Source organism: Oncorhynchus mykiss, chromosome 2 (assembly GCF_057628025.1).
Source record: "Oncorhynchus mykiss isolate SJ-2025 chromosome 2, ASM5762802v1, whole genome shotgun sequence".
Lineage (NCBI taxonomy): Eukaryota > Metazoa > Chordata > Actinopteri > Salmoniformes > Salmonidae > Oncorhynchus > Oncorhynchus mykiss.
Window position 1 is genome coordinate 21,938,484 of NC_143023.1, and position 141,933 is coordinate 22,080,416.

At 43.4% G+C, this 141,933-nt stretch overlaps 12 protein-coding genes and 2 long non-coding RNA genes across 22 annotated transcripts in view; 3 read left to right on the forward strand and 11 right to left on the reverse strand.

Annotated features, from left to right (window-relative positions):
- Positions 1–6,914: 6,914 nt before the first annotated feature.
- On the reverse strand, positions 6,915–24,893 carry LOC110538050 (uncharacterized). Of its 4 annotated transcripts, XM_021624630.3 has the most exons (3): positions 24,315–24,849; positions 9,889–11,350; positions 6,915–9,519 (listed from the first exon to the last, which is right to left on the reverse strand). In XM_021624630.3, the coding sequence occupies exons 1-2, from the start codon at positions 24,442–24,444 to the stop codon at positions 9,927–9,929; spliced, it is 1,554 nt and encodes a 517-aa protein (XP_021480305.3). In that variant the 5' UTR covers positions 24,445–24,849; the 3' UTR covers positions 6,915–9,519; positions 9,889–9,926. The 4 variants fall into 4 exon arrangements, with proteins under 4 accessions (XP_021480305.3, XP_021480295.3, XP_021480289.3 ...); XM_021624620.3 differs by having other exon boundaries at positions 6,915–11,350; positions 24,315–24,851; XM_021624614.3 differs by lacking the exons at positions 6,915–9,519; positions 9,889–11,350 and adding an exon at positions 16,144–21,875 and having other exon boundaries at positions 24,315–24,893.
- A 135-nt stretch (positions 24,894–25,028) lies between these two features.
- On the reverse strand, positions 25,029–32,078 carry LOC118938551 (uncharacterized). The gene is made up of 2 exons (XM_036942621.2): positions 31,371–32,078; positions 25,029–30,904 (listed from the first exon to the last, which is right to left on the reverse strand). Exons 1-2 carry the CDS (start codon positions 31,762–31,764, stop codon positions 27,024–27,026), a joined length of 4,275 nt encoding a protein of 1,424 aa, XP_036798516.2. The 5' UTR covers positions 31,765–32,078; the 3' UTR covers positions 25,029–27,023.
- Positions 32,073–37,208, reverse strand: LOC118936533 (uncharacterized). 2 transcript variants are annotated; one of them, XM_090193006.1, is made up of 4 exons: positions 37,069–37,208; positions 36,056–36,784; positions 35,462–35,860; positions 32,073–35,335 (listed from the first exon to the last, which is right to left on the reverse strand). In XM_090193006.1, exons 2-4 carry the CDS (start codon positions 36,309–36,311, stop codon positions 34,395–34,397), a joined length of 1,596 nt encoding a protein of 531 aa, XP_090049132.1. In that variant the 5' UTR covers positions 36,312–36,784; positions 37,069–37,208; the 3' UTR covers positions 32,073–34,394. The 2 variants fall into 2 exon arrangements, with proteins under 2 accessions (XP_090049132.1, XP_036798642.2); XM_036942747.2 differs by having other exon boundaries at positions 35,462–35,887.
- Positions 37,209–38,719: 1,511 nt separating this feature from the next.
- Positions 38,720–40,459, reverse strand: LOC110534486 (trypsin-3-like). The gene is made up of 2 exons (XM_090193135.1): positions 39,733–40,459; positions 38,720–39,578 (listed from the first exon to the last, which is right to left on the reverse strand). The coding sequence occupies exons 1-2, from the start codon at positions 39,883–39,885 to the stop codon at positions 39,462–39,464; spliced, it is 270 nt and encodes an 89-aa protein (XP_090049261.1). The 5' UTR covers positions 39,886–40,459; the 3' UTR covers positions 38,720–39,461.
- Positions 39,982–40,742, reverse strand: LOC149984904 (trypsin-3-like). Its single transcript, XM_090193720.1, has 3 exons — positions 40,662–40,742; positions 40,296–40,459; positions 39,982–40,126 (listed from the first exon to the last, which is right to left on the reverse strand). The coding sequence occupies exons 1-3, from the start codon at positions 40,740–40,742 to the stop codon at positions 39,982–39,984; spliced, it is 390 nt and encodes a 129-aa protein (XP_090049846.1).
- A 1,829-nt stretch (positions 40,743–42,571) lies between these two features.
- LOC110538298 (uncharacterized) lies at positions 42,572–43,680 on the forward strand. Its single transcript, XM_021625029.3, has one exon. The coding sequence runs from the start codon at positions 42,696–42,698 to the stop codon at positions 43,545–43,547; it is 852 nt and encodes a 283-aa protein (XP_021480704.3). The 5' UTR covers positions 42,572–42,695; the 3' UTR covers positions 43,548–43,680.
- A 565-nt stretch (positions 43,681–44,245) lies between these two features.
- LOC110538314 (trypsin-3) lies at positions 44,246–45,676 on the forward strand. Its single transcript, XM_021625050.3, has 5 exons — positions 44,246–44,309; positions 44,482–44,644; positions 44,762–45,015; positions 45,144–45,280; positions 45,435–45,676. The coding sequence occupies exons 1-5, from the start codon at positions 44,270–44,272 to the stop codon at positions 45,582–45,584; spliced, it is 744 nt and encodes a 247-aa protein (XP_021480725.1). The 5' UTR covers positions 44,246–44,269; the 3' UTR covers positions 45,585–45,676.
- A 5,355-nt stretch (positions 45,677–51,031) lies between these two features.
- On the reverse strand, positions 51,032–52,280 carry LOC149984905 (uncharacterized). Its single transcript, XR_016485222.1, has 3 exons — positions 52,165–52,280; positions 51,633–51,904; positions 51,032–51,367 (listed from the first exon to the last, which is right to left on the reverse strand). It is a non-coding gene; the product is annotated as an uncharacterized LOC149984905 (long non-coding RNA).
- Positions 51,755–53,161, forward strand: LOC149984906 (uncharacterized). The gene is made up of 2 exons (XR_016485219.1): positions 51,755–51,999; positions 52,251–53,161. It is a non-coding gene; the product is annotated as an uncharacterized LOC149984906 (long non-coding RNA).
- Positions 53,162–54,110: 949 nt separating this feature from the next.
- LOC149984907 (uncharacterized) lies at positions 54,111–62,496 on the reverse strand. The gene is given in 3 exon segments (XM_090192906.1): positions 54,111–58,896; positions 62,382–62,448; positions 62,450–62,496. Coding segments are annotated over 3 exon segments (4,065 nt in total). The 3' UTR covers positions 54,111–54,945.
- A 6,847-nt stretch (positions 62,497–69,343) lies between these two features.
- LOC110538076 (uncharacterized) lies at positions 69,344–73,154 on the reverse strand. Of its 2 annotated transcripts, none has more exons than XM_036942630.2 (2): positions 71,789–73,154; positions 69,344–71,164 (listed from the first exon to the last, which is right to left on the reverse strand). In XM_036942630.2, exons 1-2 carry the CDS (start codon positions 71,927–71,929, stop codon positions 69,956–69,958), a joined length of 1,350 nt encoding a protein of 449 aa, XP_036798525.2. In that variant the 5' UTR covers positions 71,930–73,154; the 3' UTR covers positions 69,344–69,955. The 2 variants fall into 2 exon arrangements, with proteins under 2 accessions (XP_036798525.2, XP_036798529.2); XM_036942634.2 differs by lacking the exon at positions 71,789–73,154 and adding an exon at positions 71,644–71,784.
- im:7147486 (uncharacterized) lies at positions 73,148–88,424 on the reverse strand. Of its 2 annotated transcripts, XM_021624747.3 has the most exons (3): positions 88,244–88,396; positions 83,505–83,678; positions 73,148–78,199 (listed from the first exon to the last, which is right to left on the reverse strand). In XM_021624747.3, the coding sequence occupies exon 3, from the start codon at positions 78,123–78,125 to the stop codon at positions 75,045–75,047; it is 3,081 nt and encodes a 1,026-aa protein (XP_021480422.2). In that variant the 5' UTR covers positions 78,126–78,199; positions 83,505–83,678; positions 88,244–88,396; the 3' UTR covers positions 73,148–75,044. The 2 variants fall into 2 exon arrangements, with proteins under 2 accessions (XP_021480422.2, XP_021480413.2); XM_021624738.3 differs by lacking the exon at positions 83,505–83,678 and having other exon boundaries at positions 88,244–88,424.
- Positions 88,425–96,000: 7,576 nt separating this feature from the next.
- LOC110538037 (uncharacterized) lies at positions 96,001–136,808 on the reverse strand. 3 transcript variants are annotated; one of them, XM_021624604.3, is made up of 4 exons: positions 136,202–136,808; positions 105,471–105,536; positions 104,911–105,248; positions 96,001–104,664 (listed from the first exon to the last, which is right to left on the reverse strand). In XM_021624604.3, the coding sequence occupies exons 3-4, from the start codon at positions 105,197–105,199 to the stop codon at positions 96,983–96,985; spliced, it is 7,971 nt and encodes a 2,656-aa protein (XP_021480279.3). In that variant the 5' UTR covers positions 105,200–105,248; positions 105,471–105,536; positions 136,202–136,808; the 3' UTR covers positions 96,001–96,982. The 3 variants fall into 3 exon arrangements, with proteins under 3 accessions (XP_021480279.3, XP_021480270.3, XP_090048989.1); XM_021624595.3 differs by having other exon boundaries at positions 96,001–105,248; positions 136,202–136,785; XM_090192863.1 differs by lacking the exon at positions 136,202–136,808 and adding an exon at positions 114,412–114,536 and having other exon boundaries at positions 96,001–105,248.
- A 3,490-nt stretch (positions 136,809–140,298) lies between these two features.
- si:dkeyp-84f3.5 (C2H2-type zinc finger protein) overlaps positions 140,299–141,933 on the reverse strand; it is an 11,354-nt gene continuing 9,719 nt past the window's right edge. Inside the window, exon 2 of the mRNA XM_021624811.3 lies at positions 140,299–141,933. This exon is cut by the window's right edge and continues 1,728 nt beyond it. Within this exon, the coding sequence (XP_021480486.2) occupies positions 141,548–141,933 (386 nt within the window). The 3' untranslated portion in view covers positions 140,299–141,547.

Below are 141,933 nucleotides of genomic sequence, written 5' to 3' on the forward strand. Positions count from 1 at the left end.
ATAGTTCAATGTATTTTTGTATGGTAAGAAAATGTGGTGTTGTTTGTAAATTTACATTTGTGAATGTGAAATTTGGCCAAAAGAAGAATGAAATTAATTACTTAAAATTGTTTCAACAAAAATCCCCAACTTTCATAGGTAAAGAATCCAAGCAGTACATCTCTCCGCAATAGTGTAGAATCTTCGTAAATGTGTTCAATTATAAATCTACTGATGTCGTGCCACAGTTTTCTTACATGAATACAATACCAAAAAAGATGTAACACCGTTTCCGAGTGGTCATTACAAAAGGTACAATTTGAGTTTATGTTTTTCTTAAGCTTCTTCTTACGGTGGTTGGCAGGATAATATTTATGAATAATTTTAAAGGAAACTTCCTTAATTTTGTTAACAAGTAGGTATGTGTGTGGCAACATCCAAACTTTTCCCCAACAGATATTAACATTAGAACCGTTCCAATAAGGCATGACATAAGGTATAGATAGATACAACATCCTGCTGAAACAAGGTTCGTATCGCTCTATTGTTGAATGGACCAAAGATAAACTAATCTTTCCTACTGATGAGTCAACAGGGTTAATAGAAGGAAGGTTCTGAGGGTCAGGTCTTGACATGTTCCTGAATAATAAAGCAACACCTGAGGGAATGGCATCTAAAATAATTGCAAAATCTTTAGGTGTTACAGGGACCTTGTAAAGTGATAAGAATTCTTTATAACTGAGTAAAAGACCCTCTGCATTTACCAGTTGGCTCACCAATAGGATATTATTTCGGAACCAATATTCTAAAAACAAAGAAGTATTTTTATACAATATATCCCGATTATTCCATATATAATATCTGTGTGGAGAAAAATTATGCTTAAATTAAGGACCATGACAAGAAAACCTGCTGATGAAAAGCAGAGAGTTTCACTGGAACTTTGTCAATATTATAATTGCAAACCAACGTGAAGTTGAGGCCACCAAAAGTAGAGAAGACATGATGAGGAATAAAATTCCACATAGAAGTGGGTCTTCTTAGGAATTGTTTTATCCAATTGATCTTAAAAGTATTATTTAAGGTAGTAAAGTCCAGAACATTCAGCCCACCATACTCATAAGTGTTCCTTACAACAGTTTTCCTAATGTAATGGGTACGGTTTCTCCACAGAAAGTTGAAAAGCATCTGGTCTATCTCCTTGCTTATTTTACCATCAAGATATAAAGATAGAATGCCATATGTTAGTCTACAGATACCTTCAGCCTTGGTTATTAGGACTCTACCTTTTAAAGATAGGTCCCTCTGTAGCCATTGATTTAGTTTCTTCTGGGTTTTTTTAATAAGAGGGTTAAAATTTAGTAAGCCTCTAGACTTCTGATCCTTTGTAATGGTTATGCCTAAATATGTAAGTTCTTCTTCCACTGGAATACCATAATATGAAGGTGTCACACAATCTGCCATGATAATAAATATTAGCCATGAGTTAATAATTATTAATGTTAAGATATATACCAGATGCTTTGGAAAAGGATTGTATCACATTGATCAATATGGGGATTTGGTTAGCGTCCAGAAAAAGTGTGGTATGGTCAGCCAGCTGGCTCATAATTTTTTTTTTTTTTTACCAGCTATGGAAATACCTTATACAGGACAATTATTGAAAGAATTTGTAAGAAGTTGGGTGATTAATAAAAACAGATATGGAGAGATGGGACAACCTTGCCTAATTCCCCTCTTTAACTCAAATCTAGGTGTGGTACCATGTTTCAGTTTGAAAGAGCTGTTACCATTTATATAGAGTCTTAATAGCCTTACAGAAAAAATCCCCAATGCCAAATTTCTCAAGGGAGTGGAAGGGGAATGTCACGCCCTGACCCTAGAGATCCATTTCATTCTCTATTTGGTTAGGTCAGGGTGTGACTAGGGTGGGCAATCTATGTTTTCTATTTCTTTGTTGGCCTGGTATGGTTCCCAATCAGAGGCAGCTGTCTATCGTTGTCTCTGATTGAGGATCATATTTAGGCAGCCTTTCCCACTTGTTGTTTGTGGGGTCTTGTTTTTGTGTAGCTGCTTGTGAGCAGCCCAGAACGGCATGTTTCTGTCAGTATTAGTTTTGGTGAGTTGCACATTTATTAAACATGTGGAACTGTAAGTACGCTGCGCCTTGGTCCGATCCTTCCATCAACGAGCATGACAGGGAACTGATGCTTTGCTGTGTCAAATCCTTTATAAAAATCAAAAAATAATATGAAGCTATCCTCAGCTATTAGGTCTGAGTAGTCAAGTATGTCTAGTACTATTCTGATATTGTTAGAAATATGTATGTTCCTCATATAGCCAGACTGTGTTTCATCAATGATTGCATCCAGGACTTCTGTCATTATTTTTGCAAGTAGTAAGGCAAGTAATATCTTATAGTCATTATTAAGAAAAATTGGATGCCCGTTATTGATGAGCAGCACTTATTTTGTTAGGCTTAGGTATCAGTGTTATTTACCCCTGAGTCATTGAAGGAGGGAGAACATTGTTTTTAATACTCTCTAAAAAAAAGACCTCAAGTAGAAAGGGAGCTACTTGGTCTGAAAATAATTTGTTAAATTCTGATGTAATTCCATCAACATCTGGGGAATTATTGCTTTTTAGATGTTTGATAGACTCTATAATCTCTTCAACTTAGGTGGGTTCATCACACTGTTTATATTCTGTACCACTGATAGCGTGAACATTATTCAGTGAGTCAAAAACATATGTGGATTCCTGAGAGTAAAAAATTGCTACAGTATTTAGCGATTCATTTTGGGTTCATCTGTAATAACACCATCAATGTTTAACTTATGGATAGTGTTATTTGTAGAGTGAAATTTCTCAAGTCTAAAGAAATAGGATGAATTCTGTACTCCCTCAAGCTATTTATTTCTAGATCTAATAAAGGCTCCTTCTGCTTTTAATCTATAAATATTATCCAGTTTATTTAATCTATATATTATCCAGTTTATTTAATCTATATATTATCCAGTTTATTTAATCTATATATTATCCAGTTTTGTAACTCAATCAGTTCCATCTTCTCCTCCCTCAAGAGGCCGGCTGTGGACCTCTGAGAAAGGGAAGTTAACTTAATGATCACCTTTTCCTCCTCAGCTCTTCTGGTCTTAGCAAGATTACTACCATATTTTCTAAGGTATTCGAACACTTCAAGTTTAAAGAGCTCCCAGTTCTTGCAATAATATCTTTCTTCACAAGCCCTTTCCCAAAAGTGTAAGAGCAGATCTTTAACCTCAAACTTAACTATTTCATTATTTAATAACAAGCTATTTAGCTTCCAGTAGGATGCTCTACCAAGGTTAGTATCAGGGATAAATATTTTGATATCAATGTAAATGGCCCTATGGTATGTGAGGGGAGTAGTACAAATATTTGTAGCTTCACACTCACTATCAATACATTTGGATATGTCAAGGCTGTGGGTAACTGGTGAAAGGAGTCAGGCGCAGGAGAGCTGAGATGCGTGGACAAGGTATTTAATTAAAGAAAAAAACAGTACAAACACAAATACTAAGGTGCTGGAAAAATACTGGTACCACGAAATACACGGGGTAACAACAAAACCAGGCAACAATAATACCAGCCGTCAGATACAGCCTTACAATAAAACAAACACGCACACAAACATGGGGGAAACCAGATGGTTAAATAATGAACATGTAATGGGGGGAATTGAAACCAGGTGTGTAGAAAACAAATGGAAAATGAAAAGTGGATCGGTGATCGCTAGAATGCCGGTGACCTTGACCGCTGAATGTCGCCAGAACAAGGAGAGGCGGAAGTCGTGACAGGATATGAGCCAAAAATCTATTCTGGACTGTCTGGAACCTGTTTTGTTACTCCTAGTAAATGATCAATCGACCAGAAACCTCTCTCTATATATCAGTAAGATCAAACTTTTCCATAAAAAGTATTACATTCAAATTCTGACTGGTTTGCCTACATGGGGGCCATCTATCAGATTAATTATTTATAGTAATGTTAAAGTCTCCTATCAAATAAATAATAACGAATTTGGGAAATTTAGATAACCAATGAAGTATATGTTTCTCCATAGATTCAAGCAACTCATCATTCTCATGTTTGGTGTTGTACCCGTAGAAGTTTACAGTAATGAGCGTAATGTCATTGTAACTTATCATTCTCATGTTTGGTGTTGTACCCGTAGAAGTTTACAGTAATGAGTGTAATGTCATTGTAACTGATCACAAGACAAATAAAGTGACCAAAGGGGTCACATTCCGAGTGTAGAATATTACCACCAAAGGTATTTTTCATTGTAGTGACCCCAGCGGGGCTTTCAGATCCATGGGAAAGCCAAACCTCGTTGCCCCACTGGGACTTCTGCAGAGGCCATGTCACCGTAAATGCTGCACGGCTCCAAACAGCAGATTTACTATCCCTCGCTCTCATAATTTTGTTGTCTGAAGTCCTCTCTCCTGCGGTCTGAGTGTATGTAACTTAATTTAGAAAAGGTATATCCATCTGTGTCTGACCCGGAAAAGAACAGGCGTAATGGATATGGTCATTGTAGTTAATTACCACATTTCTGCTCTGAAACAGGTTGAATATTTGCTTAATGAAAACTATAATTCCCTTAAGCCCAGCAACTCATATAGTGCTTGACTTAATTTCTCTTTGAATGATTTTATTTCTCGAGAGCAGGTATTCCCAAACTGGGGGGTACGCGTAATGCCGTCGGGGGTACTCAAAATAAAAATGTGATTCCCATTTTCAAACAGTCCATTTATATTTTCCATCGGGGCTATACATTTGGGTGTTTTGTTTCTCTCGCCTGAGCAGCCTCGTTTCACTGCCAAAAATAAAATTAAACCATCTAGTGTTGAGCGAAATAACAACACAATATCAAATACAGTTTTGGACACTACAGTGAAAATGGTTAACTTTGTTAAAGCAAGGCCCCTGAACTCTCATGTCTTTTCTGCACTATGCAATAAGGGCAGCAAGCATGTAAAGCTTTTGCTCTGGTTATCATGGGGCAAAGTATTGACACGTTTTTTTTGCATTGAGAGAGGAGTTTAAAGTTTTCTTTACTGACCATAATTTGCATGTCTGACCGCTTGCATGATGACGAGTTTCTCACACAACTGTCCGATCTGGGTGATGTTTTTTCTCACTTGAATGATCTGAATCTAGGATTACAGGGACTCTCTGCAACTATATTCAATGTGCGGGACAAAATTGAGGCTATGATTAAGAAGTTGGAGCTCTTCTGTCTGCATTAACAAGGACAACACACAGGTCTTTCCATCATTGTATGATTTTTTGTGTGCAAATCAACTCAAGCTTACAGACAATCTCAAATGTGATATAGCGAAGCGCCTGAGTGAGTTGGGGTTTAAAACTATGCAGATACTTTCCCAAAACGGATGACACAAACAACTGGATTTGGTATCTCTTTCATGCCCTGCCTCCAGTCCACTTACCGATATCTGAACAAGAGAGCCTCATCGAAATTGCAACACGTGCGTCTGTGAAAATTGAATGTAATCAAAAGCCACTGCCATATTTCTGGATTGGGCTGTGCTCAGATTATCCTGGTTTGGCAAATCGTGCTATTCAGACACTGATGCCCTTTGCAACCACATACCTATGTGAGAGTGGATCCTTTAAGACTGAGACTCTCTCCAATACAACCCAACACTGCAGAGTTATGTGCATCCTTTCAAGCACACCCTTCTCATTAACCTGTGGTGAAACCATGACTAGAGAGACTCAATGAATACAGCAAAGAGCTGCTGTTTTTATAAGTTAATGTTTAAGTTGTCCACTGTCAACACTTTGATAAGCCATAAAATGTGCATTCTCCCTACTTCCACTCACGCTACAACCAGCACTGCAGCAGCAATGAATGAGTATAGCAAAGTGTTTTGATAAGCTTGCATTGTTATTATTTGTGGCTTTTAATATAGAGGAATATTTCACTTTCTCTGGTCATACTAGTAACATGAGGCAGAAATAATGCAGTGCGACTTGAGTTTCGCCATCAGCAGGAAGACTGTCCTGTTTTCTCAGCAGATTGAGGGAGATCGGAGGGACGGTGAACAAGGTGAGGCACTCACCACTGCTCTCTCCCTCCCCTCAGATTGACCTTCAGATGAAGGCTATCAGTCCAGTAAAATAAAAAACAAATGATTATGCTCACTCAGCTGTGCCTAAAGTAATACAACACATTATCTATTACCAGTGTGATCATATAATTACAATTTTGAAATATACAGCCTACTGCACAAACCTCATTGCTACAGAACTGTATTTAATAGGTTAATGTTGCATAAGTTTGTTTTTTTAAGTCATGTTTAAAAAATCAAATCTGAGCGGTAGATCTCTGCTTGCTTTTGGACCCAGAGATATTGACTCAGAAAAGGTTGGTGACCACTGATGTCGTTGGAGCTGAATTCCACAAAGCTTGTCTCTGCTCAACTCCATTGGAGTTCATCAGACACTTCCTTCACCATGGAGTTGAGTTTAATCAGCTATGATTTAGTGAGCTTATAAAGCATGACAACATACTTGGTGATAAATGTATGTTTGATTGCTATAGCAATATTCATATTGTAAAATAAATAAGATGAAAACTTAGCATCAACCAGCAATCAAACATTACTTAACAGACAGGTTCCTCAAAACCAAGAATAGACTGGAGTCATCCAGTGACTGGAGAAATGCTCATAGGCCAGTAGATGTCGCCCTTTGCGCCACACAGAGCAGAAAACGTGCCTTATTGTGCACACACAAATGCAGGGTTGGAGCCTAAAATGGCTGAAATACTTATGGCATACAGTCATTACAATCTGAATCTAGACTATAGTGAGAAGATAATTGTGATGTAAAATCTCATATATGTAAAGTGCACATACAAAGAGTGGACTCAAAATGCATTTAATTTATTACCACAATTCTATTACAAAAACAGAAATTTAATCCAGACAACCAAAAAATCATATGCAAAGCATTTAAAAAAAAACATGCAGCTGAATAGGTTATCAGACTGACAGAAGAGAGAGTGATATGGTTGTATCGAAGAAAAATTCCTGGTACATACTAGATTACATGTTAATGGAATCACAGCAACTACTACAGTAGGCTGGATATACAGTACCAGGCAAACGTTTACACATCCTCATTTAAAAAAAAAACTTAGAATAATAGCGAAGACCTCAAAACTATGAAATAACATATGGAATCATGTAGTAACCCCCAAAAAAGGTGTTAAACAAATCAAAATATATTTCAAGAGATTCTTCAAAGTAGCCACCCTTTGCCTTGATGACAGCTTTGCACACTCTTGGCATTCTCTCAACCAGCTTCATGAGGTAGTCACCTGGAATGCATTTCAATTAACAGGTGTGCCTTGTTAAGTTAATTTGTGGAATTTCTTTCCTTAAGGCATTTGAGCCAAATCAGTTGTGTTGTGACAAGTTAGGGGTGGTACACAGAAGATAGCCCTATTTGGTAAAAGACCAAGTCCATATTATGGCAAGAACAACTCAAATAAGCAATGACAAAGTACAGTCCATCATTACTTTTAGACATGAATGTCGGTCAATACGGAAAAAGTGCAGTCGCAAAAACCATCAAGCTCTATGATTGAAATTGACTCTAATAAGAATTAGAGACTTGCTTGGGCCAAGAAACACAAGCAATGGACATTAGACAGGTGGAAATCTGTCCTTGGGTCTGATTAGTCCAAATTTGAGATTTTTGGTTGCAACCGCCATGTCTTTGTGAGATGCAGAGTAGGTGAACGGATTAGAGGTTGACTGATTAATCGGAATGGCCGATTAACCGATTAGGGCCGATATCAAGTTTTCATAACAATCGGAAATCGGTATTTTTTGGCGCCGATTTTGTTTGTTATACCTTTATTTAACTAGGCAAGTCAGTTAAGAACACATTCTTATTTTCAATGACGGCCTAGGAACGGTGGGTTAACTGCCTTGTTCAAGGGCAGAACGACAGATTTTCACCTTGTCAGTTCAGGGGATCCAATCTTGCAACCTTACAGTTAACTAGTCCAACGCAATAACGACCTGCTTCTCTCTCGTTGCACTCCACAAGGAGACTAGCCTGTTACGCGAATGCAGTAAGCCAAGGTAAGTTGCTAGCTAGCATTAAACTTATCTTATAAAAAACAATCAATAAATCATAATCACTAGTTAACTACACATGGTTGATATTACTAGATATTATGTCCTGCGTTGCATATAATCTGACTGAGCATACAAGTATCTAAGTATCTGATTGAGCAGTGGTAGGCAGAAGCAGGCGCGTAAACATTCCTTCAAACAGCACTTTCATGCGTTTTGCCAGCAGCACTTTGTTGTGCGTCAAGCATTGCGCTGTTTATGACTTCAAGCCTATCAACTCCCAAGATGAGGCTGGTGTGACCGAAGTGAAATGGCTGGCTAGTTAGCGCACGCTATTAGCGTTTCAAACGTCACTCGCTCTGAGCCTTCTAGTAGTTGTTCCCCTTGCTCTGCATGGGTAACGCTGCTTCGATGGTGGCTGTTGTCGTTGTGTTGCTGGTTCGAGCCCAGGGAGGAGCGAGGAGAGGGACGGAAGCTATACTGTTACACTGGCAATACTAAAGTGCCTATAAGAACATCCAATAGTCAAAGGTTAATGAAATATAAATGGTATAGAGGGAAATAGTCCTATAATTCCTATAAAAAGCTACAACCTAAAACTTCATACCTGGGAATATTGAAGACTCATGTTAAAAGGAACCACCAGCTTTCATATGTTCTCATGTTCTGAGCAAAGAACTGAAACGTTAGCTTTCTTACATAGCACATATTGCACTTTTACTTTCTTCTCCAACACTTTGTTTTTGCATTATTTAAACCAAATTGAACATGTTTCATTATTTACTTGAGGCTACATTTATTTTATTGATGTATTATATTAAGTTAAAATAAGTGTTCATTCAGTATTGTTGTAATTGTCATTATTACAAATATTTTTTTTATTTTATCTTATATATATTTTTTAAATCGACTGATTAATCGGTATCGACTTTTTTGGTCCTCCAATAATCGGTATCGGCGTTGAAGAATCGTAATCGGTCGACCTCTAGAACGGATGATCTCCGCATGTGTGGTTCCCACTGTGAAGCATGGAGGAGGTGTTGTGATGGTGCTTTGCTGGTGACACGGTCAGTGATTTATTTAGAATCCAAGGCACACTTAACCAGCATGGCTACCACAGCATTCTGCAGCGATACGCCATCCAATCTGGTTTGTGTTTAGTGGGACTATCATATGTTTTTCAACAGGACAATGACCCAACATCTCCAGGCTGACCAAGAAGGAGAGTGATGGAGTGCTACATCAGATGACCTGACCACAATCACCCAACCTCAAAACAATCGAGATGTTTTGTTAGACTGCGGAGTGAAGGAAAAGCAGCCAACAAGTGCTCAGCATATGTGGGAACTCCAGGACTGTTGGAAAAGCATTCCAGGTGAAGCTGGTTGAGAGAAAAACAAGAGTGCACAAAGCTGTCATCAAGGCAAAGGGTGGCTATTTTGAATAATCTCAAATATAAAATATATTTTGATTGGTTTAACACTTTTTTGATTACTACATGATTCCATGTGTTTTTCATAGTTTTGATGTCTTCACAATTATTCTACAATGTAGAAAATAGTAAAAATAAAAACCTTGGAATGGGTAGATGCCAAAACTTTTGACTGACAAATGAAACACCCAAGTTTACTTCAAAATATTGGGAGAGGAATCATTAGGAATTGTCTTCAGTGTTCTTCAATTGATTCAAGGGATCAGCGGTGACTCAACTCTGAAGTAGTAGAAACACATTGAACAGTGCCCAACTCACCAATCATTTCACAGCTAACCTCACCATGTACTGGGCCGTCATTGTACTGGCAGCTCCCCACTGGCGTGTTTCATATAGTGCAGGTGCAACGCTGACTCTTGATCAAACCCTTCACCACATTCAAAACACTCCCATTCTTTAGGTCTTTTCTGTTGCACCGCCACATGTGCTTCTAATACGGTCTCTTCTTTCCCCTCTTGCTCCTCCTCCTCCACTCCCGATCCAGAGGAATCAGAGTCATCAGAGGAATCAGATCCAGAAGAGTCTGATGAATCTGATTTAGACAATCCCGAACCCGACGATGACTCCTCAGCGCCAGAGTCTTCAGAACTAGACTCAGACCCCGACTCTTCTGATCCAGATTCCTCCTCACCCAAATCAATATCCTCTTCTTCTTCCTCCTCCTCCTCTTGATGTTCCTGAAGCATATCTATCACCTCTGCCTCGTCTGTGCTACCCATCCCTGTGAACAGCAGCCTCTTCATCTCAGTCACCCTTCTCCTCCCAGCAAACAGGTGGTTCCTGGGTCCCAGTGGGGTCTTGCTGGCCCCGACGTAGACCCCTACGTGCTTCTTCCGATGCGTGATGAGGTTGCCCAGCTGAGAGAAGTTCTTCTTGCAGAGCGTGCATTTGTAGGGCTTGGCGCCGGTGTGAGTATTGTAGTGGTAGCGGAGCTCAGCGGGAACGCGGAAAGACTTTTCACAGAGGTCACACTTGTGGCGCCTCAGGTTGTGGCCCTGCAGGTGTTTGTCCAGAGAGAGCTCATCCCTAAAGCCCTTAGCACAGGCCAGGCACCAGAAGGGCTTCTGCTTGTGCAGGTCCATGTGGATCAAATACGTCTGCAGGGAATTGAAGTTCTTTACACACTGATCACACTTCAGAGTGGAGGGTTCCATCGGCACGGGAGGCCTGTGCACTTTCAAGTGAGTCACCAGAAGGGACGGGCGAGCAAAGATCTTCCCACAGTCCGGGCACTTGTTCTCTGTGGGTTGTTTTTTTTCTTCTTTTTCATGCGTCTTCTGATGATTTCTAAACGACTCGAGGTAGGAGTAGACCTTCCCACAGATGGAGCATGCATAGACCCTGTGGGAGCTGCTGAAGACTGGCTTCTCCTCCTCAGACAGCATGGCAACGCGCGGGCGAACTGTGACGATCTCCGATGGTCTGACCTGCCAGGAACTGTCGAAGAACTCTTCATCGTCTTCTTCATCACCTTCCACGTCTACATCACTGTTCTCTTTGTAATCACCATGGTCATCATTTTTCTGCTTTTTCTCAGGTGCTGCCGACTCCACATTGCCATTGCTCCCGTTCGTCTCCAGGGCTCTCTTAATGCCCTGCCTTCGTTCCTCCTCTTCCGCCATCGCCTCCTCCAGAACATGCTTACGCAGGTGAGTCTTGAAGGCCTCCCAGCGAGTGAACTGCTGCCCACAGTCCTGACACCTCATGCTGGCTAGTTTCACTGTGGAGGAGAGAAAGGGAGCATAAATTAGGACAATATAGTACCATGACATGCCTGTAAGTTTGCTAAACTTTCAACAATTTATTTGAACTGGTTTAAATCCTTTTGTGAAGATAAACTATCTCAGATTGAATTGCCAAACTATCAGCAGCATCGCAGTGGAATTTAGGATGAAGGGGCATATTTTTCACAACCAAGATGTTTACACCTGTTGACACATTTTAGAATAGGCACAGCACAACTATAGTGTTTTAAAAAGGTGCAACATGCAGAAATCGCTCTGCAATTTCCTGGTTGCTAAAATTCTAATAGTTTGCCTAATTTCAGTTTGTGGCAAAATAAGCAATGTATTGTGTATAGAATCACTAACATCTAAACAACTGTGAAATACCTTTTCAAGCACCAAAAGTATAGCATTTTCATCTGTTTGAAGCTGGTATACATCTGTTTGAAGCTGGTGTACAAAACCCAAAGTAAGACACAAAAACAAAGCTTAAGAACGGCAAGCATAGAAATAGCACACAGAAAATATCTACCGCCTCTTAGACTTGCTTTCAATGAGAATGACAGCTCTTTAACTCACATTTCTATGTGATTTCGGTCAGGTCTCCCCAAAAAGTTACATATTGCAACTTGAAGTGCAATATGTGCAACTACAGGTATGTAGTTGTTCTCTCCACTGCTAGGATCAATACGCTCAATCACACTCCTTGTCACCTCAAAATATTATAGATTTAGGCTCATTAATAACTAACATGATTGGATACATACTTAATTAGAATACACTGCAAGACTGATCACATAATACAAACACACACCACTTACACCCCCAACATATAGAGTGAGCTACAAAAGTATTGGGAGTGTGACGCGTTGTTTTGGCTCTCCACTCCAGCACTTTGGACTTGAAATGATACACTACATATAAAAAAGTTTGTAGACACCTTTTCAAATGAGTGGATTTGGCTATTTCAGCCACACCAGTTTGACAGGTGTATACAATTGAGCACACAGCCATGCAATCTCCATAGAGTAGACAAACATTGGCAGTAGAATGGCCTTACAGAATAGCTCAATGACTTTCAACATGGCACCGTCATAGGATGCCATCTTTCCAACAGGTCAGTTCGTCAAATTTCTGCCCTGGTCAACTAAGTGCTGTTATTGTGAAGTGGCAACATCTCGGAGCCACAACACCTCAGCTGCGAAGTGATAGGCCACACAAAATCACAGAAGGGAACCACAGAGTGCTGAAGCGCGTAAAAATTGTCATTCGTCGGTTGCAAAACTCACTACCGAGTTCCAAACTGCCTCTAAAAGCAACGTCAGCACAAGAACTGTTCGCCAGGAGCGTCATGAAATGGGTTTCCATGGCCGAGCAGCCGCACACAAGCCTAAGATCACCACACGCAATGCCAAGCGTCGGCTGGAGTGGTGTAAAGCTTGCCTCCATTGGACTCTGGAGCAGTGGAAACAAGTTCTCTGGAGTGATGAATCACGCTTCACCATCTGGCAGTCCGACAGACAAATCTGGGTTTGGTAGATGCCAGGCGATTGCTACGTGCGGCAATGCAAAGTGTAAACTGTAAAGTTTGGTGGAGGAGGAAGAATGATCTGGGTTGTTTTTTATGGTTTGGGCTAGGCCCCTTGGTTCCAGTGAAGGGAAATCAACGCTACAGCACACAATGACATTCTAGACAATTCTGTGCTTCCAACTTTGTTGCAACAGTTTGGGGGCCCTTTCCTGTTTCAGCATGACAATTCCCCTGTGCACAAAGCGAGGTCTACACATAAATAAATAGTGTTGAGATCGGTGTGGAAGAACTTGCCTGGCCTGCAGAGCCTTGACCTCAACCCCATTGAACACCTTTGGGATGAATTGGAACGTGGACTGCATGCCAGGCTTAATCGCCCAAAATTAGTGCCTGACCTCACTAATGCTCGTGGCTGAATGGAAGCATGTCCCAACATCTAGTGAAAATCCTTCCCAGAAGAGTAGAGGCTGTTATAGCAGCAAAGTAGGGGAGGGGGCACCAACCCCATATTAACACCCATGATTTTGGAATGAGATGTTCTACGAGCATGTGTCCACAAGCATTTCGCTACACCGGCAATAACATCTGCTAAATATATGTGTATGTGACCAATACAATTTGATGTAGTTTAACAGTTTTTTGCTTAGTTAAAGATTCCATGTGTTATTTCATAGTTTTGATGTCTTCCCCATTATTCTACAATGTAGAAAAGTCTAAATAAAGAAAAACCCTTGAATGAGTAGGTGTCTAAACTTAACTGGTAGTAGTTGGTCCCATATTCCCTTTCACGCAATGACTACATCAAGTTTGTGACTCTACAAACTTGTTGGATACGTTTGCTGTTTGTTTTGGTTGTGTTTCAGATTATTTTGTGCTCAATAGAAATTAAATGATAAATAATGTAGTGTCATTTTGGATTCACTTTTACTGTAAATAAGAATATGTTTCTAAAACACTTCTACATTAACGTGGATTCTTCCATGATTACAGATAATCCTGAATGAATTGTGAATAAAGATGCGTGAGAAAGTTAGACACACAAATATCATACCACCCAAAATATTCTAACCTCCCGTTACTGTAATGGTGAGAGGTTAGCATGTCTTGGGGGTATTACGTTTTTTTATTTAACCTTGATTTAACTTGGAAAGTCAGTTAAAAACAAATTCTTATTTACAATGACGGCCTACCCCGGCCAAACCCAGACGATGCTGGGACAATTGTGCACCGCCCTATGGGACTCCCAATCATAGCCGGGTGATATGCGAGTCTAGCTTCCTCGCTCATTACTCATGATTCATTCAGGATTACCCCCCCAAACAAATGACTGTCTTTACTTTTGTAACTGTATAAAGAAGTGTACCTAATACTGCATAAGTTATCATTTGAAAGTGCACTATGCAGAAATCCCCCTGCCATTTCCTGGTTTCTAAACTAGTTCAACTAATTTCAGTTTGTGACAAAACAAGCAAATTTAGTGTAGAGAATCATTGTAACATCTAAACTGCTGTGAAATATCTTTGCCATAACCAAAAACACTATTTTCAGCTGGTGTACAAAACTGAAAGTAAAAGACAAAAACTAAAAACTTAAGAACGGGAAGCATAGAAATAGCACACAAACATATCTACCGCTTCTTAGATGTGCTTTTCTATAATTCAATTCTATAACACACATTTGTAAATTTGGTCAGGTCGTCCAAAGAGTTAGTGCATTCGGAAAGTATTCAGACCCCCTTCCCTTTTTCCACTTGTTACATTACAACCTTATTCTAAAATTGACTTAATTAAAGTCCACACACACAAAATACCCCATAATGACAAAGTGAAAACAGGTTTTTAGAAATATATATATATATATTTTTTTAAAACAGATACCTTATTTACATAAGTATTCAGACCCTTTGCTATGAGACTTGAAATTGAGCTCAGGGGCATCCTGTTTCCATTGATCATCCTTGAGGCCACCTGTGGTAAATTCAATTGATTGGACATAATTTGGAAAGGCACACACACAAGCCTGTCTATGTAAGGTCCCACAGTTGACAATGCATGTCAGAGCAAAAAACAGGTAGAGGTCGAAGGAATTTTTCGTAGAGCTCCGAGACAAGATTGTGTTGAGGCACTGATCTGGGGAAGGGTACAAAAAGAAAAAGAAAGGAGGGCCTTGGTCAGGGAGGTCACCAAGAACCCGATTGTCACTGACAGAGCTCTAGAGTTCTTCTATGGAGATGGGAGAATCTTCCAGGACAACCATCTCTGCAGCCCTCCACCAATCAGGCCTTTATGGTAGAGGCCAGATGGAAGCCACGCCTTAGCAAAAAGGCACATGACAGCCTGCTTGGAGTTTGCCAAAAGGCACCTAAAGGACTCGGTCCATGAGAAACAAGATTCTCTGGTCTGATGAAACCAAGATAGAACTTTTTGACCTGAATGCCAAGCAACACGTCTGGAGGAAACCTGGCACCATGCCTACGGTGAAACATGGTGGTGGCAGCATCATGCTGTGGGGATGTTTTTCAGCGGCAGGGACTGAGAGAATAGTCAGGATCAAGGGAAAGATGAACAAAGAAAAATACAGAGATCATTGTTGAAAACCTGCTCCAGACATCAGACTGGGGCAAAGGTTCATCTTCCAACAGGACAACAACCCTAAGCATAAAGCCAAGACAATGCAGGAGTGGCTTCGGGACAAGTCTCTGAATGTTCTTGAGAGCCCGGACTTGAACATCTCTGGAGAGACCTAAAAATAGCTGTGCAGTGACGCTCCCCATCCAACCTGAGAGCTTGAGAGGATCTGCAGAGAATGGGGGAAACTCCCCAAATAGAGGTGTGCCAAGCTTGTAGTGTCATACCCAAGAAGCCTTGAGGTTATAATCGCTGCCAAAAGGTGCTTCACCAAAGTACTGAGTAAAGGGTCTGAATACGTAAATGTGATATCATTTTTATTTTATTTTTTATAAATTAGCATTATTATTATGCTAATTTTTGAGGGGAAAAACGATTTAATACATTTTAGAATAAGGCTCTAAAGTAACACAATGTGGAACAAGGGGCCTGAATATTTTCAGAATGCACTATTCATATTGCAGCTTTAAGTTTTAACATCTATAATGTAGATGTTTCTCAACCATTTCCAATCAACGGTAAACATGACGCGTCATGACTGAAAACCCACTAGAATCTATTGAGTTAAGCTTTCAAGGTCCATTAACACCAGTAACTCAGTCAACACAATGAACCACACAGGAAACTTAACTACAGTTTTAACCATTTACTAAAACTCTTCATGTCTGCATTAATAAGACACCAGTAGTAGTTTAAAGGTACAGGGAAAAGGTGACATTGAAATGAGTTATCATAAAGGTAATGACTTCAAAAGATTAGCAATAGTCTAAAAACTTGAAGGTTTCATTTAAATCAACAAGGAATATAACTCCATGAACGAATGCTAAATCCGTTTGTTAAATCAAACTCATTACGATAGATAAATGTTTACACAACACAGGAAAGTAAAAGAAAAGTAACAATCAACTGTTAGTATTTGGGAACTTTGGTAGTGAAATCCAGGAAAACATTCAATTTGCTAATTATTAATGATACAAAGTTAGTGTGGTAATATTTTGCAAAATAAAACAGACAAAAATAGGTACTAATAATACTATAAACATCCATCTTATATAGACAGGTTAAAGCCAGAACTTGATTAATTTCTCAAAAGAAAGTCAAGTGCATGTTACTGAAAGTGGGTAAGTCAAGCAAAACAAACTTAAATTAGTGCCTACCTTGACAGACAAATCGCTGTACTGTACAGGATGTAATCATTTCTAGGCATGGAGAAACATTAGCGAACTTTCTCTTTCTCTATAACTACACATTTCTACACCAAGAGGACACATTTCAAATCAGGGGAACTGATAAAAGGAGTTTAGACAATTTTACATTTATGTACAGGTCCAGTGTGAAATAAAGCCTGAGAAAGATAAAATAATGGTGTCAAGAGCTAAAGAAGCACTTAGTGGATCTATTTGAAATAATGTTAACAGCATTCTATAGATATAATTAGAATAGTCAAATTAGAATAGTCAAATTTAGCAAGTCTCTTAGACACTTAGTGCTTGAAAATACCCTGGAGAAAAAAAATGTCCACCTTGGAAATTTAAGTTTAGTAGAAAGAGGTGCATAAGTGCATGAAAAAGTCAAATTTCACTTCTAATATCTCCTGACTTGTATTAGTTCCATCGTTAATCTAATATGCTCCACGAGCATGTTCAATGTAGTGCTGGTGCAACTCCAACTCTCGACTGAAACGCATTCCACATTCAATGCAAGTAAGGCCATCGGTGTCTCTTGAGGAGACAGCAGTGTAGGGATCTCTCTGCCCTTTGTCATCACCCATACATTCCTGGTGATGGTCAATGAGGTCCCGAATCTCACTGAAGGTCCGGGGACAAAGGGAGCAACGGTAGGAGCCATCGCTGTCGTGTTGAGCCTCGTGTTTATGCAGAGCACCTGGAGATAGAAACGCTTTTCCACAGTGCTGGCACTTGTGGCTATTCTGTGGCCGGGGGGGGGGTGTAGGTAGTGGCTTGAGGGATGACTTCGCCTTCAAATCAGGCAGAGGGACATTGAGTTTAGCGGGCCCTGTGCTTACAGAAGCACTGAGTCTGTAACGAAGCTCTGTTGGTAGTCGTCGGCGGACCTCGTCGTGCCAGGCCAAGTGCTGTTGCAACTGAGTCTCAGTCCAATATCCACGGCAGCACAGGGCGCAAGAGTGAGGTCGGCTCTTTTCCAAGTCCTTGTGGGTTCCTAGTTGCTCTTCAGTTGGGAAAGCTTTTCCACACTTGTCACACTTGAAGAGGCATTTGATTGTCTGCTCATAGAGACGGGTTGGTGGTGAGGGTTCCTCTTCCACTACTTCTGCTATTCCTGGATTAACTTCCTGCTTGAGCACTCCACAGATCTTCTTGTGATTATAGAGTGCCCCAGAAGAACTGTATCTCTTCCCACAGTCAACGCAAGGGATGGATTTGAAACCCGGTCGACTTTTCTTCCTTCTGCCCACAGCATTCTTACTCTTTGTAACATAGTGTTCGGTTTTGAGAACAGTGCCTTTGTTTTCTGTAACTAAGTCCTTACTCTCATTAACCAGTTCATTTTCCTTGGTAGCCAAGGTGTTAATGGCAACAGAGTCCCTGCTCTCAGCCAAAGTGCCCTTGCTCTTAACCTTCTTGCCCTGGGAGTGGGCCTGCCATTTGTGGGCACGCAAGCCTCGAACCTTCAAGAAACTCATTTCACAATGAGGACACTGGTGAAGATTTGATTTAAGCTTTGGCTTCTTTAATGGAATGACTTCAGACTTGCTGTGTGACGTGGCAGGCTGGTCCGGGACCTCTTCAATGGACACGGTCATGGACGGGTCCCCCTGAAGATCTGCAGACTCAATGGGTTTGTTATGCGCACTTTCATAGTGAGCTGCTAAAAGTGAGCCCTTGACGAAAGTTGTGTTACATTCTGGACATGCAAATTCATCGTGTGAGGGATTGCGGTTGCCTTCCATGCTGGTGTCAGCTGCGGGCTCTGGTTCGGCTTTGGTCTGACATGGCGGATAATACAACTGGTGTCGGCGAAGAACACACAGGTAAAAGAAGCCCTTACCACACTTGTTGCACTGAAAAGGTCCCTCATCCACTGACTTGTGCCCAACAGAATTTGTATTGTCATCTTTTATCAGTGACCCAGCAAACTTCTTATCTGTGTGCCATCGTCTGTGAGTGCCAAGGGCTGCATTGGAGATAAAACGTCTTCCGCATTCTGGACAACAGAATTGGCCTTTAGTTGTTTGCTCTACCTTTTTGGGTTGCTTAGGTTCTTCAGGGTTTGCGGCCACTTGAAATTTCAGCTTTGGTTTTACTTTAGACTTGTGACCCAGAACATGAATCCTTTTATGGAAATTCAGTGCTCCTACAACAGCAAAGCTTCTCTCACACTCTTTACATTTGTATTTCAAATCAGTTGTGTTGATTGTGGCGGCTTTCAAGGTTTGGGACTCACTGGTCTCCTTTTGTTCACCACATTCCTTCTCAGTAACAGATTTAGTAATTTTCTCAGTGCCAGAGTTGTTTGACCGAGTTGTTTTCACAAGGTCTTTGACAATGCACTTTGTCACCTTCTCTAAACCTCCTTTCACTTTGGCATCCAAGCCTCCAATTGCCCTCGACTTGCCACATTCTTTTTGATGATACTGCAATGACAGTAAATTGTTGAAAAGAGAAGGGCAGGTGGGACATTTGAGCTTCTTCGCCTTAGGAACTGTGTCATGTTGGGCAACATCCTCCTTGTAGCTTTTACTGACAGTCTTTATCTTGCCACACTGTTTTCGGTGAGTATGCAATGAGGATTTGTTGCTGAAATGGTAAAGGCATGTCGAACACTTCAGCCCCTCTAGCTCAAGAGCAGATCTAGGCGATGAGGCAGAGTAGTCGGTCTCATAACCATGGCTCTTCATGTGGAATTTAAGTGCCTTGGCCCGTGAAAACAGTTTTCCACAATCAGGGCAGCTGTATGCGTTCTTCTTCACTTGTTCTACCTGATGTTGAAAAGACTTGATAGGAGGCGGGAGGATTTGAGCATTATGTACAACCTGGTGCCTGAGGAGGCTTGAGAACATGCGAAAAGACTTGCTACAAAGCTCACATCTATGATTCCCATTCTCGTGCTTCCTCATATGAGATTTCATAATGCCTTGGTGACGAAATTTCTTTGCGCATACAGGGCAGGCAACTTTACCACGAACATGTGGAGGGCCATTGACAGAATGTGAAGACACTGTTGGCTCATGCTTCTCCTTCAAATGTGCACACTGAGCTTGATTCTGCTTGTGGTGAGCGTAAGCACCCAATGACCAGAAGCCCTTCCCACATCGCTCGCAATAAACCGTTGGGCCTAATAAAGTCTTCTTTGGATTAAACACTTCAGTTTTAGTGTCTGATACTTCATCTTGGGTGGGGGTTGGAGCGTGGCAGCTTTTGCGGTGGTTGTACAAACCACTGACATTAGAGTAAGTCTTCTCACAATCTGGACATGGATGAGCTTTGCTTTTTGGATGCTGTTGCTGATGAGAGTGTAGGGCAGACATGCGTGAGAAACACTTTCCACACACCTCACATTTGAAGCTATTCTTCTGTAGTCCGGCAAGCTGGTAAAATACACTCTTGTGGGGTTTTCGGCCATCGTGTTTTCGCATGTGATTGTGGTACGTTTTGCGATGTGTAGTGTCAAACCCACACACATCGCACTTGAAAATATCATTTTCAGGATTCCATCGTTTTTTGCCATCTACTCTGTGCCACAGTTTGTGAGAGCGCAAAGATGCAACACTGGTAAACCAACGGTAACACTCAGGACAGTTAAATCTTTTAGGTGGCTCTTGTCCCTGAACCTTCTCTGTTCGAGCTCCTTCGCCTGCAAATGGCGGAAAGTCAATTTGTACAATTTTCAGATCAATCTCTGGTTTAGACTTAAGTGTACTAGAAATGTACTCCGTTGGACACAACACAGCATCCATCTCCTCTTTTCCCTCCTGGTCTGATTCACACAGTAATTCAAGATCAGGGTTGAGTTCTTGTAGTGACTCTTCTTCATCCCTTACAGAGCCATCTGAGGCACTTATACTGATCACCTCTACATTGACATCATCAGTTCCATCAGCCTCTGCATCACCATCAGTTTCACAGAAACAGGGGTCTCTCTCGGTCACAAGGGTCTGAGAGGTGTCCTGTGGGTAGACAATGGCCCCTAAAGCAAATGTTTCAGTTTCTGTCTTGTTATCTAGTAATAGCTTATGTTGAGGTAGTGGGGATGCTTGTGTCTGGGATTCTTTCTCAGTCTGTCCAAAAACATCGTTATGGCAAAGCCGATGGGACTGGAGAGCCGAGGCCCTGGAAAATCGGAGCCCACACTCCTGACACTCAAACGCTTTCTTCTGGAGCTGGCAAACCTGATGAAGGAAAGACTTTGCTGGAGTCTCTTCAGTATGAGCCAAACGCTGGTGCTTGTAGTAGAATGTGAGCGTTGTGAAGACCTTGCCACACTCCTCACATGGAAACCTTTTGCCACCACTACCACCTCGTTTCATATGATAGCGTTGATGGCAGAGCATGCCGGCATAAGAACTGAAGGTCTTCTCACACTCACTGCAGTCAAATTGTTTGGGTTTTCTCTTAAGCTTTTCAGGAGAACATTTTTCATTGTGGCTAAATCGTTGGTGTGTTTTCAGGCCAGACTGGGCGCGAAATGTTTTGCCACATGAACACCCAAACAGATTTTCCTGTGCCTTATCTATCTGTTCAGAAGCTTTGTTGCTGTCCTCTGTTGCAATGGCAGGCTCCTCTGCAGGTGGTTGCTTCTCTGCACCCCTTTTGCGGGACTTTGGGATTAGTTTGACCTCATGACAACGGCGGTGAGCATCAAGAGCTGATGAACGGGAGTAACAGCGACCACAAGTTTGACACTCAAAGGACTTCTTTTTCAGGTGTGCCAGCTCATGGAAAACTGATTTGGAAGCTTGTTTGTGTGAGCGTGTATGACTGATGAAAGAGCCCATCGAAGTATAGGATTTCCCACAGTCTTCACATTCATAGACATACTGCTTAGCCACCCCCAAGCTCTGATCATGGGTTGACTGGGGCCCAGCTGTTGACTGGGCCACAGGAGTTGATTGCAAAACAGGAGTTGACTGCTTAAGGGCTTCATTACGGTGTTTGACCTGGTGTGAGTAAAAACCCCTTGAGTCTGCAAATTTGCGCCCACAAAGAGCGCAACATAGTGTCCGTTGGCCCCCACTCTCTGAAACAAGCAAGCCATCCAACTGGGAGTCAGAGTCCAGGCAGACTATTGGGCCATCATGGATGTGCTCATGTTGATGTTCCTGGTAGGCCACCTCCTCCCCAAAGGCTTCTCCACAATCCAGACAGCGGAAAAGCCCATCCCCTAAAAATAGAAAGGGGAAAATGGGAGGTCAGGGCGACTCCTGTTGCCAAAGAAAAGAAAAGAGAAAAGAAAACCAAACAATAACAAACACAAATGAATATTTATGTCAGATAATGACTATGTGCATCCATGTACAATTAGGGCTTGCACAATTACCGTATAATCGTGTAACCAACAATTATGGATGAAGACAGTCATGAAAATTTTAAATAACCGTTATAACCATTATTTTTTGTGTGGAAAGAACAGCTGACTGAAGACAGGACAGCTGGCATTTAGTCCATTTCTGCGGTAACATGGACTAGTCACAAAGTAATGAAACTTTGTTGCTCCTTGCTGAATAAGCAAGGTGTTGTAGTAATCAAGTCTTGGGTTGCCTAGGCAACGCCCCCCCCCCCCTCCCTGCAGCAGCTCAGGAGTGGAGAAAATGTCTTTAAAAAAAATGTAGAAGATTATAAACGGTTTACATCATCCAAAATTCCATTACTGTCAAAAAGAAACAAGACTTAAGCATATTTTATTACAACGATACATATTATCGTCAAGATAAAAATGTTGCAATGGATACAGCTTTTGTTTGGATGGACGTATATTTTGACAGACATTTTACTTGACAATTATAAACATCTTTGCTAAAGTGCATATCACCCTAACGATGGAGAGTCAACTCATTGTGGATAATATACTTTTGAAATGTAATTTTTATAAAAAGACACATGAATGTGTGAAGCAGCCTAATTTAAAAATGATTTCAACTTAACTTCTGTATTCGGAAAGTTTGATTTAACCTAAATGTTCATCACGCTTTTCAGATCAGTCAAGTTATCCTATTCACTACTGACCTGTGGACAGAGAAAGAATTGGTATCGTATGATTTCCCTTGAGGTGAATGGAGCCAAATTCAGGTCTACTCTATTGAGACCCCATAAAGTTACCTATATCAAACATTTCATCATGTCTCAAATAGGAGAATCTCACCCAAATATATCAAATCAAATTATCAAAGATTCACATATTCAGCTCATGGGAAAATAAGGTCAGACCTTCTGTTTTGCTTATATGATAACTAGCCTATGACAGAGCCTTTTAAGCCTTAAACATGTCACCCCCCCATGAATGATGCAGCACTTTGGCCAATTAGTGACAATTCAAGCTCAAACAGGACATATGCTTGTTCAAAGTTTGGAATTTCAGTTGATTACTATAGTGCCCCCTTTGGGCCAATAATTTTAATTGTGTAAATGCCAGATCTATGGCAAGATGCATCATACACCCAAGTTAAGACAAAATCATGTGTGACTAAAGTACGTACATACGCAGCAGACCTATCCATAGTCCCCTCTTCCAATTGAAAGGTGGATATATGAGGCTCAATATGGCGACCGGAGTATGGGCGAGTGGGTGTGCAGAAAGGAAAGTTGTGGGCGTGTGGAAAGGAGTGGGTGTGTAAAGGAGTGGGTGTGTAGAAAGCACTCTGCTAATAGGTTAGGCGGTTTTGATTGAGCAGTGTTTATTCCCTTCCATTTCTTACCACAACTACTGTATATTGATTTAGCTACCATACCGTGAGTACTTCTGTTTTGAAAACAGCGGATTAGTATGAGTCTCATTTCACTGTTTTACACAAATTGTACAGTTTCTTCATGCGTTAGCTACCGCAGGCGACAGGACCATGATATCCAGTAGGACGCTTCCTGAGCATCACGGTCAGGTATCAGGTCGGCAGGCATGTCCATTAAACACAGGTGCACTGGTCGCCGGCTTATCGACTCGTCATGCAGCCCAATTAGCAACGCAAAACGGTATTGAGTTGCAACATACAGTATCTTCCCTATTGGGCAGCAGCTACCCAAAATGTAATCGTGGGGGCCAATTAGATGGCTCTGGCCTACGGGGAAGTTCCAAAACATTGGGGAGGTGATCACGCTGGTCCAGGGGCCTAATCATTAGCCAAACGTTTAATTTAGCAACTACAACGAGTTTCTAATGGACAAATGGAGGTAGGTCCCCGTTTCTTTAGCTCAAGGAACGTTTTGCAACAGAATAGGCGTAATAAATATGCCCCAGTATTATTTATCACAATATGACAGCCTATTTGATTGCACGTAACATTGAAGAAACCGTAGAGTAGACGTTTAACTATAACGGTACTAATGTCACTCGGATAATCGACAATTCACCCTTGCTAGCTAGCAACGTCACCGACTACACGCACAGCTTCTTAGTCACCACTAGTTAGCTACTTTGCGAGCTAAAAATGTGAACAAGATCAAATGGGACAAATTGACTTATCTGGTCAATGGCTACCTAACAATAACTGCAACCTTAACTATAATCATGTAAGAATAGTTCGCTAACGTTAATTAGCTAACTAGCAAACATGGATTTGAGCATGATGTAGCAATGTTTAGATGATTGTGAAAGGATGGGGTGACTTACCATCGGTACTGTCATCTTTGGCAGACTTGCTGGCGCTGTTCTCGGTCTTGGTTAAATGTTCTCTGACATCTTCCGACTCCTGTTCATCTCCTCCCTCGCCTTTGATCGTTACAGCGGAGACATCCTCCATAGCTAACACCCAGCGTGGTGCTTGATTTGCTGTTACTAGGCCACTGCAACTTGGATCTTCGTTGTTAGTGTTTACCGCTTCTATTACTTAAATTCCCCTGAGTTTTCTCAGAGGGGGGGCTTGTCTAATGCATGCAAAAATAAAACTCCTTTCACGGTGTAAACAATGACATAGGAGGCCTCGAATGCTGTTCGGAGCGCCTCTTACTCTTCTCCTCCGCACTGTTGTTGCAGTGGTTCCGTCCTAGGAAATTACGACAAATGACAACTTCCTTGCCACAGATCTGGCGCGAGAATATCAGCGAATCATGACGCGTTCAAAAACACAAATGGGAACTCGGGAGAAAAACGAGTTGGGAAAAATGGTTTTGAACGGTCATCCAACTCGAAATTACAAAACGGGAACTCGGGCCTCTTTCTAGAGCTCCGACTTTCCGACCACTGACGTCCTGATTTAACCTCTTTTTTCCAAGTTCCCATCCGTCTTGAAAGCGCCACTAGACCCAACCGTTAGTTCTCTACATGCATTGTAACGGATATTAACGTTTTTTTTTTTGTTGAAAACATCAATTTGGTAGACTGTTTTAATTATTGCAGGACTATGTCATTGTTTTATTCAATATAGACGACAATATTACATTGTTTTTCAATTATTTTTATTACCAGGTATTTACATATTTAAAACTATTGCTAATGCACAGATGTAGTAAAACGTCAAATATGTTACATTATGTCTTGCCAGAGATAACGACCCTACCATTACGTTGATTTACACTGAGCAGCACTGGAGTCTGAACACAAGCATGGTTACATTAAGACGCCGTGGAGCCGGCGCAAGATATGTACAACGTGGATAAAGGTAACATTTGGAGTACAGTGGCCTATCCCATCCTTGCATAGAGGTACGTTTTCCCGACGAATATCTTGCGTCTGCTCCACGGTGTCTTAATGTAACCATGATTGCTGTCCGATCCCAGTGCAGCTCAGTGTAAACAAGCGTATACAATATCACAACCCCAACAGGTAAAGTGAGTTATTAGTTATTCATTTTAATACAATACATTAATTTGTATACTAACCCATGCCACAGTTTGGATAAAATGTGTGCTCCTCCCAATAACCCTAATTTCATAACTCTAGCACCAAAACAAGATACATGTTCACCCAAATGAAGACAGAATAAGAAATGACTCATACAAACGACTCATTATTCAGACCTGACAATTTGAATAACACCCACTACAACATTGAGAGCAGAAAGAACATGCAGTGTTTTGAAACAATAAAAGGCACAAATATACAGTGCAACACAGGTGAAATCCACTTGTTTGAGGAATACATTTAAATGGTGTAAGGAAGACAGTGTACACAGAAAGAAAAACTAACAAAGATCCATAAATTGACATACACAATCAGCGGCCAGTTTAAAGTACACCCATCTAGTACTGCTGACTGTTTTTTGTTTTTCACACCATTCTCAGTAGACACTCATCACAGAAACTCAGGAGACCTGCCATTTCTGAGATACTGTACACCAACGATCATACCACTCTCAAAGACGCTTAGGTCACTTGTTTTGCCCATTCTAACATTAATTTGAATAGTAACTGAATGCCTCGATGCCTGCTTTACAGTGGGGCAAAAAAGTATTTAGTCAGCCACCAATTGTGCAAGTTCTCCCACTTAAAAAATATGAGAGAGGCCTGTAATTTTCATCATCGGTACACTTCAACTATGACGGACAAAATGAGAAAAAAAATCCAGAAAATCACATTGTAGGATTTTTAATGAATTTATTTGCAAATTATGGTGGAAAATATGTATTTGGTCACCTACAAACAAGCAAGATTTCTGGCTCTCACAAACCTGTAACTTCTTCTTTAAGAGGCTCCTCTGTCCTCCACTCGTTGCCTGTATTAATGGCACCTGTTTGAACTTGTTATCACTTGCACAATTGGTGGCAGACTAAATACTTTTTTGCCCCACTGTATATAGCAAGCCACGGCCAGGTGACTCACAGTCTATAGGTGCAAAATATTTTTGTGAACGGGGTGGTGTACCTAATAGCATGGATTTACCCAGTTTATGTTTACAACACAGTAAATATGATGGTACTGGCCAATAAATCCATTACACATATTTCTAAGTTCTTTGCAGTTCAATGCAAAGCTGTGAACTCAGAAAACTTTATCAAGTGTAACGGATGTGAAACGCTAGCTTAGTTAGTGGTGGTGCGCGCTAAATAGTGTTTCAATCGGTGACGTCACTTGCTCAGACCTTGAAGTAGTGGTTCCCCTTGCTCTGCAAGGGCCGCGGCTTTTGTGGAGCGATGGGTAACGATGCTTCGTGGGTGACTGTTGTTGTGTGCAGAGGGTCCCTGGTTCGCATCAAGCACAGTTGTCAGTTAACAAACTATACACTTTTTGAGAGTCTCTGACCCTTTCTTATAGAGTGAGAGATCAACAACATGGACAATGTCCAAAATGGACACAAAACACAGCTAAATTGCTATAGTTATACAATAAATGTACATTAAAAACATTTGGAAAAACAGAATAGTAGACGCACTCTTTGCCAGTGTCAAATCTCTCCCTGTGCATGCTGCATGTAGTGCATTTGCAAGTCTAACTCCCGGGGTAGAGAGCAGCCACAGATCATGCACTGGAGAAGGCGGTCTGGGGCGTAAGGCAAACGGCCCAGTTTGTGAGGAACAGGCCGTGGGGCGAGCTGAGGTAGCGACAGGGTCTGTGTCATGTGTGGCCTTTCACTCATGATAGCCTGTGGCGTGAAGAAAATGTTTGGGTGTGGAGGCCTTGGTAGAGAGCCGACTGCTACAGAGTGAAGAGGGTGTGAGCCAGGCAAACTAAGAGGAGGGAGCGGAGGGAGAGGAGAGAAGAAAGGAGAGGTCTGATTTATGATGATTTGAGTGCCTGTTACCATTGGCTGCTGCTGCGGGCCAGCTGGAGTGGTTTGGAAACCCCACACAGTGGGTCCCACCCCATGAGTGAAACGTTGTGGGTCATATTGAATGGAGATGGGAACATTCTGAGTGGATGTGGGTACATTGGTCCAGCTTGAGGATAGATGTTTTTGCTGCTGCTGCTCTAACTCCTGGCTAAGGCCTGATTTGTTTGAGGGGGATCCTTTGAAATCCCAGGGACTACCTCCAATTCCATGAGTTGGAGGGCTTGAAATTGACATGACAGAGCTGTGGCCCATCTGAGCTGAGGAGGATGTACTGAGTAGAGCTGGAGACCACTGTTTCTGTTGCTCACGCCCACTCCCAGCTTTCTCTGATGAACTAACAGTTGGGGACATTACCAGAGGTGCATTAAAGTCCCAAACTCTAGTGTCCTCTTTTCTAGGAGGTGTGGGTGATTCTTTAACAGCTTTCTGCATTGGCACTGAGACGCTCGACCATCTTGGTAGCTTAAGCTCTTGGCCCAGCTTGTTTGATGTGCTCTGGGATGGTGGCACTGCTGGAGAGGTCCTCAGCCCACCCCACAAAGCAGCCCCATCCATGTAAATGGGGGACCCAGGGAAGTCAAGCTGAACAGAGCTCAGTGTGGGGACTGGTGGTGTAGTGGGTGTGTTACCCCAGCTCATGGGCTTCGGCTGTTGCCTGTGTTGCTCCTGCTCACTCACAGCTAATGGGCTGGGATTCTGTGGCCCGGCCACTGGTGGTGTTTTGTTACCTAAGGGCATGGTCCCTCCACTTTCTCCCGGAGGAGGGGGTTCTAGGCTCTGAGATACACTAAGACCAGGCTGTGACGTTGTAGGTGCCTCTGCCCTGCCTGAATTCCTCTGCTGTTGTTGTGGGGGTGGCCGAGGCAGGCCATCTGAGTGCCACTGCTGGGGTTGCTGTGGTGGGGCAGGCCGGGGCTGAGCATCTGGTAACCAGGGCAGCTTTTGCTGGAGCAAGTGTCTGGCAGGCTGCCACTGCTGTTGTGGTACTAGCTGGGGCTGGAGCTGTCCACCTGGTTGCTGCCACTGTAATTGCTGTTGGATCAGCGGAGACTGTAGATGATGCTGAACCTGCTGTTGGCGCAGCTGCGGATGGAGATGTGGCTGTAGCTGTAGCTGTAATTGCACTTGTTGTTGTATCAGTGGAGACTGTGGTACCTGCTGTGGCTGTATTTGTGGAGATGGCTGCTGTTGGACAGGCGCTGGTTGTCTTTCAGGATCCTGAGACGGTTGAGACTGGTTAGGCAGTGGGACAGGCCTCAGTTCTCCACCTTCCACCCGCCACTGTTGGTGGACTGGTGGAGGCCTTCTCGCAGACGTCTCCCCTGGCTGCTGCATATCCATCTGGGATGAAAACATGGGTGGCTGGGCCGGCCTCCTCTGCCACTCAGGACTCCTTGACATTGGGACTTGATATGGAGGTGTTTGTTGGGGCGTGTCCATACCTGATCGCCCCATTCCACCCAACCTGGGCCAGCCTGATGCCAGCCTGCCTCCGCTCCGGCCCCTGCTACCCTTGCCTCTTATCCTCATTGCCATTGGAAAAGAGTAAGGCTGACTCGACCCCTGGCGCTTTCGAGCGTGGATTTTCTGATGCACCAGCAGGCTGCCGAGCCAGGGGAATGTCTTGTGGCACTCCTGACAGCGATGGGGCCTCTCGCCTGTGTGGGTGTTCAGATGGTCCCGCAGCAGGTAGGCCAGCCCAAAGCTCTTTTCGCAGAGGTGGCACTTGTGGGGCTTTTCGCCGTTGTGTGACAGCAAATGGCGCTGAAGCTGATTCTCGTCGCTGTATCCCTTACGGCACTTTGTGCAGCGGAACGGTTTCTGTGTGTGCAGCCTCTGATGGGTTCTCATGTTCTGCAGGAAAGCAAAGTCCTTGCTGCAGTCTGGGCACTTGTATGGTTTCTCCCCGGTGTGAATGATCATGTGCTGCTGCAGATAGCTGTTGAATCTGAAGGACTTGTTGCACACCCTGCACTGGTAAGGCTTGTCCTTGGAATGAATACGCATGTGCAACGTTAACACAGAGCGGTGACGGAACGACTTGCCACAGTCTGGACACTTTAAAGGCTTACTACTAATCTCCTCCCTATGCCACCTCCCTGGGACGTTGGCAGTGTTAAGTGGAGCAGATCTTCCTACTTCAAGTCCATTACCCTGCCTCTCTACCCTGACCCGGGCAGACGTGTGAGTTGTCAGGTGGGCCATCATATTAGACTGGTCAGAGTAGGTGGCAGGACAGTGTGGACATGTGTAACGGTTTGTTTCCCAGTCTTTACACGCCCCGTTCTCCATCCTCTCATGCTCTGCTTCATGGATCAGCATGTGAGCCCTCAGTTCAGCTGGTGAAGGAAAGTTCTGAGGACAGAGGGGACAGTTGAATATACGTTTTGGCTCCAACCCGTGGTTTGTGTTCTCCTTGTCTAGTCCCCCGACTGTCTCGTGGCATGACACGTGAGCCTGCAGACTGCCCTGGTCGGGGAAAGTGAGGGGGCAAAGAGAGCAGGCGTGGGGGTGCCGTCTATGCTGGCGGCAGTGCGCCTTCATGTTCTGGGCTAAGGCAAACGTTTTGCCACAGTCTGGGCAGCGGAAGGGTTTCTGGCCCGTGTGAAGGTATTGGTGCTGTTGCAGGAGGCTGGAATACTTGAAGTGCTTCCCACAGATGTTGCACCGGTGGGGGCCTTGTGTGTCCTCTGTGTGCTTACGACGGTGGTCCTCCATGACAGAGCGGTGCCTGAACACCATGCCACACTCGGGGCACGCGTAGGGCTTGAGGGAGGCATGGGAGCCCTGGTGGTCACGCAGGGAAAATATGTCAGAGAAGCTCTTGTGGCACTCCTGGCAGCGGAAGGGGTGGGAGCTCAGGGAGTGGTTCTGCATGTGGCTGGTGATGGAGATCTTCATGCGGAACTCTTTGCGGCACAGGGGGCAGCGGTACGCCTTATCCGGGGCACAGTCGCAGGTGTGGAGCCTCAGTTTGCTCAGTGATGGGAAAGTCTCTTCACAGTGGTCACACTGGAAGCCTGGCCTCTCCTCCTTGTGGACTCCCTGTGGGCTCCTTCTCCTCTTCCGCTCCACAGGCTGTTCAACCTTCTGTTGGTGCTCACTGCGGTGCTTGATGAGGCTGCTGCGGTGATGGAAGGTAAGGCCACACTCCTTACAGGTGAGTGAGGCCAGTTCATCCTGGTGAGCGTGAAAGTGACGATGGAGGTTGAATGTCTCCCGACGGGTGAACCTCTTCCCACAGTCTTTGCACTCCAAACTACATTGCCTCCGTTTCACTGTTTGGTCCTCTTCTCCTCCTTCCTCTTCTTCTTCCTCCTCCTCCTCCACCCCCTTTCCTCCATTACAATCTTGTTCTTCACCTGTGTCTTTTGATATATCCATCTCCTCGTCAGAATTTGATTTTTCCTTTTCCACATCCTCTGCATCTGAGATATCTTCAGTAATCTTATCCTGCTGCACCTCACGAGTCATCCCCATCTTACCATTACAAACTGTAAATACAAAAGTAATACAACATTGCCATTGTGAAGCGTTCATGAGTAAGCATGAATACAAACGCTTTGAGACTAAATATGAAAACAGGCCTACTACACAAATCAATCTCCACACAAATATTATGAATAAAGGAATTTGACGACGAAGGTTAAGGTCAGTGTACTATTTTGAGTCGCCTGCATGATCAATATCCTATTGGATAAACGGTTGGCCAATAACAAAGCTAGCTCATTAAGCGCATGAGACAACTAGCTAGCATCTTGGCAATTAAAGTGAGCATGAGCACATTTACAGTCAATGCTGCATCCTGCATGTTTCCAGGGATACCCCGTAGATTTCAGTCTGTTTTTGCACACGACTGTTTTCCAAAATAGATGAGACGAAACTTAGATAGCTAATATTGATAAGGCAGGCTATTCGAAGAAAGAAACATAGTCAACGCTAGCTAGCAAACAAACTTACCGTCGTTTCCATTCTCTTTTGCATCCGTGCCGTCTTCCTCGTCCTCTGTCTCAGACCAATCGAAATGCCGCTGATTGTTGAAGGAAACGTCGGTGTTGTGGGTCTTTTCTTCAGAAGATGTTAAATATACCAACTCATTACATATCTCTGATCTATCATTAGCTCGAAGCGCAATGCTACTTTCAGTCTGGCTAGCAAGCCCATCGGTAACAATACTATATTCTCTATTTTCATTTGAGTCCTTGGGAATTCTGTCTAATTCAACAGCAAAAGTGTTATCGGGGTCTGTCGATTTATAGTCAGATGTTTCGCATTTCTGTGCTGCACCCCCCGGGTCCCCCAGCTCATCGTTGGGGTCGCCCTGGCGTCTCTCTGACGAATTCACAGCAGCCATGTTTTACCCATGTAGCACTCCTCCAAAGATGGTTCTCTATGACCCCTCTTCCTCAACGTGAAGGCAGAAGGCGAAACGAATTGTATATTATGTTACTGGCCGCTAGAGTGTGATGGTGTGAAGTGAAAGGTCTTCGCCTGCCCTGCATTCTGCAGGTGATGTTGTCTTTATCCACTTCAGATTGTCATGAGTATTGAAACGAAAGCAATGCATTTTACGTTTATCCATGATCATTCACTCACATCAGTCAACAGATTGCACCATCAGCACTTGTCTAAATAAAGAGCTATTGAAGAGCTGTGGCGAGATATAGTTCAGGGTTGCCTTTATTAATCTTTAGTCAATACATGTCTCAGAACAGAGTCAGACCCTTCAACTATATTTAGGTGTATAAATTGTGCAAAATGGTACACCAATTTTTAATTTGTTTACAGATCCCTTGCATTTTATTGTCTACACATCAGAAACTGCATGCAAGATAACACATACATCATACTTGTAGATAATGCTTAATAAATTGATAACATCACGAGAAACAAATAATGAAAATCTGAAGCAAAATGCATACTGATGCAGATTTTCGTTTAAGAGCTATGTAGGGAAACAGTTCCATATCTTAAACATTATAGTCCAATTATAATGATTTATCATCACATGTTAAATACACATTGTATAATACTTTTTTCTAAGATTTGCATGTGTATGTCCAGCCTGTCACACAATGCATGTTTAATATGCATCATACAACTGGATGAGCAATGGTATATTACATTTCAATGGTCTTTTACTAATATGCTCTAATGATAGATTGCTGCAGACTCCAAAGTGCTTTCTGTAAATGTAATGCTGATTGTCTATCTACAAGATTTGGGCAAAACAGAAATCGCTGACATTTCTTGGTTCTATTGCAGCAACTTCCAACCAATACATTATGCTAATATTTGTGGATGAGGGCTGAACCTTCAATTAGCCTACTGTGTTTAGTTTGAATAATATATACAGTGCATTCGCAAAGTATTCAGACCCCTTGACTTTTTGCACATTTTTGTTTCGTTACAGCCTTATTCTAAAATGTATTAAATCGTTTTGTTCTTCCATCAATCTACACACAATACCCCATAATGACAAAGCAAAAAAATAAACATTTTTTTTGGAAATGTTTGCAAAAGTATTACAAATAAAATACAGAAATATCACACTTACATAAGTATTCAGACACTTTACTCAGTACAGAGCACACTCTACTTACTTTGTTGAAATACCATTGGTCGCGAATACAGCCTCAAGTATTTTTGGGTATGACGCTACAAGCTTGGCACACCTATATTTGGGGAGCTTCTCCCATTGGATGGGGAGCATCACTGCACAGCTATTTTCAGGTCTCTCCAGAGATGTTAGATCAGGTTCAAGTCTGGGCTCTGGCTGGGCAACTCAAGGACATTCAGAGACTTGTCCCGAAGCCACTCCTGCATTGTTTTGGCTGTTATTGTCCCTTTGGAAGGTAAACCTTCACCCCAATCAGAGGTCCAGAGCACTCTGGAGCAGGTTTTGATCAAGGATCTCTCTGTACTTTGATCTGTTCATCTTTCCCTAGATCCTGACTAGTCTCCCTGCCACTGAAAAACATCCCAACAGCATGATGCAGCCACCACCATGCTTCAGCGTAGGGATGGTGCCAGGTTTCTTTCAGACGTGACGCTCGGCATTCATACCAAAGAGCTCAATCTAGGTTATCAGACCAGAGAATCTTGTTTCTCGTGGTCAGAGTCCTTTCAGGTGCCTTTTGGCAAACTCCAAGCAGGCCGTTATGTGCCTTTTACTGAGGAGTGGCTTCCATCTGGTCACTCTACCATAAAGGCCTGATTGGTAGAGGGCTGCAGAGATGGGAGAACCTTCCAGAAGGACAACCATCTCCACAGAGGAACTCTATCAGAGTGACCATCAGGTTCTTGGTCATCTCCATGACCAAGGCCCTTCTCCAATTGCTCAGTTTACCTAGGAGGCCAGCTCTAGGAAGATTTTGGTGGTTCCAAACTTCTTCCACTTAAGAATGATAGAGGCCACTGTGTTCTTAGGGACCTTCAATGCTGCAGAAATGTTTTGGTACCCTTCCCCAGATCTGTCTCGGAGCTCTACAGACAATTCCTTTGACCTCATGGCTTGGTTTTTGCTCTGACATGCACTGTCAACTGTGGGACCTTAATTTACCACAGTGGACTCTAATCAAGTTGTACAAACATCTCAAGGATGATCAATGGAAAAAGGATAAACCTGATATCAATTTCAGTCTCATAGCAAAGGGTCTGAACATTTATGTAAATAAGTTATTTCAGATTATAAAAAAAAAAATTGCTAACATTTCTAAAAACCTGTTTTTGCTTTGTCATTATGGGGTATTGTGTGTAGATTGATGAGGAAAAACAGTAATCGAATACATTTTAGAACAAGGCTGTAACTAAACAAAATGTGGAAAAAGTCAGGGGGTCTGAATACTTTACACACTACATAACAAATGTGCTAAAGAAACAACTTTTTCGACTTTGGTTGAAATTAGAGGGACACAATTATTTCAAATCAGATTGTATTAGAGAAAATAAATAAAGTACATCAAAGCTTATTTTCATCTTTATCTAACGCCTTCTTCTTCGTCTATGGTCAACAATTCTCCCCCGCCTTGGCCGTTGGACGGTTCCATTAATGACTGCGGGTGGATCTGGACGGGTGGTACCATCAAGAATATCTGGGGGTGGTGGTACAGGGGCAACTGCTAAAGTTGGTTGATTACTTGGACTCTGGGGGTGGTGCTGCTGTGGTTGCTGTGGTAGCAGTTGTATTTGTTGTTGTTGCTGCTGCACCAGTTGGGGTTGCTGTAGTAACAGTTGTTGCTGTTGTATCTGTTGTTGTTGCTGCTGCTGCACCAGTTGGGGTTGCTGTATCTGTTGTTGTTGCGGCTGCTGCTGAATTGGTTGTTGAGGCTGTGGTTGCTGCTGCTGTAACTGTTGTGGTTGCTGCATTATTGACTGTTGTGGCTGTTGTTTTTGGGAATGATGTGGCTGCTGCTGTGGTGGTTGTTGCTGCTGCTGCTGCTGTGCCTCTAGGACTCCCAGCAGCCTTTGCAGGAGAACATTGTTTTGCTGTAGGCTGGTTGCCAGTGCCTCTTGAGAGGCCACTAATGTTCTCATATCACGTCGGAATCCCTCCCCAAACTCCCGAAGACTCTGCTCCACCCGATCCCCCAGCTGCAGAGCTGCCTCCCCCACGCCGCGGAGCTCGTCCTCCAGCCATAAGCCGCGAGGAGGGGCCTCCAATGGTCCCTGCTGGGCCCCTAGTGATGGCTGGGGACTAGGCTGAGGGGTCCCATTGAGGAAAGGGGCGCTGTAGAGGGGAGAGGGAGGCAGCCAGCGTTCCGAGTTAGGGGGAGGTCCTATCCCCAGTCCCAGTCCTAAACCCAGCTTTTCCTCCATACTGCTCTCTGCCCCCTCGCATTCCGCCTCTCCCACCTCCACTTCCCGCTCACCACTATCCTCATCCTTCTCAAAGCCATCCCTCTCCAACCCTTCACCTCCACCCACTGCAGTAAACAAGAGGACATAGTAGAAAGCAGTGGTTAAAAAGTGCAGTTTTTATATGTATTATCTGAATGTTCCTACAAGTCTTGAATCTAAGGCTTTACCTCATTGTTAGTGTTCAGATTTACCTGGTTCTGTATCAGTGAAGCACGTGAAACTGGCCTTCCCTCTGGTGCTTTGCTTCTGTCTGGCCTGGTGAAGCCTGGGGCTTGCCTGAGCTGACCGTCCCAGCATGGAAGCCCCTCTGTTGGATGGCAGGTAACAAGTGCGGTGCCTAGCGTCTGCCAGCCTGCCTCCATTGCGTCTCTTCAGGTCATCCCAGCGCTTTTTGACCTCGCGGAGGGTACGAGGGACTCTGGACACAGCGTTGACCCGCTCCAGGATCCCTGCCCAGATCCTCTCTCTCTCCCTGCGCCGGAGCCTCCCAGCAGGACCAAAAAGCTCTCCCTCACACCGCGTCACCTCAGAAACCAGCACCTCCAGCTCTGCACCGCTAAAACGACTCTTCCTCTTTCCTGCACCCCCTGCTGCCAACACAGAGGACAAACCTCTGTCTACAGAAAGACAGAGTTGATCTATAGGTGTTTACCATGTGTCATATGAGGTGAAACACAAAAATGTAATAGTCAAAACATATTTATCATAACAGTACAGAGCACCACTGCAAGCATCAATATTGAACAATAGACGTGTTTAATAGCTAAAAGTTGGCTAAAGCTTACGCTGTTCCATGGATAGGAGGTCATCTGAGGACATGCCAGGGGTCATGATGTTAGGATGCACCACCACCACGTTGAAGGGGAGTCCACCAGGCAGCCCGCTGCTTTGGTCACAGCTGCCTTCCGAGTCCTCATCCTCCCTGGGAAAGCCGTCCTCTGAGACGCCCCCTCCGAAGGGTCCCTCCGGAGACTCCACTTTGATGTGCATGGGAGGCGAGTGCTCGTACAGCAGCCCCCCCTCCTCGTAGTACTCAGTCATGAGTCAGGCCTGGTTTACAGATGGACCAACTGACAGTTCCATTCACACTGCGACAGATGGCCGGCCGTACCACAGCATTGTTGGGGACGTGAGCAATATCTACCTGACAACTACCTAATCTTTCAGTGAGGGCAGCATAAGGCATATGTTCACAGGATACAACTAAGTGGCACATAAAAAAATAGGGGCGCTAGGAAAGCATCATGTGCAGGGACGTACTGAGATCAACATTCACTATAATGTGCATTCGTTTGCATACGATATTATTAATTCATACCAGGTAGCCTACAGCTAAAGTCCTGGAGCAGACGTTAATCAACTGTAAAATATGGCCAAGAGAGACATGCACTCTCTCTGAAAACTAGAATTTAAATTCCTTTATAGTAGTGCAAAAACAACTATATGAAAGTACCCATCAACAGAGATATGCAAAAGTGCAGATACACTTGAGTAAATAGAGGATCGAGGGAATTCTACAAAAGAGAGAAATATAATACATGTTACCAAATAGTTTCACAAATGACAAATAATTTACAACATAAGTTTTAACTTGATGATGATTTCTAGCACCTTTATAATTGCGTTTTTGTCGCAGCGATGCGCATTTTTTTCTGCACCACATCCGCAATGGTTGCGCATTCCGCATATATTACTGGTGATGCTGATATAGCTATGCAGGGCACTGCGCTTCAAGTTAGCTAGCTTTAATCTCGAAAATGTCAATACAATTAGTGGGATAAAATCTTATTTTACTCACCTCACGATTATAAGACAAAACAAAGGCACATTTGATGCAGTTGTCCTAAACGTAACCCTCCCATCAAGCTTGAAATTGTACACAAACCGTAGAGCGTCGCTGAATATTGACGTCACCATTCCACTGTCACATGTTCCCAGCGCTAGATAAAGGGAATAGGAATATGTGAGGCATTTGCTATAAGGGAAGAACAATATGTATGTCAGGAGAAGTGCAGTATTATCATAAGGAGACGTATACTTTGAATGCGGAGGAGGAATGGAGGGCAGAGGAGGTCTAAAAGAGAGAGATAGGGAGGGAGGACGGAAGAGGATGAGCTTGAGTCGGTTAAAAATGACGGGAAAAGGGAGATGGTTTGTTAAATAAGAATGTTAGAAAGTGTAAGCAGAGCCATCTTAAGACAGGAGGAGAAAGGTAAGTTAATGAGGTCGAAGCATCGGCGGTGGTAGGTGTGGTGAAGTTCTCAGGGCCTAGGGTCAGATTAAAGATAAGTCTGTGATTGTAGTGACATGTTTGTTAAAAGTGGACCCTTGCCTTTTGGGTGATCCATTTGTGGTTTCAGGGTGGGTGAAAACAGAGTTTGGTGCTGTGGAATCGGTAACCAGAAGTGGTCTGTGATAATTGTTTGTGTTTCTGCTGGTCAGAGGGAGAAGGCTCTCCACATTAAGTGAATGGAGGCAATAAATGTGAATTGTTTTGCTCTCAATGAAGGTGTGCCATTGAAAGGAGTGATTTACTGGGGTAGCAGTAAATGTAAAAGTTGACCAACTGAAGGGGAAGATTCCCAGTGTTTGTGAAGGCTGTCGTTTGGTGTGACACAGACAGGGTGGCGGGAGTGGTGAAACAGAAGTCATTGTCTGTTCTTTTGAGTTTTGATGCGGTCTTTGCCCGACAGGGATGTTAGGATACATTATCCTGTATGAGCTTCTGTGCCGAATACATTACTTTATTACAGGTGTCAAGCTCATGTGGCAGCAGTGTGTAGGAGGAAGGCTCCTAGGTGTGAAGTGTGCAGAAGGGCATCTGACAAAGGAATGTGTAGTATTGTGGAAAGTAGTGGTATGTGTTAATTGTAGTGGTGTCTATGGGGCTGGGGATTAGAAATGTCCCATGCGAGAGGCAGGTTGAGGTTTCCAGGGTTACAGTAGTGCAGAAGTTGTAATGCTGAGGCAGTGTGGAAGATGGGTCAAGGGGAGGGATCCTGAGAGGAGTGGTGTGAGTAGTAGATCTGTACCAGTACAGAGGGATAGGCCAACAAGTGATGTTTCAGTAAAATTGGATTTGTAGCATTTTATAGCAATGGTTATCAACTGTACTGCAGGGAAGGAACGTAAGTCACAGAAAATAGTGGTGGCAGCTGCAGAGAGGTATTTGGGTGTGCGAGACTTGACATCAGCGTTACAGGGTGTGTTAAGTGGTGTCCCATCCTTTCAGGTTGTTGGCCTGAGGTAGGACTAAATATATTTAAATTGTGGAGTATGGTGGTGGTATTTGAGTGTAGTGTTAGATGGTAGGGTATTTTATTTGTTTTTCAAGAAAAGTATAAGGGAGTTGGACTCCAGTATAGTAAGCGGCAGTAATGCAAAAACATTTTGGATGCCAACCTCGTTAAACCTCATCGAAGAGGCATTTGCCATTTGAAGTTCACCAATTTAAGTCAGCAGACAAACGAACACAAACCTTTATTCATTAACTGTCTTAGCTGAATAGCGACACATTTAGGTTAATTGTATGCATATTGTCAAAATATTCTACTAAATAAAAAAAAAATCTGCACTTTATTCAACCAGGTAGGCCAGTTGAGAACAAGTTCTCATTTACAACTGCGACCTGGCCAAGATAAAGCAAAGCAGTACGACAAAACAACAGTTACACATGGGATAAACAAACATACAGTCAATAACACAATAGAAAAGGTCTATGTACAGTGTGTGCAAATGGAGTAAGATTAGGGAAGTAAGGCAATAAATAGGCCATAGTGGCAGCAGAAAGACTAAATTTGGGTAAGTTCCATTAACCTAAGAAGTGATGAACAAAAGTATTTTCTACTCATGTCTATTGCAGTTCACAAGTCATCATATTTCCACTGACAGAAGTTCATTCACATGTCATCAAGTTTCCAGGAAACAGCTTACCAGCTAACAGTGCATTTTAGCATGGAGAGGAAACGGATAGGACAGTGGACAATCAGCATTGAACCGATTTAGCTGTTGTCTGCAACTCTTGCTTTACAAGTTACACATAATAAGCACTAGCCAGATACCTGTTTCACACCTTCCTAAAAGCACATATTGCACTTTAACAGAATTAATAAGTCAAAGATGGTGGTTATTTTCTCATACCAGTTATCATGGGTTTCTGTCTTAGAGAATGTCTCTTCCAGTCTAAATCAATTATTTGGAAGACTTGGTGCTGCTGATCCAGGAGTTGTAGACACCAGGCTTGTTCCTCTGGGCACAGCTGTAACCCCAGAACACAGCACCCAGCAGCTGCCCGCCACCGGCGTCTCCCTGACAGAATGAAGATGGGGCAAGAGAAAGGTGGTTAGAGGTGCATCTTTCAATATTGGTTGATGCTGGTTAATCACAACAGATGAGAGCTTTTAACAAATCAAATGAAAAGGACAACAGTAGAAAGGTGTGCTATGAATTCAACTCTGTGTACCTGGCAAGACTCCTTGCCTCCCTCCATGAATCCAGTGCAGAACATGTTGGAGGTGATCTGTCCAGGGTCAGTGCTATTGCAGCTGCTGCTGCTCAGGATGGGGAGATCCAGGCAAAACAGTGGGTTGGGGTAGAAGGCTAGTATATCAAACATTCTCCCTTTGGTTCTGAGTGGTCAGTGATATCATTTGTAATTGGTTTGATAAACAACAAATACCAAAAGTATTTATGGGCATATTGTTGATGCTACTCACAGCCTCTGCTGGGTAGGTTGCCCCAGCCAGCGGGTGCCAGAGCTGGCATAGCTGCAGGGCATGACCACAGTGCACATGTAGCTGTTCAGGGAGGCAGGTTTGCTCAGCTTGACGTCGTTGTCCAGGTTGCGGCTGTTGTAACTGGGGTGCATGATGACCTTCACTGAGTTGAACAGCTCAGTGGCAATGTTGTGTGGTCACCTAGACACACCTGAATGTGGCTGGGGAGAGAGGGTTAATCAGATGAACAAATACAGTTATGTCGAACATACTGTAGATGGCTTTGGTAAATGTTTCACCAGTCACTTACGACTTGTAGCAGTGAGCAGCAGACACCACCCATGTGCTGGAGATCAGGGAGCCACCACAGAAGTGGTAACCAGACTGCAGTGATGCCTGGTAGGATGCAAAGTTCTTTCTGCAGTCATACCCTCCAACAATCTTGTCATCCTCATTGTCAAATGGGGGCAGCGACTGAAATACAGACAGAAAGAATCAGTGTGAAATTGCATGGAAATACAACTCATGCAAACAGAACGGTACCCGTGTTCAGTAAATATTCACTATTCAGAGTATTATCACAGGATGGACACCAATGCGAACTTAAACAATTTCTCTCAACGAGTAAAGCAAGGACTTACATGCAACAGCAAACAGAGCCAGGAGAATAAGGTACTTCATGATTGTGTTTTTTAGCTGCAACACAGGACTCAATCACGAAGACAAACTTGTTATCTACCCACTTCACCAGCCACATGATCTGATCTTCTCAAGGATTTGCACTTCTGTGAACAGTAGGCCTATATCTGACGCTCGGACGTTACTTTACCTGGGAAAGAATTACAGTGCCTTGCGAAAGTATTCGGCCCCCTTGAACTTTGCGACCTTTTGCCACATTCCAGGCTTCAAACATAAAGATATAAAACTGTATTTTTTTGTGAAAAATCAACAACAAGTGGGACACAATCATGAAGTGGAACGACATTTATTGGATATTTCAAACTTTTTTAACAAATCAAAAACTGAAAAATTGGGCGTGCAAAATTATTCAGCCCCCTTAAGTTAATACTTTGTAGCGCCACCTTTTGCTGCGATTACAGCTGTAAGTCGCTTGGGATATGTCTCTATCAGTTTTGCACATCGAGAGACTGACATTTTTTCCCCATTCCTCCTTGCAAAACAGCTCGAGCTCAGTGAGGTTGGATGGAGAGCATTTGTGAACAGCAGTTTTCAGTTCTTTCCACAGATTCTCGATTGGATTCAGGTCTGGACTTTGACTTGGCCATTCTAACACCTGGATATGTTTATTTTTGAACCATTCCATTGTAGATTTTGCTTTATGTTTTGGATCATTGTCTTGTTGGAAGACAAATCTCCGTCCCAGTCTCAGGTCTTTTGCAGACTCCACCAGGTTTTCTTCCAGAATGGTCCTGTATTTGGCTCCATCCATCTTCCCATCAATTTTAACCATCTTCCCTGTCCCTGCTGAAGAAAAGCAGGCCCAAACCATGATGCTGCCACCACCATGTTTGACAGTGGGGATGGTGTGTTCAGCTGTGTTGCTTTTACGCCAAACATAACGTTTTGCATTGTTGCCAAAAAGTTCAATTTTGGTTTAATCTGACCAGAGCACCTTCTTCCACATGTTTGGTGTGTATCCCAGGTGGCTTGTGGCAAACTTTAAACGACACTTTTTATGGATATCTTTAAGAAATGGCTTTCTTCTTGCCACTCTTCCATAAAGGCCAGATTTGTGCAATACACGACTGATTGTTGTCCTATGGACAGAGTCTCCCACCTCAGCTGTAGATCTCTGCAGTTCATCCAGAGTGATCATGGGCCTCTTGGCTGCATCTCTGATCAGTCTTCTCCTTGTATGAGCTGAAAGTTTAGAGGGACGGCCAGGTCTTGGTAGATTTGCAGTGGTCTGATACTCCTTCCATTTCAATATTATCGCTTGCACAGTGCTCCTTGGGATGTTTAAAGCTTGGGAAATCTTTTTGTATCCAAATCCGGCTTTAAACTTCTTCACAACAGTATCTCGGACCTGCCTGGTGTGTTTCTTGTTCTTCATGATGCTCTCTGCGCTTTTAACGGACCTCTGAGACTATCACAGTGCAGGTGCATTTATACGGAGACTTGATTACACACAGGTGGATTGTATTTATCATCATTAGTCATTTAGGTCAACATTGGATCATTCAGAGATCCTCACTGAACTTCTGGAGAGAGTTTGCTGCACTGAAAGTAAAGGGGCTGAATAATTTTGCACGCCCAATTTTTCAGTTTTTGATTTGTTAAAAAAGTTTGAAATATCCAATAAATGTCGTTCCACTTCATGATTGTGTCCCACTTGTTGTTGATTTTTCACAAGAAAATACAGTTTTATATCTTTATGTTTGAAGCCTGAAATGTGGCAAAAGGTCGCAAAGTTCAAGGGGGCCGAATACTTTCGCAAGGCACTGTATGTCCATCTGAAGTGACACAAGCTTCAGCATTTTTCTTATTCTTATTTTCATACACACAACTTAGGTGGCAGCTTAGTTGAATATTTTCTAACACTTTTAACAATAGCATGGCGGGTGGTTCTGTTGTTATTTCCTGTCTCACTAGTGTCTTCCTGTTGCCTAGGGACTTAACCCCAGCACAGTGAGTACAGTGCAGTCACAGAGACACATTAGAATACAGTGTATGTTATAGTTGAACTGGAATGACAGAGGAAAATAACATGATGATTTCTGAGTGTATCATTGACAGCACCAAATGCATTAAAAGGGTGGAACGAGACTGTGGTGATTCTGATGAGTGGACTACGGTCCTATTTGTCAGTGCAGAGACCCTGAAAGGACATGATTCTGGTACCAAGACAGAAGACACCACACCAAAGAGTAGACCTGGAGAAAGTAACTACGGCTCTGAGGGCTCGATGGGGAGATGTTCCAGAGTTGCTGCAGCGTGTCTGGGCCTGCTGTGCCTTCTACTACTGGCTGGGATCATGGTGCTGTTTGTCTACTATAATGGAGTCACTGTCCGTTTGGAAGAGAGGTTGTTAGTTTATAGAACCAGCAACAACAACCTGACTGAACAGAGAGACGAGCTACAGGTCCAAAACAAAAACCTGGATAAAGAAAAGGCCGATCTAAAGAGAAGGTACAATATGCTGAATCAAACCTGCCTTGAAGCATGGAGGAAGTTTGGTTTCAGTTTGTACTACATCTCTGACTGGACTGAATCCTGGGATGAGAGCAGACAGGACTGTCTAAAGAGAGGAGCAGACCTGGTGATCATAAACAGCAAAGTGGAACAGGAATTAATCTGTCCATTTAAAAGGTTTTTCTGGATTGGTCTGACTGACAGAGAGACAAAGGGGACTTGGAAATGGGTGGACGGGACACTAATGACCACAGGGTTCTGGTCTCCTGGTGAGCCAAATGGTGCCTCTATCAACTCTACTGAGGACTGTGCTGAGGTTAACACCTTCAATGACCCAGAGAAAAACTGGAATGATCTCAGGTGTAGTGAACGGCGGCACTGGATTTGCGAGAAATTGGCTGATCAGTAGCTCAACTTGGTACATGCTTCAGATAAACACGCACAAACACACCTACATGTCACACACCACCTGTAAGACTGAAATAATTCCCCATGACATCATAATCTCACTGAGCAAACAGTACCAACTGTTCTTGTCCAGACTAAACATCTATTCTATTTGTGTTTACATTGTACCAAACATATTAACCGTATGTTTATTTTTGTCATATCTGTCATGTTTTTCCTGTAATATACCAAGACAAATTCCTAATGTATAATAGAGCATTACATTATTCTATTTCATTTAAATACATTCTAGTGACAATCTACAAATAATTTCCTGTATTCCTGCAAAATACCAGGCTTACTTCAAATGCTAGGTCATGAAACTCCCCCTTGTGGCCTCGTAGTGAATATATTTTGGAGAAAGTATGTGACACAAAACCAAGCACTGTATGAATAAACATTTCTATATTCCTTCAATGAGGAGTCAAAAAATGGGGCAAATGTCTATTCATTTTAACATGATAGGAATTTACATAGGGATGTAAGGTAATGCCATTTAGCACACATCCTCAGTTGAGGAGCCTCGTTAGCCATATGTCCGTTCACACGCAAGTTACTGTTTGACAGGTACCAATGGAAATGTATACATGTATGCCCTTGAGACTGACCAATGGCAGAGGACAGAGTGGGTTTATAAGAGGGCTCTGACAGTGGCTCAGTACCGAGGCAAAAACGGACACAACCATGAAGGCCATCATTCTTCTCGCTCTGTTCGCTGTGGCATGTGAGTACCGGTTTATTCAACAGGAAATAATATGTGGGCCAAAAGATTGGAGACTGCATGAAAATACAACTCTGGATTAAGCTATTCTATATTCTATTCTATTTCCGTATTGATTTGTCCATGCCATTTGACTTTTTTCTTTACGAAGATTTCTCCTTTACATCCCACTCAGTCGCTGCCCCCATTGACGATGAGGATGACAAGATTGTTGGAGGGTACGAGTGCAGAAAGAACTCTGCATCCTACCAGGCATCACTGCAGTCTGGCTACCACTTCTGTGGTGGCTCCCTGATCTCCAGCACATGGGTGGTGTCTGCTGCTCACTGCTACAAGTCGTAAGTGACTGGTGAAACTTTCTTCAAAAACATTTACCAAAGCCATCTACAGTATGTTCGACATGAAACTGTATTTGTCTGAGTACATCTGATTAACCCTCCCCTCTCTCTCCCCAGCCGCATCCAGGTGCGTCTGGGTGAGCACAACATTGCCGTCAACGAGGGCACTGAGCAGTTCATCGACTCAGTAAAGGTCATCATGCACCCCAGTTATAACAGCCGCAACCTGGACAACGACATCATGCTGATCAAGCTGAGCAAGCCCGCCTCCCTGAACAGCTATGTGAGCACTGTGGCTCTGCCCTCCAGCTGTGCCAGCTCTGGCACCCGCTGTCTGGTCTCTGGCTGGGGCAACCTATCCGGCAGCAGCAGTGAGTAGCATTAACAATATGCCCACAAAGACAGTTTGTTTCTCAAACTGATGATAAATTATATCACTGACCACTCAGAACCAAAGAGATAATGACTGAGAGACTAATCCTTTTCTGCCCATCTCTAGGCAACTACCCTGACACTCTGAGGTGCCTGGATCTCCCCATCCTGAGCAGCAGCAGCTGCAACAGCGCCTATCCTGGACAGATCACCTCCAACATGTTCTGTGCTGGCTTCATGGAGGGAGGCAAGGACTCTTGCCAGGTAAGCAGAGTTGAAGCACTTCCACTGATCCATTAACAGAATGAATGAAAATACGATTATAGAATTTCCAAAAACCATCCTTCAACCTAGATTGACTGATACCCTGAAACAAATCTGCTCACTTTTAATTTCTGTCTCCCCATCTCTCTATTAGGGAGACTCCGGTGGCCCCGTGGTGTGCAATGGTCAGCTGCAGGGTGTTGTGTCCTGGGGTTACGGCTGTGCCCAGAGGAACAAGCCTGGTGTCTACACCAAGGTCTGCAACTACAAATCCTGGATCAGCAGCACCATGTCCTCCAACTAATTGATCTAGACTGGAGTAGACATTTTCTCTCAGACAGAAATCCATGATAACAACAACTGTCATGAGAAAATAAATTCTATTTTACTTTTAAACACTGTCTTCTGTTATTTTTTCACTAACTGGTTGGATTCTGCATGTTCTACAGGAACATACACTATATATACAAAAGTATGCGGACACCCCTTCAAATTAGTGGATTTGGCTATTTCAGCCACGCCTGTTGCTGAGAGGTGTGTAAAATCGAGCACACAGCCATGCAATCTCCATAGACAAATTGGCAGCAGAATGGCCTTGTTGAAGAGCACAGTGACTTTTAAGGTGGCACCGTCATAGGATGCCACCTTTCCAACAAGGCAGTTCGTCAAATTTCAAGGAGCAACAACTGCTCAGCCACGAAGTGGTAGACCACACAAACTCGGGACAGCCGAGTGCTGAAGTGCGTAGCGTGTAACAATTGTCTGTCCTCGGTTGCAACTAGGGCTGTGGGGTTCATGAAATTGTGATTCTCAAGCAAATATCTGTCGGCCTCACAGACCGTTAATGAACATAAATACATTGAGCATCTCCTGGCTTCCACACGGCCTACAAGCCACTGATGCAGACCTTTGGAACATCTACATTTGAAAAAGTCGAATAAATCCATGTAATATAGCCAACACCATCATAATAAATCCATTATTTATTTTAGACAGGTATAAAGAAATATGATATGAAGAAAATGTAGTCTATTTCAGAAGAACAGAATAGCATTTTTCTTATGTTAGGTCCTGATCTGGCTATGCCATATAGCTGTGGGCTACACTAGTTCATTTAGCAGACAAGATTTGCTTAGAATTTCGTAGCATTATTTTATAGTATGAAGAATACAACTGGACATAGCTGAATAAAATAAAAAATATATTTTCTCCAAACAATGAGGGAGTTTCCACATGCAGCTATTCTGTGTTGAGCGGTTAACAAAGAAACAGGTCCTCCTATATGCTTCATTTAAAGTTATTTATATAACTTTAGTTGTCATACAAATGTTGGGCTATATATTTAGATTTTAACACATTCTAAGGCTGCGTGATGCGACTCTAATGATGATTTGAAGAAAGTTGCATGAAAGGCATGAGCTCTGCTTTGTTCTTTTTTTGTGTAGGCTATACACTTTTCATCAGTCTCTGATTCACAATTTGAAGATCCTTGAATTTCCCAGCAGCATCCCATTTGTATGGCCGTAATGCCCCCTAAAAAAAATCCATGCCTTTTGCGGCCAGTGACCGTTGTTCCCTTGGGCTGAATACAATAATTATAATTCCCCTCCCCGGCTGCGTGCCTGATTGGTGGAGTGCTGCAGAGATGGTTGTCCTTCTGGAAGATTCTCCTATCTCCACAGAGGAACTATAGAGCTCTGTCAGAGTGACCATCAGGTTCTTGGTCAGCTCCCTGACCAAGGCTCTTCTCCCCCGATTGCTCAGTTTGGCCAGGTAGCCAGCTTTAGGAAGTCTTGGTGGTTCCAAACATCTTCCTTTTAAGAATGATGGAGGCCACTGTGTTCTTGGGGACCTTCAATGCTGCAGACATATTTTGATACCCTTCCCCATGTCTGTGCCTCGACACAAACCTGTCTCAATTCCTTCGACCTCATGTCTTGGTTTTTACTCTGACATGCACTGTCAACTGTGGGACATTATAAAGACAGGTGTGTGCCTTTCAAAATCATATCCAATCAACTGAATTTACCACAGGTGGATTCCAAACAAGTTGTAGAAACATCTCAAGGATGATCAATGGAAACAGGATGCACTCAAGCTCAATTCCGAGTCTCATAGCAAAGGGTCTGAATACTTATGTAAATAAGGTATTTCTGTTTTTATTTTTATATTTTGAAAAAATTCTAAAAACCTGTTTTCACTTTGTCATTTTGGGGTATTCTGTGTAGATTGCTGAGGAGCATTTTTTAAAATCCATTTTAGAATAAGGCTGTAAAGTTACAAAATGTGGAAAAAGTAAAGGGGTCTGAATACTTTTCTGAAGGCACTGTATACTAAATAACATATGTGTGAAATGTGTTTTGGTTTATATTGGACCATTATCATGCAACTGTCTCAAAACAGGGTTTGCAGAAAAAAATACATGTAATCTATGCACTTAAATAGTGAATGGAGGACGCTTTTCTCGTGGTTCATTTTCATTCCAGCCAGATAGGCTATACTCCTGTTTTAAAGAGAAGCACAAATAATAGGAAAGTTGAGAAATAGATAGTAGGCCTAGCCTATTGAAAGCTGATGGGATCCTCCTCTTTTTAATAGAGGCCATCACTCTGTTTTCTCAATTGCATAGCCTATAGAAATGTTGCACAACATGATCTCATGGGCTCTCATTAAGTGTTTGATTAGATGTTTGATTACATTTGCCTTGATGTCAGAGTGATAGAAGGACAATAGAGTGCCAGGCTGTTCGCAAGTTTGGTATGTTACTGAATGACCTGAAAATAAAGGAGAGCCACACACTCTAGGAACTCAGATGCAAAAATGTAATATCCAACGCTTCGACAGCCAAGCTGTCTTCATCAGGGTTTAATCACAAACACTGCGGGATGACTCGTTTAGATAGTGTCAAAAGACACACGTGTCTTTAATCATGGCCAAGAGTGACCTAATATCATTGGTTAATTCTCAAATATTAAAATGGCATACAAAGAACAGCATACAAAAAACAGCATACGATCATAAATTCATTTTAGACTACACAAGCTTACAAACAATTACAATGGCAAAGTCACAATAATCACAAGAATGGCTTCAGATCAAAGTCTACGTTGAGACCGAAGGCAGCAAGGGTCTTTAAGTTAAAGATCCAGGCAGCCTCTCGTTTTAACAATAAATGATCAAGGTCACCCCCTCCCCCAGGGAGGGTGACATGTTCGAGTCCAATATAACGCAGAGACGAAATCGAGTGGCCAGCCTACTAATGACCATCAGCAGCATCAGAGCTTGGAGAAGCCTAATTATCGTGACTAAATGGTCACGTGGAATTTGACTGCCCTCATGACACGTGTGCCAGTAATATAGTCACTGTAACAGAACTAGTTGCAACACTCACTACCGAGTTCCAAATTGCCTCTGGAAGCAACATCAGCACAAGAACGGTTCATTGAGAGCTTCATGGCATGGGTTTCCATGGCAGAGCAGCCGTACACAAGCCTAAGATCACCATGTACAATGCCAAGCGTCAGCTTGAGAGGTGTAAAGCTCGCCACCATTGGATTTGGAGCAGTGGAAAAACATTCTCTGGAGTGATGAATCACGCTTCCCCATCTGGCAGTCCGATGGATGAATCTGGGTTTGGCGGATGCCAGGAGAACGCTACCTGCCCCAATGCATAGTGCCAATTGTAAAGTTTGGTGGAGGAGGAATAATGGTTATTCATGGTTTGTGCTAGGCCCATTAGTTCAAGTGAAGGGAAATCTTACCTCTACAGCATACAATGACATTCTTGACGATTGAGTGCTTCCAACTTTGTGGCAACAGTTCGGGGAAGGCCCTTTCCTGTTTCAGTATTACAATGCCACCGTCCACAAAGCGAGGTCCATACAGAAATGGTTTGTTGAGATCGGTGTGTAAGAACTTGACAGGCCTGCATAGAGCCTTGACCTCAACCCCATCGAACACTTTTAGGATGAATTGGAACTCAGACTGCGAGCCAGGTCTAATCTCCCAACATCAGTGCCCGACCTCACTAATGCTCGTGGCTGAATGGATCAAGTACCCACAGCAATGTTCCAACAGCTAATGGAAAGCCTTCCCAAAAGAGAGGAGGCTGTTATAGCAGTAAAGGGGGGACCAATTCCATATTAATATCCATGATTTTGGATGAGATGTTCGATGAGCAGGTGTTCACATACTTTTGTTCATGTAGTTTACATGTATTTTTTTGTGAAGAATCAACAACAAGTGGGACACAATCATGAAGTGGAACGACATTTATTGGGTATTTCAAACTTTTTTAACAAATCAAAAACTGAAAAATTGGGCGTGCAAAATTATTCAGCCCCCTTAAGTTAATACTTTGTAGCGCCACCTTTTGCTGCGATTACAGCTGTAAGTCGCTTGGGGTATGTCTCTATCAGTTTTGCACATCGAGAGACTGACATTTTTTCCCATTCCTCCTTGCAAAACAGCTCAAGCTCAGTGAGGTTGGATGGAGAGCATTTGTGAACAGCAGTTTTCAGTTCTTTCCACAGATTCTCGATTGGATTCAGGTCTGGACTTTGACTTGGCCATTCTAACACCTGGATATGTTTATTTTTGAACCATTCCATTGTAGATTTTGCTTTATGTTTTGGATCATTGTCTTGTTGGAAGACAAATCTCCGTCCCAGTCTCAGGTCTTTTGCAGACTCCATCAGGTTTTCTTCCAGAATGGTCCTGTATTTGACTCCATCCATTTTCCCATCAATTTTAACCATCTTCCCTGTCCCTGCTGAAGAAAAGCAGGCCCAAACCATGATGCTGCCACCACCATGTTTGACAGTGGGGATGGTGTGTTCAGCTGTGTTGCTTTTACGCCAAACATAACGTTTTGCATTGTTGCCAAAAAGTTCAATTTTGGTTTCATCTGACCAGAGCACCTTCTTCCACATGTTTGGTGTGTCTCCCAGGTGGCTTGTGGCAAACTTTAAACAACACTTTTTATAGATATCTTTAAGAAATGGCTTTCTTCTTGCCACTCTTCCATAAAGGCCAGATTTGTGCAATATACGACTGATTGTTGTCCTATGGACAGAGTCTCCCACCTCAGCTGTAGATCTCTGCAGTTCATCCAGAGTGATCATGGGCCTCTTGGCTGCATCTCTGATCAGTCTTGTCCTTGTATGAGCTGAAAGTTTAGAGGGACGGCCAGGTCTTGGTAGATTTGCAGTGGTCTGATACTCCTTCCATTTCAATATTATCGCTTGCACAGTGCTCCTTGGGATGTTTAAAGCTTGGGAAATATTTTTGTATCCAAATCCGGCTTTAAACTTCTTCACAACAGTATCTCGGACCTGCCTGGTGTGTTCCTTGTTCTTCATGATGCTCTCTGCGCTTTTAACGGACCTCTGAGACTATCACAGTGCAGGTGCATTTATACGGAGACTTGATTACACACAGGTGGATTGTATTTATCATCATTAGTCATTTAGGTCAACATTGGATCATTCAGAGATCCTCACTGAACTTCTGGAGAGAGTTTGCTGCACTGAAAGTAAAGGGGCTGAATAATTTTGCACGCCCAATTTTTCAGTTTTTGATTTGTTAAAAAAGTTTGAAATATCCAATAAATGTCGTTCCACTTCATGATTGTGTCCCACTTGTTGTTGATTCTTCACAAAAAAATACAGTTTTATATCTTTATGTTTGAAGCCTGAAATGTGGCAAAAGGTCGCAAAGTTCAAGGGGGCCGAATACTTTCGCAAGGCACTGTATATACAGTATATCTCACTCCAACTTGCCTATTGTCCTCTTCATCTTGGTATCTATGCTCCCAGAATCATCCTCTCTCAGCTGACGTGTGCCTTGGTGCCGTGTTTGGTCAGCTTTCCTGTATGAATCTCTCTCCACAGGATGAGCAGCGATAGGGTCGTAGTTGACCCCTGGCAGGTCTAGAAGTCAGGTAGGCATTCCCTGGTGAAGTAGGTGTCGACAGGGATGGGGGGTGCTTGGCCGTCATGTGACGTTCCCAGGTTCGAGGGTCATTGAAGATGATATGACAGTGCTCACAGCTCATTGGACCAGCTCTGTTTTTTTCATTGTCTATACCTGAAATAACATGCCGACACGGTGAAAGATCTGTCAATGTGTCCTTGAGCAAGACAGTTGACCCCTATTTGCTCCAGGGGTGCCATACTACTATGGCTGACCCTGTAAAATAACATATTTCACTGCACATATTCGGTGTGTGATAATAGAATCATTGTAATATTTTTTATAAAACACAGAAAATAAAGAATTATAAAACATGTGAAAACTGAAAGAAATAATAAGTACATAGAATGTATTAAAAACATTAAACAATTCTATATACCCTCAGCCTCTCCTCCATCTGTGCTTTCTTGGACAGAGTCTTCTGGTCCAGTAGGGGGCAGACTCCCTTGCTGTGGGTGCGTTGGTGAGCTGAGAGCAGGCGGGAGGAGGGGAATGTTCAGTCGCAGACACAGCAGGCAAACACTGTGCGACCTCTGAGATGTCTCTCATACTCTACTGGGTGCTTGAAGCGTAAATGCCTCTCTTCTGTCTCTGCATCCTGAAAGGTCATGAAACACTGGTGGCACTGAGGAGACTGGGGAGGCTGGGCTACTAGAAGAGAAAGCAATTAGACAGGGTCAGGAGAACCAGTGGATACACAAGTGATGTGGTGATTTGCTGCAAAGAGGAAAGATTGTCAAATACAGGTAAATACTGAGTCATTGAAAAGAGAAAATAACAAGATACATATCATATCTAGATCAGAACAATTGGATTCAAGACACAAGTTCACAGACTTCCAAGTACCTTGCAAATGAGAGGTGAATCCATAGCCTAAACAAGAGGAAATACTAATAAAGAACCAGCCTTACCTGAAACTCAGGTTGAATCATTAGAGATTACTGCAGTGCTTCCCTCCTCTTCCTCTCTCACCACCCTGTCCTCCTCATCCTCCCAGTTCCTCTCCTCTCCATGCTGTCTCTCCCGGTGGCTTCTGAGTGCCGTCAAGTTGCAGAAGCTCTGGCTGCAGTCATGGCATTGCTGTCGTTCAGCCACAGTCCCGCGGCGGCGGGAGTGTGAGCACTTGTGGGAGGACAGCATGCACAGGCTCTTGAGCGACCATCCACAGACCCCACAGACGTACTGGGACTGGCCCATGTGACTGCGCTTGTGCATGATGAAGGCTGTGGGGCGGAGGAAGCGGTCGCCACACACTGGGCACCGGAACTCCAGTTTGACCTTGTGGCCGTGGGCGACCCCGTCCTCCCCCGCGATGCCAGTACAACAGTGTCCCGTCAGCTGCCAGGAGGAACTGAAGCAGCGCTGACACAGTCTGCAGCACCAACTGGAGTCTGACCCAGAGACATCCTCAGTCTTAACAGCAGACCAGCACCTCTCCTGTCTTTCCCTTCCTTCTCTGCTTCTTCCAGGGTGTCTGTTTCCTCAGGGAGTTGGTCATCTGGAGCTGAAGCTCAACCGTGATTTAGTGGGATAGCAGGAGCGAAGGAAGAAAATGTGTTGAGAATCAAGGTTGAAAATAAGAGACTAATATATTGTATCGTGTTGTAAAATGATCAATACTACAATTCCGTTTCTGTGTAAGTGTTGGCTTGCAGGCTCCTAAACCCTTATTTGGACCCACCTGTAGTGCCTTGTTCTAGGCCCTCTTCTTGCTCCTGTTTGATGAGCGTGTCAGATGACAGTGGACCATTGGACATCTGCTCCATATGGTCTTCTTCCTCTTGTTTAACGATGACCATCAGCATGTCACCAATGTCCCTCCTTTACCACATACTGTCTCCATCCTATTGTATTCTTTGAGATTAATAGGCACATCAATAGGGTATGATTAAAAAGAAATGGCTTGAACATTTGGTCCTCATTGCTAAGGCTTATTATAAACAGTGTCAGCTGTAGAACCATACTCTGGTCACCGATCAGACTACTTTTCCAGCATGGTTAAATAACATATGTGTGTAATTTCTTCAGTTTGTAGCTTTCGCAGTAAAGATAACATATGTTGGTCAAAACAGAACACCTTCACGCAGGATAACTCGGTGACTAATTGGTGCACGATTTCATGGATAGAATATGTCTGTGAACGTTAATAACCTCAAATTCTGTCACCTACCTTGCTTGCTCCTCAATATTCAATGGATCCTCTGTCCCTTGCGGTTTATTGCAATGGTGTCAAATATTTCAACGATACGGGTAAACTCTTGCTTGCAGGAGAATACACATATTTACATTATAACTAAATTATATGCATCTTTTTCATGTTTGATGTCAACCGATAGAATTGCGAAGAACATTTTTTTCACCCCAATGTTTTGACCGTGGCGTGACTGATTTACTGCCGCACATTTGGATCACGCCCCATTGTCGTCTGTAACCGTAATAAACTATTAGCGGCGCCTCACCATTATAATAACGCTTTGTTACAATTTTACACTATACATAAGGGCGCCAAAAAAATTGAATTCCTAAATAGTAATTACATTTAGTAACAATTTAAATTAGCCTCACACATGTTCTTAAAATTAAAATGCAGTCCATAACACATTAATCTGAATTCAAAGTTAGTCTTGCAAAATGTTGAACCTTTTCATTGACTCCCTATCATCTGGGGGAAATTAGTTTGTTCTCCACAGTGAGCAAACTACAAAACCATTCAATAGTTCCATGAGAGCAGTGCCTTTAAAAGGGCATTCGACAACAAAATCATTCGAACCAGCATGTGAATCCCACACGATGTGTCCTGTATGCTTACATATGTACTTGTGCTAGGCAATATGTTTGCAATTAAATAAGCACAACATTAGAAAGGTGGCTTTTATTTTTGTCTGACACATTAATAACTGAGTGAAACTGGAAAGTAAAATATACAGTATGTAAACAGCTGTCAGTTCATCAGCAACAGAACAAGAACTGCTTTTCTAAACAAAATAACTTTCTGTAAACATGAGGGAATGTTGGCCTATTAGTTAAAAAGACTAGAGTACTGGCAGTGAAAATATTATTTTTGCATAAGTTACAAATGAACACAACCACAGTATAAATGACTAACATGCAAAACATGAGGTTTATAATTTTCTTTTAAATAAATGGACAGAATTAAAATAGATATTAATCACTTGTATTGGTAGCCTAAATTACATAAATCATCAGTTGAGAATCAGAGTCTGACAGGAAGAGGTTAACAATGACATTGTCATACCTCTTAATGTTCCATGATCAAGCATTGTAATTTACACTCAAACTTCCATTGAAAAATAGATTGCAGGGCATGATCTGTCCTCGTCTCAAAACCTGCTAAAACTACTGAAGTGTATAAAAGCACTGACCATCTTTTCAGATTAAGGGACACTCGCCAACGAAAAATTAAATACTGTCAATTTAAAATTGATCAATGTAAGTCATTCAAATAACAACCAAAAGTAATCAGCTTCCCTAATGACCAACAAGCAACCAGAGTAACAATCTTCATTCAACAGAATATTCACTCAAACACATCAATACAACAACCTCTGTGTTAAAAATGCCACTGTTGGTTGACGTATGAGTAATTTCTAAACTGATAGAGGTAAACCTCTGAGAAAGAGATGGGGGATAACGTGCCTTTGTGATAGAAAAAGGTTCCTCATTTTCACTTCTTACACCTCTCCCCTTGCATGCTGCAAATAATGCTCATAGAGTTGTGAGACAGCAGGAAACTGAACACCACACTCCGCACAATCCAAACCTCTCATTGTCGCCTTGTCCTCCTTGGATCTAGCAGCACGTTTAGTCGCATTCCCATAAATTCTACTCCGCTTCCTGTTTACATTCCCATCTTTTCTGTTAGGGTATGGAATGATCTTTACCTGTGAGTATAGTGGCGATAGAGGGCTTGTGAGCGGCTGGGTGGAGTCATAAGACCGGAGGCCTGGTTTGAAACCTGGGTGTTGCATTGGGGGAGGCACAGGTATAAGGGGTGACAGTGAATGTAGTAGGTCTGAATGATTGGAAAAGTAATGAAGGAGATGTGAACCTCGTGGGTGGTTTGCTTGAAGAGGCGGAGAAGGGTAGTAGGTATGGTGGAGTTCCTGATGGGAGTGTGTTACTCCACTGTTCATGTGAGGGTCAAATCCATTCATGTTGGAAGGTACATCATGTTCATGTGTCGAGGGAGAGTAATCATAGCAGTCGTCCTGTACCAACATACTGTGGTCACCTGGTGAGGAATGGCAAAGCTGATGATTGAAAAGCATATCTAGTGTCCTGAAGCTGGCGTTGCACTCCTCACATTGATAAGGCAGGCACTGCTGCTGGTCAAGTCCTTGGAGAGTTTTGTTTGGTCTCTCATCGATCCACTGGTACTCCGGATGTTCTCGCAGCATGTGCTGCTTGTAGGGCCCAACGAAGCGGAAACCTTGGCGACACTTTGGACATGAGAACCGTCCTAGTTTCTGTCTGTGGATTCGCTGGTGAAGCCAAAGCTTTTTCCAGCTTTCCAGGGTCTTTCCACAGCAGTCACAGGTGTAGCTCTGACTGTGGGCATGAGTTAGCATGTGGGCTCGGAGTCTTCCTGTGTGTCTGAAAAGTCTTCCACAACGTGGGCAGAAGTACTTCCTCGGGTCAGATTTACGATCTAGACTGTTCAACTTTGATACAAGTGGGGTGAGATTATTTGTGGGTATAATGCATGTTTGGAAGGGGCGCAGAGTTGTAGCAATGGCTTTATTGGCATGTGTTTGTGAAGACTGATGACCACTAGATTTTTGCTGTGGGGTAGGTTCACAGTTCAACAACGAGACAGAGGAAGCTGAAGTCTGTCCAAGGTTCTGAAATGGTTGACTATCAGCAGCTGCAGGAAATACTAATTGGGTGACTGGTGAATGACTCTTGACACTTGGTTGCTGCGATCTTTGCTGATTAGGGGCTCTAGGTTTCCAAATCCTAAATTCAGATTTGGATGTCATCTTCTCCCCCCTAACTTTGGTGCAATATTGGTGGTGCTCTTCAAATTCTGACATCACACTAAACAGCTGGTCACAGAATAAACAGCGAAAGAGCTTCACACCAGCATGGGTTTTCAGGTGGGTTTTGTACTGACGCCTCTGAACAAATCTCTCTTCGCAGATGTGGCATGTAAAAGATATGAAAGGCTTCTTCCGGCCCTCTCTGTCATTACTCTCCCTCAGACCCTTGCAGGGATGTTTTTTTGCAGACGACAACTGAGTGAAACTCTTCCCACACCGTGTGCAGTTGTAAGGCTTAATGGACCAGTGTGTCACCTCATGAATACGAATTGATGAGCGATTACTAAAGGCTTTCCCACATACTTTACAGATATATGGTTTTTCCCCAGTGTGCATACGTATATGAACCTGCAGACCAGACCAAAAGGGAAACACTTTCCCACAAATGTGGCATTTGAGTATCCCCCCCTTTCCCCTTTTTCTCCTTTCTTTCAGAGAAACAAGGGGTGTATGAGTGGCCTCATTTCTGTTATCCTTCGTTTTACTCCCAGACTCAGAGTCCTGGTTCGGGTTCTGCGAGTGCCACTTGCAATGAGCAAGCAATTCCTTTGAATTACTGAACTTCATTTTGCAATAAGGACACTTCAGAGGCCGACAGCGCTTGTTATGTTTCTTGACATGACTTTTTAAGTTAGATAGCTGGGCAAAGTCTTGGTCACAATCAATGCACTTATAGGGCCTTTCGCCTGTATGAGTGCGTAGATGGACGGTATATACAGACACAAAATCAAAATGGCGACCGCAGTACTCACACGTTTTCCCTGTGCCTTTTGGTCTCCCTTTTGGTCTCCCCCGAGCCTTCAGGCCACAACTGCTTGTTGGGTTATATTCAGTTTCATCGCCTGCACCATCTCTCTCTTCCTTGATTTTTTTACTTGTGAATTCTTCACCTTGTACGACATCTGATTTCGAAAAGGACTCATGCGACATAGTTTCTAATATGTTTACATCAGTGATGATAGGATTTTGGTGACTCTCAGGCAAATCTTTAAATCCTTCATCTGTTGACTTACTTTCATTTGAAAAGCTGTCATTTGTGTTACCCTCATACTCCCAAGCTGACTCGCCACAGTCCATCTCCTCTCCAACATCACCACTGCCTTCATCGGTCTGCTTTGACATGGTGTCTGGATCTCCCTGTGAGGTCACACGTTGGAGTCTACCTCTATCATCAATGAACCTTTTCCTCTTTCCTTTTTTGTATTTAGTTTTTCCAAAAACAAACCGGGATCGCTTTCTGGGAGCAGTGCCAGCAGTTTCTCCTGATTTGTCGACTTTGAGTGGCTTTTTGAACTCAGTGCCTTCACAACTAGTATTACAGGACTCAACCTTCACACTGGTGTCAGTGTGGCATTGAAAAGACATGAGACAATTTGACTGTGCCAGGGAATTAAAATCACCCAGCTCTATTTCAATATCCTCACACTTCACATTAGAGATCATGTCAGCAGTCCCACCTCGCTGAGAATCAACGCGACTAAGTGACACAGACACATGCCTTGCAATATAATCTAGTGAACGCTCAGTCTCAATATTCTGATGTTGAGGTGGAATATCCTGGGAATTCACAGATGCTGTAATAGAACATGATTTTCTCTGTGATTTTCTCTGTGCTAACGCAAACTGCCTCACGAGTGTTGTTTTCTTTGGTGGTCGTCCTACTCTGTGTTTAGGTTCAACAGGAGTTTTCTCAGGCTGAGGACCAATGTTTCCTCTCTTTTCCTCTTCAGATAGCATCTCATCAGGTTCCTTTTTAATTGCCATTTTTTCTTCTGTTACATGGGATTGTTGCACTGAAATAGTGTTCATGGTTTTTCCTGGTTGTTTCTTGGTCGAACCCTTTGGTCGTCCCCTTTTCCTTTTTGGTTCCAAAGGTGAGATAGCCACAGGGCTGGATTCAGCTGGTTGATGGTCTTTGGGGGACGAGTCAAGAACAGACACCGCTGTATTGCTTGGTTCACGGTTTAGAGATATTGCTTTTGTTTCAATAGCTCTGAGAGATGTGTCATCCCTGTTCTCTACACAGTTTGTAGTATAAGAAATGTAATTCGCTCTGTCAGACATTGTTTCACTCCAATCCTTTGATTCTGCAGTGCTCAGATGAGAAGAACTCTCCACTGTTTGTAGCACAGTATGCAGCATCTTTGCCTTCTTGTGAGGGCGACCACGTTTCCTAACAACGTCTACCGCTGCTGGCCTTGTTACACCCACCAGCTCCTTTGTGATACAGTTCAATGTTTGCTCACTCCCAGTAAGTGATAAATGCACTTCAGGATTGGCACTTTCACATTGAGTTCTACCATGACCAGTAGCATGTGAATTAACATGCATTTTCTCCATGTTTGCCTGCATCTTTGTGCTCATTCTTCTGCGATTAATGCCACCAGAGTTTACCTCTCCGGGATTAGGAAGGACAGCCAAAACAGGGGTACCTGGTAGTGACCGTGTGTCAGAGGGTTCAGCCACCACTTTGTTCTGTTGGCTTTTACTTTCTCTCTGTAGTTGGAGTCTTTGTAAGGGCTCCTTCATAGGGGGCATGTTATGGCAGTTGTCCACCTCCTTGCTGATCTTCTCTTCAGATGGCTGTTAAAAGAAAATGTTTAAAAAAAGTATATATATATAGATAGATAGATAGATAGATAGATAGATAGATAGATATAGTGAGGGAATTAAGTATTTGATCCCCTGCTGATTTTGTACGATTGCCCACTGACAAAGAAATGATCAGTCTATCATTTTAATGGTAGGTTTATTTGAACAATGAGAGACAGAATAACAACACAAATCCAGAAAAACGCATGTCAATAATGTTATAAATTGATTTGCATTTTAATGAGGGAAATAAGTGTTTGACCCCCTCTCAATCAGAAAGATTTCTGGCCCCCAGGTGTCTTTTATACAGGTAACGAGCTGAGATTAGGAGCACACTCTTAAGGGAGTACTCCTAATCTCAGCTTGTTACCTGTATAAAAGACACCTGTCCACAGAAGCAATGAATCAATCAGATTCCAAACTCTCCACCATGGCCAAGACCAAAGAGCTCTCAAAGGATGTCAGGGACAAGATTGTAAACCTACACAAGGCTGGAATGGGCTACAAAACCATCGCCAAGCAGCTTGGTGAGAAGGTGACAACAGTTGGTGCGATTATTCGCAAATGGAAGAAACACAAAAGAACTGTCAATCTCCCTCGGCCTGGGGCTCCATGCAAGATCTCACCTCATAGAGTTGCAATGATCATGAGAACGGTGATGAATCAGCCCAGAACTACACGGGAGGATCTTGTCAATGATCTCAAGGCAGCTGGGACCACAGTCTCCAAGAAAACAATTGGTAACACACTGCGCAGTGAAGGAGTGAAATCTTGCAGTACCCTCAAGGTACCCCTGCTCAAGAAAGCACATATACATGCCCATCTGAAGTTTGCCAATGAACATCTGAATGATTCAGAGGACAACTGGGTGAAAGTGTTGTGGTCAGATGAGACCAAAATGGAGCTCTTTGGCATCAACTCAACTCGCCGTGTTTGGAGGAGGAGGAATGCTGCCTATGACCCCAAGAACACCATCCCCACCGTCACACATGGAGGTGGAAACATTATGCTTTGGGGGTGTTTTTCTGCTAAGGGGACAGGACAACTTCACTGCATCAAAGGGACGATGGACGGGGCCATGTACCTCCTTCCCTCAGCCAGGGCATTGAAAATGGGTTGTGGATGGGTATTCCAGCATGACAATGACCCAAGGCAACAAAGGAGTGGCTCAAGAAGAAGCGCATTATAAGGTCCTGGAGTCACCTAGCCAGTCTCCAGACCTTAATCCCATACAGAATCTGTGGAGGGAGCTGAAGGTTCGAGTTGCCAAATGTCAGCCTCAAAACCTTAATGACTTGGAGAAGATCTGCAAAGAGGAGTGGGACAAAATCCCTCCTGAAATGTGTGCAAACCTGGTGGCCAACTACAAGAAACGTCTGACCTCTGTGATTGCCAACAAGGGTTTTGCCACCAAGTACTAAGTCATGTTTTGCAGACGGGTCAAATACTTATTTCCCTCATTAAAATGCAAATCAATTTATAACATTTTTGACATGCGTTTTCTGTATTTTTTTTGTTGTTATTCTGTCTCTCACTGTTCAAATAAACCTACCATTAAAATTGTAGACTGATCATTTCTTTGTCAGTGGGCAAACGTACAAAATCAGCAGGGGATCAAATACTTTTTCCCTCACTGTGTATATATATAAATAAAAAAAGGTATAACACGTTAATGCTTTCCTTTTGCGCCAGTCGTAGTTTTCATAATCAAATATACAGTGCCTTGCGAAAGTATTCGGCCCCCTTGAACTTTGCGACCTTTTGCCACATTTCAGGCTTCAAACATAAAGATATAAAACTGTATTTTTTTGTGAAGAATCAACAACAAGTGGGACACAATCATGAAGTGGAACAACATTTATTGGATATTTCAAAAAATTTTAACAAATCAAAAACTGAAAAATTGGGCGTGCAAAATTATTCAGCGCCTTTACTTTCAGTGCAGCAAACTCTCTCCAGAAGTTCAGTGAGGATCTCTGAATGATCCAATGTTGACCTAAATGACTAATGATGATAAATACAATCCACCTGTGTGTAATCAAGTCTCCGTATAAATGCACCTGCACTGTGATAGTCTCAGAGGTCCGTTAAAAGCGCAGAGAGCATCATGAAGAACAAGGAACACACCAGGCAGGTCCGAGATACTGTTGTGAAGAAGTTTAAAGCCGGATTTGGATACAAAAAGATTTCCCAAGCTTTAAACATCCCAAGGAGCACTGTGCAAGCGATAATATTGAAATGGAAGGAGTATCAGACCACTGCAAATCTACCAAGACCTGGCCGTCCCTCTAAACTTTCAGCTCATACAAGGACAAGACTGATCAGAGATGCAGCCAAGAGGCCCATGATCACTCTGGATGAACTGCAGAGATCTACAGCTGAGGTGGGAGACTCTGTCCATAGGACAACAATCAGTCGTGTATTGCACAAATCTGGCCTTTATGGAAGAGTGGCAAGAAGAAAGCCATTTCTTAAAGATATCCATAAAAAGTGTCGTTTAAAGTTTGCCACAAGCCACCTGGGAGACACACCAAACATGTGGAAGAAGGTGCTCTGGTCAGATTAAACCAAAATTGAACTTTTTGGCAACAATGCAAAACGTTATGTTTGGCGTAAAAGCAACACAGCTGAACACACCATCCCCACTGTCAAACATGGTGGTGGCAGCATCATAGTTTGGGCCTGCTTTTCTTCAGCAGGGACAGGGAAGATGGTTAAAATTGATGGGAAGATGGATGGAGCCAAATACAGGACCATTCTGGAAGAAAACCTGATGGAGTCTGCAAAAGACCTGAGACTAGGATGGAGATTTGTCTTCCAATGAGACAATGATCCAAAACATAAAGCAAAATCTACAATGGAATGGTTCAAAAATAAACATATCCAGGTGTTAGAATGGCCAAGTCAAAGTCCAGACCTGAATCCAATCGAGAATCTGTGGAAAGAACTGAAAACTGCTGTCCACAAATGCTCTCCATCCAACCTCACTGAGCTCGAGCTGTTTTGCAAGGAGGAATGGGAAAAAATTTCAGTCTCTCGATGTGCAAAACTGATAGAGACATATCCCAAGCGACTTACAGCTGTAATCGCAGCAAAAGGTGGCGCTACAAAGTATTAACTTAAGGGGGCTGAATAATTTTGCACGCCCAATTTTTCAGTTTTTGATTTGTTAAATAAGTTTGAAATATCCAATAAATGTCGTTCCACTTCATGATTGTGTCCCACTTGTTGTTGATTCTTCACAAAAAAATACAGTTTTATATCTTTATGTTTGAAGCCTGAAATGTGGCAAAAGGTCGCAAAGTTCAAGGGGGCCGAATACTTTCGCAAGGCACTGTAGAGAAACAGGCAGACGCAGCACATATCGCACAAATATATGTGTATATTGTATCAGACATACAGTTCTAGACATGAAAATACCCTGAAGGGGGACACATTAGAACAGTAGCGTCTCCATTACGAGTATCAGCAGTTACCGGTTTCTCGTTAGTCAGGGCAGGCAAGGGTTTAGGAGGGTTGCTATGGGCAGCAGATAAGGCTGACCATTTCCTCATCATTGACTCCTCTACTGAAGGAAATTCTACTTCCCATGTCAGTCAGTCTCTTGCTCTGTGTTTTCACATAGGGAAGAGGTGAATTCTCATAAAAACTAGATTCAGGATGGAGTTTTTCTAGCCTCTGTGATACTAGTAACAATATGCTACCATTTCCAACATACATGAGTGACTTTCTTATGCTATTTTAATACTTACTGTCTTTATTTTTAGGTAGGCTCTCTGGCGGGACTGATGACGAAAATGTAAATGTTCAACGTAGATCCTCCAATAGCAGCCCAGGCAAGAACGATCACCCAGCTTTTGTTCAAACCACGCGTCTCGTCTTCCACCACAATCTAGCCAGGTAACGGCCACTACCGTCTCCAAGTACCTTAACAAAAGAAACAGCACTTTGAGCCACGTGATTCTACATCATAACATCGAAAACTGTCTTGGTTTATCGAACAGTCGCACGCAGAAATGTTAGTCAGTCTTTTTGGGGCCTCTGGCAACAATGGCCAAGAGCACCCCTTCTATAGATTGGACAAGACAGGGATGTGCTACTGACTTGAAATCATAAATAAAAAATGTAACAACCATACCATTGGTACCACTACATTTTGCATCTGTATTTTTCGCACCAGATTTAGCAGCCTGTGCAACATTTTATCCCATGCTGTCATTCAAAATGTCTTACCAAAAAACAGCCCACATGCATCTCACATACTGATGTAGTGTTGTTCTGTTGGGTTTGAATGTTCCAACTTGTGTCTTCCATGCCTTGAATCAAATTGATAGGTTGTAGGCACCACAACCCATAGAGGCCTCTGACATCCAGATTATCTAATCGAAGTGAAAAGAACAAGCTACAGGAATTCCCAAATCAAATCTATTCTTCTTGTCACTGTAGGCAGCTAGCTACAATGCCTTCAGAAAGTATTTATACCCCTTGACTTTCACATTTTGCTCTATTACAGCCGGAATTCAAAATATATATTTTACTCACCCTTCTACACAGAATACCCCATAATGACAAAGTGAAAACATGTTAATTGAAAATGAAATACTGAAATATCTAATAATTTACATAAGTATTCACACGCCTGAGTCAATATATATAAGAATCACCTTTGGAAGCGATTACAGCTGTGAGTCTTTCTGGGTAAGTCTCTGAGACATGTGACAAACTAATTTTATGGAGGGCCAAGTGTCTGCAGGTTCACATTCTTTCCTTGATTGATGAATTAAGGTCACCGATTTGTAAGGAGCTCCCCTCACCTGGTTGTCTAGGTCTTAATTAAAAGTAAAAGACAAAAACCAGCAGGCACTTGGACCTCCATGTGAATGAGCTTGACTCACCTGCTCGAAGAACTTTGCACAGCTGGATTGTACAATATTTACACATTCTTTAAAGAAATTATTCAAGCTCTGACAAGTTGACTGTTGATCATTGTTAGACAGTCATTTTAAAAAGTCTTGCCATAAATGTTGAAGCTGATTTAAGTCAAAACTGTAACTAGGCCACTCAAGAAAATTCAATGTCATCTTAGTAAGCAACTCCTGTGTATATTCTGCCTTGATATTGTCCTGCTGAAAGATGCATTTGTCTCCCAGTGTCTGTTGGAAAGCTGAGTGAACCAGGTTTTCCTCTAGAATTTTGCCTGTGCTTAGCTCTATTCCGTTTATTTTTATTTACAAAATAAACTATAGTCCTTGCCGGTGACAAGCGTACACATAACATGATGCAGTTACCGCCATGTTTGAAAATATGAAGAATAATACTCTGTGATGTGTTGGATTTGCCCCAAACATAACACATTGTTCAGGACATAAAGTTAATTTATTTTCCAAATTTTTTGCAGTTTTACTTTAGTGTCTTACTGCAAACAGGATGCATGTTTGGAATGTATTCTGTACAATCTTCCTTCTTTTCACTGTAATTTATGTTAGTATTGTGGAGTAATTTACAATGCTGATCGATCCTCAGATTTCTCCAATCACAGCCATTATACTCTTAACTGTTTTAATGTCACCATTGGCCTCATGTTGAAATCTCTGAGCAGTTTCCTTCCTCTCTGGCAACTGAGTTAGGAAGGACGCCTGTATCTTTGTAGTGACTATGTGTATTGATACACCACCCAGTGTAATTTTTTCTGAAAGAGCTGCAAAATCTGGACCTCTACAAATCAGCTGGCTACACAATCTGTACCCTATCTTTCTAAAATTATCCGCGCAATTGTTGCAACCCCTATTACTAGCCCGTTCAACCTCTTCCGTAACGTCTGAGATCCCTAAAGATTGGAAAGCTGCCGCGGTCATCCCCCTCTTCAAAGAGGGAGACACAAGACCCAAACTGTTACCGACCTATATACACTGCTCAAAAAAATAAAGGGAACACGTAAACAACACAATGTAACTCCAAATCAAACTGTCCACTTAGGAAGCAACACTGATTGACAATAAATTTCACATGCTGTTGTGCAAATGGAATAAACAACAGGTGGCAATTAGCAAGACACCCCCAATAAAGGAGTGGTTCTGCAGGTGGCAACCACAGACCACTTCTCAGTTCCTATGCTTCCTGGCTGATGTTTTGGTTACTTTTGAATGTTGGCGGTGCTTTCACTCTAGTGGTAGCATGAGACGGAGTCTACAACCCACACAAGTGGCTCAGGTAGTGCAGCTCATCCAGGATGGCACATCAATGCGAGCTGTGGCAAGAAGGTTTGCTGTGTCTGTCAGCGTAGTGTCCAGAGCATAGAGGCGCTACCAGGAGACAGGCCAGTACATCAGGAGACGTGGAGGAGGCCGTAGGAGGGCAACAACCCAGCAGCAGGACCGCTACCTCCACCTTTGTGCAAGGAGGAGCAGGAGGAGCACTGCCAGAGCCCTGCAAAATGACCTCCAGCAGGCCACAAATGTGCATGTGTCTGCTCAAACGGTCAGAAACAGACTCCATGAGGGTGGTATGAGGGCCCGACGTCCACAGGTGGGGGTTGTGCTTACAGCCCAACACCGTGCAGGACGTTTGGCATTTGCCAGAGAACACCAAGATTGGCAAATTCGCCACTGGCGCCCTGTGCTCTTCACAGATGAAAGCAGGTTCACACTGAGCACGTGACAGACGTGACAGTCTGGAGATGCGGTGGAGAACGTTCTGCTGCCTGCAACATCCTCCAGCATGACCGGTTTGGCGGTGGGTCAGTCATGGTGTGGGGTGGCATTTCTTTGGGGGGCCGCACAGCCCTCAATGTGCTCGCCAGAGGTAGCCTGACTGCCATTAGGTACCGAGATGAGATCCTCAGACCCCTTGTGAGACCATATGCTGGTGCGGTTGGCCCTGGGTTCCTCCTAATGCAAGACAATGCTAGACCTCATGTGACTGGAGTGTGTCAGCAGTTCCTGCAAGAGGAAGGCATTGATGCTATGGACTGGCCCACCCGTTCCCCAGACCTGAATCCAATTGAGCACATCATGTCTCGCTCCATGCACCACAGACTGTCCAGGAGTTGGCGGATGCTTTAGTCCAGGTCTGGGAGGAGATCCCTCAGGAGACCATCCGCCACCTCATCGGGAGCATGCCCAGGCGTTGTAGGGAGGTCATACAGGCACGTGGAGGCCACACACGCTACTGAGCCTCATTTTGACTTGTTTTAAGGACATTACATCAAAGTTGGATCAGCCTGTAGTGTGGTTTTCCACTTTAATTTTGAGTGTCACTCCAAATCCAGACCTCCATGGGTTGATAAATTTGATTTCCATTGATGTGTGATTTTGTTGTCAGCACATTCAACTATGTAAAGAAAAAAGTATTTAATAAGAATATTTCATTCATTCAGATCTAGGGTGTTATTTTAGTGTTCCCTTTATTTTTTTGAGCAGTGTATATATCCTGCCCTGCCTTTCTAAAGTCATCAAAAGCCAAGTTAAACAGATCACGACCATTTTGAATACCCCCCCACCCCCCCCCCCCCGGGCGGGTCATGGGTGCACCTCTGCCACACTGAAGGTCCTAAACCATATAACCACCATCGATAAAAGACAATACTGTCCAGCTGGCTTCATCAACCTGGCCAAGGCTTTCGACTCTTGTCGATCACCGCATTCTTATCAGCAGACTCAATAGCATTGGTTTCTCAAATGACTGGCTCGCCTCGCCCACCAACCACTTCTCAGATAGAGTTCAGTGTGTCAAATCAGAGGGCCTGTTGTCCGGACCTCTGGCAGTCTCTATGGGGGTGCCACAGGGTTCAATTCTCGGGCCGACTCTTTTCTCTGTATACCTCAATGATGTCGCTCTTGCTGCTGGTGATTCTCTGATCCACCTATTCGCAGACGACACCATTCTGTATACGTCTGGCCCTTCTTTGGACACGGTGTTAAGAAACCTCTAGACAAGCTTCAATGCCATACAACACTCCTTCCGTGGCCTCCAACTGCTCTTAAATGCAAGTAAAATGAAATGCATGCTCTTCAACCGATCGCTGCCCGCGCGTCTAGCATCACTACTCTGAACGGTTCCGACTTAGAATATGTGGACAACTACAAATACCTAGGTGTCTGGTTAGACTGCAAACTCTTTTTCCAGACTCACATTCAGCATCTCCAGTCCAAAATTAAATCTAGAATTGGCTTCCTATTCTGCAACAAAGCATCCTTCACTCTTGCTGCCAAACATACCCTCGTAAAACGGACTATCCTACCAATCCTGGACTTCGGCGATGTCATTTACAAAATAGCCTCCAACACTCTACTCAGCAAACTGGATGTTGTCTATCACAGTGCCATCTGTTTTGTCACCAAAGCCCCATATACTACCCACCACTGCGACCTGTATGCTCTCGTTGGCTGGCCCTCGCTTCATATTCGTCGCCAAACCCACTAGCTCCAGGTCATCTATAAGTCTTTGCTAGGTAACGCCCCGCCTTTTCTCAGCTCACTGGTCACCATAGCAGCACATGCTCCAGAAGGTATAGATCACTGGTCATCCCCAAACCATGTCCTCCTTTGGCCACCTAACCTTCCAGTTCTCTGCTGCCAATGACTGGAACGAATTGCAAGTCACTGAAGCTGGAGACTTATATTTCCCTCTCTAACTTTAAGCATCAGCTGTCAGAGCAGCTTACCGATCATTGCACCTGTACACAGCCCATCTGTAAATAGCCCATCCAACTACCTCATCCCCAAATTGTTATTTATCTTTTTGCTCCTTTGCACCACAGTATCTCTACTTACATTAATCTTCTGCACTATCCATCACTCCAGTGTTTAATTGCTAAATAGTAATTATTTTGCCACTATGGCATATTTATTGCCTTTCCTCCCTAATGTTACATTTGCACACACTGAAGATATATTTTTCTATTGTGTTATTGACTGTACGTTAGTTTAACCCATGTGTAACTCTGTGTTGTACTGCTTTGCTTTATCTTGGTCAGGTCACAGTTGTAAATGAGAACTTGTTCTCAACTGGCCTACCTGGTTAAATAAAAGGTGAAATAAAATAAAAGTAATTCACTTCACCATATTCAAACGGATATTCAATGTCTGCGTTTTATTTTTTACCCATATACCAATAGCTGCCCTTATTTGCTTAGCATTGGAAATCTCCCTGGTCTTTGTGGTTGAATCGGTGTTTTTAATTCACAACTCGGCTGAGGGACCTTACAGATCATTGTGTGTGTGGGGTACAGATGAGGTAGTCATTCAAAAATTAAGTTAAACATTATTTCACAGAGCGAGTCCATGCAACTTATGTGACTTAAGCGCATTTTAACTCTTGAACCTATTCAGGCTTTCCATAACGAGGTTGAATACGTGACTCAAGACATTTTAGCTTTTCATTTGTAATAATTTACATGAACATAATTACACTTTTGCAGTATGGACTATTGTGCATAGTTCTGTGACAAAATCTCAATTGAATATATTTTAAATGTAGGCCATAACATAACAAAATGTGGAAAAAGTCAGGGGTGGGAATAGTTTCTTAAGGCACTGTATGTAGCTGTCAACTAACGATAGCTATAACGACATGCTGCAGGTAGGCCGAAATGTTGGAAAACATGCTCTAGCTCCAGTTAGCTAGCTAAAGAAACATGCACGCAATAGCAAGATAGGTTAACCTAAGACTCGCAGTTACTCACCCAAAAATGTGTTAGTGCAAACTTGTCCTCGAACCACCAGTTAGATAGCTGTCGACATGATGAATGCTACTAGCTAGCTAATGTCAACATACCGTGTTGTAGTCCAAACCCGACAAATATCAATATTTATAAATAATGCATTGCACATAACATTGATGTTTTCGCCAACGTTCAGATACAGTGGTGTGTGCCATAATTTGAAATGTTAGCTTATTGTATTCGTGATTCAATTGTTTTTTCTCCTCACTCAACATCCGGTAGGACGGAAATGGCGTTGCGGTGCCTGCCTACATCAAAGGTGGACAACCGGTGTAAAATAAAAAAAAGTTTACCAAAAAAACAGTGCAGTGCGTATAAAATTCTCATGAGATAGCAAAAATATTCTAAAGACAACAAACCCCTATTTTTGTGTGCTATGTGCATTCACAAGTGACAAACTATGTCTGAGCGCTATCCCAAGCAATCAGTGAATATATGATCTGCATTTCCATCATGCTCTCTTGGCAGAGGCTAAAAAAGAGACCCTGACTTGTAAAACAACTAACCAAAATCTTAAACTGTCTCTTACCTTAACCCTACCTCTAACCGTAACACAATTTTAAGTATCTCTGGAGAAAAAAAATGTTTTGCAGGTCAGGAGTGTCCGTATAGCATTTTCCAGCAATCACTTATGGCTGCAGCTATTGCTTTGGTCCCTGAAATACGAAAAACACAGATTATTACACCTTAGTTGCTACAAAGGAAAGGGAGAGAGCGGAAAAAAACAATATTTTATTCCAAGACCACAGAAATGGCTAAAAAGAACCAACATGTTCTTGCGATATGGCCAATGCTGCTTATACCAAGTTTTCAGTAAAGTTACTGTTAAAAAAATAAATAAATAAAAACAAAAAAAAACAGCATTTTCAAAAGACAAACTTTCATACAATGTTTGTGGTTATATGAACCATCCAGACTGATTTGATACTGCATATGTAACATTTTCAATATCATTTGACAAACACACAATTGATAAAAAATAAAATAATACCTAGGCTACTGACAGATTAGTTGAATTTTGAGTAGTTAGATTAGAGTTAAACTGGTACCTTACAAAAAGGGCCCATACCCATAGAAGACATTTGTCTGTTGCAAATGCAGAGGGTTCACATTGGGAATTCTTTTTGCACTGTTCATGTCTGTAGTACTGAGAGGGAAGAGGTTCATTGTTGGTATGACAGCTGACTTGGTTTGGTGAAGGAGCTTTTATGCCGCATTCACGTGCAAGTCAGAACAAGGAAACACAGACATTTCCGATTTACTAACTGGTTGTTATACACGTGCTCAACCAGTCAGCAAGTCGGAAATTTCAGAGTTTCCTAGTTCCGACTAGCACGAAAGCGCATCCTCAATCACAAAACAGTCATCATCTGAAACCTCAGTCTTTACAGAAATGGCAGACAACCCGGTGCCCCTATCCGGGCCTACTGCCTTGTGGCCGTATACAGTTACATTCGCTGAAGTTTGAATGTTGAACGCCAGCTCCTTGTCACCATTCCTTCGAGGAAAGGAGTATGGGCTGGTCCCCTCCTTCCCTTTTCTGTGACCATTAAGCTGTTTGCCAGATGTTAGACCCAGTTCATGCGCAAAAAAGGATGCCGCCATTGTGCAACGGTGCCTCTCGAGCAGCTTGACAGTTTGGAAGGGCTCCTGACACACTCTACACTTCAAGTATTTTGTTCCAGAAGTCCCTGGAACAGGCTGCTGTGAGACCATGTGCATCCCTAGCTGCAGCTCCCCACTGAACGGGTCAGGACAGTGCTGACGCTGGACAACCTTCTGAGCCTTCCCCACAGGCTGTTTCCTGTTACTCAGCACTGTGGCAGTGGTAAATCTGGTTTCAGGAGTTGCCCGATATGAGCCACACTGGTGGTGGCCAGGCTGTGGTGACTTGTTGTTACTGAGCAGGAGAACCCCGCACTGCAGGCAGCCATGGACTTTATTTCTTGCATGAGTGTTGTGGTGCCGTACGAGTAAGTCTTTTGTTGCAAAGCCCAGTTCACAGTAGGCACACCTGTAGGGCTTTGTCCTTCCAAACTTGCGCAGGGTCTCCACCAACACCACTGGCTGGAATTGGTGCCAGAGGTCTGTTGTTGGGGCACTTGGACCAGGTGGAGGCTTTGTGGCTCGTGGCATAGTGGCCGATAGCATCGGAGTCAGTCCAGGTTTAGCCCAGCTTCCCTGCCCCGCCGTCAATACCAGCCTTGAAAGCTGCTCCTTGTACTCTCTCTCCCCCTGATATTGTTCCTTCTTTACGGTGCTATAATTAATTACAGTGTGGCCTGGTTCATGTAACCCGCTGTGGTCCATCATATCAACATACATGGAGAACTCTGTTCCACAGGAGCAGATGTAACCAGCCGCAGGACAAAAGTGGTCATGAAATGAGATTTGGTCTGGAAAGATCCTTTCACAACTAAAGCAAAAGGGGGGTCCACCATCGCCAAGCTCCCTTTCCCATTTCACATTGTTCCACTTTTGCATCTTGACCGGTCCTCGATGCGATGATTCATGTAGAATGGGGCCTCTCTGGAGTGTCTAAGTTAACGAAAGGATAATCATTTAGAGAGCCTGTTCAACTGTACTGATCACAAATTATATATCAACAGGGAAGTATTACATAAAAATGCGGGGCACATAATTCAGCAACACAACATTAGGTAGCTGTAGGGCGTGCTAGCCTTTAGACTTAAATAACTAACTTGATAAGTAGTGTGATATTGATCATTTCACTATGTAGCTAGCTAACACCGTGGTCGTAAATCACTATGAAACGTCGTCACCCCAAGTCCGGCGCTGGCCCACATTTGGGGGTCTTTGTTTCTTGGACCAACGGGTGTTCAAAAGCTTAACCCCAATTTGCATACTAAAGCTTAATAATACATAGATACAAGTAATTATATTTGTCACATATACCTATGTTGCTAGCTAGCTATCCAGCCTAGGAAATGTTTGTTCGTAGCGTCAGCTATCCATCCCCAAAACATAGCTAGCCTAGCTAACGTTAGCAGCATTACCTTACACCGGCGAGTCACTGCTGTCCAAATTCGGACATTTGTAACTTTGCTATAATATTGCTACGTGACTTTTTTCATATTTCATAAGCTTATCGGCTGAATTTTGGAACGCATCCGCGGCAGCGAGGTGGAAAATACAACTTACTTCGTTTCGTTGGCGGGTAAACTTCCAAATGCAATATAACACTGCCGCCTGTCGGGTTGGAGTATGCATGTTGATTAGTTGAGTCAACGATGAAGAGACGAAGCGAGGGTTTACTCCGCCCATAATCTGTCCACAGAACATGAATTATAAAGCAAGGGAGTTGTTTTTGTTTGGAGTCAATGAGTGTCGAATTTAGTCAAGATACAATTAATAGCTGTTTTGATATGTGAGGTTAACTTGATCTAATAGAAGTTTCGTAATGCTTAGGTTGTAAAAAGTGTAACGACATAAGTGAGACGCACAGGACATCCCGGAAACTGTGAAGTTATCCCTAGTGAAATTTGAGACTATGTATATTTATGAGGGCAGCATAGCATCTCAATCTCCATTGAAGACAGACGGTTGACGTCAACACCCCTAATTGAATATTCAAAATTATATTAAAGTGACGAGTTGAATCCACCAATCCAAAGAGAATAGACGGGAGCCTGACAGGCCGCTGTTCCACTCTGTGGACAACGAATCTCATTGTTAGGGCAGAGGCAAACATCGTGTAATTATATCTAGTATCTCTGGTTGAGTCTGGTAATGAGTGAATGAAGGGAAGAGGGGAGCTAGCCTATTACAAGCCTAGTTTACATTCCGTTTTGCAACTCAGTAAATTCCTGAGATCAGGATGGTTTGTACGACGCTAGGAAGAAGGCAAATGTTCAAATTATCAACATATTCATTATCAGACATGCATTCCTAAAAACAACTTTTAAGCCTTAATGGTTAACCAGTCAATCCCCCTGTGACCCATTTACATTTCACCAAATAGTAAAAGCCTTTAATATGGGCAGATTCTGTAAATAGTATATATAGCCTTTACCGCTCACGTCCTTCGTGACACACAAAAACTGACATTAGCCCCCTAGTCGACTGACGCACCGTTGCATTAATCTAAATTACATTTATTGTAATTTTACATCATCAAAAGTCAGTTTAAACTAGAGATGTTTTTTTCCCTTCTTCACCGCATCCCCTAGGGTCGCACTTCCGCATCTGCAGTGAAAGAGCTTGAGTACCGTTTGTCAGACCATGAGACAACCCGAAAACAGGTCTTCTCACAAAAACTTCTGTGGACTCTGAACGGTTTGACCGAAACAACTATTAGGACCACTTTTTGGAAACGGGATACTCACTCTCACAAACACCACAAATGTCGAGACTCTTCTGAAGTCGGTAAGGTCGACGTGTACACTTTGTATGGTAGCGTTCGAACCGTTTGGGTGACAAACTAATAGGACCCCACTTAACCAAAAATACTTACGTTTTCATGTACCAAATACATTTAACATTCAATAGGTTTCCATTGCATTCTTAACTTGTGTAGCATATTTTATTTTATCGACATTTGGACATTTTACCAATACATTTGCTGTTTCCATCAGGCCTGTCATGAGTATATTTCTGCATCAGGTAATTCATACACATAAAATGGTTGGATACCTGGTTAGTGACAACAATCAACTCAAATCTTTCATCTCTGAATGGGGCTTTATTAAAACAAGGAGCAACACACTACATGCTATTTCCTATACATTTGTTTTGGTGTAAGTGTTAAAATATATACACACAAGTATGTGGACAGCCCTTCAAATTAATGGATTCGGCTATTTCAGCCACACCCGCTGCTGACAAGCGCATAAAACCAAGCACACAGCCATGCAATCTCCATAGACAAACACTGACAGTAGAATGGCCTTACTGAACAGCTCAGTGACTTTCAAAGTAGTACCGTCATAAGATGCCACCTTTCCAACAAGTCAGTTCGTCAAATGTCTGCCGTTAGAGCCACCCTGGTCAACTGTAAGTGCTTTTATTGTGAAGTGAAAACATCTAGCTCACAGAACGCTACCACCGAGTGCTGAAGCGCGTAAAAATTGTCTATCCTCGGGTTGCAACACTCACTACCAAGCTTCTAGAGGCAGTTTGGAACAACATCAGCACAAGAAAGGTTAGTCGGGAGCTTCATGAAATGGGTTTCCATGGCCGAGCAGCCGCACATAAGCCTAAGATCACCAGTCCAAAAGACAAATCGGGGGTTTGCTACGTGCCCCAATGCATAGTGCCAACTGTAAAGTTCGGTGGAGGAGGAATAATGGTCTGGGGCTGTTTTTCATGGTTGGGGTTAGGCCCCTTAGTTCCAGTGACGGGAAATTGTAACTTTACAGCATACAAAGACGTTCTAGACGATTCTGTGCTTTAACTTTGTCGCAACAGCTTGGGGAAGGCCCTTTCCTGTTTCAGCATAACAATTCCAATGTGCACAAAGCGAGGTCCATACAGAAATGGTTTGTCGACATCGGTGTAGAAGAACTTGACTGCACAGAGCCCTGACCTCAACCCCATCGACCACCTTCGGGATAAATGGGAACGCCGACTGCGAGCCAGGCCTTATCACCCAACATCAGTGCCCGACCTCACCAATGCTCGTGGCTGAATGGAAGCAAGTCCCCTCAGCAACGTTCCAACATCTACATGAAAGCCTTCCCAGAAGAGTGGATTCTGTTATAGCAGCAAAGGGGGGGGACCAACTACATATTAATGCCCATGGTTGGGAATGAGGAGTTCGACGAGCAGGTGTGCACATACTTTGTAGTGTATATTCACTTACAAATTGTTTTCTCCCAAATGCACTGACAGCTACCACACTAAGATATAACCATCAATGTTTTTTCACAACCTAAAAGAGCACTTGAACAATAAGTGGTACATTTTAATAATGGCTGAGGAGTTAAAGGGATACTTCAGGATTTTGGCAATGAAGCCCTTCAATTTATTTCCCAGAGTCAGTCCGATTAACATGTCAATACCATTTTTATACCTCTGCATGCAGTTTGAAGGAAGTTGGTAACTAGCATTAGCGCATGACGAAGTCTATGGTAACCCCCTCGAACTTCCTTCATTAGTGGAGAAGTAGATAAAGGGCTTCATTGCCAAAATCCCAAAGTATCCCTTTAAGAACATCATTGCATTTTACAGCACAATACAACAGTTTACAACTATGGCCATGAAAATAGGTTCAAGTGAGCAAGAAAAAATTCTACTGAGACAGTGAAAATAGAATCAAAGTAGAATAGTACAATAATGATTATATATGGTGACACAAGACAATTAATCCCTCAAATCAATAACAGATCTTGCAAAAACATTTTTGCTAAAATCATTGTTCATAGATGTTCTGTTGGATTATGATTTTCAGAGTATTCACTCATTGTGTAACCTGCGCTGTGTCTCCAGACAAAATGCAATGGACCTTTCTGCGGTGGTCTTTCAGTGATCGTAGGCTGGGATAGAGGCGCTGGCAGATGAGGCAGCGAAACGAGTTGGTCTGGTCGTGTGTTTGCAGGTGTTTCTGGAGTCCCTCCACAGTGCCAAACCAGCGCACGCACACAGGGCAACGCATGGGCTTGAAGGCAGGCTTGCACATTCCATTTAGCTGGTGAAACTTGAGGCTAAGGCCATTAGGGAAGTCCATGCTGCATCGGGAACAGTGGTTTGCCTTTGCTGAAATAGCTCCTCTGTCACCTTTACACCGATTCCAGGAGAGGTGCTTTAGCAGCGCGCCGCGACTGCAAAAGGTGTTGCTGCATCGTATGCACACACAGCGCGGCTGTGGCTTCCTAGGCTTCCGCAGAGGTTGTTGATTTGGCTGAGGGCGCTGTGCTGGCAGAGAGTGTTGCGGAGGCGCATGTCGCTGCTTTGGCAGGGGCTGCCGACGTTGACGTGGCTGCTGTGGAAACCTCAGCAGTAGAGGTGGAGAGCGCTGCTGTTGCATTCCCCCATACATCTGGTGCCGAGGCTGCATGTGTACTTGTAGGTGGACTTCATAGTCTGCCCAGGAACTCAGTGTCTCACCGCATGTGGGACAGGTATAGGCCTCCTGCGCATGCTTTTGCAAATGCTCCAGGAGGAGCCGTGGGGAAGTGAAGCCTGCCCCACACTCACACGTCACTCTCCTGGGAAGAACATTGGGCAATGACATAATACCCCAATTTGCCCCATTATCCTCCAGATTTTTACTACTTTGTGCCACGAGACGTTGCGGTGCCTGGGCTGCTGATAAGCCCTGTTGTAAAAGTCCATTATCATTCTTGGCCACGGTTCTACTTAACTGGCACTTCTTCCTATGAATCAGCATGTTATCTTTGCGGTTAAAGCTCCTCCCACAGACAGAGCAATCGAATTGGAATTGACCCTTGTTGACTTTCTGTGCTACCGCCCGAAAAGTAGATTGTGGCAGAAATGACCTATTTCCACACAGCCTTTGATGCTTTTTTAATGTGCACCCTCGACTGTACGTTTTCTGACATCTATAGCAGGGAAAACGTCTAGCACCATCTTTTATGAAATAAGGTACGCCATCCTTTGTGGACTTGACATGACCCTGAGAAATAGGTTCTTGTAGCATTAAATCATCGTCGTCTTCTGCATCTACTGCCTCGATCAGAACGTCAATCTCAGAATCATCTAAAGGCATTGTCCATTCTCCATCTTTACCTTCTTGTTTAAAACTACTTGCTGCGTTGTCCCCTTCACCATCTCCTTGCTGTAGTGTTGCAGATCCTGAATCAATTTCTCCTGGTGTTACATGCTTGGCAACTTCGGGATAGAAGGATGAGAAGCTTTTAGGTGAACCGGACCAGAGCAAATCAGGAAACTGTGGATATGGCCTTGATTCTGCAGAAATCGCCTCCTCCTTTATCTGACGAGTGCTGTCAGTGCCCACACCAATGTTTTTGGAGATTAGAGGCCTCTGGTTGACGCCTGTGACAGGCTCCCTTGCTTTAATGTTTTCCCCAAATGCAGTATTTTTGCACAGGGCAGAGTTGGAGGCATGCTGAGGAGGATGGGGTGGCCCCTGACACTTGTGCACATTGAGATTATACCTGCGGGCATAGTTGTGCTTGCACACTTGACAAAAGTAAGGCGTCCTAGCTTTAACACTTTGGAAGCTTCTTTGCGGTTGTCGCTTCTTTTGCTTCTGGAATGATGCAGTCTTTTTGATAGAGTGGCATTTACTCCCCACTGAGGTAAGGTCGTGGGGAGCCAGGGGACAGATGTGGTTGTCTGGAAGGGGTGGTTTTCCAATCATCAGTTGTTTACAGTGACGACAACACTTCACTATCTCCTTCCTGTGTAAGGCATGATGCACTGTCAAGCTGTCCAAGTCCTGAAAAACACTTCGGCAGCGACCACATTGATATCTCCCCTGTGTGGCCCTATTTCTAGAATCAATAAGCTTTTGGCGGGTCTCAAGAACTACTACAGGGCAGAAGGTTTGAGTCAAAGATATGATACCACTACTGCCAGATGGACGGGCTATTGTCTTTGCACCAGACTTTGTAAGCAGGTGTCTTAACTGGCCAATAGAGGGCCCTGGTGTGGATGCTGCTGTGTGTTTGGATTGTGACATCACCTCCACTGGTATAAGCTCTGTTTTGGGGACCACAAGTCTCTTGTGTCTTAATGGGTAGTGTTGAGCAGGTTGATAACGTTTCATGTAGGCATTTGCTATCATCTTCATTATTGTCTCATTCTTAGATGCGCCGGCATCTTCTGAAGATGCACCGCTTGTAACGGGACAGTCTGCATCCTCAGGAGTCTCATCCTGGATGGATTGTGGCGAGGGTTCCTGTGCAGTAGAGATGTTCTCAGGTTGGTCAAGCCCATCAGGCTGTAATTCCTGCTCACTTGCACCTGGAGGGAGGTTGTTCAGCTCTGGAGGTCTGGTTAGGGCAATAAACCCCTTATTTGTATAGACTTCAGGAACAGTGGATGTGCTATTAAGCTGTGGGAGAATTGAACTATGAATGACAGGAGATGGGGGTGAGGGATGAGAGGGGGGACCGAGGCCCAAAATGGTTTGACTAAGGGTTGGCTGAGGGGAGACTGGTTGGACAGGTTCAACCAGACTGCATTCTTCTTGGCCCGAATATCTGGCATCAGTCGTCTGGGTCTGCTGCTGGGGGGTTGAGACATGAGATCTTTTATGCTCCAGCATTTCATTAAAGTTCTGAAACTCATCCCCACAATCACAGATAAAAAGAGAGGGAGCCAGGGTCTCAGGTAGTGCTTTGCAGCAGTGCTGGTCTTGGAGCTCCTTGTTTAAAAACACTTCACCACAGTGAGTGCAGAGAGGTTGCTTCTCAGATTGTGGTGGTTGCTTGTCATATTGAACTGCATGAGAAGCTTGGTGCACCAACAAGGATGCCAATCCAGTAAAGGTGGCTGAACAAGCCACACAGCGATACATTTTAGGGGATGAGGTGCTTCCCTGAAGGCCAAGCATTGTGGTACAAGACAGTCACAGTATAAGGGGGGGCTCAGGTGTCCTCAACTGGCTGATCTTGGGTTGTCAGTTTCCTGAAAAATAAAGAGAACACATTTGTCAGGAATATATGATAAAAGTATCTCAAACAATTTGTAAAATGTGTGAATCAACTCAATCCAAGCAAAATAAAGTTTACAGGTGGAAAATAAGTATTTGGTCACCTACAAACAAGCAAGATTTCTGGCTTTCACAGACCTGTAACTTATTCTTTAAGAGGCTCCTCTGTGCTCCACTCGTTACCTGTATTAATGGCACCCGTTTGAACTTGTTATCAGTATAAAAGACACCTGTCCACAACCTCAAACAGTCACACTCCAAACTCTACTATGGCCAAGACCAAAGAGCTGTCAAAGGACACCAGAAACAAAATTGTAGACCTGCACCAGGCTGAGAAGACTGAATCTGCAATAGATAAGCAGCTTGGTTTGAAGAAATCAACTGTCGGAGCAATTATTAGGAAATGGAAGACATACAAGACCACTGATAATCTCCCTCGTCCTGGGACTCCACACAAGATCTCACCCCGTGGGGTCAAAATGATCACAAGAACGGTGAGCAAAAATCCCAGAACCACACGGGGGGACCTAGTGAATGACCTGCAGAGAGCTGGGACCAAAGTAACAAAGCCTACCATCAGCAAGGGCATTGAAGATTAAACGTGGCTGGGTCTTTCAGCATGACAATGATCCCAAACACACCGCCCGGGCAACGAAGGAGTGGCTTCGTAAGAAGCATTTCAAGGTGCTGGAGTGACCTAGCCAGTCTCCAGATCTCAACCCCATAGAAAATCTTTGGAGGGAGTTGAAAGTCCGTGTTGCCCAGCTATATCCCCAAAACATCACTGCTCTAGAGGAGATCTGCATGGAGGAATGGGCCAAAATACCAGCAACAGTGTGTGAAACCTTGTGAAGACTTATAGAAAACGTTTGACCTCTGTTATATACCCTTTGTTGGCAATGAAAGTATTGAGATAAACTTTTGTTAGTGACCAAATACTTATTTTCCACCATCATTTGCAAATAAATTCATTTAAAAAATCCTACAATGTGATTTTCTGGATTTCTCTCATTTTGTCTGTCATAGTTGAAGTGTACCTATGATAAATTACACGCCTTTCATCTTTTTAAGTGGGAGAACTTGCACAATTGGTGGCTGACTAAATACTTTTTTTGCCCCACTGTATGTATGCATGTGTATATATCTACATATATAACTTCATTTCTGAAACTATTTACCAAATTACATAGGTTCCTTCACAATCTCAGCAATGATTATATAATATACACCATAACACTTCAGCTACACTGATGTCATGAGGATACCTGGGCCACCTATTGAGATGAGCCATTTGTTCAGTAAATCAGGTAACAAATTAGGTGAAAAGGAGACTGGAATGCACCTTTAAGTTAATAGATATGATTCATGTATAAAGACTGGATCAGCCCATGCGAGGCTCGCCTACAAAAAGGTTTACAATTTACAGGAAAATATAAAACTCATTCTCTCAGCCTCAAGGCAATGTGTAGAATAGCATGAGAAGCTATAAAACTGCAAAACAAATTCTCTGCTCCATGGAAAAAGTGTAGAATTGTGCTCTTCATGGATGAAACCCGGTTTTAACAGTACCGGGCAGGCGGCAGTGGGCCGGTGTAGTGTGGGCGAGTGGTTTGCTGATGTCAATGTTGTGAACAGAGTGACTCATGGTAGCGGTGGGGTTATGATATGGGAAGGATTAGGCTACGGACAACGAACACAATTGCATTTTATCGATGGTAATTTGAATGCACAGAGATACCGTTATAAGCAGTGGTGTAAAGTACTTAATTAAGTAAAAACATTTTAAAGTACTCCATTAGTCGTTTTTTGGGGTATCTGTACTTTAAAAAAGTTAAGTCACTATACTCCTAAAGAGAATAATGTACTTTTTACTCCATACATTTTCCGTAACACCCAAAAGTTCACATTACATTTTTATTGCTGAGCAGGACAGAAAATGGTTCAATTGACACATTATCAAGATAACATCCACAAATGCTTTGTTTATAAATGTCTGAGTGTTGGAGTGTGCCCCTGGCTGTCCGAAAAAAAAGACAACTGTGCGTCTGGTTTACGTAATACCTGGACAAAAGGAATACTTATGTGAATGCTATTCATTGACTAAAGCTCAGCGTCCAACACCATAGTACCCTCAAAGCTCCTCACTAAGCTAAGGATCCTGGGACAAAACCCCTTCCTCTGCAACTGGATCCTGGACTTACTGACGGGCCACCCCCAGGTGGTGAGGGTAGGTAGCAACACATCTGCCACGCTGATCCTCAACACTGGAGCTCCCCAGGGGTGCGTGCTCAGTCCCCTCCTGTACTCCCTGTTCACCCATGACTGCATGGCCAGGCATGACTCCAACACCATCATTAAGTTTGCAGACGATAACAGTGGTAGGCCTGATCCCCGACAATGACGAGACAGCCTATAGGGAGGTCAGAGACCTGGCCGGGTGGTGCCAGAATAACAACCTATCCCTCAACGTGACTAAGGAGATTGTGGACTACAGGAAAAGGAGGACTGAGCACGCCCCCATTCTCATCGACGGGGCTGTCGTGGAGCAGGTTGAGAGCTTCAAGTTCCTTGGTGTCCATATCAACAACAAACTAGAATGGTCCAAACACACCAAGACAGTCGTGAAGAGTGCACGACAAAACCTATTCCCGCACAGGAGACTGAAAAGATTTGGCATGTGTCCCGAGATCCTCAAAAGGTTCTACAGCTGTAACATCGAGAGCATCACTGTCTGGTACGGTAACTGCTCGGCCTCTGACCGCAAGGCACTACAGAGGGTAGTGCGTACGGCCCAGTACATCACTGGGGCTAAGCTGCCTGCCATCCAGGACCTCTACACCAGGCGATGTCAGAGGAAGGCCCTAAAAATTGTCCAAGACCCCAGCCACCCCAGTCATAGACTGTTCTCTCTACTACCACATGGCAAGCAGTACCGGAGTGCCAAGTCTTGGACAAAAAGGCGTCTCAAAAGTTTTTACCCCTAAGCCGGGTGGCACCTGAACAGGTGATAAAATGGCTACACGGACTCGTTACTTTTATAGCCTCGTTACTGTATATAGCCTGTCTTTTTACTGTTGTTTTATTTCTTTACCTACCTATTGTTCACCTAATACCTGTTTTGCACTATTGGTTAGAGCCTGTAAGTAAGCATTTCACTGTAAGGTCTACCTACACCTGTTGTATTCGGCGCACGTGACAAATAAACTTTGATTTGATTTCACACACTCAACACAAGTATTTGTGTTGCTAAAAGAGAGAGCGACACAGAGGGAGACAGAGACACACCCAGTGAGACACAGAGAGAGCGAGACACACACACACAGAGAGAGACAGACACAGAGATACACACATAGAGACACTCAGACAGGGACCGCTATAGTTGTGACTTTTCCTGTAAAGGGAATATAATATAATTGACTATTAGCATTTAAATGAATGAGGGAACAATCTTGCATATGTTCATAACTGCAATAGCTTTATTTTTCCTTAAAAAATTAATTAAATTATAAAAAGTTGACATTCAACAAGGTAAAAACAAACAAATATTTGAGTGTGAATGTTTGGTTTATATTTCTCACCCTGCACTAAATATGATGTTCTGGGCATATGCCCAGTTTAATTACCATGTTTTACAGTGCAGTTCAGGGTATGACAGAATCACTCAAAACGTTTCAGAGGACCCCAGCCACAGACTGTTCTCTCTACTACCACATGGCAAGCAGTACAAGAGTTCCAAGTCTAGGACAAAAAGGCTTCTCAACAGTTTTAACCCCCAAGCCATAAGACTCCTGAACAGGTAATCAAATGACTACCCGGGCATTGTGTGCCCCCCCAACCCCTCTTTTTACACTGCTGGTAATCTCTGTTTATGATATGCATCGTCACTTTTACTATACACTCATGTACATATTACCTCCAATTGGGCCGACCAACCAGTGCTCCCCACATTGGCTAACCAGGCTATCTGCATAGTGTCCCATCCGCCAACCCCTCTTTTACGCTACTCTCTGTTCATCATATATGCATAGTCACTTTAACCATATCTACATGTACATACTACCGCAATCAGCCTGACAAACCGGTGTCTGTATGTAGCCTCGCTACTGTATATAGCCTGTCTTATTTCTTTACCTACCTATTGTTCACCTACCTATTGTTCACCTAATATATTTTTTGCACTATTGGTTAGAGCCTGTAAATAAGCATTTCACTATAAGGTCTACTACACCTGTTGTATTCAGCACATGGTGACAAAAAAAACTTTGATTTGATATGAGGAATTTCAGAAATATTTATACCTTTTACTTTTGATACTTAAGTATATTTAAAACCAAATAGTTTCAAACTTTTACTCAAGTAGGATTTTATTGGGTGACTAACTTGAGTCCTTTTCTATGACAGTATCTTTACTTTTACACAAGTATGACAATTGGATACTTTTTCCACCACCGTTTACGAGATCCTGAGGCCCATTGTTGTGCCATTAATCCGCCTCAAGTTTCTGCATGATAAAGCACAGCCCCATGGCGCAGGGATCTGTACACAATTCTTGGAAGCTGAAAATGTCCCAGTTCTTCCATGGCTTACATACTGATAGATTAAATGGCAAGTTAAGCCCGGGAATTTTGGTAATTTTGCTTAAATGCATAAAAGAAAAGTTAGCTTATAACAGTGAACCTTTTTTGTGGGATACACAAGGTGCCAAATCATATGTGAGGAATGCAACAAAGATGCAGAATCATCTGGCCAAGTGAATAAAGTTCCCTCAACGCTCACAACAAGCAAACTCTGACAAAAGTCCCTCCACTTCAATTCAAGGTGAAAATTATGAATCAGACACCTTATCGATAGCAACAGCTCATGGTCCTCCTGGAATCAGAAATTTATTTGACTCAATGGAGGAATGTAGTCAGAGAAATGCTGATAATGTCTTGCTCGAGCTATGTTTGCAACTGATTCACCTCTGATGCTCACAGGCAATGTGTATTGGAAGAGATGTCTGAATGTTCTTTGCCCAGCATACACCCCTCCAACCAGACATGCTTTATCTACTAATTTGCTGGATGCAGAGTTCAACAGAGTTCAAGTGAAGGTCAAACAAATCAAAGAAAGCAGACTATTGCAATCATCTCTGATGGGTGGTCGAATGTTCGTGGGTAAGGAATAATTAATTACACCAGCTCCACCCCTCAACCAGTATTCTACAAGAGCACAGACACAAGGGACAACCGACACACTGGTCTCTATGATGCAGATGAGCTGAAGGCAGTCATCACTCACCTTGGATGACAGAAGGTGAGTGTCTGCACTGGTGACAGACAATGCAGCAAACATGAAGGCTGCTTGGTCTAAAGTGGAGGAGTCCTACCCCCACATCATACCAATTGGCTGCGATGCTCATGGATTGAATCTGCTCCTCAAGGACATCATGGCACTGAAAACAACGGATACACTCTACAAGAGAGCCAAGGAAATGGTTAGGTATGTGAAGGGTCATCAAGTTATAGCAGCAATAAACCTCACCAAGCAAAGTGAGAAGAATAAGAGCACCACATTGAAACTGCCCAGCAAAACCAGTTGGGGTGGTGTTGTCATCATGTTTGGCAGTCTCCTGGAGGGGAAGGTGTCTCCAAGAAATGGCCACCTCAGTCTGCCGATATGGACAGCCCCATCAAGAGGATCCTCCTGGAGGATGTATTTTGGGAGAGTGGTAAGCAGCCTGAAACCTACAGCAGTAGCCATTGCACAGATTGAGGGAGACAATACCATCCTGTCTGATGTTCAGACTCTGCTTGCAGATGTAAGAGAATAAATCTGTACTGCCCTGCCCACTTCACTGTTGCTCGAAGAAGAGGAAACCGCAGTTCTGAAATGCATCAAAAAGCATGAAGACTTCTGCCTTAACTTCTTTGGGATAGGGGGTGGTATTTTGAAATCCGGATGAAAAGCGTGCCCAAAGTAAACTGTCTGTTACTCAGGCACAGAAGCAAGGATATGCATATAATTGGTAGATTTGGATAAACACTCTAAAGTTTCTAAAACTGTGAAAATAATGTCTGTGAGTTTAACAGAACTGAAATGGCAGGCGAAACCCCGAGGACAAACCACCCCCCCCCCCCCCCCTAAAAAATTCATCCTACCACTGATTTCAATGGCTGGCACTTTTATAACAGGGCGAAATCGTGCCCGGTTGCAGTTCCTAGGGCTTCCACTAGATGTCAGTCTTTAGAAAGAGTTTCAGGCTGGTTTCTAGAAAAATTGCTGGGCGCTGTCCTCAGATAATCGCATGGTTTGCTTTCGCCGTAAAGCCTTTTTGAAATCTGACACGGTGGCTGGATTAAGCCCTAAGTATGCTGGCAAGAGCATCCTGTCTGGTGCAGAGATCAACTAGGCCTATGGTGTCATCACTACTGTGTCTCACCACCTTGGCCTGGATGAGGGCACGGTTCTTGGCAGTCTGGCAAAGTACACTTCTAAGCAAGGGCTTTGGGATGGAGATGCAATATGGCAGTCGTGCCAACATATCTCATCAGCCACCTGGTGGAAGGGACTTTGTGGATCTGAGGCTCCTTCCCGTTGCCTCCATCACCCCCCAAATCCCACCAACATCAGCCGCCTCAGAGCGCAACTGGTCTTGTTTGGGAACAGACAAAAGCAGGCAACAGGCTGACCAATACAAGGGTTGAAAACATTGGACACCCGGGTAAATTTTAGGCTTTTTGAGCATGACAACGAGCCATCCTCAACAAGGTTGGAAAGTGACAGTGTGGATGAGGCCTCAGAGTCTGATGTTCAAGAGGTGGACATTGAGGAGGTTCAGGGAGAAGACATGGAAGCCTGAGAGGAAGACAACTAAAGCTTTAGTTTCTAGACTATCATTTTACAGATGTATGTTGAAAACGTTTTTGGAAGATGCGATGATCATTCAAAATTCCCTTTTGTTGTTCAGTGAAATCATCCCATGTGAAGAGTTAAATAATTAAAGTTCAATTCGTAACAATTGTTGCTTTTTTTTTCTATTGGAAGGATTTAATCATTTGCAATTATGTCTACTTATGGTAAACGGTTTGTTTCCTTCTCCATATGATATGGTAAATATATCCAATGCAAAAAAACATCTACATTTAAACAGTATTAATATTAATTTGCATATTTCTGTTAATTCCCATATATTCCCACATTAAGTTTCCACCTCTGAATATTCCCCAAAATGTGCAACCCCACATACTGACCAGACATGTCACGCATTGAGCAAGTTTGGGATGTCCTGGATCGACTTTGCACAACAGCATGTTCCAGTTGCCACCAATATCCAGCATTTCGCACAGCATTCCACAATCAACAGCTTAATCAACACTATGCCAAAGAGATGTGTCTCGCTGCATAAGGCAAATGGTGGTCACAACAGACACTGACTGGTTTTCTGATCCATGGCCTACTTAAAAAAAAAAAAAGTTATCTGTGACTAACCAATGCATATCTATATTCCCAGTCATGTGAAATCTGTAGATTAAGGCAGTAAGGTCTAATGAATTTATTTCAATTGACTGATCCTTTTATATACGGCGACCCAGTCAAATCTTTGAAATTGTTGCATGTTGCGCTTATATTTTTGTTCAGTGTACATCTCACGCTTTCTACAGTTCCACTGGATGATGTGAATAAATATTGTTTATTGAAATGTTAACTATCAACGGTTGGTGACTTGTGTCATGTGATATAGGTGGCTTATTGTTAAGTTTCCTATATACTATTGGCTGCCTAGTGATTGCAACATAACTCTCCAATGTGTATAGTTGGCAATGATGTTTCATTTCCAAGTGCTACTGAAAAAGCTTAAGTGAAATGCACTAACTGCGCGTGATACGTCATTACTCTACTGTAGTCTATCAATAAATTCCAAATCTTTATACCATACATAACACCGAGGGCGGCATATGCGAGGTGGTCACCGGACAAACTAGCTATGAGTTGAACATATTTGTTCATTTGTGCTAGCTAACTGTTTTTAGAAGAAGACAGATGATCGGCTCTGCCGCACGAGCATGCTTTTGCGGCACAGTTGATAGCGCGCTGGACTTCGGGCTAAAGGTCGAGACCTGCTGTTTCATTACATTACCCATGCCTCCAAGGGAGACTGCGATCCCACTTCTGACACCAATGTAATGAAACAGAAGGAAGCAGGTCTCGACCTTCTAGCCCGACTCGACTGTGCCGCAAAAGCAGGCTCGTGCAGCAGAGCCGATTTCCGCGCGTATAAACCCAGGGTTGTTACAATATGAATCAAACTGTAGCTAGCTAGCATGCCCTCCACGTTATTGGGGCGTGGGAAGGCCAGATTCATATTTACATTTTATGTTAACATTCATTGAAATTGGTGGTTACTACTGGTTTCAGATCCACCATGTTTTCTGTTTTGGTAGGTCAGAGTATGTCGATACTCATGAATATTCATGAAATTGCCTAGCCCATCTGCAGTAACGCACCCCCACATCCCATTGGTTCCTGCATTTGAGAAAGACATCTTCATGCTTGTGTGACACTTGAATGTGGCTACTAAAAAAGGGAAATAAAAACTCTGATAATACTTTTCACTCCAGACTGCTATGTACCGGAGATCTCCTTACTAGCTGCCCTCACCGTCGTTAAAAACATAACTGTGCCCCCCGGTCTTGTGGTAGCTGTACCCGAGTCTGCTGTGTACCGGAGACCTCCTTACTAGCTAAGTGTCCTTTGCTTCCGCGTGCCAAATACACGCCCTCGTTGAAGTCAACGTATCTGAAAAAAAAATAGTGCCCGACAGGCGGGGTAGAAGGACACGTTCTACAGTTGTAGCTAGTCGTTGGCTATTGCTATTGTGCATTATGACCACCTACTGTACAGGAGCGGCCCTCTTTCCCGCCCGTCCTAGTTTAAAATGTTCCCAATATTAGTATAAAGTGGGATTTCTGCAGATACAGAAATGCCCACATGCAGGAACTCCCCGAATTGCGCAGCCCTTTGAGGACATTTCGCTAACGTTCCTGGCCACTTAGCTTTCATTTAACATGAATGGGGCTCTTGTTTATATCGCCCCCAACGTGCTATGTGGATTTCAGGTGATACGGGGTTAGACGGTATATGCTATATGGAGCAATGGTGTAGGGCAAAATCACTATTTTAGGATATTTATGCAAAAGTCAAGAAAAACGCTGGGCCCTGAAAGAAAGAAATGTATGCATCTGATTTACTGCACATCAACACAATCTAGTAAAATCTATCGACTTCCCTAAAATTATGAACTTTGCACCTGACAAGAGCACGCTAATATAAGAAAAAAAGCATGCATGATTGCAATGACATTTGTTTTTGTAGCAAAACCGCACTTCACGCCATATTGGTGGGGTATCTATAGCTTTATAATAATCCATTAAATGTCTAATAAATTCGCAAATTAGCTAAGTGTTTTGAAAAGTACATATAGTACAGAACAATGAAACTAAGCAGGTATATCGTTACTAGTTTAGAAATGCCACGAGCTTTTGGTAGAGCAATTCAATTCGACGATGGCAGACGTAACGTTAGCTAGCTAATGTTAGCCACACAATCAACCATTGCATTAGCTAACTAGTTCCAGAAATGAGTGACCTAACTACTGTTTTTAAACTACAGCTAGCTAACAAAAACATATGTATGTGCCGTGTGTAGTTCAAAAAAAATACCTAGCAAAAAAAAAAAACACGCATTGATGATGTCCAAGAAAGCGTTAGTGTAGTGAACAAAAGCCAGCTAGCTTGCCAACTAGCTAGCCTTGCTAACAACACACCATAATGTGATTAGGTAACGTTAATGTTACCCGACATCTTTCAATACAATTCTTCCAGATGATTGTGAAAGTTTCGCTTATTACGCATAGCAGGTCAAATTAACATATTGACAAGATGTGGGAAAATGCTAACGTCAGAAAGCACGATTTAGGTATGCCACTCTGAAATTTCCTCGTCGTTCAATGACAAAGACAATATATTTAGTAAACTTACCATCAGTAATTTAATGTATTACAGTATGTTGTATCATCCACGGCTACTTTCGTTCAATACCGATTAATTTGCATATTTTAGAAATATTATTTGCAGCCACGCTGCTGTTCAGGTCGTGTATTCGGTTGATGTGTGCTGCTGCACAGCTGTAGCAAAAATGGGTGCGTTCCAGGTGGTCTTCATCACCAGTCGCGCGCACTTGTATCGTCTTTGTGGCTCATGGACTTGTCAAATCTGATCATCTGCGCAGCGTGGCTACATTATAAACGGACTGGAACGTAACCAGTCGCTTTGGGGGAGTTTTTTCTAAATCCTCCCAACGAACTGGGCAGCAGACTGCAGAAATCTTAGAACATTCTGCCAACTTTCGACTCGAGTCAGAGGGATAAACCCAAACTAATAATGGCATACTGACGATAACTGTAAATAATTATTCAGGTCAAAAACGTCGTTTAATGTAAGTTTCTATATTCTAACTTTATTCTCTAGCCTACTTTTTGTATTTCAATTTGATGGCGACTCACTGCATTGACAAATGTAATCCCTGCACATTATACCATTGAAACTGTGGCGCTTTATATTTACTATTGAGATGTGTTTTTACTGCCATTTAAAATAGACAAAAATGTTAATGATATTGTTCTCTGCTCAGTGTAGGCCTGAATGGTTATGGCTAAAGATTGCCAACACATTAGAAGTTGTATCCCACCTGTTAAGCAAATGGGGTCTTCTTTTCTGGTCTTTATTTGATTATGATTTACTCTCCAGTCAGAATACATGTATACAATACAGGAATACAGTACCAGTCAAAAGTTCGGACACACCTACTCATTCAAAGGTTTTTCTTTATTTTATTTATTGTAGAATAATAGTGGAGACATCAAAACTATGAAATAACCTATATGGAATCACGTAGTAACCAAATCATGTAGTAAACAAATCAAAATATATTTTATATTTGAGATTCTTCAAAGTAGCCACCCTTTGCCTAGATGACAGCTTTGCATACGCTTGGCATTCTCTCAACCAGCTTCAATTAACAGGTGTGCCTTGTTAAAAGTTAATAGTTAATTTGTGGAATTTCTTGACCAAGTCCATATTATGGCAAGAACAGCTGAAATAAGCAAAGAGAAACGACAGTCCATCATTACTTTGACTGACCTTCACGTGTTAATCTGGAAAATGTAAAATACTTTGAAAGTTTCTTCAAGTGCAGTTGCAAAAACCATTAAGCGCTATGATGAAACTGGCTCTCATGAGGACCGCCACAGGAAAGGAAGACCCAGAGTTACCTCTGCCGCAGAGGATAAGTTCATTAGAGTTACCAGCCACAGATTGCAGCCCAAACAAATGCTTCACAGAGTTCAAGTAACAGACACATCTCAACATCAACTGTTCAGAGGAGACTGCGTGAATCAGGCTTTCATGGTCAAATTGCTGCAAAGAAACCACATCTAAAGGACACCAATAAGAAGAGACTTGCTTGGGCCAAGAAACAAAAGCAATGGACAATAGACTGTTGGAAATCTGTCCTTCGGTCTGATGAGTCCTTTTTTGAGATTTTTGGTTCCAACCGCCGTGTCTTTGTGAGACGCAGAGGAGGTGAACGGATGATCTCCTCGTGTGGTTCCCAACATGAAGCATGGAGGAGGTGTGATGGTGCTTGCTGGTGACAGTCAGTGATTTATTTAGAATTCAAGGCACACTTAACTAGCTTGGCTACCACAGCATTCTGCAGCGATACGCCATCCCATCTGGTTTGCACTTAGTAGGACTATCATTTGTTTTTCAACAGGACAATGACTCAAAACAGGCTGTGTAAGGGCTATTTGACCAAGAAGGAGAGTGATGGATTTGTTGAACACTTTTTGGGTTACTACATGGTTCCATATATTATTTAATAGTTTTGATGTCTTCACTATTATTTTACAACATTCAATTCTCTCTGGTGGACATTCCTGCAGTCAGCAGGCCAATTGCACACTCCCTCAAAACGTGAGACATCTTTGGAATTGTGTTGTGTGACACAACTGCACATTTTAGAGAGTGGCCTTTTACTTTCCCCAGCACAAGGGGCACCTGTGTAATGATTATGCTATTTAATCAGCTTCTTGATATGCCACACCTGTCATATGGATTGATTATCTTGGCAAAGGAGAAATGCTCACTAACAGGGTTGTATATTAATTTGTACACAAAATGAGAGAAATAACATTTCTGGGATCATTTTTGCAGCTCATGAAACACGGGACCAACATTTCACGTTGCTTTTTTATTTTTTTGTTCAGTGTAAGTTGCATGGACTCACTATGTGCAATAGTGTTTAACATGATTTTTCAATGACTACCTCATCTCTGTACCCCACACAGAATTATCTTTAAGGTATCTCAGTCGAGAAGTGAATTTCAAGCACAGATTCAACCAATAAGACAAGAGAGGCTTTCCATTGTCTCGCAAAAGCCACCTATTGGTAAAAAAAAATGCACATTGAATATCTCTTTGAGCATAGTGAAGTTATTACACTTTTGGAGGTGTATCAATTCATCCAGTCACTACAACGATACAGGCGTCCTTCCTAGCTCAGTTGCCGGAGAGGAAGAAAACCGCTTAGGGATTTCACCATGAGGCCAATGGTGACGTTACAACAGAGTTTAATGCCTGTGATAATTTTCTCCTAAGGATGGATCAACAACATTGTAGTTACTTCACTATAATAACCTTAGAGTGAAAAGAAGGAAGCATGTACAGAATAAAAATATTCCAAAACATGCATGCTGGTTGCAACAAGGCACTAAAGTAATACCGCAAAAAATGTGGCAAAGCAAATTCACTTTTGTCCTGAATACAAAGTGTTGTTTGGGATAAATCCAATACAACATGAGTACCAATCTCCATATTTTCAAACATTGTGGTGGCTGCATCATGTTATGCGTATGCTTGTAATTGTTAATAGACTGGGGAGTTTTTCCGGGATAAAGAAATGAATTAAATAGAGCTAAGCACATGCAAAATCCTGGAGAAAAACCTGGTTCAATCTGCTTTCTACCAGACACTGGAAGATGAATTCCCCTTTCAGTAGGACAATATCCTAAAAGACATGGCCAAATCTACACTGGAGTTGTTTACCAAGAAGACAGTTAATGTCCCTGAGTGGCCTACTGACTTATAGGGTTGACTTAAATCTACTTGAAAATCTTTGGCAAGACCTGAAAATGGTTGTCGGGCAATGATAAACAACCAATTTGACAGAGCTTAAAGACTTTTGAAAAAAATAGTGGGAAAACGTTGCACAATTCCGTTGTGGAAATCTCTTAGACGTTCCCAGAAAAACTCAGCAGTAATCGCTGCCGAAAGGTGCTTCTACAAAGTATTGACTCAGGGTTGTGAATACATACACAACCAGGATCGTGGTGTTTCCCTGTGTGGGGGTGAGATCGGTAAGAAAATCCACCAATAGGTGCGACCAAGGCCGCTGTGGAACGGGTAAGGGGTGTAGTTTCCCTCTGGGCAGATGCCTAGGAGCCTTACACTGAGCTCACACCGAGCAGGAGGAAACAAACTCTCACGTCCTTGGCCAAGGTAGGCCACCATTACTTCCCAACCAAACAGCGCACCATCCGACCGATCCCAGGATGAACAGAGGAGGGTGACGCGTGGGCCCAATAGATCAACCAGTCACGGACAACAGACGGAACATGAATTTTTTTAAGTCATGCATTTCAATTAGCCATTTACAATGAGCTCCAAAAGTATTGGGACAGTGACCATTTTTTGCCCAGCGGGACACTGGAGGGGAGCAGGCTCTGCACGTAACGCCTGCTCAATGTCCCCATCCAGCTTCCACACCACCACGAAGGAGGCCGGGAGTATGGGAGTGGGATCCATGGGCCGCTCCTCTGTGTCATACAGTCGGGACAGTGCGTCTGCCTTCATGTTCTGGGAGCCTGGTCTGTAGGAAAGGGAAAAAACAAAACAAGTGAAAAACATGGGCCCACCAATTTGCCTGGCAAGGGTTCAGTGTCTTCGCTGCCTGGATGTACTCCAGATTGCGGTGGTCAGTCCAGATGAGAAAAGGGTGTTTAGCCCCCTCAAGCCAATGTCTCTACGTCTTCAGAGCCTTGACAACAACCAACAGCTCCCGGTCCCCCACGTCATAGTTTTGCTCCGCCGGGCTGAGCTTCTTCGAGAAGAAGGCACAGGGGCGGAGCTTCGGTGGCGTACCTGAGCGCTGAGAGAGCACGGCTCATATCCCAGCCTCGGACGCATCCACCTCCACTATGAACGCCAAAGAGGGATCCGGATGGGCCAGCACGGGAGCCGAGGTAAACAGAGCCCTCAGGTGACCAAAAGCCCTGTCAGCCTCAGCCAACCACTGCAAAAGTACCAGGCCCCCCTTCAGCAGTGAGGTAATGGGAGCCGCTACCTGACTAAAACCCCGGATAAACCTCCAGTAGTAATTGGCAAACCCTAGGAACCGCTACACTTCCTTTACCGTGGTGGGAGTCGGCCAATTACGCACGGCTGAAATGCGGTCACTCTCCAACTCCACACCCGAGGTGGAAATGCGGTACCCTAGGAAGGAGACAGACTGCTGGAAGAACAGGCATTTCTCAGCCTTGACGTACAGGTCATGCTCCAACAGTCGACCAAGCACCCTGCGCACCAGGGACACATGATCGGAGCGTGTAGCGGAGTATATCAGAACTTCATCAATATACACCACTACACCCTGCCTGTGCAGGTCCCTGAAAATCTCGTCTACAATGGCTTGGAAGACTGATGGAGCATTCATCAACCCGTACGGCATGACGAGGTACTCATAATGCCCTGAGGTTGTACTGAACGCTGTCTTCCACTCGTCTTCCTCCCGGTTGTAAGCGCTCCTGAGATTTAGTTTGGTGAATAAGTGCGCCCCGTGCATTTACTCAATCGCTGTGGCGATGAGAGGTAGCGGGTAACTGTACATCACCGTGATCTGGTTTAGACCTTGATAGTCAATACACGGGCGCAGACCTCCCTCCTTCTTCACAAAAAAGAAACTTGAGGAGGCGGGTGAAATGGAGGACCGAATGTACCCTTGATGCATGGATTCGGAGACATGTTTCCATAGCTGCCGTCTCCGCCTATGACAGGGGATACACGTGACTCCTGGGAAGTGCAGCGTCTACCAGGAGATTTATCGCACAATCGCCCCGTCGATGGGGTGGTAATTGAGTCGCCTTCATTTTGGAGAAGGCAAGAGCCAAATCGACATATTCAGGGGGAATGCACACGGTGGAGACCTGGTCTAGACTTTCCACCGTAGTAGCACCAATGGAAACCCCTAAACACCTCCCCGAGCACTCTTGCGACCACCCTATGAGAGCCCTCCATTGCCAAGAAACAGTGGGGTCATGACAAGCTAACCAGGGTAGGCCTAGCACCACGGGAAATGCAGGAGAGTCAATGAGGAAGAGACTGATTCTCTCCTTGTAACCCCCCGATGCGTCACCATAACCAGAGGAGCGGTGGCCTCCCTAATCAACCCTGACCCTAATAGTCGACTGTCTAAGGCGTGAACGGGGAAGGGCACAGCCACAGGAACAATGGGGATCCCTAAATTAAGGGAGAAGGATCTGTCTATAAAATTCCCAGCCGCGCCTGAATCGATGAGTGCCTTATGCTGGGAATGCGGGGAAAACTCAGGAAAAGTAACATACAAAAACATGTTTGCAACAGAGGGCTATGGGTGAGAATGATACCGGCTCACCTGGGATGACGCCAGCGTGCCCTGCCTGCTGCCTCGATCCCCAGAGGAACCAACCTGGCACTGACCGGCAGTGTGACCTCTGTGGCCACAGATGCTGCACGAGACGGAACCTCCTCCAATCTCCCTACGCACAGCACCTCCCAGCTCCATGGGCACCGGAGCGGCGGTGCTGGGGGATGGAACCGACAGAAGCCGATCTGGACGACCGTGGGTAGCCAGCAGGTTATCCAGCCGAATGGACAGGTTCACCAGCTGGTCAAATGTGAGGGTGGTGTCCCTGCAGGCCAACTCCCGACGGACGTCCTCGCGCAAACTGCAGCTATAGTGGTCGATTAGGGACCTATCGTTCCATCCCGCGCCGGCGGCCAGGGTCCGAAAATCCATGGCGAACTCCTGGGCGCTCCTCGTCCCCTGCCTCAGATAGAAGAGACGATCCTCAAAATGATCCAGCTTCGCATCTCCTTCTCCCCACACCAAGGCTTTCCCAGAGAGGCACGAGACGAAAGCGAACACCTTCTCACAGCCTGAAAGAGCCGGGTGGACGGTTGCCAGGAAGAGGTCGAGCTGCAAAAGGAAACCCTGGCAGAGTGCAGCCGTCCCGTTGTTCTCCCGGGGAAGGGCGAGACGAATCCCACTGGGACCGGGTGAAGGGGGGAGAGGAGTGGAGATCCCGGTTGTGCTGGTCGAGGAGCTGGAGGAACTCCCTGTCTCTCCCAGCGGTTCATGGTTTGAACAACACGATCCATGGCGGCGCCGAGATGGTGGAGCATCGCCGCAATCTCCTGGACGCGCTCCTCCCCCCCTATTCCAGGGCACCTGCTCCTGCTGACTCCCATATGTTTTGGTTTGGGATTCTGTAGCGGGGTGCGTAATTGGCGGCAGAGAAGTCAGGCGCAAGAGAGCAGAACTGGGTAATAACCGGAGATTTATTAAGCAAAACCAACGCTATCCAGAACAACAAGATAAATGGGCACAAGAATAACCCGCCGTGCGCTCACGGGGAACGTTCACAAGCACTACAATAAACAATCCCACGCAAAAACATGGGGGGAACAGAGGGTTAAATACACAACAAGTAAATGAGGGAATTGAAACCAGGTGTGAAAAAACAGATGTAAAATTCAAAGTGGATCCACGATGGCTAGAAGACCGGTGATGCCGAGCGCCGCCTGAACAAGGAGAGGACCCGAATTCGGCAGAAGTTGTGACATAATTTGAGTCAATTGGAGGTGTACTTGTGGATGTATTTCAAGGCCTACTTTCAAACTCAGTGCCTCTTTGCTTGACATCATGGGAAAATCTAAATAAATCAGCCAAGACCTAAAAAAAAAAAATTGTAGACCTCCACAAGTCTGGTTCATCCTTGGGAGCAATTTCCAAACGCCTGAAGGTACCATGTTCATCTGTATAAACAATAGTACGCAAGTACAAACACCATGAGACCACGCAGCCGTAATACCGCTCAGGAAGGAGACACATTCTGTCTCTTACAGATAAACGTACTTTGGTGCGAAAAGTGCAAATCAATCCCAGAACAACAGCAAAGGACCTTGTGAAGATGCTGGAGAAAACAGGTACAAAAGTATCTATATTCACAGTAAAACTAGTCCTATATCAACATAACCTGAAAGGCCATTCAGCAAGGAAGCCACTGCTCCAAAACCTCCATAAAAAAGCCAGACTACGGTTTGCAACTGCACATGGGGACGAAGATCGTACTTTTTGTAGAAATGTCCTCTGGTCTGATGAAACAAAAATAGAACTGTTTGGCCATAATGACCATCGTTACATTTGGAAGAAAAAGGGGAGGCTTGCAAGCCGAAGAACACCATCCCAACGGTAAAATCTAAGTCAACCTAAAATATATATATTATATATAACCAATGCATGAGCAAACATTTTTCTTGTGACAACTAGTTTCAAGATCCTCTTACTTTATAATCAAAAAGACAAATCATACACTGTTAAAAATAAAGTTATCAATAAGAATCCAACAACAGATGACCAGTTGACTGGTTTATTTTGTTTATTAATGTCTTTTGATTGAAACACCATCCATACAAAAGTAACACCCAATAAGGAAAAAATGTCAACAAATGTTGGCCTTGAACTACTACATCCAAAACACATATAAGGCATTTGAATGAATGATAGAATGTTTAACACAGGGAAAATTAATAGCTTACAACAATGGTCAATTTCATGTCAAATACTTAAATGGTTTACGATCATGTAATATTTACATAATATACAATGCTGTGGTTTTAGATTTGGAAAGGTTTCAAATGTTTAGAAGAGCTACATGGATCATACATGGCTAAAAGTACCCCACGTCATTATTAAAGTCTAAGTGATAATATGTTTAGAAGGTTAGGCAGAGTAATGGATTAGCAAGCAGAAAAAAAAAGAGAAACTGGTCAATATGGATTCCTAAAACTGTCAATGACAGCCCATTCCACTTCTTCAGAGTCAGGAATTTATTCCATTGTAAAAAGCTTACATTTCATTTTGTGTAATGTGAACTGAAACTTTTATAATTGCATTCAGGGCACATAAGACATTTAAACAACTATATACAATTGAACATGGAGGTTATTACAAATTAGTGCTCTATGGAAAGGTAATAGTATCAATGAACTGCAGTTCTGACCAGATATAAAATGTTAAAATAGGAGGAAATCTGTAAATATAATCTAAACCTTTTCACGAACCAGGTTGTAGGCCAAACATTTGAGAAGACATGGGGTAAAAACACAGTTAAGCATCTTGTGAGCCAATCAAAAACTTTAAACAATTAAGATGGAAGTGTGAACACAAAATTGCTTGTTGACTGCAAACAGCACCAGAAAAAAAAAGAAATTCTATGACATTACTGAGTTCATTGGATAATTGAACACAATCAGTGAGGCAGGAGGTCTTTTCTATGTCCATTGTCAAGCTTGTCTTTTTACATTTAGTTAAGTGGGAGGTTTTTGATGGTGAGAAAATACTTATGGTCCAGCAGCATGAGACATTTGATGTTCCTCTAGAAGATGTGGGAAAGCAAACGCTTTGTCACACTCTGTGCATTCATATACAACTTGCCCAACATGACTTTCTTGATGCTGCCTGAGAAGAGACAGTCGACTGAATGATTTGTAGCACATGTCACAACGGTGGTCTCCTCCAGATTCCTGTTCGGTGTGCACTTTCATATGCAATGACAGGTCGTGTGCCGAGGTTAATGTTTTGGGGCAAACTGAGCACTTGTACTGGCTCTCACTGTCTGTGGCTTTGTATGTCGGGTCGGCTCGTTCAGTGCCAAACTTATGTTGTCTTCGCTCATGGTCTCTGAGATATCTCTTCAGAGCAAAGGTCTTTCCACAAGACTGGCACTTGAATGGCCGTTCATTGTGATGCTCTTTGTTTAGATGCTGCTGGAGACTACCGCGAGAAGAGAATCGCATTAAGCAGACAGTACAATTAAAGAAGTCCTCCCCAACATCCAGCTCCTCCTCCATTGACTGTCTATTAGACAGATGTGGGCGTTCATGGTCTATAACAGCATGTTGCCGACGTGCACAGTGGTGCTGGGGGAAATCACTGCCCAAGAAGCTCTGACCACACTCAGTGCACTCGTATTGTGTTGCAGCAGTCAGATGGCTCCGCTCATGTTCAGCAAGCTTGCTTTTGTTGGGAAATGTCAACTTGCAAACACTGCAAGCAAACGTGTTCTCTGAGTGAATTGAAAGGTGACTTGCCAATTCTATGGCATGAGCAAACCTGTGAGGGCAAATTGGGCATTTGTAAATTGTTCTCTTCTCTGAAACAGTTTCCCAAGCATTTGTCACTGAGCCTCCTTTCAGAGCGTCTGCTGCAGCCTCATCGTCACCGTGTTTATTTAAATGACTGACAAAATTGTGACGGTAGTTGAAACTCATGTGGCACTGATTGCACCGATACACGTATGATTGTGGTATTTGGTAGTGACTGAGCTCATGCTTATTTAAGTGAGACGCTTGCAAGAAATGCTTATTACATTCATGGCATGAATAAGGTCGTTCTCTGGCAGCCATGCACCCATGCTCAGACAGTTGTTCTGGTTCTTTGAAACGTTCATTACAAACCCCACAACGATATTGAAGGTGTTTCATTGTAGAGGAAGAGGCAGTAGGAGAGGGGGATGCAGTCCTCTCTGGTGGAATATCCTCTGTCTCAGTGTGGATTTTCCGGTGCTCTGCTCGACTCATCTTGCAGGAGAATGTGCGATCACATATATCACAAGGGAAATTGTCATCGCGGTGGGTGCCCATGTGCTCTGCCAGCTGCGAGGGCCCTGTGAAGCTGAGCGGGCACTTGGAGCAACGGTGTTGACGGCTCTTTCCATGAGTATGCTTGTGTTTGCGTAAGGCAAAGAGTGAAACAAAGCCTCTGCCACATATTTGACACTGATACTCAGACTTGTGGCTCCGAAGGTGCTGTTGCAGTTGCCCTGCCTGGAAAAAACATTTGCCACATTCTGCACACTCATGAGGTTTTTCACCGAGGTGACAGCGTTGGTGATCCTCAAGGCTTTCTGATGTGGTGAACGTTTTCCCACAGACATGGCAGGGGAAGTAGTCTGCAGAGTCAGAGTCATTGTCCTCATTAGCATTTTCATCTTCATCATTACTTGCATTACTTCCTCCATCCACATCAACGTCCATGTCAAATTTCTCTTGCACTGCAGTCTCCTTTTCCTTCACGTAGAAAACAACATCCATGTTCTTCTGGGTTTGATGCTTCATCCTAATATGTTTAACAAGTGAACTTCTGATTGAATAGTTCTTGTTACAGACATGGCATGTATGAATTAGTTCTTTTGAATGAGCTTGGCTTTGATGGTTTTCTAAAGATTGACTGGTCCAAAACCTTTGTTGACACTCTTTGCAGACAAATGGTCTATTTGAGTCATGACAAGTTCTATGGATGTCAAGGTCAGAAGGACAGGGAAAAGTCTGTGGACATTGTGGGCAAGAAAATATCTTCTCATTCCAGTGGCCTCTCATATGCCTTGCTAGGTCTGAAGGATTAGCAAACGTCTTACCACAAGGCTGGCAAAATTTCTTTTTTCTTTCTAGCTCCTCACGCCCATGGTCCTCTAAATGGCTGATGAGCAGAAGCCCATCTGTGAAACTTCTATCGCACTCTGAGCACTGGTACTTGTTGCCTGGGACTTGTTGACCACTATGTCTTCTATCATGGGAAGATTGTCCTTTGCCTTGATTTCCAGAGGAATTCTGCAGTGTTAAATCCTTCAAGTCATCTTTGCAGGAGAAATTAGTCTGCAAAACCCCAGTGCCTGTTGTTTTGTAACCTTGGTTGAAGACTAGAACAGTCTCTTTAAGAGTAGGATCCAGCTCTGAAGTAATTACAGAGTCCGTGTTAACTTCTTCCTTTGTGACCTTTACAAGTCTACATTTCCTTACATGTTTCCGACATAAATTGTTGTTCCAAAAGCCTTTATTGCATTTCTTGCAGTTGAATGGGTACTCTCCTAAATGTGTACGCATGTGTCTGGAAAATCCACCCTTATTTCCAAAATGCAAGTTGCACTGTGGACATTTAATGGGTTTGTTCATATCGTTTGGATCACTGTCTTGATCAAACATGAGATTGTTATCACTATTCTGCCAAGTGTCACCATATCCTTCATCCATAGGCTCCTCTTTTATGTTCACCATGCTAGACAACTGCTCCTGTAGAGGTGAAGCCTGATTTGTTGGAGTGTCTCTATGCGTGTTGAGAAAGTGTTGCTGGAGCTGTGAGAACAGCAGGAAGCGGGCACTGCAATTAGCACAGGAGAACCCTTTTGGGGGACTGCGAGTAGTGGACTCAGTTCGACTACGGGCAGGTGATTTACACTTGACAACACATGTCAGTTGATGGTTCTCGAGTTCGTCTTGCGAAAATACATCGCCACATCTGTCACAAAGCACTCTGTCAAGAGGTTCCCCTTTGCACCTGTTCAAATGGCGCTGCAGGTAGTCCCTACGGATAAATCTTTCACCACAATTAGAACATCCAAAAGGTTTCTCCCCTGTATGCAAGCGGGTGTGCACCCTCAATTGCTCACCACTTTTGAAAAGGCGAGGGCAAAAGGTACATTTGAATTTGCGTTTGTCTTTATATTGCAGCTGGATCCTCTGTAGAAGTCGGTTTGTCTCTCTAGATGGTGGGCTTGTAACATTTAGCTTTTCTGAAAGCTTTGTTTTTGCGTAAAATCTTTGACATGCACCAATGTTTATTTGTCTCTTAAGGGATTTTTCATGAGTAAATGAACTGACGGTTCTTATAGCATGTGACATGGCAATATGTCGGGACATAATGCTGTGAGAGGGGAAGATCTTTGAACATATGCTGCAGTCAAACCCTTGTTGCTTTCCTGAATCGGTAATGTTCAGGTTATTTTGCCAGCCCCTTCCAACATCTGCCAGACTAATTTTGGCAATGCGAACTTCTAAACGTTGTCTTTTCCCTTTGCAGCGACTCTGGTGCAGTTTTAGATGATCATGTCTGGAGAAACAGCTGTCACAGGCCTTACAGCGATATGGCTTTACCTCTGTGTGCGTTAGGATGTGCCGCCTTAAGTTTCGGGATTTCATGAAGATTTTTGTGCAGATATTGCACTTATATTCACCAAGGCTGGCGCTTGGTGGCTTTTGTCTATTAACACCATCACAGAAAGCTTCATGCTGTAAGCATCGTGATTGGATTCCATAGCTGTGACCACAGTGCATGCATGGATATGATTTTTCTCCAGTGTGTGACCCAATATGTCTCAGGAGAAAACTTCTGTACTTGAACTTGCTTGGACAGTGGGGGCATTTGTGCTGCAACTTGTCCCTGCTACTGGTCCTAATTTCTATGGTGTTTTTTTGCAAGGGCTTGGCAGAGTTGCAAGTCTTCTCATGGAAATTCCGATTATCACTCCTTGTAAAGTACTTGCCACAATTCCTGCAAGGATGGATGTTTGAGTTCCCAGAATTGCTGGTGTTTTTTTGCAAGGGCTTTACAGAGTTGCAAATCCTCTCATGGACATCTCGATTATAATCTCTTGAAAACTTCCTCCCACAATTCCTACAAGGATGCCAGACAGTGCTCACTGGCTCTATAGATTTTATGTTTGAGCCATTGCAAAGTCTTTCATGTAACTTGCGCCTTTGTCTGTAACATTTACCACATTTTGGACAGGGGGTTACTGTATTTTGCATGTGGCCATTGTGGTGCAGTAATAAACGGGGCAATTTTTCAAATTCCCGAGGACAGTATGAACATTTGTATACTTTCCTTATTCTTGTCACCAAAGATTTTGATGAGACATTTTCACTTTCTTTGATAGTGGGCAGTTCTTGTTTGCTTTGTGGACCTGGACACTTTTCTTGGTGCAACTGGAGATATTCTTTTCGACGAAAAGATTCTCCACAACTCTGACAAGAAAATGGTTTCTCCCCTGTATGAATGCGTATATGACGCACCAAAGATGTGCGGGAAGAGAAGAGGCGTTTACAAAACGGACACTGACTTGAAGAGGACTCCGATACATGGTTTAGGCAGTGACTACTCAGTTCTGTGCCACTGTGAAAGACCTCTGGGCATATGGGGCACCCCAACTTTTCTCCCTCTTCCTGCTCTTTGACTGGTGGCAAGGACCCAAGCGGCTCAAGTTTTGAGGGGTGCCTCTGTTTTTTCTCTTTGAGTGGCTGCTCTTGCTGAAGTTTGTGATGTGATGCCATATGTCGAAGAAGATACACTGGGTACTGGAACTGCGATGGGCAGTCTGGGCACTGAAGCATGCCCTTTTTGATGTGAGATTGCCTGTGTTGAATCAAGTCCCCAATGGTAGGAAGTATCTTCTTGCAAACAGTACACTGTATCCTTCGCTGGTGCACTTTTTTGTGAGCAACAAGATGGATTTCTTTCCCAAAACGTTTTCCACATTCCAGGCAGCGATATGGTTTGTCACCCATGTGCATACTACAGATGTGTTTCTTTAGGGAATATGAAGTGTTGAACCATTTTCCACAGAAGAGACAGGAAAAGGGCTGGCTGCTGGCTTCACTGGAGAGTGGACCGTCTTTGGGCTCCACAATACTAGCCTTGGACTTGTTAGAAATTGGAATTATGTTTGAATACCTGAACTTGATCTTTTTTCCAGTGTTTTCAAACAACTTATGTTTCCTCATGTGTCTGTACTTCCCAGAAGAATGAGCAAAAATGGCCGGACAGTAGTTGCATTTGAGACCCGGCTCATTTTGATTCAGTGCTGTTTTCAGTGGCGGCTTTTGTGTTTCTTTCTGGGCCATGTTTTCCTGGCGTTCAGCTTTGGTCCTTGAAGTCTCATTGTGTATATATTCCTTGAGGCACACCAGTCTTATGTGTCTATGTCGGTTAGAAGCATTAGTAAAGGTGGTGGTGCAGAAGGGGCATCGGAATTTCATGTCAACTTTCCCTGAGATTCCCTGTGTAAAGTCTTTAATGCACTGCTCACGCAAATGGCGGGACCGGTTGTAGGAATATTTGAAAAGGCGTGGGCAAAGAGGGCACTTGAATTTCTCATTCATCTCAGCTCCTTTGCATCTTTTCTTGTGCCTGCTAAAATTGCTTGAATAATTGAATGTCATCAGGCATTTCTGACACTTATATGACCTGTATGTGTTCTGACACTTAGGCCGAACCTTATATGACCTGGTTTTTGTATGGTGTACATTGTATCCATGCTTGTAGAGTTTTGCACTGCTTGCAAAGCTTTTCCCACAAAGACGACAAACATGCTCCTTGCAAATGTCCACTAGTTTCACAAAACAATCTGGAAGATTGGCATAGGGGCTGTTTGGTGGGAGGACATATGGATGTACAGTTCCCTTTTTGTAAATGCTGATACGTGGGGTTGTTTGAATCTGTTTAACAGGAACTTGTGAACTTCGACGCTGGCATTTCTTTTCACATAAATGTCTGTTCAGACTACGACGTTGTGAAAAGTTACAGCCACACCTATGACACTTATGTTCAGTTCTACCCGAGTGCCTCTGCACATGCTTGTTGTAATCACAGAGTCTGTAAAATGTATGTGTGCAGTATCTACATTTGTGAAAAGCATGCCCGGTTGATTTTCTCTTCTGGGGTTTCATATTAGAAGAGAGTTGTGCATTTTCATCAATAATACCACACTGATGTTTCTTGGCTAGTGAATCACATGTCATGTAAGTACCACAGGTCTGACAGAAATTTAATTTGTTCTCAGAGTGGTTACAATGGTGGTGCTCAATTAGATGGTCTATACTTTGTGTAGCCTGTTGGCATGCTGCACACTGATAAGCCCCACCTGTGTCATTTTTTAGTTCAGACTTCCTGAGCAGTACAATAGGGTGCATGCATTTCCTCATATGCAGTGAGGATTTCAACTGAGCTGCTTGGTCCTCAAAATCCCTCTCGTCTTCAATGTTATCAATAGTTGAATCTCCTCCCTCCTGGTTCAACTCAGTTGAATCAATAGACCCGGTCTCCCCCCTTTCCTGATTACCCTCGGTGTCACTCATACAATCTTCTCTTGACAATGGTTCACCGTAGCATTCACTTAGCACTGGGGGTTCTTGCTCATCATCTGCTGTGTATACTTTATGAAATGTCTTTCGTGTGTTTTCAAGACCAGCTCTCACAAGGTCTGGTGGCTTGATATGGCGCATTAGGTTCTGTTGGGATGCCTGGTCCTCTTCCAAACAAGATGATACATTTGACTCATCGATAGGTCTTAGCCACTTATTTTCAATACAGGACTTCTGTTCAATTCCAAAGTTGTTCAGACCTAAACAACGCTCCAAAAAATCAAAGCTACTGTGATCCTCTTTCCCTCCACTTCCACGAATGGAATCACTTGCACTTTCCTCATAGGTTGAGTTTGTACTTTGAGTGCCACTACCAACCATCTCCTGAAATCTAGTTTTCAGCGATTGATTTTCAGGGAATTCCAAACAAGACTCAAACGTTTGATTGCTACCCCCTAGGCCTAATCCACAAATGACAGAGGAACTTTTGCCATTTTCTTGACCAGCAACCTTTAAAGAGTCATTATCCTTTACTGAATCCTGATAGTCAAAGGCACAGGTATTATCATTCAGCTTGTGAGCAGATTCTTGAGCATTGGATGCATCGATACCCTGCGAGTCCATAGTTCCTTGGGATAATGAATGCTCTTCCTCTTTAAAGCTCTCGCTTACAATGGTTCCTTCATTTTGGCCCTCTAGGCTACTGACATTTGAGTACCGATCCTCTTCCTCCATGCATTCCTCTTCCGCATTCTGTGCTTCATCATCCAGTTCCTCTTTTCTCTCATTCACTGAGGCAGTCAAACTTTTTTCGCCACCTGAGGGAGAGTCTGTGTGTTGATCATCTTGCTCCATGCAAGTCTCATCTTTCTCATGTGCTTCTCCATCCAGATTATCCTTTTCTCCCTCGTCCTCTGAAACAGATAGGCTTTCTGGAGCACCGGAGGTCTCCGAGTATTTATTCTCTTGCATCATGAATGTCTTCTTTTCCTTCTCTGGTGGTTCATCTTGATCCTCCTCTACCTCACTCTCTGTTGTAGACATGCTTTCTGGGGAACCTGTGGTGGTCTTTGGGCTCTTCCATGCACATTCATTTTCCTTCTTGTCATCTGCAACCAGTGGAGAATCATTTGAACCATGTTTTAACATTTCACAAGAAGGCCCTTTCCTGTCAACATTGGACTCTGAGCAGCTACTAACATCTGAGTAGTCCTCTAGAATCGAAGGGTTCAATAAGTCACATTCTTGTTTAAGATCATGGGGGTTTAGGTTTGCACCTGAAGTTGAGAGGCAATTACTTGAACTGGCTGCTCTAGCTGAGGCAAAGAGGCTGTTGCTTGTGTGATTAAACTGACCTTCATGATGTACTGGTTGACCCTCATCTTGCCAAACGACGTCATCATAGTATTTCTGTTGTACAAAATCAGAACTAGTATTGGAATTTGAGAAAAAGTTTGAACTCAAGTTCAAGTCTGAGGAAATGTTTTCCGGTGAAACCACGGTGTTGGAAAGGTCATTATGTTCAATGAGACTTTCAAGGTGGTGCGCCAAACTATCTTCAGATTCCAAAGGCACATTCAAAGTCCTTGAATCCGACGACAATGGCGGAAGGTTCCGAAAACAAGTGTTAAATCCTTGAGCCATGCTCGACCTCCACAGGTGACCTGGGAACACTGTTTTCCAAAACCCAATCCTGAAAGAGAATACATATACATGAAAGATATGGAATATTGCACACACTGATACCACATACAGTTCATTAAAATACCTTGGTAGAAGTGGGTATTGGTGATCAAATGTTAGCTGTACAAGGAGAGTACACCATATCAAGATTAAGGCAAATGTCTACATTCGTTAGGCTAGATTTCTTGTCACGTTTGTCTCTGCATGCAAAACAATTGGACCAAATACTCACCACCTGCTTTAGCATGTGTGTATGGGGTCCAGGTTGATGTGGGAAAGGCTACATTTACCCACGAAGCTAGAAAATGAAACAGAAAAGGTCATCAAAATTGGTCTTCAAACTTTATGTTGATAGAAAGTAACACCAAGTCAGGACGTCATTACATTTAACCATTTCTGAATGGGCCAATGTCATTGGAACAGAGCTTGCAGAGGTTCATGAGTCGAAATACAAAAGGATTTCAAATTCACAAACTCCTCTGGCTCAGTATAGGCACTGTTTATTTTTCCACAGTTTGCAGACATTTTCCTTGTTGGAGGTAGGGTAGTCAATTTGGAAGCATTTGTGGAGCCCTGTACCCAAGCTGTACTTTGCCAGCCTGATTATGCATCCACCATAGTTGTTGGAACTGTGCTGGAAAGGACAATGTGAAAAGAAAATATCTAAGCCAGCAAAGTACAATCTTGGTTGGCACGGTAGAGAAAGGGGTATTAGGCTACACCGTCATAGTCTTTACTAGAGATATCTACCAGCTAAGAGCAGTAGTAAGATGGCAATGTCCAGAAACAACCCAAAAGCTACAGTTGCATTCGGAAAGTATTCAGACCTCTTCTCAGTTTCCACATTTTGTTACGTTACAGCCTTATTCTATCATGGATTAAATCACCCCCCCCCCCCCCCCCCCCTTAAATCTACACACAATACCCCATAATGACAAAACAAAAACAGGTTGTCATTTTTTAAATGTATAAAAAAATAAATACACTATTTACAGAACTATTCAGACCCTTTCCTATGAGACTCAAAATTGAGCTCAGGTGCATCCTGTTTCCATTGAATATCCTTGAGATGTTTCTACAACTTGGAGTGCACCTGTAGTAAATTCTATTAATTGGACATGATTTGGTAAGGCACACACCTGTCAATATTAGGTCCTACAGTTGACAGTGCATGTCAGAGCAAAACCAAGCCATGAGGTCAAAGGAATTGTCCATAGGGCTCCAAGACAGGATTGTATCGAGGCACAGCATTGAAGGGCCCCAAGAAAATAATTGAAGAATGGCGCTGGAAAAGGTGGCTGACGTTTTACGGTCCCCTAACCAAATTGTACTACTGTGTGGTTTCTTTTGCGTTATTTGTAACTTATTTTGTACAAAATGTTTCTGCCACTATCTCTAATGAACAAAAAGAGTTCCCAGATATCAGGACAGCGATTACTCAACCCATACTGGAAGAAGAGTTTCTCTTTAACCTCTCTTGGGTAGGGGGCAGTATTTTCACGTCCGGATGAAACGCGTGTCCAAAGTAAACTGCCTGTTACTCAAGCCCAGAAGCTAGGTTATGCATATAATTGGATAGAAAACACTCTAAAGTACCTAAAACGGTTAAAATGATGTCTGTGAGTATAACAGAACTGATATGTCAGGTGAAACCCCGAGGACAAACCATCCCCCAAATAAATGTTCAGCCTACCACTGTTTTCAATGGCGGTCACTTTTATTACAAGGCAAAATCCTCCCAGATTGTTGACATCTAGTGGAAGCCCTAGGAACTGCAGTCTTTAGAAAGAGTTTAATGCTGGGTTTTGGAAAAATTAGCCAGAAATTGTAGTTTTTCTAGGTGGCTCTCATTTTGGCAGTAGTGTTTCCAAACGCGTGGCATTCTTTGGTATTTTTCTCCAGTAAAGACTATAACAATTCTCTGTCTTAAATGTTGTTTATGTATGTATTAGGGTACCTAATATTTGATTATAAACGTTGTTTGACTTGTTTGGAAAAGTTTATTAGTAACGTTTGGGATTCATTTTGTATGCATTTTGAAGGAGGCAAACTGAGTGGATTATTGACTGAAGCGCACCAGCTAAACTGAGTTTTTATAGATATAAAGAAGGACATTATCGAACAAAAGGACCATTTGTGATGTATCTGGGACCTTTTGGAGTGCCAACAGAAGAAGATCAAAGGTAAGGCATTTATTATATCGCTATTTCTGACTTTCGTGGCGCACCTGCCTGGTTGAAATATATGTTTTTCATGCTTTTGTATGCGGGGACCGCTGTCCTCAAATAATCTCATGGTGTGCTTTTGCCGTAAAGCCTTTTTTGAAATCTGACACCGCGTATTGTAATGTATTATAATTGTGATTTTATGAAGGTTAAATATTTATAATTCTGGAGTTTGAATTTCGCGCTCTGCAATTTCACCGGATAAGAAGTTAGTTACCCTTCTCTAGGGTAGGGGGCAGCATTTGGATTTTTGGATGAAAAGCATGCCCAAGTTAAACTGCCTTCTACTCAGGCCCAGAAGATAGGATATGCATATAATTAGTAGATTTGGATAGAAAACACTAACGTTTCCAAAACTGTTAAAATAATGTCTGTGAGTATAACAGAACTGATTTGGCAGGCGAAAACCTGAGAAAAATCCATTCAGGAAGTAGGATTTTTTGTTATTGAAGTTTTCTATTCAATGACATTACAGTATCCATTGACTTAGGACTCAAATTGCAGTTCCTATGCTTTCCACTAGATGTCAATAGTCTTTAAAAATTGTTTCAGGCTTGAATTCTGAAAAATGAGCGAGTAAGAGCAGTCTGAATGCGTGCACCCTGCCGTGTCAGAGCTTTTTCATGCACGCGACCGAGAGAGTGCCTTTCTTGTTTACCTTTTATATTGACGACGTTATTGTCCGATTGAAATATTATCGATTATTTAGGCTAAAAACAACCTGAGGATTGAATATAAACATCGTTTGACATGTTTCTATGAACTTTACGGATACAATTTGGATTTGTCGTCTTCCTGTTGTGACTGCGTTTGAGCCTGTGGATTACTTTAGAAAACGAGAACAAAACAGACTTTATCAAACAAAAGGAACATTTATTGAATAAATAAATGTCTTCTGAGTGCAACCATATGAAGCTCAAAGGTAAGTGATTTAAATTTTCTCTATTTCTGACTTCTGTAACTTTTCTACTTGGCTGGTTACTGTTTGTAATGGTTGTCTTCTGGGCTATGTTCTCAAATAATTGTAAGGTATGCTTTCGCCGTAAAGCATTTTTGAAATCTGACACCGTGGTTGGATTCAAAAGAAGTTAATGTAAAATAGTTGTATCTTTTCAGATTTTTTATAATGAGTATTTCTGCATTTGAATTTGGCGCTCTGCAATCTCACTGGAAGTTGGCCAGGTGGGATGCTAGCGTCCCACATACCCTACAGGGGCTAACCAGTTGAACGTGAAGGATTTACTTCAGACGCCAGACAAGGCCCTTATCCCCGTCATTCGCAGGAGAAAGATATATCGGGGAAGCAGGTCTGGGTGCCTTGTAATGATCCGACGGCGACTGGGTAATCTGCCTTTACCTCCATTCCTATTAGCCAACATACAATCATTGGATAATAAAATAGACAAACTACGATCACGTATATCCTACCAACGGGACATTAACTGTTTCACCGACTCGTAGCTGAACAACGACATTAATAACATACAGCTGCCGGGTTTTACGCTTTTTCAGCAGGATAGAACAGCTGCCCCTGGAAAAACAAGGGGTGGCCGGCCGTCTGTGTGGATTTGTGAACAGCTGGTAGACGAATTCTAAGGAAGTCTCAAGGTTTTGATCGCGCAAAGTAGAGTATCTTATGATGAGCTGTAGACCACACTATTTACCAAGAGTTTTTAATCTATATTCTTTGTAGCTGTCCATTTACCACAACCCGATGCTGGGACTAGGACCGCACTAAATGAGCTGTACACCACCATAAGCAAACAGGAAAACACTCAGAGGCGTAAGTCCTAGTGGCTGGGGAATTTTCATGCAGGCAAACTCAAATCTGTTTTACCTAATTTCTCCCAGCATGTTAAATGTGCAACCAGAGGAAAAAGAAAACTGTAGACCACCTTTACTCCACACACAAAGCTCTCCCTCGCCCTCCATTTGGCAAATCTGACCATAATTCTATGCTCCTGATTCCGGCTTACAAGCAAAAATCTAAAGCAGGAAGCACTGTGACTCAGTCAATAAGAAAGTGGTCAGATGAAGCAGATGCTAAGCTACAGGTCTGTTTTGCTAGCACAGACTGGAATCTGTTCCGGGATTTTTTCGATGGCATTGAGGAGTACACCACATCAGTCATTGGCTTCATCAATAAGTGCATCGATGACGTCGTCCCCACAGTGACCGTACGTACATAACCCAACAAGAAGCCATGGATTTACAGGCAACACCCGCACTGAGCTAAACGGTAGAGCTGCGACTTTCAAGGAGCAGGACTCTAATCTGGGAAGTTTATAAGAAATCCCGCTATGACCTCCTACGAACCATCAAACAGGCAAAGCATCAATACATGACTAAGATTGAATCGTACTACACCGGCTCCGACGCTCGTCGGCAGGGCTTGCAAACTATTACAGACTACAAATGGAAACACAGCCGCGAGCTGCCCAGTGACACAAGCTTACCAGACGAGCTAAATTACCTAAATGCTCGCTTCGAGGAAAGTAACACTGAAACATGCATGAGAGCATGAGCTGTTCCGGACGACTATGTGAGTAAGACCTTTAAAACTGATCAACATTCACCAAGCTGCAGGGCCAGATGGATTACCAGGATGTGTACTTGGAGCATTCGCGGACCAACTGGCCAATGTCTTCATTGACATTTTCAACCTGTCGCTGACAGTCTAATACCAACATGTTTGAAGCAGACCACCATAGTCCCTGTGCCCATGAACACGAAGTTAATCTGCCTAAACTACCGATCCGTAGCACTCACATCTGTAGACGTGAAGTGCCTTGACAGGCTGGTCATGGCTCATATCAACACCAATTCATCTTGATGGTTGTACAGTCGTCTCAAATAAAACTGAAGGACCTCGGCGTTACTCTGGACCCTAAACTCTTTTGACAAACATATCAAGACTGTTTCAAGAACAGCTTTTTTCCATCTACGTAACATTGCAAAAATCAGAAACTTTGTCCAAAAATGCAGATTGTCACTTCTAGGTTGGACTACTGCAATGCTCTACTTTCCGGCTACCCGGATTAAGCACTAAATAAACACAAGTTAGTGTTAAACACGGCTGCTAGAATCTTGACTAGAACCAAAAAATGTGATCATATTATTCCAGTGCTAGCCTCTCTAAACTGGCTTCCTGTTAAGGCAAGGGCTGATTTCAAGATTTTACTGCTAACCTACAAAGCATTACATGGGCATGCTCCTACCCATCTTTCCTATTTGGTCATGCCATATACACTGCTCAAAAAAATAAAGGGAACATTAAAATAACACATCCTAGATCTGAATGAATTAAATATTCTTATTGAATACTTTTTTCTTTGCATAGTTGAATGTGAGGACAACAAAATCACACAAATTATCAATGGAAATCAAATGTATCAACCCATGGAGGTCTGGATTTGGAGTCACACTCTAAATTAAAGTGGAAAACCACACTACAGGCTGATCCAACTTTGATGTAATGTCCTTAAAACAAGTCAAAATGAGGCTCGGTAGTGTGTGTGGCCTCCACCTGTCTGCATGACCTTCCTACAACGCCTGGGCATGCTCCTGATGAGGTGGGGGATGGTCTCCTGAGGGATCTCCTCACAGACCTGGACTAAAGCATCCGCCAACTCCTGGACAGTCTGTGGTGCAGTGGCGTTGGTGGATGGAGCGAGACATGATGTCCCAGATGTGCTCAATTGGATTCAGGTCTGGGGAACGGGCGGGCCAGTCCATAACATCAATGTCTTCCTCTTGCAGGAACTGCTAACACACTCCAGCCACATGAGGTCTAGCATTGTCTTGCATTAGGAGGAACCCAGGGCCAACCGCACCAGCATAAGGGGTCTGAGGATCTCATCTCGGTACCTAATGGCAGTCAGGCTACCTCTGGCGAGCACATGGAGGGCTGTGCGGCCCCCCAAAGAAATGCCATCCCACACCATGACTGACCCACCGCCAAACCGGTCATGCTGGAGGATGTTGCAGGCAGCAGAACGTTCTCCACGGCGTCTCCAGACTGTCACGTCTGTCACGTGCTCAGTGTGAACCTGCTTTCATCTGTGAAGAGCACAGGGCACCAGTGGCGAATTTGCCAATCTTGGTGTTCTCTGGCAAATGCCAAACGTCCTGCACGGTGTTGGGCTGTAAGCACAACCCCCACCTGTGAACGTCGGGCCCTGCTGTTTTCAACTCTCTAGAGACAGCAGGAGGGCTAGAGATACTCTGAATGATCGGCTATGAAAAGCCAACTGACATTTTGCACCCTCGATGCTGATCTGTTGCACCCTCGACAACCACTGTGATCATTATTATTTGACCCTGCTGGTCATCTATGTACATTTGATCATCTTGGCCATGTTCCGTTATAGCCTGGTTCCAAAAGAGCTCCATTTCTATGGCATGGTCTGCCTACCCATGTGAGAGACGCAGACTCGGTCTCAACCTTTAAGTCTTTATTGAAGACTCATCTCTTCAGTAGGTCCTATGATTGAGTGTAGTCTGGCCCAGGAGTGTGAAGGTGAACGGAAAAGCACTGGAGCAATGAACCGCCCTTGGTGTGTCTGCCTGGCCGATTCTCCGCTCTCCACTGGGATTCTCTGCCTCTAACTCTATTACAGGGGCTGAGTCACTGGCTTACTGGTGCTCTTCCATGCCGTTGAGTGGGTTGAGTCACTCACGTGATCTTCCTGTCTGGGTTGGCGCCCCCCTTGGGTTGTGCCGTGGCGGAGATCTTTGTGGGCTATACTCGGCCTTGTCTCAGGATGGTTAGTTGGTGGTTGAAGATGTCACCCTAGTGGTGTGGGGGCTGTGCTTTGGCAAAGTTGGTGGGGTTATATCCTGCCTGTTTGGCCCTGTCCGGGGGAATCGTCGAACGGGGCCAGTGTCTCCCGACCCCTCCTGTCTCAGCCTCCAGTATTTATGCTGCAGTAGTTTGTGTCGGGGGGCTAGGGTCAGTCTGTTATATCTGGATTATTTCTCAGGTCTTATCCGGTGTCCTGTGAGAATTTAAGTATGCTCTCTAATTCTTTCTCTCTCTCGGAGGACCTGAGCCCTAGGACCATGCCTCAGGACAACCTGGCCTGATGACTCCTTGCTGTCCCCAGTCCACCTGGCAGTGTTGCTGCTTCAGTTTCAACTGTTCTGCCTGCGGCTATGGAACCCTGACCTGTTCACAGAACGTGCTACCTGTACCAGACCTGCTGTTTTCAACTCTTTAGAGACAGCAGGAGGACTAGAGATACTCTGAATGATCGGCTATGAAAAGCCAACTGACATTTTGCACCCTCGATGCTGATCTGTTGCACCCTCGACAACCACTGTGATCATTATTATTTGACCCTGCTGGTCATCTATGTACATTTGATCATCTTGGCCATGTTCCGTTATAGCCTGGTTCCTCTCTAGGTTTCTGGCCTTTCTAAGGAGTTTTTCCTAGCCACCATGCTTCTACACCTGCATTGCTTGCTGTTTGGAGTTTTAGGCTTGGTTTCTGTACAGCACTTTGAGATTTCAGCTGATGTAAGAAGGGCTTTATAAATAAATGTGATTTTTACACCATTATCCCAGAAACCCTAGACCCACTCCAATTTGCATACCGCCCCAACAGATGATGCAATCTCTATTGCACTCCTCACTGCCCTTTCCCACCTGAGCTGTAGTCAATGAACAGCAGCGTTCAACACCATTGTGCCCTCAAAGCTCATCACTAAGCTAAGGACACTGGGACTAAACACCTCCCTCTGCAACTGGATCCTGATGGGCCGCCCCCAGGTGGTAAGAGTAGGTAACAACACATCCTCCACGCAGATCCTTAACACGGGGGCCCCTCAGAGTTGTGTGCTCAGTCACCTCCTCTACTCCCTGTTCACCCATGACTGCATGGCCATGCACAACTCCAACACCATCATCATGTTTGCAGATGACACAACAGTGGTAGGCTTGATCACCGACAATGATGAGACAGCTTTTAGGAAGGTCAGAGATCTGGCCGTGTGATGCCAGGACAACAACCTCTCCCTCAACGTGATCAAGACAAAAGAGATGCATGTGGACTACAGGAAAAGGAAAACCGAGCACGCCCCCATGCTCATTAACAGGGCTGTAGTGGAGCAGGTTGAGAGTTTCAAGTTCCTTGGTGTCCACATCAACAAACTATCATGGTCCAATCACACCAAGACAGTCGTGAAGAGGGCATGACAAAACCTCTTCCTTCTCAGGAGACTGAAAAGACTTGGCATGGGTCCTCAGATCCTCAAAAGGTTCTACAGCTGCACCATTGAGATAATCCTGACTGGTTGCATCACTGCCTGGTATGGCAACTGCTTGGCCTCTGACCGCAAGGCACTACAGAGGGTAGTGCAGACGGCCCAGGACATCACTGGGGCCAAGCTTCCTGCCATCCAGGACCTCTATACCAGGTGGTGTGAGAGGAAGGCCCTAAACATTGTCAAAGACATCAGCCACCCTAGTCATAGACTGTTCTCTCTGCTACCGCACGGCAGGCGGTACCAGAGCACCAAGTCTAGGTCCAAAGGGCTTCTTAACAACTTCTACACCAAGCCATAAGACTCATGAACAGCTAATCAAATGGCTACCCAGACTATTTGCATTGCCCCCCCTGCACTCTCTTAAAACTTCTTTCTTCTACTTGAGACGCAGATGTCTCAAGTAGACACCTGGAAATGCAAATGCGCTACGCTAAATGCTAAATGTACTCGTTAAAACTCAAACGTGCATCAAAATTCACAAGCAGGGTATTGAATTAAAGCTACACTCGTTGTGAACCTAGCCAACAAGTCAGATTTTTAAAATGCTTTTCGGCGAAAGCATGAGAAGCTATTATCTGATAGCATGCAACACCCCAAAATGCCTGAATGCGATGTAAACAAAGATATAGCTTAGCCGGCGCTACACAAAACGCAGAAATAAAATTTAAACATTCATTACCTTTGACAAGCTTCTTTCTTGGCACTCCTATATGCCCAATAAACATCACTATTGGGTCTTTTTTTCGTTTAAAATCGGTCCATATATACCCAAAATAGCTTTCTATGGAAGCTGTGTCATTCAGAAAAAAACATCGTTTTTAAACGCTGCGTCATTTTTTAAAATTAAAAAAGTCGACGATAAACTTTCACAAAACACTTCGAAATACTTTTGTAATCCAACTTTAGGTATTAGTAAACGTTTATAATCTATCAAAATGATTACAGGGCGATGTATATTCAATAGCTCCTCGACTGCAAATCAATGGCTGCCAATGTGCACATTGAAAACATCCTGGTGGAGACCGGAAGAAACGGAATCCAGTTAGTTGGATTTTCCAACAAAAAACTCCATTGAAAATGACGACAATGGCGACATCGTGTGGAATCTGTATGAATTGCATGCAGGTCGATATTCAATTTTGTGCCCTTTTAACAACCCATGAAAGTGACTTATGGAAATTATTTTTAGCTTTCAGAGAGCAGTTTTTCTTGCGTTTTTCAATGAAACACACGATCTGTTATAGTCACAGCCGTGATTTAACCAGTTTTAGAAACTTCAGAGTGTTTTCTATCCACACATACTAATCATATGCATATACTATATTCCTGGCATGAGTAGCAGGACGCTGAAAAGTTGCGCTTTTTAACAGAATGTTCGAAAAAGGAGGGGGTAGAAGTAAGAAGTTAAGCTACTGCTACTCTTGTTTATTAAATATGCATAATCACTTTAACTCAACCTACATGTACATATTAACTCAATTACCTTGACAAACCAGTGCCCCCCGCACTGGTACCCCCTGTATATAGCCTCGCTATTGTTATTTTACTGCTGCTCTAATTATTTGATAATTTTATTGATCCATTTTTTACTTAACTAACCATGCCGTTTTAATAGAAATAAGTGTTAAGGGCTTGCAAGTAACCATTTCACTGTAAGGTCTTCAGCGGTTGTATTCGGCGCATGTGACAAATAACATTTGATTTGAATAATACAGTGGCCTCCATAATTCTTAAAAATGGAACAAGTTTGGAACCACCAAGAGTCTTCCGAGAGCTGGTTGCCCGGCCAAACTGAGCAATCAGGGGAGAAGGGCCTTGGTCAGGGAGGTGACCAAGAACCCGATGATCACTCTGCCAGAGCTTCAGAGTTCCTCTGCGGAGATGGGAGTACCTTCCTGAAGGACAACCATCTCTGCAGCACTCCACCAATCAGGCCTTTATGGTAGAGTGGTCAGAGGGAAGCCACTCCTCAGTAAAAGGCACATGACAGCCCACTTAGTTTGCCAAAAGGCACCTGAATGACTCAGACCATGAGAAACAAGATTATCTGGTCTGATGAAACCAAGATTGAACTCTTTGGCCTGAATGTGATGATGTTTTTCAAAAGCAGGGACTGGGAGATTAGTCAGGATTAAGGATAACATGAACAGAGCAAAGTACATAGAGATCCTTGATGAAAACCTGCTCCAGATGGGTTCGGACCTCGGAAGGTGAACCTTCACCCCATTCTAACAGGACAAAAACAGGTTTTTAGAACAGGACAATGACCCTAAGCACACAGCCAAGACAACACAAGAGTGGCTTCGGGACAAGTCTCTGAATGTCCTTGAGTTGTCCAGCCAGAGCCCGGACTTGAACCTAATCAAACATCTCTGGAAAGACCTGAAAATTGCTGTGCAGCAATGCTCCCCATCTAACCTGCCAGAGCTTGAGAGGATCTGCAGAGAAAAATGGGAGAAACTCCACAAATACAGGTGTGCCAAGCCTGTAGCGTCATACCCAAGAAGGCTAGAGGCTGTAATCACTGCCAAAGGTGCTTCCACAAATTACTGAGTAAAGGTTCTGAATACTTTCCAAATGCACCATTTCTCTCTCCTTTCTCCCAATGTGTGCGTGCAGTTCTTCACTTCCCTTCACTAATTTGAAAAGGAAATTATTGGTATACTAGCCCATGCCTCCACCAATTCAATGGGGGCACAACCCTATACCCCCTAGAGCTTAGGCACTTCTGAAGGTTACGGATGGGTGCAATTTGTGTTTCCCTTTGATAAGCTAGGCTGCTCTCAGACCTAGGGGGTAGGTAGAGGGTTGTTTCTGGACAGGGTCATAGTCTTCTTCTTGGGTAGACTCCGTAATATGACAGAGGTAGTGTTTCCTAAACCTCTCCCAGCTATTCCCCTTATCTGGTCTATTCCAGTACTAGCTGACCAGATTCAACAAATCAAGGGCTTGATGATTAGTTAAGCTACTGGAATTGATCAAAGTGTTAGGTAGATAAAATAGCCTAAGTGAAATGTTTGAAAGTAGGCCTACTCGATGTTGGGTTTGGGACACTGCCCTGAGGCACAATGACATTTTACATTTGTAACTAAACTCCCATCAGGTGAGAATTAAACGTAGAGAATTTATTTACACAACTCAAAGACAAAACCCACACTAAGGCTATGGTTGATTACCACTGGAGGAGGGTTAAGTAGAGCCGTTAGTTATGTTTCACAACTGTCCTAATTTAACTACAGTCACCCACATACAGTAAAGAGTGTGTTTTACTGCAGATCTTCAGATGTTTTATCACTTTTTATTTTTTTTCACATTTATTTAACCAGGTAGGCTAGTTGAGAACAAGTTCTCATTTGCAACTGCGACCTGGCCAAGATAAAGCATAGCAGTGTGAGCAGACAACAAGAGTTACACATGGAGTAAACAAACAAGTCAATAACATAGTATAAAAAAATTATCTATATACATTGTGTGCAAAAGGCATGAGGTAGGCAATAAATAGGCCATAGGAGTGAATAATTAAAATTTAGCAGATTAACACTGGAGTGATAAATTATCAGATGAACATGTGCAGGTAGAGATACTGGTGTGCAAAAGAGCAGAAAAGTCAATAAATAAAAACAGTATGGGGATGAGGTAGGTAAATTGGGTGGGCTATCTACCGATGGACTATGTACAGCAGCAGCGATCGGTTAGCTGCTCAGATAGCAGATGTTTAAAGTTTGTGAGGGAGATAAAGGTCTCCAACTTCAACGATTTTTGCAATTCGTTCCAGTCACAGGCAGCAGAGAACTGGAAGGAAAGGCGGCCAAATGAGGTGTTGGCTTTAGGGATGATCAGTGAGATACACCTGCTGGAGCGCGTGCTACGGGTGCTACGAGCTTTACCTAGCATGGACTTGTAGACAAATATGTAGCGAGGGCCAGCCGACTAGAGCATACAGGTCGCAGTGGTGGGTTGTACAAGGTGCTTTAGTAACAAAGCGGATGCGTCAACTCACCATCAGTACGACCAAGAATATGTTTTTCGCGACGCGGATCCTGTGTTCTGCCTTACAAACAGGACAACGGAGTGGATCCCATGCAGCGACCCAAAAAAACGACACCGAAAAAGAGGGAAACGAGGCGGTCTTCTGGTCAGACTCCGGAGACGGACACACCGTGCACCATTCCCTAGCATTCTTCTTGCCAATGTCCAGTCTCTTGACAACAAGGTTGATGAAATCCGAGCAAGGGTAGCATTCCAGAGGGACATCAGAGACTAACGTTCTTTGCTTCACGGAAACGTGGCTTACTGGAGAGACGCTATCCGAGGCGGTGCAGCCAACAGGTTTCTCCACGCATCGCGCAGACAGAAACAAACATCTTTCTGGTAAGAAGAGGGGCGGGGGCGTATGCTTTATGACTAACGTGACATGGTGTGATGAAAGAAACATACAGGAACTCAAATCCTTCTGTTCACCTGATTTAGAATTTCTCACAATCAAATGTAGACCGCATTATCTACCAAGAGAATTCTCTTCGATTATAATCACAGCCGTATATATCCCCCCCCCCCCCAAGCAGACACATCGTTGGCTCTGAATGAACTTTATTTGACTCTTTGCAAACTGGAAACCATTCATCCGGAGGCTGCATTCATTGTAGCTGGGGATTTTAACAAGGCTAATCTGAAAACAAGACTCCCTAAATTTTATCAGCATATCGATTGCGCAACCAGGGGTGGAAAGACCTTGGATCATTGTTACTCTAACTTCCGCGACGCATATAAGGCCCTGCCCCGCCCCCCTTTCGGAAAAGCTGAACACGACTCCATTTTGTTGATCCCTGCCTACAGACAGAAACTAAAACAAGAGGCTCCCACGCTGAGGTCTGTCCAACGCTGGTCCGACCAAGCTGACTCCACACTCCAAGACTGCTTCCATCACGTGGACTGGGACATGTTTCGTATTGCGTCAGACAACAACATTGACGAATACACTGATTCGGTGTGCGAGTTCATCAGAACGTGCGTTGAAGATGTCGTTCCCATAGCAACGATTAAAACATTCCCTAACCAGAAACCGTGGATTGATGGCAGCATTCGCGTGAAACTGAAAGCGCAAACCACTGCTTTTAATCAGGGCAAGGTGTCTGGTAACATGACCGAATACAAACAGTGCAGCTATTCCCTCCGCAAGGCTATCAAACAAGCTAAGCGTCAGTACAGAGACAAAGTAGAATCTCAATTCAACGGCTCAGACACAAGAGGCATGTGGCAGGGTCTACAGTCAATCACGGACTACAGGAAGAAATCCAGCCCAGTCACGGACCAGGATGTCCTGCTCCCAGGCAGACTAAACTTTTTTGCTCGCTTTGAGGACAATACAGTGCCACTGACACGGCCTGCAACGAAAACTTGCGGTCTCTCCTTCACTGCAGCCGAGGTGAGTAAGACATTTAAACGTGTTAACCCTCGCAAGGCTGCAGGCCCAGACGGCATCCCCAGCCGCGCCCTCAGAGCATGCGCAGACCAGCTGGCCGGTGTGTTTACGGACATATTCAATCAATCCCTATACCAGTCTGCTGTTCCCACATGCTTCAAGAGGGCCACCATTGTTCCTGTTCCCAAGAAAGCTAAGGTAACTGAGCTAAACGACTACCGCTCCGTAGCACTCACTTCCGTCATCATGAAGTGCTTTGAGAGACTAGTCAAGGACCATATCACCTCCACCCTACCTGACACCCTAGACCCACTCCAATTTGCTTACCGCCCAAATAGGTCCACAGACGATGCAATCTCAACCACACTGCACACTGCCCTAACCCATCTGGAAAAGAGGAATACCTATGTGAGAATGCTGTTCATTGACTACAGCTCGGCATTCAACACCATAGTACCCTCCAAGCTCGTCATCAAGCTCGAGACCCCGGGTCTCGACCCCGGGTCTCGACCCCGCCCTGTGCAACTGGGTACTGGACTTCCTGACGGGCCGCCCCCAGGTGGTGAGGGTAGGCAACAACATCTCCTCCCCGCTGATCCTCAACACTGGGGCCCCACAAGGGTGCGTTCTGAGCCCTCTCCTGTACTCCCTGTTCACCCACGACTGCGTGGCCACGCACGCCTCCAACTCAATCATCAAGTTTGCGGACGACACAACAGTGGTAGGCTTGATTACCAACAACGACGAGATGGCCTACAGGGAGGAGGTGAGGGCCCTCGGAGTGTGGTGTCAGGAAAATAACCTCACACTCAACGTCAACAAAACTAAGGAGATGATTGTGGACTTCAGGAAACAGCAGAGGGAACACCCCCCTATCCACATCGACGGAACAGTAGTGGAGAGGGTAGCAAGTTTTAAGTTCCTCGGCATACACATCACAGACAAACTGAATTGGTCCACTCACACAGACAGCATTGTGAAGAAGGCGCAGCAGCGCCTCTTCAACCTCAGGAGGCTGAAGAAATTCAGCTTGTCACCAAAAGCACTCACAAATTTCTACAGATGCACAATCGAGAGCATCCTGGCGGGCTGTATCACCGCCTGGTACGGCAACTGCTCCGCCCTCAACCGTAAGGCTCTCCAGAGGGTAGTGAGGTCTGCACAACGCATCACCGGGGGCAAACTACCTGCCCTCCAGGACACCTACACCACCCGATGTCACAGGAAGGCCATAAAGATCATCAAGGACATCAACCACCCGAGCCACTGCCTGTTCACCCCGCTATCATCCAGAAGGCGAGGTCAGTACAGGTGCATCAAAGCTGGGACCGAGAGACTGAAAAACAGCTTCTATCGCAAGGCCATCAGACTGTTAAACAGCCACCACTAACATTGAGTGGCTGCTGCCAACACACTGACACTGACTCAACTCCAGCCACTTTAATAATGGGAAATGATGTAAATATATCACTAGCCACTTTAAAACAATGCTACCTTATATAATGTTACTTACCCTACATTATTCATCTCATATGCATACGTATATACTGTACTCTATATCATCGACTGTATCCTTATGTAATACATGTATCACTAGCCACTTTAACTATGCCACTTTGTTTACATACTCATCTCATATGCATATACTGTACTCGATACCATCTACTGTATCTTGCCTATGCTGCTCTGTACCATCACTCATTCATATATCCTTATGTACATATTCTTTATCCCCTCACACTGTGTACAAGACAGTAGTTTTGGAATTGTTAGTTAGATTACTTGTTGGTTATTACTGCATTGTCGGAACTAGAAGCACAAGCATTTCGCTACACTCGCATTAACATCTGCTAACCATGTGTATGTGACAAATAAAATTTGATTTGAGGATAGATATAGGTCTGTAGCAGTTTGGGTCAAGAGTGTCACCCCCTTTGAAGAGGGGGATGACCGCAGCTGCTTTCCAATCTTTGGGAATCTCAGACAACACGAAAGAGAGGTTGAACAGGCTAGTAATAGGGGCGGCAACAATTTTGGCAGATCATTTTAGAAAGAAAGGGTCCAGATTGTCTAGCCCGGCTGATTTGTAGGGGTCCAAATTTTGCAGCTCATTCAGAACATCAGCTGAGCAGATTTGGGAGAAGGAGAAATGGGGAAGGCTTGGGCGAGTTGTTGTGGGGGGTGCAGTGCTGTTGACCGGGGTAGGAGTAGCCAGGTGGAAAGCATGGCCAGCCGTAGAAAAATGCTTATTGAAATTCTCAATTATGGTGGATTTATGGTGACAGTGTTTCCTATCTTCAGTGCAGTGGGCAGCTGGGAGGAGGTGTTCTTATTCTCCATGGACTTTACAGTGTCGCAGAACTTTTTTGAGTTAGTGTTGCAGGAAGCAAATTTCTGCTTGAAAAAGCTAGCCTTGGCTTTTCTAACTGCCTGTGTATAATGGTTTCTAGCTTCCCTGAACAGCTGCATATCACGGGGGCTGTTCGATGCTAATGCAGAACGCCATAGGATGTTTTTGTGTTGGTTAAGGGCAGTCAGGTCTGGGGAGAACCAAGGGCTATATATGTTCCTGGTTCTAAATTTCTTGAATGGGGCATGTTTATTTAAGATGGTTAGGAAGGCATTTAAAAAAATATCCAGGCATCCTCTACTGACGGGATGAGATCAATATCCTTCCAGGATACCCCGGCCAGGTCGATTAGAAAGGCCTGCTCGCTGAAGTGTTTCAGGGAGCGTTTTACAGTGATGAGTGGAGGTCGTTTGACCGCTGACCCATTACGGATGCAGGCAATGAGGCAGTGATCGCAGTGAGGGCAAGCAAAATAAACAAACTCGAAGCCCAGTATGATCGGTCCACGAGAGTCCTCTCCCATGCATTCACTGCCCAACAACGTGCAAATGTTCACAAAAAATAGCTTCGATTTTGGGTCAACACCAAAAGCCATTTACTGGTCAGGGGAGTGATGGAGTGCATGAATGCTGTTGCTGAAACTTTACTTGACGGTGAAAAGATCAAGCAAATCCCAATGTCACGTACAACAACAGCAAGAAAGAGTAAAATACTAACAGAGAATGTATTATTGCAGCATAATGAAGCTATTCAGAGTGATCCATGCATAGCATTAGCTGTTGATGAATCTACTGATGTGAGTGATAATGCCCAGCTTCTGGTGAATGTTAGAGTTCACCACACAGAGAAGAAGGAATTCTGAAGACACCACTCGAGACACATACAAGCGGAAAGGACATATACATGGCCATAAAGGAGATGCTGAGAAAGAGGATAGATCTAAAACAAGTGGTCTTTATCACCTCAGACCCCTGCCATGATAGGAAGAGAGAGGAGCTGTGGCACTGCTGAATGAGGACAACCCTGATCTCACAGCTTACTACTGCATCATTCATCAGTTTGTCCTGTGCGCCAATCTGTCAGAAGAGTATGCTGAAGTGATGAATACAATGAAACTCAAACTTCCTCAGGGCATCCTCATCTCATCAACATCGCCTGCTGAGAGAATTCCTGAAAGAAGAGGCAAAAGACCTACTGCTGCACAACAACGTAAGATGGCTCAGTAAAGGGTGTTGGAACGCTTTTGGTCCATTTAAACCTCTTAGGGCTAGGGGGGCAGTGTTCGGAAGTTCGGATAAATGACGTGCCCAAAGTAAACTGCCTGTTACTCAGGTCCAGAAGCATATAATAGGTAGCATGGGTAGAAAATACTCTGAAGTTTTTAAAACTGTAACAGAAATGATATTGCATGTGAAAACCTGAGGAAAATCCACCCAAAATATCAAGACAATCGTGAAGAGGGCACAACAAAACCTTTTCCCCCTCAGGAGACTCAAAATAATTGGCATGGGTCCCCAGATCCTCAAAAAGTTCTACAACTGCACCATCGAGAGCATCACCGCCTGGTATGGCAGCTGCTCGGCATCTGACCGTAAGGCGCTACAGAGGGTAGTGCGTACAGCCTAGTACTTCACTGGGGCCAAGCTTCCTGACATCCAGGACCCATATACTAGGCAGTGTCAGAGGAAGGAACCAAAAAGAAGGTCAAAGACTCCAGTCAACCAAGTCATAGACAGTTCTCTCTGCTACCGCACGGCAAGCGGTACCAGAGCATCAAGTCTAGGACCAAAAGGCTCCTTTAACAGCTTCTACCCCCAAGCCAAAAGACTGCTGAACAATTAATCAAAATGGCCACCCAGACTATTTACATTGAACCCCCCATCGTTTTTACACTGTGGCTACTCCCTGTTTATTATCTATGCATAGACACTTTACAAATTACCTCGTACTGCCGCACATTGACTCAGTACCGGTACCCCCTGTATATAGCCTTGTCATTGTTATTCAATTTTCTTGAGTTACTTTTTGATTAAAAAAATATATTCAGTCAATATTTTAACTTTTTCTTGATCTGCATTGTTCGTTAAGGTCTTGTAAGTAAGCATTTCACAGTAAGGTCTACACCTTGTATTCAGTGCATGTGACAAATAAAATGTGATTTGAGATACATTAAGAGCATGAGGGAGGACGATACACTCCTACTAGTGTCCTCTGGTTATAATGACCAATGGCCCACATTAAGAACGAGAATCAAACGGCTTAGGGACAGAGGTAACAAGAGATAGAAACAATTAAAATTGTACATCGTAAACACCCCCACTTGTTGCAAAGGGTCGAAACCTCTCCGGTAAATTTTCCATGGGAAGTTAAGTGTGGGAATTCTGCTTAAATGTTTTTATTTTATGTAACTTATAACAGTGAATCTTCTAGGTCTTGTGGAATATTTTGGTCAAACTATCCCCAATTGCAACCCTCTGCATGCACAGTGCATTCTTCCATCACATGTGCAGTGCACTCACCCATCACATGTAGGGATGCACGATATATCAGTAAACATATCAGAATCGGCCGATATTAGCTAAAAATGTCAACGTCGGTATCGGCCTGATGTCTAGTTTAACAGCGATGTTAAAAACCGATGTCAAAGCTACCGTGCATACCTATATAACGTAGGGAGAGGACGTAATGACGCCAATTAAAATGTTGCTCTACACGTGCAACACAGCATTCCTCCCACAAAATCTTGGATCGAGCAGTCATTTGAAAGTGTAAGAAAATTTCAGCGAGACAACACAACGGCGAAATCCATTAATGCCAAAATAATGGATTTCATTGCCCTTGACAATCAACCGTTCTCTGTCGTGGGTGATGTTGGCTTTCGCTGACTGGTCGAGCACCGGTACACACTACCAAGTGCGCTATCAGATGTTGCCCTACCGGAGTTACACATCAATAGCTTCACGAGATACATACTATGGAACGCTGTTTGGGTCTTTGCGTGTCAAAAGAGATACAGTAGCACCGTCAAAGCTGTACACAAAAAAAGTCTGCAAACAATCAAACACCGGCCACGAACGATGTGTTTACAATACCGCGTTGGTAATAAAGCTTAAATTTGTTTGACCGCAACTTCTAGGGTAGCTAGCTTTAGCTTGGCACCTAGCTAGCACCAATACAACCAGCCTAAAAACAGTCATTCATTATTATTAGCAATGATTTAGGAATCCTTGTAAGTAAGTATTAGCTAGGTTGCCACTTGTTCGCCTATTGAAATTGAACTTCAGTTCATGAAGCTTGCCAGCTACTTAACCCGGTTGCCCAAAATTAACATTATAAGCAGCCAGCTAGTTTCATCTGACTAGTGAGGCTCGACCGGACAGGTTATATATTGTGAAACTAGCCACAATAAATGGCATTTGCAGTTTGCCTTCAAAATAAGTGTCATTGACAGTGATGCAAATTAATACAAAAAGTTGAATTATGCCATACTTTTATTTTTAAGGCTAACCACAAAGTCCACTATTGTGGCTAGCTTCACAGATGGGTCCGACAACCATTAATCAAATAAGAACTGTCTTGTAAATTAGGGTTATTTTAGATGACACCTAGCTAGCTATATTTTTAGCTAGCTAACAATAGCAAAACAACAATCTGTTTCAGTGGCTATGTTTTTGGGGAAGAACTACATTGTTTGCATTCATGAGCAAGCTAGCTTTTTTATTTTATGACCAGCACTGTAGGTGCGCGAGACAACTTTACCAGCATCATAGCATGGGTATCGACAAATCGTTGTGACATATGAAATACGAGTGAGTGTAATCAATGTGTAATAACTACGTTATAAAATGTATTTGATGTGAAGTCATATTCAGGTCCTGATTGGTCAAAGTGTTATTTGACGTGAATGTTTTTTTGACACGCAAAGACCTAAACGGCATTCTATAGAAATCCTGGCTGAGAATGAAACGACTGAACAACCAAACAGCAGAGCAAGTAAGTGAAAGAAATTGATTATGTTTTACTGGTAATGGGGACATACGTAAATGCCAACAAAATAACTTTTTGGTCCGTGTGGGTGTGTGACCTTTATTTAACTAGGCAGGTCAGTTAAGAACAAATTCTTATTTACTATGATGGCCCGGACGACGCTGGGCCAATAGTGCTCCCCCCTATGGGATTCCCAATCACGGCCGGATGTGAGATAGCCTGGATTCGAACCATGGGACTGTAGCACAGCTGATTCTCAAGATCTTGCACACTAATGAGACGCTATTGAGCCCACACTACTACACTGTCTGATCCAATGACTACATGCTTTCTGGTTTTGATTACAATACTGGGTGAGGTGAATATATTTTATATGACAAACATGATTTTTTGTAAACTAGTAAATAGTAGCCTACAGCAAAGTGTGTTTAAATAATTTTTAAACTTGTTAACAATTTCTGCTAGTTCGAGCCTGCTAACTGAGGAGTGTTAATTCACCTGTTTCCATACATTTCCTTTTAAAACATTTATCGTTACAAAGGAGTTGTTTAACCTCATTTAATAAAGTTCAATTCTATTGGAAGGATTTAACAATTTGCAATGATGTCTACTTAAGGTAAACAGTTTTTTTCATATTTACCATAGCATATGGAAACAATCAAAACGCAAAAAACATCTACATTTAAATGGTATTAATAATATATTCCTGTTAATTCCCACGGGAAAGTTTCCACCTCTGAATATTCCCCAAAATGTGCAACCCTAACCCCCACCAATTCTGTTCGATCTGTAAACGTTAAAACTAGACAAAGACTAGCACAAAATGATTCAACCAAGTTTCAGAAATGACCAGAATGTCCACATTAGATTGAGTAGCCAGATTATTATTATTTTTTAAATCTATATTTTAAATCTAACTTCTGGTATTTACATGAACTAATTCAAAACCACAGCTGCAGGATTTAAAGGTCAGATGGAGTCTCTAATACAAGCATGCTATGATCAGTTGGCTACCCCTTATTTTAAAATACCATAGGATTGGTTTGAATTGGTATAGGTACAAGATTGTCTTGAACTGAAGGATTCTATCTATGACTCGAGCGAGGACTTGGGTTAAAAATAGTCAATAGTCAAAATAGTTCCCTGTTGAGGGACTGCAGTATGATAAATCAGTATTGTTATGGTAGGGATTACCTGAGTGTGACTTGGAGTGATTAGTCAAGGTTTTTGCGTATCCTTGAAATGTGAGGACAGGGTCCAGGCACCAAGATCATTTGGATAGACCCCATCCTCTCTGTAGAGCATATTCTGTTTCCGAAAGGTGTTAAAGTAATGCAGAAAAGTAACTCCAGTCGTAAGCCAGTCATGTGGTACCAGCAACCTACTGAATCTTTCCATGCCCTGATTTAGTGATGGCACTGGGCCTGAAATAATTGGACGCTTGTACGTGTCTTTCAGAGTTCCTATTAGTTAGAAAAATCTGGTTTCAGACATTCCGAGCTAGCCATCCTAATGTCATTAAATCCCACAAACTACGACAGTGACAGACCCCTTGTTCTGGTGTAAAACGGCACAAAGCACCCATGTAAAATGTCCTGTACCCGAGCCCCAGGATTTCCCCCCCGGGAACCGAGATGTTTCTCACCATAGAGCTGCCGATTATAAAATCCATTGTGGCTGACCGAGGAGTCAGTACATCAGACACCATTGAGGTCCGGTGATCTGAGCCCGAGGCAGAATCTCCCTGGGAAGGAATCCAGATAGGGGACGATTGCACTGGAACCTCCGAAGCCAGGAGGGCAAAGATGTTCGACAACTGGATTTGGGTCGGTCTTCCCAACGCCCAAGAAGCCCCACAGCCTGCTTCCCTCCAATTGGCCTACGCAGAAGGAATGCTGACAGTATCATCCGCTAAAGCAACCAGAAGTGACAGTACTGCTGCATTTTCCAAGAGAGTGGGAGACTTCTTTGGGGAGGGGCCCCTTGAAGGCATTAGCCATTCAGTCAATGAGTTTATATTCACAACACATCAGAACGACATCCAGCCTGAGATGTAGAGAAGGAGAAGGCATGCGGGGGTGCTTTCCACAGTATATTGTGCAAGTTCTTAATCTGTTTGCTAAGAGTACCCACTTCTTCTCCCTAGTCCTCCGCAAGCAAACAATTGTTGCATCGGAACTCTGGTTGGTCCACATCGTCCCAGACAAGACATTAGTAAATACAGCTCATGCCGTGCACAAAATGCAAAAATGTTCCTCTGAACGGTGAAGCCTCCATGAGAAAACATAGCAACTAAATCTGTAGCAGAGATAAGGATTTGCAGGCAGAGTAAAAAACAAACAAAAAAAGAGATGATAACTGATGTATTTCCCCAGACCTATACTCTAGCCTGTTAAAATGTTACTTTCTGCAACAAACTATTTGCTCTCAAATTTGTGCGCTTGCTCTCATGCACTCGTAGGGGCGTCTGCCAGACGGAACTGCAACTGAACCCTACATTGAGGCATGCATTGGCTGCATTTCAAACACGTAAAAGACACACCCTCTCCCCGCAGCCCTCAAATTAAGTTAACACTTCTGATGACATATCATGACGTATGATGAGTTGACACTTGCAGGGCAAGGGAAGAATTAATTAATTTTCAATGGACCACCCATGCCCAGAAATGTGTCACCATTTTGTCCCACGGTTGTTTCAGTCATGATGGTACAACCGGTAGCTGTTGTGTGTGCTTTATATGCACAACAGTCAATTATGACTGTATTTCAAATCTTTGCTAGAAGACAACTCATCCTCTGACATCTAAATGCTAGCCATCTGACAATATCAGGTAAATGAAAAATTACAAATATATAAGTGTGATGTCGGGGAAAGCTAACCAAACAAAAACATCCTTACTTTTACGATGTGTTTGTATCGTCATGTGCATCAGTAGCACAACTTCTAATCTACTTACAAGTGTATGTAAAAACGAATGCGCTTTGGCTGACATTTCTTGTGGATGTACAACCATTGCAAATTGAATTATGGGGCGTTTTAGGTAGAGGTCGACCGATTATGATTTTTCAACGCCGATACCGATTATTGGAGGACTAAAAAAAAGCCGATACCGATTAAATCGGCCGTTTTTTTTTATGTATTTGTAACAATGACAATTACAACAATACTGAATGAACACTTATTTTAACTTAATACATCAATAAAATCAAGTATTGCCAGTGTAACAGCATAGCTTCCGTCCCTCTCCTCGCCCCTACCTGGACTCGAACCAGGAACACATCGACAACAGCCACCCTCGAAGCAGCGTTACCCATGCAGAGCAAGGGGAATAACTACTCCAAGTCTCAGAGCGAGTTAGGTTTGAAACGCTATTAGCGCGTACCCCGCTAACTAGCTAGCCATTTCACATCGGTTACACCAGCCTAATCTCGGAAGTTGATATGACTTCAAGCCTAAACAGCTGCTGGCAAACGCACAAAAATGCTGTTTGAATGAATGCTTACGAGCCTGCTGCTGCCTACCATCGCTCAGTCAGACTGCTCTATCAAATCATACATTATAACACACAGAAATAGGAGCCGTAGGTCATTAATATGACCGAATCCGGAAACTATCATCACGAAAACAAGGCTTTTATTCTTTCAGTGAAATACAGAACCGTTACGTATTTTATCTAATGGGTGGCATCCATAAGTCTAAATATTCCTGTTACATTGCACAACCTTCAATGTTATGTCATAATTACGTAAAATTCTGGCAAACTAGGTGGCCCAAGCTGTTGCATATACACTGACTCTGCGTGCAATGACCGCAAGAGAAGTGACACAATTTCACCTGGTTAATATTGCCTGCTAACCTGGATTTATTTTAGCCCAAATGTGCAGGTTTAAAAATATATACTTCTGTGTATTGGTTTTAAGAAAGGCAATGATGTTTATGGTTAGGTACACATTGGAGCAACGATACGCACCGCATTGATTATATGCAACACAGGATACACTAGATAAACTAGTAATAATATAATCAACTAGTGATTATGTGATTAATTATGATTAATTGATTGATTGTTTTTTATAAGATAAGTTTAATGCGAGCTAGCAACTTACCTTGGCTTACTGCATTTGCGTAACAGGCAGGCTCCTCGTGGAGTGCAATGTAATCCGGTGGTTAGAGCATTGGACTAGTTAACTAACTAAGGTTGCAAGATTGAATCCCCGAGCTGACAAGGTAAAAATCTGTCGTTCTGCCCCTGAACGAGGCAGTTAACCCACCGTTCCTAGGCCGTCATTGAAAATAAGAATGTGTTCTTAACTGACATGCCTAGTTAAATAAAGTTGAAAAAACAAAACTGGCCAAATCGGTGTCCAAAAATACCGATTTCTGATTGTTATGAAAACTTGAAATCGGCCCGAATTAAAAATCGGCCATTCCGATTCAAATCGGTCGACCTCTAGTTTTAGGCCCCAGAGTGAACAGAATTGAAAATTGGAAAACTGAGGGGCTTACGTTGCCAACTTCCCTTGCTTGGCTAATTGTTTGGACCGATGGCAAAGAGGGCCGTATCGGTGATGATCAGCCAATGGACATAAATCTTATACAACAAGTTGGAAATCACTAATTCAACAGTCTCGAAGGAATCAGTGGCTAACTGCAATCATTGCAAAGCAATCACTAAGCCTGGTATTCAGGGGAGTGGGTGTAAGGTCCAAGTCCCGTTAGAAGGGTCTCTTTTCCAAGCTTAAAGGGATAAACATTCAACATTGGCCATGCTGTCGATCCAGGATGACGTCTGCTGCATTCAAAACAACAGAAAATGCGGAACTGGGAAATCTCAGATTTCAGTGAGTTCAAGACAACTGGGAACTAAAAAAAAAAGAACGAATTACGACTGGGGAAATACGTTTTGAACGGTCATCCAACTCGGAATGCAAGTCGGGTCTCTTTCTAGAATCAAATCATATTTGTCACATACACATGGTTAGCAGATGTTAATGCGAGTGTAGTGAAATGCTTGTGCTTCGAGTTCCGACAATGCAGTAATAACCAACGAGTAATCTAACCTAACAATTTCACAACTACCTTATACACACAAGCATAAAGGGATAAAGAATATGTACATGAAGATATATGAATGAGTGATGGTACAGAACGGCATAGGCAAGATTCAGTAGATACATATCAGATATACATACGAGATGAGTAATGTAGGATATGTGAACATTATATTAAGTGGCGTTGTTTAAAGTGGCTAGTGATACATGCATTACATAAAGATGGCACGATTCAGTAGATGGTATAGTGTACAGTAAATACATATGAGATGAGTAATGTAGGGTGTGTAAACATTATATTAAGTGGCATTGTTTAAAGTGGCTACATTTTTTACATCAATTTTTCCATTGTTAAAGTGTCTGGAGTTGAGTCAGTATGTTGGCAGCAGCCACTCAATGTTGGTGATGCCTGTGTAACAGTCTGATGGCCTTGAGATAGAAGCTGTTTTTCAGTCTCTCGGTCCCCGATTTGATGCACCTGTACTGACCTCACCTACTGGATGATAGCGGGGTGAACAGGCAGTGGCTCGGGTGGTTGTTGTCCTTGATGATCTTTATGGCCTTCCTGTGACGTCGGGTGGTGTAGGTGTCCTGGAGGGCAGGTAGTTTGCCCCGGTGATGCGTTGTGCAGACCTCACTACCTTCTGGAGAGCCTTACGGTTGTGGGTGGAGCAGTTGCCGTACCAGGCGGTGATACAGCCCGACAGGATGCTCTCGATTGTGCATCTGTAAAAGTTTGTGAGTGCTTTTGGTGACAAGCCGAATCTTATCAGCCTCCTGAGGTTGAAGAGGCGCTGCTGCACCTTCTTCACCACGCTGTCTGCGTGGGTGGACCAATTCAGTTTGTCAGTGATGTGTACGCAAAGGAACTTAAAACTTACTACCCTCTCCACTACTGTCCCGTCAATGTGGATAGGGGTCATCTCCTTTGTTTTGTTGACGTTGAGTGTGAGGTTATTTTCCTGTCACCACACTCCGAGGGCCCTCACCTCCTCGAGCTTGATGACGAGTTTGGAGGGTACTATGGTGTTAAATGCTGAGCTGTAGTCGATGAACAGCATTCTCACATAGGTATTCCACTTGTCCAGATGGGTTAGGGCAGTGTGCGTGTGGTTGCGATTGAGTCGTCTGTGGACCTATTGGAGTGGGTCTAGGGTGTCAGGTAGGGTGAAGGTGATATGGTCCTTAACTAGTCTCTCAAAGCACTTCATGATGACGGAAGTGAGTGCTACGGGGCGGTAGTCGTTTAGCTCAGTTGCCTTAGCTTTCTTGAGAACAGGAACAATGGTGGCCCTCTTGAAGCATGTGGGAACAGCAGACTGGGATAAGGATTGATTGAATATGTCAGTAAACACACCAGCCAGCTAGTCTGCGCATGCTCTGAGGACGTGGCTGGGGATGCCGTCTGCGCCTGCAGCCTTGAGAGGGTTAACACATTTAAATGTTTTATTCACGTTGCCTGCAGTGAAGGAGAGCCCGCAGGTTTTGGTAGCGGGCGTGTCAGTGGCACAGTATTATCCTCAAAGCGAGCAAATAAGTTGCAACGGGGCTGGTTTTCTTTTTGTAATCCGTGATTGACTGTAGACCCTGCCACATACCTCTCGTGTCTGAGCCGTTGAATTGTGACTCTACTCTGTCTCTATACTGACGCTTAGCTTGTTTGATTGCCTTGCGGAGAGAATAGCTACACTGTTTGTATTCGGTCATGCTTCCGGTCACCTTGTCCTGGTTAAAAGCAGTGGTTCGCGCTTTCAGTTTTGCGCGAATGCTGCCATCAATCCACGGTTTCTGGTTTGGGAATGTTTTAATAGTTGCTGTGGATACGACATCGCCAATGCACTTGCTAATTAACTCGCTCACCGAATCAGCGTATTCGTCAATGTTGTTGTTTGACGCAATGCGGAACATATCCCAATCCACGTGATCGAAGCAATCTTGAAGCGTGGAATCAGATTGGTCGGACCAGCGTTGAACAGACCTGAGCACGGGAGCTTCCTGTTTAAGTCTCTGTCTATAGGCTGGGAGCAACAAAATGGAGTCGTGGTCAGCTTTTCCAAAAGGAGGGCGGGGGAGGGCCTTATAAGCGTTGTGGAAGTTAGAATAACAATGATCCAGGGTTTTACCAGCCCTGGAAGCACAATCGATATGCTGGTAGAATTTAGGGAGTCTTGTTTTCAGATTAACCTTGTTAAAATCCCTAGCTACAATGAATGCAGCCTCAGGATTTGTGGTTTCCAGTTTACATAGAGTCAAATGAAGTTCGTTCAGGGCGGTCGACGTGTCTGCTTGGGGGGGGGGGTAGATAATGCAGTCGACATTTGATTGTGAGGAATTCTAAGTCAGGTGAACAGAAGCACTTGAGTTCCTGTATGTTGTTATGATCACACCACGTCTCGTTAATCTTAAGGCATACCCCCCCGCCCCTCTTCATACCAGAAAGATGCTTGTTTCTGCTGGCGCGATGCGTGAAGAATCCAGCTGGCTGTACCGACTCCGATAGCGTGTCTCGAGTGAGCCATGTTTCCGTGAAGCAAAGATCGTTAAGTCTTATGTCTCTCTGGAATGCTACCCTTGCTTGGATTTCATCAACCTTATTGTCAAGAGACTGGTCATTGGCGAGTAGTATGCTCGGGAGCGGTGAGCGATGTGCCCGTCTCCGGAGCCTGACCAGAAGACCGCTTTGTCCGCCCCTTTTACGGCGCCGTTGTTTTGGTTCGCCGGTTGGGATCTGATCCATTGTCCTGGGTGGTGGGCAAAACACAGGATCCGCTTCTGGAAAGTCGTATTCCTGGTTGTAATGATGGTGAGTTGACGTTGCTCTTATATCCAGTAGTGCCTCCCGACTGTATGTAATAAAACCGAAGATTACCTGGGGTACCAATGTAAGAAATTACACGTAAATTAACAAAATACGGCATAGTTTCCTAGGAACGCGAAGCGAGGCGGCCATCTCTGTCGGTGCCGGAAGTAATGCTCTAGAGCTCCAACCTGAAGATCACTAACGTCATGATTCAACCTTGTGCTTCAAGTCAACTGGGAACACCATAAATCCAGACAACACCAGACTTTGATGACAGAATTTGCCCGCGAAGGACCACTGTGCCATCTTCCTGTTCAAGTGAGCACAGGGCAACAAATTGAGTCCAAAAATGTATTGTATGCTGCTGCATAAATGATGTAATATGCCAGGGAGATATGTATACTGTGGCTAAGAAAGTAATACGTTGTATGTTGTGTAGTAAGCTGTTAGTAGCCCATATGCCTCCCTAATAATTTGGTATATTAACCACCTCTTAATTTCACCTACTGTTCAGACTTGGTGGTGCACATGTAGCCTATAGCCTGTTTTAGAGAAAAGTAATCATCAAATATTCTAAGCGATTTCATTGTCTGCTTATATACCCCCTATTTATCCTGCGATTCTGACTTGGTGTACAGGGAGAACACTAAGAACAGCACATGTTCTGAATTCTGACGCTGTACATTTCAAAAGTGCAGAACAAATAGTTGACTAAATCTGTTCTAGCTCGCTCATTAAGGTCTTAAATTGTAATTACGGAGTGCCTCTTATCCGCTCGTTGTCCCTTTATTCCATGGTTTGTACATCTCAGTTGTCAGTAGAAACCACATCTGGTTAAGCAAATCAGCCATATTAGCTATGTTTTTTTAAAAGGCTGAATGAACTGTATCGCTGGTAGACAAGGCTCCACTAATAGCCAGGTATAGCAGTGGTAAGGTGTTGGGACAGCTTTCTGTGCAATTAATGCATTGTTTAGTGTTGTAGTGGCTTTGCTGGCATGCATTGGAAAAAAATGTGTACCCCACCAAGATTTACATTCTAAATTCACCACTGCGTACAAGACGAAAATACACTGGTTGAACGGGCAAGACAAAAGATTTAAGTACCTTTGAACAGGGTATGGTAGTAGGTGCCAGGCGCACCGGTTTGAGTGGGTCAAGAACTGCATCGCGGCTAGGTTTTTCACGCTCCAGTGTGTATCAATTATGGTATTCCACCCAAAGGACATCCAGCCAACTAGGCGTCAACATGGGCCTGCATGCCAGTGGAACACTTGACGCCTTATTGAGTCCTTGCCCCAACAAATTGAGGCTGTTCTTAGGGCAAAAGGGGCTGCAACTCAATATAAGGAAGGTGTTCCTAATCTTTTGTACACTCAGTGTATATTGTCAGTGTCACCCAAGCACTGACAGTGCATCTCCAATGAGGATTTACCCCAGTGTTTTACACAAAAGCCTCAGACTTGTTTCCATCTACGCAGGTTGGCAGCCGTGTCTCACTAGGCCATGGCTCCGACGGATCTGCTCTGACATGGAGCCAAGGTTAGGCCACTGGTACTTTTCAGCTGTCATTTACATAAATGGCTGTGAACACATTTGATGGTTAACATCGTACAAAGCATAGGTCTTGATCATGCAGAGGTTGTGAATTCTGCTCTTCACAAGTCCTCATGGTCAGTCCTAGTTATGGAAACAATTTATCTAGTATAACATCAAGGTGTAGACAACTAGTTTAACACTGGTAACAGCAGAAAAGCAGCCTGAAAGTGTCTGCAATATTTGAGTTAAGCTGCATACTCAAAAACACAATTTTATAATGGCAGGGGTGTTTGATTTCCTTACATTAGCATCATTACATCAATAACGCCAATAAATATGGCGTAATGCCATACTTATATTAGTAACTAGGCCTACCCTAGTTACCATGTGTGGTGACAACAAAACGATGTTTCAGCTTTCCACATGCAGAAATACAATATAATTTGTCTAGAATCAGAGGAGGTTGTTTACTGCCAAAATTAAATGGAATTTCCTACAATAGCCCACGTGTAGCAGTATTTCCATCACACACGTACCTGCATGGGTTGCACAGTTCAACATGCACCCATGCCTATCTCCCAAACATTGAGGAAACGTGAAACTAAATCTAAGTAAATTGATTTAGCTATTCTCTGCTTAACAATACACAGAATTAGGAATTGAGTGCCGGTTAACGTTAACTATGCATGATATCATGCATTTAACTACCTGGCTAGTTAAAGATCACGTCAATGTGCCATCCGGGGGTGTATTCATTACGTCTTGCAACGGAAACAGTTTACCGTTAAAGAACCAAACGGAACGAAACGGACCAACTGAAGTTGAAAAATGTTGAGTTGGAGTGAACGGTTTCAAACGTATTGCAACAGAACCGTCGTAATTAATATACCATACCCCTGGTAGGTTTGTATTGAATTGCTAAATGTACTCTCTCTAGCAACTACAATAACGTTAGACCGTACCCACTGCCACTGGGCACACACTAGTTAAATCAACGTTTTTTCCCCACGTAATTTCATTTAAATGACGTTCAACCAACGTGGAATGTACGCTTTATTGACGTATGGTCTGTGCCCAGTGGATAGGGGTGAAGCCCCAGCCATGTCGTGAGAAAGCAGAGAATGTCTGATGAAGCATGCATTTAACTAACCACTCAATAAACAAAATAACTCGAAATGTTGGCATCCTTGCAATGCTTAAAATGTGCTTGTGTTCGCTTGGCAATTGTCATCTACTGCCTCCGGGCAGGCTAGCTAACTAGCTACCACCATACAAACTACAATGGTTCTAATCTAGAACTCAATTCAGAACCGCACTCACCAGGCAATGCAGTTTTGCGTGCCGCCGTTCTGACTCCTGTTGTTGTCCACGGTCCCACGATGCTTTAGGTAACTACCTAGCTAGACATTTCCGTGAACACAACAACCATATTGCTAATTTTGTCGTTTTTCAGAATGTCTTTTTTTCTTGTTTTTCTCTTTATCGAATCACACAATGTGCCCGAACCCCGGGAACATTTATGACTCTATGCTATTAGAACCAATGAAAAGGAAAGAGAACCTTGTAAGTACCCGCCCTATACGTTCTATGGCTGCGCAGTACAGCTTCTGCGCACATCCTGCCGCGTGCATCAAGGCTTCTGTGTGATCGCTATGCGTGCAGGACGACCGCTGATACTGCGGAGGGCCATGACTCCGTTCACTCAAAAGCAGGCAGTGCAGGCGACGACTCTGATGTCCTGTGTTGCTCTGCTCACTTGTGTTGTTATGAACCAATGTGGAAACCCACCTCAATTTCAGAGCAGCCCTTTAGGTTAATCGGTCTACATAGCAGAACATAATCAGCAGTCTGCCTGCTTTAGGTCTGCCCTGGATTGCTTCTGCCTCGTGGCCACCATCTTAGTTGCAAGAATCAAGGACTGGAGGACAAAATGGTGGCTATTTTTTTATGTGCTCCAGCAACTGCACCACTTTACATCATACCAGTGAAGTAAAATACCACAATGACGTGCCATGTCCTGGTAAGGACAGTATTTCAAACCTATAGTTGAATTTGTACAAAAAAGAGAAACCACTCATGTCATCTATGAGCAAGTGCCTTACTATAGACCAGTTACTGCTATTCACTGTCGTTTGGGGTATGTTTATTCCAAAACCAACTGCAAAGCCACAATATTTAACCAAGCAATAGGTTGGAATGGTGCTATTGATAAGATAAAAAGTCTACATTAAGGGTTGAGAACATCATGGGTTGTCAAGGACCTGTACACACCACTCTTTAACCAACAACTAAGCTACCCCCTAATGTAAAGCATTCTTCTGTCAAATCAATCCAGTTAAGAACTAAGCCTATTGGGTTTGGCCAGTAAAACTAGACTCTCTCCCTAAGATACAAATTGAGGGCCAGTATGGCATAAACAATAGGAATTGTGTAATACTATATGCACCTCCAATGCAACTTGATAGCCAGTGGTATGACCTGAGATGGTTTGGACTGCATGGTTCTGCAAACCAATATGCTATTTACGGGTGATTTAAGAAGAAACAAATCAAGTCAATCTATCATTAGAAACTGGTTTGACAAGGCCACAAATTGGACATATTCATGAACAAGTGGGGGATCTGTAAGAGGTTCAATGACGAATGTGTCTTTTGGACAAATAACGAGGCAGGTAAGATGGGAGATGCTGATGTCGTGGTCAACACAAGTAACAAATGCACTTTTCACACTAATCATAGAATGCACAGTGCATCACGTCACCAGTAGGTGGCCATCGTGCTGCAGAACTGCTATCCACATTTGTTTTTTGCTCTAACCCTGAGGTCAGCATTTCCCTTGAGTGTGGACATCGTGAGGAACAATGACCCAAATAAATGTAACACCAGTAAAAAAAAACATTTTAAAAAGAGACAGGCCTGCAAGCAAACTGTCACCATTTTATGGATGAAACAGCCTGATTGAATTTGTGTACAGTAAGTTAAAGTGGGTGCGTCCATGATGATCAGCATAGCTTCTTGGAATGAAGTGTGCTTTTGACTGATCATGTAGAGAAAACCCAAGGCATTCTTGACTCATTACCGATTGGTCTTCGGTGTAAAGACAGGTCTCAAAGTTCGTACAAGCTAACCAATGATTGTAGAGAAGTAAATAAGCTTACTCAGCCTTGAGATCCGTACCCTTAAAACAAATTTCTCTGTAAGTCTCCCATTGGCGTTAATGAATGATTTACGTGAAAGTCTAATTTGTGGATTTAGGGGGTGTGTGAAACTTACTCCTCAGCCTGAACTGTCCACACTTGCGCCAGCGAATAGCTATCTTTTTGCATGGCACCAACTGGTAAGACACTTCGGGAGGGCGGTCAGGTGTGCTTGCAAGGTAGATATCCTGGGTTTGAGCCTCGTGTGAGCCAAATCAGGCGAAAGTGGTACTCGCTAAGCAAGCAGCATGACATCCTTTACAATGGTTCCGTGACCCAGATTTATAGTTGCACTGGGGTCACTTTGAGTAAGTTTGATGGGTGAGCGTAGCACTTGGGCATGTGTGAAAATTACTCCTCAGCCTGAAGTGTCCCCACTTCTGCCTGCAAATAGCTCGTTTTTTACATGGCACCAACTGGTAAAACACTTCAGGAGGCCAATAAGTGTGCTAGTAAGGCAAAGGTCTGAGCCTCAGTATAAGCCTAATCAGGAGGAATTTAGCAAGCAGAATGACGTGCTTTACATGGACACTTATGTAGCCGATGTGGAATCACTAGCTAGTTGGTGGTGCACTAGTATAGGCTATCATGAAAGTGTTGCAGTTTCCCTTGCTTTGCACAGGACATTGCTTTTGTGGAGCAATAGGTAATGCTCCAGGACTGTATTTAATCCGGTATGTCAATGAGTCATGTGCGCGGACCTTCGCGGCTGTGGAAACAATGGCCGTGTTCCTCTGCTCAGAATGGAATGGTTCCAAAAGTGCATACTCAGTCAACAGGGAACACAACCAATAAATTGAGCTTAAATGCACTCACTTAAGCTGAGCACCCCCTGTTGACTGAGTATGCACTTTTGGAACCACTCCATTTGGTGTAAAGTGTGAACTCCACCTATCCAGCGAGCTAAATCATGCGCACATTGTCCCAATCCCAAATCGACCCCACGCACTTGTGGAGATTTGACAGTTTTTTTTTATTTAACTAGGCAAGTCAGTTAAGAACAAATTCTTATTTTCAATGACGGCCTAGGAACAGTGGGTTAACTGCCTGTTCAGGGGCAGAACAACAGATTTGTACCTTGTCAGCTCGGGGATTTGAACTTGCAACCTTCCGGTTACTAGTCCAACGCTCTGTAAGCAATATGGCAATAGCTCCACTTGCTCACCGATGAGCTAGGTGGAAGTTTCACAATGTTGCAAACACCAGTCAAATCCCCAAAAGTGCAAAGGAGGTAGGGTCTGGGGTCGATTTTGGATTGGGCCATTGGATACAATCCGATCCTCTACCTTTCTCACCGAAGTGTGCACTTGCTCATGCTCCCTCAAGGCATTGGATTAGTGTAAGCATTAGTTTCCATTGTATAGACGGCAGTGCCCACTTCCGGGAGAAGGGTCAGGAATCGGGAAGCAGCCCTAGGGAGACCTGCCAGGTGAAGGAAAGGCACAATAGGAGTGACCAGTACAAAGGACAGTGGCGCTGGTCATAACCTTGTCCCCAGGCTAATGTGCACAGTGCATCTAAGCCTGGGACATTAACGATTCAAAGTTGTCCTTAGTGGGAGTGATCATAACATTCTAGAATAGTGACTTGAGTAAAGTATCTGTCATCATTTAATTTGAGCGAATCACACGACTGCGAGATTATGGGGAAGTGTTTGTGGGAGATGATTGTTTGGTAGATTAAGCAGATTGAACCAATGCCTATGCACTGTGAGTTTCTCCTTGTCTTTCTGTATTGGCTAACAAAGGCCAAGTTTGACTTGCTGATCCACCAGACTCTGAGCATTTGGGCAGAAGTTTCTGGGAACAAGATCACGTTTGTCAGAGGCAATTTTCTTTTCCCCCCAAAGACACCTCTGTCCTTGCTACATGATTCTGAACAAGTCTGATCTACTGAATTTCGTGTGTTCAATACTTGGGACACAGATTCATTTAAAAGTCTGAAGCCATGACGTTTCTTTATAGTTGAGAAACTACATCCCATCTTACATATAATTGATATAAACCATCATCCTATGGATCCCAGACATGGTGCTTCTATAACTTGTGTAGGAGGATTGTTTCAGTGTAGGCAACACAAAGTACTGGCAGAAAAGGATCTAGCTGACCACGAGTTGGAAAGTCACAACTGACATTTCCACCTTATCACATTCATCATTAGTTGAAAACCATGACTGGATGGGTCATTTAAATAGGTCAATCATTTGATTTTTAGGAAAATATAAATTTCTTTCAACTTTAATGGCACAAAATTAACATAAAATCAGGGCCAATGCATGTGTTCTCGTTTGGTAGGCAATAAAGGAAGCAACAGTACCATTTGAAAATGTTAATTTACATCACAATGCTACGTGTGGCTTGCATTGGAATCACTGGACTTTGTCGTGCCTTATGGAAAAACATGCTGATCATGTGAACAGATCAGTGGCCACCCGGAGGACTGGCAGCAGAAAACATCTAGAGCAGTGGTTCCCAATCTTTTTCGGTTACTGTACCACCAACTGAATTTTGCTCTGCCCAGACAACCCCTGAAGTAACCCCCCCATGTGCATTTTACCAGTAGACCTACCTATGGTCTCATGAGTCATCTCAAGTACCCCCTGTGGATAGGCTAAGTACCTCATTGGGAACCACTAATCTAGATAACAGAACCATTAAGTGAATTGATAGACAAGAACACAATATAGTGAAAATATGATACATGAGAAAGCCTTCCAAAATGATAAACATTCCTGGTCTGGTAGTTTGGGAACATCTGACCTTGACAGGTTTTTTTGATCTTGAGAAAGACACCATGGTTGTAAAGACTTGGCAAATGCAAATAAATAACATCTTAAATTGTTTTAAAGCAAAATCCCAATGGAATTGCACTTGCAAAAAAACATTTCTAATTACTTTACAAAATGGACAGTCATTGTTACCTCAGACCACCTTAACGCTTTGCATGGGTCCAAATCTATCTGCAAAAATGTTATTTCCACTTGGTCTTTAGCAAATTGTGCTCGACTACTAGCTTCAATAATGCTCTCAGAGCATATTAAGGCATTATTCCCACACCATGGCCTTTCCAGGGGTAATGTCAAAGGTTTAACTGGAAGTAACCAAAACCATCTAAAACATTGATACAAAACAGACCTCAAATTCACATGATCGTAGAAAATACATTTAAAAAATTTCAGTAATTCCCAGTCACCATCTTGATCTATGCAGTGCTACATCAAAGTTCAGAATTAATGACCCACCCACCACAAGAACCATACTGGTTGTAGTTCCTCAATTCATAGCATAAAACACTTGTTAACTGCTCCATCATCAAGGAAACAATCCTAACTTGAGACATGTGCAAGTAACTCGGACTTCCGTAAATCATGAATTGAGGTCTGCATAACAGTGCAACAATTTGTGGTATGTGCATCGATCTCAAGTTAGGGTTCAGACCTCAGGATATAAATACCATGCATATAGTTTCCATTATCCAAGGTTATCGGACCCATGAGAACTCTGGTGCTTCAGAAACTTCTGCAAGGAAGAAAAGGTCTCTGTACACTCAGTGCATTCATACAGCACCTCTGCTGGACCAATGTTTTCACCATTCCCACCCTTGCCATCGTCAATGTCCCCATGACCGACTAAATCCTTTGCATTGTCTTGGTCAGAGTCCAGGTCTGGATTGGAGTCAGCAGTGGGGGATACCCGTCCTTCCATGTCCGTTTCCCCGCTTGACTGACTTGGGTGAATCTCAAGATGGCGCCCTAGAGCAGAAGAACTCCGGAAGCGACTTGGGCAGCGAGGGCACTTAACCATTTCACTACCCGGTTCCCTTTTGTGGTACCGCAAATGCCGTTGGTACACACACA

What these genes read in the sequence shown, in the direction of transcription:
- LOC110538050 (XM_021624614.3), bottom strand. Translation starts at nt 24,444, where the DNA reads ATGGAGGATGTCTCCGCTGTAACGATCAAAGGCGAGGGAGGAGATGAA. An exon ending in CAAAGATGACAGTACCGATG is followed by an intron (nt 21,876 to 24,314) that starts GTAAGTCACCCC and finishes TTCTATTTTTAG; the next exon opens with GGGATGGGCTTTTCCGCTGT.
- LOC118938551 (XM_036942621.2), bottom strand. Translation starts at nt 31,764, where the DNA reads ATGGCTGCTGTGAATTCGTCAGAGAGACGCCAGGGCGACCCCAACGAT. An exon ending in AAAAGAGAATGGAAACGACG is followed by an intron (nt 30,905 to 31,370) that starts GTAAGTTTGTTT and finishes TTGTATTTACAG; the next exon opens with TTTGTAATGGTAAGATGGGG.
- LOC118936533 (XM_036942747.2), bottom strand. Translation starts at nt 36,311, where the DNA reads ATGACTGAGTACTACGAGGAGGGGGGGCTGCTGTACGAGCACTCGCCT. An exon ending in CCTCCTATCCATGGAACAGC is followed by an intron (nt 35,888 to 36,055) that starts GTAAGCTTTAGC and finishes GTCTTTCTGTAG; the next exon opens with ACAGAGGTTTGTCCTCTGTG. An exon ending in CTTCACTGATACAGAACCAG is followed by an intron (nt 35,336 to 35,461) that starts GTAAATCTGAAC and finishes TGTTTACTGCAG; the next exon opens with TGGGTGGAGGTGAAGGGTTG.
- LOC110534486 (XM_090193135.1), bottom strand. Translation starts at nt 39,885, where the DNA reads ATGTTTGATATACTAGCCTTCTACCCCAACCCACTGTTTTGCCTGGAT. An exon ending in GAGGCAAGGAGTCTTGCCAG is followed by an intron (nt 39,579 to 39,732) that starts GTACACAGAGTT and finishes TCATTCTGTCAG; the next exon opens with GGAGACGCCGGTGGCGGGCA.
- LOC149984904 (XM_090193720.1), bottom strand. Translation starts at nt 40,742, where the DNA reads ATGTGGCTGGTGAAGTGGGTAGATAACAAGTTTGTCTTCGTGATTGAG. An exon ending in CTAAAAAACACAATCATGAA is followed by an intron (nt 40,460 to 40,661) that starts GTACCTTATTCT and finishes TCTGTATTTCAG; the next exon opens with TCGCTGCCCCCATTTGACAA. An exon ending in GCTGCTCACTGCTACAAGTC is followed by an intron (nt 40,127 to 40,295) that starts GTAAGTGACTGG and finishes CATGCACCCCAG; the next exon opens with TTACAACAGCCGCAACCTGG.
- LOC110538298 (XM_021625029.3), top strand. Translation starts at nt 42,696, where the DNA reads ATGACAGAGGAAAATAACATGATGATTTCTGAGTGTATCATTGACAGC.
- LOC110538314 (XM_021625050.3), top strand. Translation starts at nt 44,270, where the DNA reads ATGAAGGCCATCATTCTTCTCGCTCTGTTCGCTGTGGCAT. An exon ending in CGCTCTGTTCGCTGTGGCAT is followed by an intron (nt 44,310 to 44,481) that starts GTGAGTACCGGT and finishes CATCCCACTCAG; the next exon opens with TCGCTGCCCCCATTGACGAT. An exon ending in GAGGCAAGGACTCTTGCCAG is followed by an intron (nt 45,281 to 45,434) that starts GTAAGCAGAGTT and finishes TCTCTCTATTAG; the next exon opens with GGAGACTCCGGTGGCCCCGT.
- LOC110538076 (XM_036942630.2), bottom strand. Translation starts at nt 71,929, where the DNA reads ATGTTCTGTGGACAGATTATGGGCGGAGTAAACCCTCGCTTCGTCTCT. An exon ending in TTACCCGCCAACGAAACGAA is followed by an intron (nt 71,165 to 71,788) that starts GTAAGTTGTATT and finishes TCGTTAACTTAG; the next exon opens with ACACTCCAGAGAGGCCCCAT.
- im:7147486 (XM_021624738.3), bottom strand. Translation starts at nt 78,125, where the DNA reads ATGCTTGGCCTTCAGGGAAGCACCTCATCCCCTAAAATGTATCGCTGT.
- LOC110538037 (XM_021624595.3), bottom strand. Translation starts at nt 105,199, where the DNA reads ATGGCTCAAGGATTTAACACTTGTTTTCGGAACCTTCCGCCATTGTCG.